General features: G+C 38.1%; 13 protein-coding genes and 1 long non-coding RNA gene across 22 annotated transcripts; 5 read left to right on the top strand and 9 right to left on the bottom strand.

Annotated features, from left to right (window-relative positions):
- Positions 1–6931: 6931 nt before the first annotated feature.
- Positions 6932–7872, bottom strand: LOC108059384 (uncharacterized). The gene has a single exon (XM_017144616.3). It carries the CDS (start codon positions 7693–7695, stop codon positions 7120–7122), a length of 576 nt encoding a protein of 191 aa, XP_017000105.2. The 5' UTR covers positions 7696–7872; the 3' UTR covers positions 6932–7119.
- A 16143-nt stretch (positions 7873–24015) lies between these two features.
- On the bottom strand, positions 24016–26374 carry LOC138913836 (uncharacterized). Of its 5 annotated transcripts, none has more exons than XR_011419702.1 (4): positions 25977–26374; positions 25822–25918; positions 25583–25754; positions 24016–24254 (listed from the first exon to the last, which is right to left on the bottom strand). XR_011419702.1 is itself a non-coding variant. In XM_070218813.1 (4 exons), the coding sequence occupies exons 1-4, from the start codon at positions 26040–26042 to the stop codon at positions 24203–24205; spliced, it is 240 nt and encodes a 79-aa protein (XP_070074914.1). In that variant the 5' UTR covers positions 26043–26341; the 3' UTR covers positions 24016–24202. The 5 variants fall into 5 exon arrangements, 4 of the variants coding, with proteins under 4 accessions (XP_070074914.1, XP_070074913.1, XP_070074916.1 ...); XM_070218813.1 differs by lacking the exon at positions 25583–25754 and adding an exon at positions 24349–24373 and having other exon boundaries at positions 25977–26341; XM_070218812.1 differs by lacking the exon at positions 25583–25754 and adding an exon at positions 24349–24373 and having other exon boundaries at positions 24016–24237; positions 25977–26324.
- A 35-nt stretch (positions 26375–26409) lies between these two features.
- Positions 26410–40452, top strand: LOC138913837 (uncharacterized). Its single transcript, XR_011419703.1, has 3 exons — positions 26410–26440; positions 26752–26898; positions 40016–40452. It is a non-coding gene; the product is annotated as an uncharacterized lncRNA (long non-coding RNA).
- A 1649-nt stretch (positions 40453–42101) lies between these two features.
- LOC108059380 (uncharacterized) lies at positions 42102–43756 on the bottom strand. 2 transcript variants are annotated; one of them, XM_070218559.1, is made up of 3 exons: positions 43523–43756; positions 43205–43474; positions 42102–43141 (listed from the first exon to the last, which is right to left on the bottom strand). In XM_070218559.1, the coding sequence occupies exon 3, from the start codon at positions 42922–42924 to the stop codon at positions 42313–42315; it is 612 nt and encodes a 203-aa protein (XP_070074660.1). In that variant the 5' UTR covers positions 42925–43141; positions 43205–43474; positions 43523–43756; the 3' UTR covers positions 42102–42312. The 2 variants fall into 2 exon arrangements, with proteins under 2 accessions (XP_070074660.1, XP_070074659.1); XM_070218558.1 differs by having other exon boundaries at positions 43205–43463.
- A 268-nt stretch (positions 43757–44024) lies between these two features.
- LOC108059378 (uncharacterized) lies at positions 44025–47394 on the top strand. Its single transcript, XM_017144608.3, has 3 exons — positions 44025–44837; positions 45184–45887; positions 46935–47394. The coding sequence occupies exons 1-3, from the start codon at positions 44114–44116 to the stop codon at positions 47340–47342; spliced, it is 1836 nt and encodes a 611-aa protein (XP_017000097.2). The 5' UTR covers positions 44025–44113; the 3' UTR covers positions 47343–47394.
- A 336-nt stretch (positions 47395–47730) lies between these two features.
- Positions 47731–49123, bottom strand: LOC108059383 (E3 ubiquitin-protein ligase MARCHF5). Its single transcript, XM_017144615.3, has one exon. It carries the CDS (start codon positions 48996–48998, stop codon positions 47823–47825), a length of 1176 nt encoding a protein of 391 aa, XP_017000104.2. The 5' UTR covers positions 48999–49123; the 3' UTR covers positions 47731–47822.
- Positions 49124–50020: 897 nt separating this feature from the next.
- LOC108059398 (glutaredoxin domain-containing cysteine-rich protein CG12206) lies at positions 50021–63780 on the bottom strand. Its single transcript, XM_017144645.3, has 5 exons — positions 63436–63780; positions 60376–61921; positions 50927–51160; positions 50798–50863; positions 50021–50481 (listed from the first exon to the last, which is right to left on the bottom strand). Exons 2-5 carry the CDS (start codon positions 61678–61680, stop codon positions 50308–50310), a joined length of 1779 nt encoding a protein of 592 aa, XP_017000134.2. The 5' UTR covers positions 61681–61921; positions 63436–63780; the 3' UTR covers positions 50021–50307.
- A 5056-nt stretch (positions 63781–68836) lies between these two features.
- LOC108059397 (sodium-dependent neutral amino acid transporter B(0)AT3) lies at positions 68837–74012 on the bottom strand. The gene is made up of 6 exons (XM_017144644.3): positions 73187–74012; positions 72002–72312; positions 70485–71442; positions 69599–69802; positions 69091–69512; positions 68837–69035 (listed from the first exon to the last, which is right to left on the bottom strand). Exons 1-6 carry the CDS (start codon positions 73274–73276, stop codon positions 68837–68839), a joined length of 2184 nt encoding a protein of 727 aa, XP_017000133.1. The 5' UTR covers positions 73277–74012.
- A 1861-nt stretch (positions 74013–75873) lies between these two features.
- LOC108059399 (alanyl-tRNA editing protein Aarsd1-A) lies at positions 75874–77557 on the top strand. The gene is made up of 3 exons (XM_017144646.3): positions 75874–76034; positions 76093–76859; positions 76919–77557. The coding sequence occupies exons 1-3, from the start codon at positions 75996–75998 to the stop codon at positions 77427–77429; spliced, it is 1317 nt and encodes a 438-aa protein (XP_017000135.2). The 5' UTR covers positions 75874–75995; the 3' UTR covers positions 77430–77557.
- On the bottom strand, positions 77537–78367 carry LOC108059401 (mitochondrial import inner membrane translocase subunit Tim29). The gene has a single exon (XM_017144647.3). It carries the CDS (start codon positions 78189–78191, stop codon positions 77616–77618), a length of 576 nt encoding a protein of 191 aa, XP_017000136.2. The 5' UTR covers positions 78192–78367; the 3' UTR covers positions 77537–77615.
- A 121-nt stretch (positions 78368–78488) lies between these two features.
- Positions 78489–84712, top strand: LOC108059396 (uncharacterized). Of its 3 annotated transcripts, XR_011419853.1 has the most exons (7): positions 78489–78887; positions 79844–80892; positions 80951–81083; positions 81143–81333; positions 81403–81584; positions 81644–82085; positions 82154–84712. XR_011419853.1 is itself a non-coding variant. In XM_070219352.1 (6 exons), exons 1-6 carry the CDS (start codon positions 78707–78709, stop codon positions 81783–81785), a joined length of 1875 nt encoding a protein of 624 aa, XP_070075453.1. In that variant the 5' UTR covers positions 78489–78706; the 3' UTR covers positions 81786–84712. The 3 variants fall into 3 exon arrangements, 2 of the variants coding, with proteins under 2 accessions (XP_070075453.1, XP_017000130.2); XM_070219352.1 differs by having other exon boundaries at positions 79844–80889; positions 81644–84712; XM_017144641.3 differs by having other exon boundaries at positions 81644–84712.
- Positions 84713–84881: 169 nt separating this feature from the next.
- Gas8 (Growth arrest specific protein 8) lies at positions 84882–90902 on the bottom strand. Of its 2 annotated transcripts, XM_070218932.1 has the most exons (6): positions 90804–90902; positions 90548–90655; positions 89119–89161; positions 87265–87429; positions 86840–87143; positions 84882–86478 (listed from the first exon to the last, which is right to left on the bottom strand). In XM_070218932.1, exons 2-6 carry the CDS (start codon positions 90548–90550, stop codon positions 85554–85556), a joined length of 1440 nt encoding a protein of 479 aa, XP_070075033.1. In that variant the 5' UTR covers positions 90551–90655; positions 90804–90902; the 3' UTR covers positions 84882–85553. The 2 variants fall into 2 exon arrangements, with proteins under 2 accessions (XP_070075033.1, XP_017000098.3); XM_017144609.3 differs by having other exon boundaries at positions 90548–90890.
- Positions 90903–99304: 8402 nt separating this feature from the next.
- On the bottom strand, positions 99305–127258 carry DIP-alpha (Dpr-interacting protein alpha). The gene is made up of 9 exons (XM_017138105.3): positions 127079–127258; positions 117623–117732; positions 116875–117060; positions 115358–115458; positions 112801–112892; positions 112595–112723; positions 102252–102371; positions 101243–101413; positions 99305–100669 (listed from the first exon to the last, which is right to left on the bottom strand). The coding sequence occupies exons 1-9, from the start codon at positions 127182–127184 to the stop codon at positions 100011–100013; spliced, it is 1674 nt and encodes a 557-aa protein (XP_016993594.2). The 5' UTR covers positions 127185–127258; the 3' UTR covers positions 99305–100010.
- LOC108054965 (uncharacterized) lies at positions 101517–103384 on the top strand. The gene is made up of 2 exons (XM_017138104.3): positions 101517–101676; positions 102728–103384. Exon 2 carries the CDS (start codon positions 102736–102738, stop codon positions 103102–103104), a length of 369 nt encoding a protein of 122 aa, XP_016993593.2. The 5' UTR covers positions 101517–101676; positions 102728–102735; the 3' UTR covers positions 103105–103384.
- Positions 127259–127735: the final 477 nt, after the last annotated feature.

The raw sequence follows: 127735 nt of genomic DNA, 5'->3' as shown, positions 1-127735 counted from the left end.
GTAACAACATTTTGGTCATAGGTTTGTTTAATGTTTACCTACCTAAACAAACAAAGTGTTGTATCACGGAAATGCAACGAAAAATACCGGTGCTATCTGCCCCGATTTCATTCACCGATTCGACCGGGGGGCTGTAAATAAGAAAATATTTGTATTTAATTTTCGGGGTAACTCACTGATAAACGACGTCAACTATTTTAAATTTAATTTCATATATATGTATATATTTTATGACCATTACCATAAACATTGGCCGCCACCCTCCGAATTTGTCTGGGTAATATTTACACTTCTGATCGCCCGGGGCGATAAGTCCTTCGCAGGCCCCTCGAAAATAAGTGGTCAGTTGAGGTTTGTATTGCAACTACAGTGGGCATTCGAATGGGTGAGATTATTATTAAACTTTATAATAAAGAAATCAAGTTGATATCTAGTATTTTTATAACAATTTATAAAATACTAAATAACCAATTTGAATTGTTAACAATTATGGAAACGATTTATATATATTAAATATTTAAGAGAAGTGTTTAACTCAGCTTTTAAGAATTTTATTTATTTAAGTATTACTTTGAAATTCCCCTTATGCAGTCCTCACTCTACCGATCGTATAGTATGTGATAAACGTGAAAACTACAAGAAACGCTTCTCATTCCTCGTTTGGAATGCGATAGGCACTCGACTAATCTCCCGATAGACTTCATTCCGTTTAGAAATAGAAATATATAAATTTCCCAGCCAAAGACAAATTAATGGCTACCGGGGCAAATAATTGCCACGTCACTCCGTCAAGTGGTTCCGATATCATAGGCCTTTGCTGGGACTGTACTTTTTTCGTACTTCGGCTTCCATATTTCGGTTACCTACTCGCTGATGGTAACACAAGGACAAGCTTCTCCTGTAAGGAGAATATGAATAAGGAAAGGGGGTTCAACCACCTTTTTCGACGAATCTGAATCTTTTTGTTTCCCGGGCCATTCATTATGCTTTGATTATTGTTTGCCTCCTGAATGAAAGTTTGTCCTTTTGAGGAGCACTTCAACTACTGGGCTCTACAGGTAAAAAGCCAGCCTTTGTCTTGGCTTTTTTTTTGGGATTTTAGGTTTTTGGTTTTTCGGGTTTTGAATTTCAGCCACGAACTTTGATTGGGATCGCCGAAAGAAGAGCGGTTCACATGCCCGGTATTATGACGCATATTATTCTACATTATATTTCGCATATTCTATATTATTCTATATCATACCCGCGACCCACAAAACTGACAACTGAAAATGCTTTTCAAATGCTTTCCCCATCCCCGCAGCGCGCTTTTCCGCTTTTCACATTCGTTTCTCTCTAAGTGCCGGCGAGTGGAAAATGTGTCAGACGACATTTGTGTAACGCCTAGCGACAGAAAATCGGTCTGAAGCATCGTCACTTGCCATATATAGAGCCGTCCAGAGCTAACCCAAAAAAAATGAAATGATCGCAAAATATTCGGCGAAATATAGGAGAATTTCTAAAGTGATTTGGGATACACCGAAATAAAAAATTATCATATAAGGTAATCTATCAAAAATATCCTAATAAGATTAGTATTCATAAGATATTTTCAGAAATATTAAAGTCTCTGTATTATTTGACAAAATAAAATATTTATTATGACCTGAACGAAATGACATTCTCTTAGATATAAATTCTTTATTTTAGACATTTGTAAAAATTGAATATGATATAATGCAAATATTTATGAAAATTTATATAAAAAACCTTTTCAAGTATTTACCAAGAAAATTTGTCTCAAATGGAAACCATATCTTTATTTTGGAATACAACATATGTTTTTTTGTTGGATTTTTATAGCTCTACTGGATGGCAGCCAAAAATTAAGATTTAATCTGTAAATAAGCAAATGGCCATCCGACAAATTTTAAAAACATAAATGCAGCCACATATGCTAATTAAAACGTTTGAGAGGCTCGTCTGCCAAAGAGAAACCTAAACCCAATCCCAGCAAAACCAAATCCAACCAAAGTCGGGTCAGCATTCTTAATGTGACAATCGTGGCGAGATAACTAATTTAATTAATGCATAACCATAACGATTATTATTATAATTATATACACACACAGCCGATGAATATGCAGGCACGAAGATGTGGCCAAAAAAAAGAGAATACGTAAAACTGGATATGTCTTTGGAACTATAAAACCATAAAACTCGTTTGCTAACTGTGGCCAACTAATGACGAACCGACTTTCAAGTTTAAGCCAACTTGGCGACAGGTGCAGGGCCCATCCCAAATCCCCTATTATCATGACGTCATGGCCATGGCCGAATGTCCAAAAAGAAATAGCTACACCTAGAGAAATAGTGCCAGCTTTGTGGGACTAAGAAGATGTATAATATGTATTATTTAATTCAAAACATAAAATATTAATAGCTAGAAACGACCTAACAATACCGTATTATATCAAGAAGAAATTTTTAAACAAATTTAAAATTATAAAACTATATTAACATAAATAAATAATATATTTGCACATGGATGAAAAAATGGAAAAATGTTTAAGCATAATCTTGAACATTTCTTGACTTTATCTTGGCTTATCCATTTTATAGATCCCCATTTTTTTCGGGTGTACTTTTATGAAGACTCTTTTGTGCGGCCAAATCAAATAGGCATTCAGATATGAATTAATTTTAATCAATGCAAATGATTTGCACTAATTTAGCAACAAGTTTTTCGGTGTCAGTTTGCTTAACTTCCTAGTTGGCCGGGCACAGTGTTCCCTCGTTAACGGGTCCCTCATAATGAGCTGCGGAAATGTTTGCCAACCGAAGTCGCATTGGAGATCGCAATTAACAAGTTCTTATTGCCCGGACCTAACTCGTCTGCTAATTGGCAGTGCATTTCGCTCAGCGGCTTTGTTTTCTCTGGTTTTTTCTGCGATTTGGGAATCGGAATCGGAATCGCTTTTCAAGGACCTAAACGCACTCGAGTATCTGGTTTCCAAGGTCCAAAGATCCGCAGGCCTGGAGAAAAATGTGATTCACTGACGAGGCTGTGTAACAAGTCAATTGGAATTTCTTAGAATCATTTCGCGTTGTTGTTTATTCAGCTCAGCCAACAATTCGAGCGAATCTGTTTCAGTAAAATTCTCTGATTCATCGTTCTAGCGCCGTACACTATTAGCATATTAGATAGAAGCAATAGGCATCCTGTTTGTAAATTGCTGCATTTTTTAACAAAATTATAAAAACTTGAAAGAATGTTAAGTAACATTTGAGGTAAAGATTCTTAGGGAACTGAAAAGGTCACATTTGTTTTGGATCACCTTTCTTGCAAAGAAAATGTAACCCAAAGTTAAAAACTAATATTTTAATGCTAATTATTAAAGAATTACATCATTAGCAAGTCTAAAGATATATTTAACTCCGAATTGGGCCTCAATTTTAAAATTTTTGGGTCACCTTTTTCTAAAAAGATAAAAAGGGTATGGCCATCGAATTATGCATAAATTAGACCAAAATTAAAATGGCACTGCAGCTTATGAATGAGTAATTTTGATGGTAAATGGTACACTCTAGTAAATGATTCATGGCCATTATCGGAGATCGAGTCTTTTTAACCACCGATCCCCGGCCCAGAAATACCGCCTCGAATCGGTCAAGTTAGTTGACCCACAATTGTACTCATTCGCCAATCGACATTGCCATTCCATTCACAATCGCTTAAAAGTAATCCCCCGAAAAGCGTTGCACACAGTCCCATATATCCCATACAGCCACTATATAGACATATAGTGGCCCATTCACTTGCAATTGCCCGATTGCCAGTTTGCCGGCTTCGTGCTCTGACAATCAATTTAGCTGCAATTCGTAGTTCTGCGAATCGAGTGATTCACTCGCATTCGTATATGTAGTACACATCATTCATACGAATGCAGCTCTAGTTTTTGGTCTCTCCCACGCCGCAGCGAATATCTGAATGTGTGTGAGTTTGAGTCACTGCGGCTGTAACGGGTTTTTAGCACTGCGAGAAAATATTAGGTGCTCTCTTGGTAAGAGTTGAAGTTCGTATTTGGGCTTTATAGTTTTGCTATAAATATTCTCTAAAATAAATAGTTTTAACTCTTATATTTTTTCGTTTTTTACCTTGTTTTAAACTATTAAAAAATCCCCTAAGCTTAAACATTTTTTTAAAATATTTACTTGATTTTTTTCTTCCAGTGCAACTGCGATCATTTCGCAATTATTGATTTTGCCAGTGCAAATAGATGGCGAGCTGTGATTTCTGAGTCGCGTTTTTGTGTGCGCGCACAATATTTGAACGGACGACGCCTTTCGTGGTAATTTAAAACATTTTGTGTACACAGTTTGTTAAGATTCGTAAACAAATCACGTCCAACAACAATGCGCAGGCGCAGCAGCGTCAGCTTTGCAGCTTTTTTGAATTTCGCGCCGTCGCCAAACATTGCAATACAAATGCGATCGAGTATATATATATATTTATGTGCTATATGGCGAAATATACTATATATCGAAAGATGCCGGTTGCGTTGGCGTCGCCTCGCATTTTGACCGTTTCTTTTTGAACACATTGGCGGGCACTCATTAAAGATATGGCGGCGACGATAGGGGAAATCGGAGATTATCCAATATACGGATCAGTTGGTGAAAGTGAAAAGGAAATGCATCAATATACCTCAGATAATGTTATCATTAAGAATTTATTTACAAAATAATTTTTTTAAATGTTTTCATAGAATTTTAAATTAGAAAAGAGTATATATAATTTAAATAGATTTGTCTGGTATTATAAATGCATGTTTTATTTATTTGCCTTATTTTTGATATATAATCAAAAATAATCATGATTGTATTTATATTATAATTTTCCTACCTCTATAATTTTTATTTAATTTTTTATTTATTTTCTTAACTGTTTAATAATTGTTTTATCTTTAAACATAAGTTGTATATATATTTGTGGCTTTTTTCAATTTTTAGGCTATATAATCTCCTTAGGTGTATTAAAATTATTTCTATACTAGAACTTTCCCTATTCATTTAATTATTTTTTATTTTTTAAAGGGTATTCTGCGAACGTTGCTGGGCTTTCGTAAACTTTGCATTTGTGGTCTCTGTGTTCCATTTCGCATTCATTAGCAGTATTCGCACTCTTTTCGTCTCTCCGATGTCCGCGTTCATTTTGCATGCATCGTTTTTTTATTTCATTTTATTTTATTTTGTATTTTTGTTGTATTTTTTTGCTTAACGACGCCGCTGTCTGCCGATCGGTTTTATTTTTTTTTTTAATAAACACGCCAAGACAACAACAGAAAAGGAAAAAGAGCAAAAGCTGGCAGCGCCGGCAACAGCGGAAAAAATGCAAAAATAAAATAAGAAAATAAGAGGAATAAAGCAAAAAAAAAGCGGAGACTGCGCCAATGCCGGCCGGCTTTTTTAACCGACTGAGTCACTGCAGGTTTTTGAACTTGCTAAAATCGCTGCGCAGGCGCATTCGGCGTGCAATTTTCAGCGCGCGCTTTTTATTTCTTTCGGTTTTTTAGGCCGCTTCCTTTTTGCGGTTTCTGTTTTGTTTGGCTGCTTCTCGCAGTTGTTGATTTTCGTTTGATTTCTTTAACATTTTTAAAATGTTTCAGCGTTTACAAGCGTCTAAATACAGGGCTCAGTCGATAGAGTGGAATCCCATTTGGGACAGATTCAAAAATATCTATGCAGTACTGCACATAAACACATTTTTGTTATTAATGTAATTCTATTATTTAAATAATTTTAAATATGTAATAATTACCTAAAACTTTATTGAAAATTCAGAATACTTTGTGATAAATTTTTGCACATATTAAGTTTTTTTTATTTACTTTAATAACAAATAAATAAATTTATCACGTATACGCAGTATGGACCACGTCTCCTACTTTTCCATTAAGTTATTTACTTTTAATATATACTTTTTTTAAATTAATTTAATAAAAAACTCAACAACTTGAATACCTTTCTGTTTGCCTACTGTATTTCCTTGGCATTATCTGCGATATTTCCTCTTTCACTTTTTCGATGCGCGCAGCTTTGATTCATAAAATAAATGGATCGTCTTTTAACTGCACAAATGAATTTGGCTGTTGTGCCGAGCATCCGCATAGTCCGCTCGATTTCCCTCCTCGGTTTCCCCTTAATCCCCGTTGCGCCGTGAAATGCAAATGACGACATGATTAGCCGCCTCAAAGGGGGGGGCACTACGATACGATACGATCCGATCTCCGATCTCGGATCTCTCAGAGCCATCATAAAAACCCGGCGACTGGGTCCCACAACTGGCAATTAATTAAAATGCATAAATTATTACCCATCCGCCGTGTTCGCGGCTCTTTTCCGCACATTTGTTGCTCGTTTTAATGGCGCCGTTTCATTAGCAGTCCGCCACCGAGATTCACGCCTCCCGACGCCTCCCAAAAGTAGGCCATGTTTTCCGGGCGTTATCCTTGAAACGCTCCTTGAGGTATTTTTAGGCATTTTCGGTGGTTTCCTGATAAATTAATATAAAATATGTAATATTGTTTGCAATTTTTCACTTTATAGTTTTCAATTATTTTCTAGATATTTAATTTTATAATTTTAGATTATTTTTTAATAATCAATAATTTTGAATACTTTTAAATTCCATACTTCTAGATATCGCAATCTTTTAAATTGAATATTTCGGTACCTCGACCGTCTTAAATCAAGCATTTTATCCAGCTTTTTTTGTATTATTATTATTTTCAGTCGGGATCAACTCATTTGGCAACGTTTCCTCGCCGCTGACGTTGTAAATTGAAGCTAAAATGTTATCCCCAGCTGGATCTCTCTGGATCTCGGGATGATGATGGAGATTTAGATGATGCGAGACAAAGGGGAAGACAAAAGAGATGAAGACACTTAATTTCTGTTCTGTTCTTTATTTTTTCGGTTGGTCGTGCTGCGAGTGTGACAAAACAATTAATGTTTATTTTTGCATTTTAATTTGCCAACATTAATTGCAAGTTTATTGAGCTGGAAGCCAACGAACCGAACCCCGTCGCTGGCCTTGGTTTTTGGCTTTTGGTTTTTGTATGGGCTGACCATGGATCTTCATAGTTTGGCCGAGAGGGTCAGGGTCATCAGGACGACGAACAGGGAGTGGGCCAGCAGGGTGAAGTCGGCGCCGAGGCCCTCCCAATAGTAGTCGAGGATCACGGATCCGTAGCGGGCCGCAAAGGCGATGGCCGCCATGCCGCCGTACAGATTGCTCGACTGATTGACGCCCAAAAAGAGCAACGATACCACGTTTCCCAGCAGGGTGAGCTCCTTCAGCGTCTCCGTGGAGGTGTCCTCGTTGTCGCCCATCTTGGCCATCAGATCGTAGACCAGTGGGACGACGAAAGAGCCGTGGGCCAGGGCCAAACTCGGGTTGCTGGACTTCAAATACAGCTCGATATTGGCCAGCGGCAGCGGTACGATCTCCATGATTCCCGACGTTATCAATCGCACCCGGTTGCACTCGTCGTCGTCGTTGCTCGCCGCCCGCACCACCCCCAGGAGGCCGTGGACCAGGCTCAAGGCCGCCGTCGCATAGCCGTAGGGCGTCTCCAGGGGATGCAGCGTGTACATCGCATAGCCGGAACTGACCACCAACAGGCTGTTGAACAGCGCGTCCATCAGCAGCATTTCTCTCTTTCGATCCCTTCGATTTCACTGATTTTCACTGATCTTTCAACCTTTTACTAGTTTTATTTTGGCATAGTTCACCTCTGACCTTGGTTATTCGACTGCGAAAACGGCAAATTTAGTGTTAGTTTACTCGTTTCAGATCCATTTCAATGTCAGTTGTGAGTGACAGTTGGGGCCAGGCTAACTGAAGGGATTTACGTTTACCAATATTTTGAAAAATATTGATAAACATATTTCTGGCTAAAAATAATAAAATAAACCAGCAATTTCCAGAGGTACAACACTTAAAAAGCTTAAAAGTGCATCTTTGGGTCACCCTCATATATCGGAGACTTCGTGAGGCCTAGGAAAGAATTTAGTAGTCATATATCAACAACTATTTTGCAAAAGGTTAAACCAATTCATAATGAGAAAATAAAAGCAGAATTTTAATTGAATTCAATCTAATGTATGTAGTTTAAAAGTGCAAGGTCAACAAATTAAAAAAAAAACTGATAATAATATCTTATATAAGTGATTTTCGCCATAAACTTTCTTCCGAGAAAATTGCAAAGTTCTATGCTGAATTTTGGATAGTGGCTGTAATGGATTCGCTGGGATGCGATAAACCACGCCGGACAACTTCTCATCTGGCTGAGCACCAAGCACTGAGCACCGGGCCCAATGTCCCCGTTGATTTATGGCATCAAGGGTGGGCAGTTTAATCCACTCGCATCCACATCCACATCCACCTGCCGGCGGCAGATGGCCCAGAGTATGAAGTTCCAAGTCCAAAGACCAGAGACTAAAGACTAAAGACCACAGACGGAGGACGGAGGGGACCACGACCACAAGCCCGCTTTAATTATTAATTTAAATCGCACCGTTTATATGATAAAGACACTGGGACGTGCCGCTGAGCATTAGTGCATGTTGCAAGTGAAGTGGCAAGTGCAGAAAAGCGGACAGGAGCGGATCAAGGGCTAAAGTCGATTTCTATAAATATATCTTAAAATTTGGTAAAATGTATTTTTTTCAAAATTAATACCGAATTTAATTTCAACTGATAAATTTAACAATTATACTTGATTTTAATATTTTAAACCATTTATTTAAAGTAAATATGAACAAAATCATATCAAAAATATTTTCTACCTTGTTTTAATTTTTTTTTAAATGAAACCAAGCAGCTTACAATTGGAATAAAGTATACAAATATTTTTTTCAATTTTTCCATTGATTTTTTAATACATTCTAGTTCTTTAAGAATATATTTTTAATTTGTTTGCCGCTTTAAAAAATATAGTAGTCCATTTCGCTTAATTTGCTCATTTCTAAACCGCTCCTTTTTTCGACATGATGGAGTGGCGTGACAAAAGTGGTTGCTCGAATGCCTCCCCCTTTGCCGTCCCGCCCCTGACCCCGGCCCCGCCCCTTTTTGGGCAACCGACCGCCCGCACCCCTGCCCGCACAGACAGTATATATGTATATAGTTGAACGATATGAAGTCTGCAGGCGAACTCTGCAAGCGTAAAAATATGAAAAGTGCCGCAAGTGCAACAAGTGAACTAAGAAAATAAATACGAAAAAAAGAGTAAAGAAACCAACAAGTGCAAGTGCAGGCAACTCAGGCTCAGACACTCAATTCATAATTAATCAGGCTCTTCTTTCCACTTTCTGTGGCGAGCTTAACACTTCCCTTGGCCACACTGAGCGAAAAGTGCTATTCAAATTAAATAATTAACACAAATATTGCATCTTACTTCTTTGGTATTTTTAAACTATTTAAATTTAATTTATAATAATTTTACAGTACTTCAAATAACATTTAGCACTTTTCTCCTAAGTTCCAACATTAAAGGGGAATTATAAAATCTAACAAAAATAGTTAAGAATTTAGAAAAGCCATTATAAAATTTAGAAATTAAATGGAGTTTATAAAATACAATGGAGTATAAATTTAAAAAAGACTTTGCAAATTAATATTAAATTATTAAAGACTTTCCCAAATCTTTATATGTTTTTATTTTTTAATATATATATAATATATTGTATCATTTTTCACTCGTAATTTTATTGGAAATCATTTAACCAATTCTACTTTTATTTTGTGGCAGTGCAGGGACAACCCTCAACCCTCGATGGACTTTCCTGACTGTGCGCCAAGGTTGAGCGAGCATTCGTGATCTGAACTTGGCGGGGAATTGACCATACCATACCATACCATATAGCCAGACCATCCCAAAGACCCCGAACGAAAAGCCTCTGCAGCTGGCAGGCAGCTTGAGGCCGACTTTTTTTGGGATCTGGATCCGTTCTGGGCCAGTTTGCAGTTTCCAGTTTGCAGTTCCCATTTTCCACTCGTGGCTCGTGTGGCAGCTAAGGCGGCCCATTGATTTATGGCCAACTCGGCGCCCCAGCTAATCAGCGGCATTTGCATGCAGATCGCAACTAAGTTTTTTGGCCAAAATGTTTAATGAGCAACGCACCGAAGAAAAAAACCTGCGTGGCTAAATATTTTCCGGCTAACAAAACCAAACCAAATCAAAACGAAACGGGCCAAACAAAAAAATCGACAAATGGGAATCAAAACAAAAGTCGCTGGGTAATACTCTTTATTTAAAAATAATTTTAATAAATGATTTTTTAATTAAGCTTAAATTAAATAAAAAAAACTGTTGTAAATGTATAGAAAAATGCTTTAATTTTGAACATACAGCACATTTTCCAATTATACTTTAAAATTAAATTTTCAACAAACTAATTTAGGCTTAAAGTTCGAAAAATATAAGGAAAATATTTTGATATTTTCTTAACATTTCTTCCGACAGTTTCGACATTTTATTTCAATTGCTTATTTTTTTTTTGGAATTTAAAAAGAATTTTTTAAACATGTTTCAGGTTTATTAAAATTTCATTATATCCTATATATTTTGAGAGTATCTGAAGAGAAGACGCCTCGACCAAATTGAACAGGGCAGTCCAAAAAAAGTGCGTGAGCGATGCGCAAATATTTGGCCGGAGTTTTGGAAGTGAAATAAATGAAATGAAATGAGTTGCGTTCGATTTTGGGGCTCTTGGGCTGCTTGAAATGCGCGCCAGAAACCCTACGCACTTCATAAATTATTTAACAGCTGCCCTGGCCAATTTTTGGAGGGTTTTCAAAGGGGGTTTCCGTGGGGTTTGGGGCTTCGGGGGGCTATTCAAAGGGGCGTTCGAGGGGCGGTGGCCAGCGGAAGGGGACCAATTTTAATTGCCGGCTACATGACAATGACAACACACCACCGCACGCACTTTTTGGAGGCCGATCGAGTAGTCAGCAGTCCGAAATCAGAAATCAGGCAAGAAAAAATAACAAAAATACCGAAGCGACGCAGAAATGTGCGAATTTTTGACAACTGCAAAACGAAGTCGAGGCATGTACAACATGGCTTTGTACACGATTGTCGCCCCGCCTGATTTATGGCAAACGCCCCGGACAAGTTTCCAGATCTAAGCGATCCGTGATTCATATATAACATACAGATTGCCTCATTCGGTTGCTGGGAGAATGGGTTATAATAAAGTGCCTACTTACAAAAAATACAAAGTACAAAAAAAAACACTTGCCTTTACCACCGCAAAAAAGTGTGTCCAAAAACGCTGAAGATCGTGCGATCCGATGGATTGGATAATTGTGTTAACAGATGGGTGTAATAATGTGACAGGAATTTCCTAATTAATATTCACTGACTAAAATCTGGCCATCGATTTGTATTCCATTGATAAATCTTTAATCAATTTGATAGTGGATAGTGGTAAATTTAATTACCATGCATGTAATTATGTTTATAATATTTTTTTTATTAATATCCACAGTTTAAAATATATATTTTTTAATATTTTTTATTTTTGTATATATTTTTCTCTGTCAGAAATTAAAGTTCTTAAGACTATTAATTTTCTAAATCGAAATTAAATAAAGCATAAGCGTTAATAAATTAAGACAACTGACAAGATTAATTTTAACATTATGACGGTGTTCGTGTTTGATTTTTTGAGTGACTTAATTGATTTGATAGAAGAATGTTTGTCATTTAAATGTCAAATAGAGGCAGAATCATGCAATAAAAATAGAACTGGTTCAAATACAATTTTAATTATTAGGTTGTTGCGAATAATTCAAGCTATTTCTAAAAAACATAATTCTTGCATTCAAAGAAAAGAACATATCAGCTTGTCCTATTAATCATTCGACTGCTCGAGCATCTTTAATTTAACTAGTTAATAATGGGCGCTGGTTCCTCATTCCACATTTTCGATATATAGCGCCAGTTTCGAGATCAAAAAACCCGAACAATGAGTTGGGTTTCAATTTGATAGCCTAATTGCACAATATGCGGATGTGTACGATCGCACTATGAAAATCCAGCAGGGGCATTATTTTCGCATTTGATTTGATTTATGTCGCTTTGTCGGCTGCTCAAGGATTGGACAGATTATTATTTTGGTAATTTATGGCACTTCACCGAGCCCCAAGCATCCCCATTCAAATTCCCATGGCTGCCTGCCGGTCCATAAAATATAGTTCAAGTGCCCCGAAAATCCATTTCCAGGAAGTCCTATGCTGGCTCGAACCGGAAGTTGGGAGTGTGAACTTCTGCGAAATATTTCAACTTAATATTGATAAGCAGAAATTATGTTAAGTCCCCTTGATATCCGAGATAAAAGAGCACGAATAATTGTGATATTATTTCAAATTCCAGAAAAATTCACTCTGTAGCGTTCATAAGAGCTTACATAGTTTAGTTATCAACAAAATTAATTTATTTTTAAGGTTTACGATAAAAAAACGATGCCTTTCTTTAAAAATATTTATTTACTTGCAAATTTAAGGGAAAGTTCAAAATCAGCTTAGTATTTCTACATAATATTGATAAGTAGGCTTTGGGTGCCCATGATATCCAAAACAAAAGAACACAAAAAATTTTGATTTTTTCAAATTCCTAGAAAAAAACAAAGTTAAGTTATCAAAATAAACTTACATGTTTTTTATTAAAAGCCTCAAATAAAAAAAATCACAGTTTTTCTACAAATTATTTATATTTTCTTGAAATTCCGAGAAAATCTACCGTAATTTGTAAATTAATTTACGAAAATATTAAATAGTGGCTTTAATAAAAAAAACTAATTTGTATACGTTTTAAGATCTTTATATTTTTCAGCTATTTCTCTCAATTAACAAAAGATGACTTTCGGCCAAAAGTTCGACACTTGCAAAGTCCGTTAATTTGAATTCCTGGCAGACGCAGAAACCCGCCCATTTTCTCCCACTTAATTTGACAGAAGTATCTGTCAAAAGTGCAGTGCAGAAAGAACAGAAAAAGTTCCATACTCAAAATGAACGATTTGAGTTGGGTCCGCCAGCCGAAAAAAAGAAAATAATACAAATAAAAATAAAACAAAAAAAAACAAAAAAAACTCCGAAAATTTGTTTCTTGACGCTGCATAAAATTAAGGCAGTGGGGGTGTCGAGAAATGTGTATTTATATATATGATATATACATAAATAAATGGTCTGTCTGCCTGTCAAATGTCAATGATGTACACTTAAGCCTTTTATTCGCTATCTCTGCGACTGTATCCCCGGTACAGTCTGCCCTCCATTGGGAGTCTTGGCAGGCAGTAAGACAGTCGATTTCTTTATTTTCGGGCCAAAAGAAGTCATTAAAAATGCACAGAATGTCAATGTAAAACGCTGATAATACGCAATTATGCATCCGCCAGATAAATAACACGGCCGAAGGAAGCTAATGACAGTTGGCAGGAATATAAAAAATGATGATGATGCCGAGGATGGAGATGTCTGGATGTCTGGCTGTATGGGAACATGAACATATATTTATGCGGTGCGCCATATAAGCGCACAAAACTTTCAACATAATCAAAAAGTCGTTGGCATTGACGACGGGCCGAAAAAAAACCAAAGATTTAGCAAATAAGAAATAATTATGTTTAAAAAGTATTTCGGTTTTCGGGTACTTTTAGGTAAGTACAGCTAATTACAAAACGTATTTATAAAAAGAAAAGTAAGTAGGATCATTTGTACTTTTATCATAATTTTTTTTATTTCCTAAACAAATTGTAACGTGTTCCAGGATTTTACTTATATTTTTTTATAGAATTTATATATATATAGAAATAATTTTTTAAATTTGTTTTGTAAATATGCATTTTAATATAAATTCAAATTTCATATACCAAACTTAAGCACAAGCACATTCACATTACGTTAGTTTGATGCAATAATTTATATCGTTTCCGGGTAATTTTTGCATTGATTTATAATACTTAAAGTGATCATTTTAATTGATTAAAATTCAAAATGATTTCACGCCGCACGAAATTAATAATAAATTTCAATAATGCGCCGAAAAATATTTGCACACGCGTCGTTGGCGATGTCTGGGTGATGTAAACATGGCACACCCCCTATCACCCCCTGCCTCCCATTCAACCAACTACCCACCCACCCAACGACCGCACCACCCAACCACCCACGAGTGCCAAACACGAGCCACTGGCATGTGCGATTAAAAATGTTTTACGCAGTTTCCGACCGGCAACATTGTAAGCTAAAGTATTTAAAATAGTTTCACTGCCTCCGCAATCGTGGGCTTGCATGTATGGGTAGGTGTGCGATTTTTCTCCGAGTGTATGTAAGCGTTACACGTGCGAGACCTTTACCACATTACAGCAACAGAACTAAAAAAAAACTACAACAACTAAAAAAACAAGGCAGCAGCCGGCGTCGCATTTGCCGCGCATTTTGCATTTAATGGGGAAAATAAACATAAACGAGCGGCTAGCCAAGTGGGTCGAAGCCCCAGATACTCTGATAATCTTTTCTTTTCATTCATTTTCCAATCATATTGGATTCATATTTTTCTGTTAAGAAATATAATGCAAATTTGGCAGCAGCAAGAAAGAATTTTAGGTAAGAAGAGAACTGGTTATATATATTTATTTAGAATTTATTTATATCTACATTTAATTTTATATAATTTTTAAATATTAAAAAAAAAAATTTTAAAAGATATAAATTGCGATATTATTATTTGTCGTCAAACGGAGGTAATAGTTTCTTTAGAATTAATTTCTAATCTGGTTCTTTTCCAACGAAATTGTTAAGAGAATAAAGAAAATGTATGCAGCTGCAGTTCTTGTAACATTTACTAATGTTGGGTCCCTGGGGGTTTCGGGTTTCGGGTTCGGGGTTCTCGGGGCTTTCGTGGGGTTTAGAGGGGTTCTTACGCATCATTTGCATAATGCAAATTGAGCAAGCCGGCGCCTTTCGCGTATTTCTCGTTGCTGTTTCGCAATCACTCATCCATTCAGTCGGTCATTTAGTCATTCATTCGCTATTCAAAACAATAGCATAAATGAGCACCCGCAGAAATAGTATTTTTGTCACCCATTTATAATGGTTTATCTATTAATGGCTGTGTAATTGCGAGTTTGGGTGTTTCCCGGCATAAATAGTGTAAGTAATGTGCATTTTTAAACTAGATGTTTTTAAAAACTATTGTATTGTATTATATAGCCCACAACGTCACTTAATAGCCCCAACCTTCGAATAGTTTAGCAAGGCAAATTGTGATTTTTCCAGTTCGAGTTCTTTCATAACTTCCAGATGCACTTTAAATTTATCACTTTTATTTTATAAATTAAGTTTTATTTTAACAGGAAATTAGTGTGTATTTATTGTGTATTAGTGTAATAAAATAATAATGTAATAAAATTCATAAATATTAAGAGAAAATTTTATTTGAAATTAAATTCATAAAAATTAAGAGAATATAACCATTTAACAAGTTCAAGTAAGTAAGTATTTTTTAATAATATTCACAATTTTTTTGTTACTCATTAATTATGTTTTAAATATTCTTTAAGTCCAAAAAATGGGTTATATGTCTATATGTTTTCCGCTTGCCGATCGTTTAACTTTTTCTTAAGCGATTCCCAATAAGGCATCGCAAATCACTTGGGCGACAATCGAATGTCTTTTTCGGGTCCAGACTATACAATATACTACAATATTACTATACTAAACAAATGGGGTGCACACACCACTCTCTACACACCACACACCTATCCCTAGGCCGAAGCGAAGCTATTGGATTTCACAGGCAGACGGCGATATTTTCATTTATTTTTTTACGAGCCGCGATTCTGGCGACCGGCGGTAATCAGTAATCTTATTTATGGGCCTCCATATAAGTGGTGTGTATATGCACGGGCGCTAAATGCTGGGCGATTATAGAAAGCAAACTGGGTCACACGCGTTCTTCCGCTTTCACTCTTACTTTTCTTTAGTTTTTCTCAGTTTTTCTTAGTTTTCTTTTCCATCTTTACTAGTTCTTGTCTAGGATATAGATTTTGTGCGTCAGGCCATCGTGAAAGTGAAAGTGATCCCGTTGAAGAGGTGGCGAATCTATATAATCTAAATATAATATATGTACAATGGTCCGATCCGTGGCGTAAAGTGCGTATCGGTATCAAGTGCTCGGGCAAATGGAGCGTATGGGCAATCCGCACTATAGTATTCCTCTGTCGCCAAAAGTAATTTGTTGTAATTTGTTGTAACTCGGCACTGGGCATTAGCAACAAATGATGAGTGTATGCAAATGAGTCGTAGGTCTGATAAGAACAGGCGTCGATTGTGAAACGAGGCGTTAAAAAAGGCACAGATGTCATTTGGATGGCGATAAGGCTGAAGACCAGCTGGTACCCTTGGAATTGCTAAGTTTTATTCGAGCAAATATTTAATATTCATTTCTAAAATTCTATTTTTTGATTTTTTATCAAAACTATAGCCATTCCTCTATTTTTATAATGGAAAATAATTTATTTGCTGCTAACCAAGAACCCGAACCGATTTCTCGGCCTTTGGGTAATAATTTATACTGAATACCGAATCCCAAATCGATTTGTAAACAATGTTTCGGTTTTTTCATGAGAGCAAAGTAATGAGTTCATTAAGAATCCATAGAAGAGATTCATTCACACTGATACCCATTCAACGGGCTGTGGAAAGAACGAAGGGCACGACTGTGTAGCTCCATTATCAGCCCCATTATCGCCGCATTATAGACCCTCGATTCGCTTCGATCCGTTCGACATTCAAACATTCAACATTCGATTGCGGCAATTCAATTTCGCCAGCCCGAAAAAATGATGATGATTTCAATTAAGCAGCAGCGAGATTTAGATTTATATTTATGCCATGCATTAGAGCAGTGACAGATACGGGGAGCCACATGCGATCTGTGCGGGACTCGTGGGACTCAGAGGTCACGATCCATTCCATTACCGAATATGATACTGAATCGAAAACGGAATAGGAATAGGAATCGGGGATTCGAAGAATCCAAAGACCAACTGCCAGTGGATTGCCCCATGTTGTAATCAGCAATCTGGCAACCTGTCAGCGTTCGCAATTCCACTTGAAATGGCGCCAAATGGCTTATCACTTATCACTTGGCTATAACATTATTCACCGATCGTGGCTGGGAAATTCACCGCCTACCTCAAAGGCTCACTACTAAGTAATAGGGATTTTTTTTTAAGATTAAGCATGAGACATTAAAAATAGTTAGTACGAATTTACAATGACTTTTGGTTTAAGAAAAGGTCTTGAGATTCATGATAATAAAACAATACTTTAATTTTTTGATTACTTTAGTTGTAGTCTCATACAATTATGATGCAATTATGGCTTCCTTCACCAGAATAAAATTGTTATCACTCCTTCTCTTGGTACTTATTTTTTCTTATGAAATTAAAATGTATATTTTGTGCTACATAAATATAACAAGGGTCATTTTGATAAGAGAACCTGACTGGCAAGTTATTATCGTTTACTTTTGAAATGTGAAATAAATAAAAGGCTATCTTGTAACTCAGAGATTCTTTTACTTTTTACTGTATTACCCTTACCGACATTTTTAAATAAAATAAATATAAATAAAATATATACTATTGATTAAGTTCTATTTTTTTATACGGATAATTATAATCCAGATAAATTGTAACTCAGAGATTCTTCTACTTACTATGGTATTCCTTTACTTAAACAAATGTTCCTTAATACCAAAAAATGTATAAATAAATATAAATAAAATATGTACCAATATTTTTAAATATACGAAAATTATTATGGTTTTTATGTATGGTGGATAAGTTTCGGATTTTTCGAGATAAATCCAGCGGGGTAGTTTAGGGGGGTGAATCACAGGCGGCCGAAAAAAAGAAGGAATGAGGCGGTGTGGGAGGTGTGGGGCTGATAAGCGACTGATAAGGATGACGTTTTCCCATCTTGTCACCGGTTGCCAAGACTGAAATTATAATTATATTATAATCAGCTGCCGGCGTTATCAGAAATATTTACGCAAGCGGCCACTCTCTACACTTGAGATTAGTTTTATAAATTCTATTTGCGCATACCCGTGCGTAGATTTTGTGCGTAACGCAATCAGCAGGCCCCTTGGCCAAAACCAACAAAAAAGAGTAGAAAAAAAGCTAAACGAACGAACGCTATTTTTTTGGCACGGCAACGGTGCGTATGAGTAACGAGAAATTAGGAAATTTCGATTCCGTATATTGGAGGCGATAGGCGCGCATGTAATTAATGGGGAACAGCTGATAATTTGACAGACGGCCGAGCACTTGAGGCACGCGATTAACTTGGCCAACAATAAATTGCCTCTACTCCACGATTATATTACCCCCTTTTTTTGAGCCCTCCACAATTGAAGGAGGAATTTCACAATTATTTCTGGATGATGCGACATATTGTCGACCGGTTGGAAGCCGCAAGACTTTTGCCGGGGAGCGTGTGGCTCTCAGCCGATAAGACTAACCATAACTATAACTATCCGGGGGCCTCTTTATTTCTCTCGGTTCTTCAAGGGGTATACGCATACGTGTCCGAAAAGTCGCCCTGGCAACCGTATCGAGCCACCGTAAATACACTTCTGCGGATTGCCCGGTTGACCGCCGGATATGAGTCGATATGGCCGACTATGGTATAGGCTACGAAATCTCGAGCTTTAATCTCCAATTGCATTCTGTAGAAATTAATCATACACACAGTTGAAAGGCAACGATAAGTTAAATGTTTTAAATTATTATTTATTCACTTGTTGGGTCGTAATTTATATTTTGAAATAATTAAAAGTAATAATAATAATTGATATTCTTAAATTTTTTATTATATTACATATTTATATTGAATATTAATAATATGAAAAACTCGACGTGTCTAACGCCAGGATAATAATTTAAATAAATAAATTATAATAGAACTGCATAACTAAAAGCATTTAAAAAAATAGATTAAAGAAATTTACATAATAAATTTCATAGAAAACCGCATTAGAAATTCGAATATAGTGTATTAAATAAATGGAATAGTTAGATCATTTTAATGATGTTTGAAAATTTAGATAAAGCTACTGCTAGTACTTTAACATTAATTTAAAATAAACTTTAAAAACTCGACTTTTATAATTCAATAATAGGAACCTATGTATATATCCCAAATGTCTTAAAATCTGGGCACACGAAAAATTTCCATAATAATTTATTAATAGTTTACCAATCTATCAATCATTTCCACGACTCCTATGTTAATGGCTTAGTTGTTCCAGAAAATTCGTAGAAAAAAGCCAGAAGTAATCTAGCATTCAAATTACTTTTCGGGATTTAAAACTAACAAACTTTTGGGTAATTATTTTCAGAATCGCCCTTCGTGGAGGTTATCGAGCAAATAAAAGTCAAGTAACTTAAGCAAGTAAGCCTCTTCAAACCGAAATCGAAAATCCCCAACTTTGGCACGAGATTTATATGCCCGGAAAATGATCACCAATCAAGATTCATTATTTGGCGCATGTGACCGCTATCTGTGTGCGTGAGCCTATAAATAATACTATACTATAGCTATGCCGTTATCTCAATTAGCAGGCGCATTGCAAAAATATTTTATCTGCACACAGAAACTATCACAAAATCAATGTTAAGGAACTTTTTCTATTCGTTTTTCTTTTTTTTTTGCAAGCTCAAAAAATTCAACAAAATTTGTGCACACTCAGAAAAAATATTATTAAAAATTCGAATTAATTTTTAATTAATTAAATATATTTCTGTACTCTGAACTTAAATCTGGCCGCAAAATAGCATGCTAGAGCAGGGATTTTACAAATAAACGACTTGTATATTTTAAAATTTCTGATTTTATGGATTCGTTATAAAAGAAGAATAGAGTTTTGTTTTTAAAACATTAACTATGATTACAATATTTATTTCCACATGATTTGTATCATATTTTTACCGCAGTTACTAGCAATTTTATTTTAAAATATTTTTGAGATCTGTGGATTCTTATTTAAATTTCAGAAAAGACTTGAAAACTATTTCGAAAACGATCAGTTTTCGGTTTCTGTGCAGAGGTGATTGTCGCGCACACGGCAACCACTCGACGTCGCTCAAGGAGAACTGATTTGTTTCGTTTTTGTAGTTGGTGCTCTCCGATAAGAGCCGGGCTCTTATCACCCATATAGACGTAACCCCCCCGCCAAACGACCCGCCGAAAGGCGAATGGCAACAAAGTTAACGCAGCCGTGCCATAAATTGCTGACGCCTTTTCTTCTTTTTTTTCCTACCGGTAACTAATCAACAAAAAGTGCCTACATCAAGTTTGACCTAATTTTGATAAGCGAAGACTGCGAAAAATAAAAGAAATTAGAAATAAGTAATAGAATGAGGAAAAGAAAAGAAGCGAAAAGTGACTAACCCAAATAAAATTAATTGCCGCGACGTGTGCGAGGTTGACCCCAGGATTTTTAGATTTTTGGATCGGGCAATTGATATAGCCAGCCGATAGTCCACACACCCATTTCTGTGTTGCCGACTTCGAATTGAGCATCTTCTATAGTGAGATAATACCGAACCGCATCCAATTGCCCTCGCCTGACACCAGCTTTTATTTTTATATTTTTTTGAAGGCCTTATCAAAGCTGTGGCCTCAGTCTAAAGGCATTTAGAAAGCGCATCGGATCGGGAATATTACTTCTAAATATAATGTAAAAAACGGAAGCCAACGATAACGGCAGCATCTGGTTGTGTAAAACATAGTATTCCGAGGTGAGGGGTCAGACCCAAACGAGAGATTACAGTTGAGAACCTTGCCGATTGGCGATTAGGAATGGCATTCATCGAACAAACTTTTTGGTTTTAAGTACTACTCAAGTGCTTTCATTTTCCACAGAAGTCTATAATATTTTCGCTAGTAAACACACACGTTTCTTATGTCACCTCAAATGGCTTCCTTAAATCAGGTAATCGAACCTAAATTACCTGGGAAAATAAGAATAAGAAAATAAACAGTTGAAATCGCTGTTTTCGAATACATAGGTGTGCCAAAGGCGTCATGCGAATGTAAATATTTACCCATAAACCATTCAGTTCAGTTCGTTTCATTCATTTATTAGACGAATGCAATGGCAGTGACTCGGCAGCTTTTATGGGGAATTTCAATTGCGGGGCGACTTACAGCTAAATCGTATGTACATCCTCCCCTTCATAGATAAATCTATCTTTAGCCCGATCAAATACAACTTATGCATATCACAGTACTGGGTTCAAAGAGCCTTTCGAGAGGGGGAGCCAGGCGCTAATTGTGTGAGTTTTTTCCCGGAATGCAGTGAGTAAACTGGCATTCCCTTCCGCCTCGGCCCCGTTTCCTATATACACCATACACCATAATATTCACACCTCAACTTGTCGGAGAATTATCGCAAAACGCCGGCAAGACGGGCGCCAGTTTCTATTATCTGGGAAAGTAGTTTCCACGAAACCTTTTCGCGGGGAAATCACCCAAACCAAAACGCCCCGTAACTACCGAAACGATCGCTCACCGAGATATAGGTATAAATTAATTTGTAGCTATTTAAATGAAATACACTATCTTTCAAGCTTTCTTAACTTTGAAAGGGAAAAATAGGAAGACAACCAATTTTAATTTGCCTCGTAACTTGTAGGGTTGGTAAAACGATGGATAGCCCTATCGAAACTATCAATATACCATTCAAATCTTTAGTATCGCTTAGCTAAAGAATTTCATTTAACATGTAATTTTTTTAGTTATTTTTTAAGAATAAAAAAAATAAAAAAGAATTAAGCCAAACATTGAACTTTGTTTTTGGTTTAATTGCGGTACAATTTAGATAGATTTTTTGTTTCGAGTTTTTCTTTGTTTTTGTAATTTGTAGTTTATTTTCTCTAAATTTCGATTGTATCGAAAATATCGATAGAAAACTCTATCACTCTGGTACCTCTAGTATCTAACACTTATTTTTCTTATATATTCCCAGTCATAAACCATAACTTAAAATATGAGTGCTATATTTATAAGTGAATGAAAAAATTAAAAATAACCGATCGCCTTAAAGCTCCTAACTAATTGCAATGCATATCTGATTTCGGCGACTTGATTTCGCTATTGGCATTCGCGGGCCACTTGAGTGCGATCAGATACTGGGTAATTATTTTTTAATCTGCATCTGGATCGATATCGGCGATATCGAGGACCCACTGTGGGAGTGCAGGGCCAATTATTGGCCCGCCATAAAGCACTCGTAAACAAAAGGCCAAAGCAAAACAAATGGGTGGAGAATGGGGAGCCCGAAAAGAAGAAGAGAAGTCGAATAAAATACAAACAAAAAGTCGAGAGACCCAGACCCCCGATTTACCCCCCATTACTCTTTCTTTTTTGCACACTTTTTTCTTCTTTTATTTTTTTGCACTCTTTTCGCGCTATTTTACTAGGCATGTTTACTTTGTTTTCTGCTGTTCTTCTCTGCTTTGTTTTCTTCTCCTCTTTCTTTTTTGCCCCCTTTGTTGAAAAATGTTTACCAAAAACCTTGAAAATTGAAATTATGAACTTGACTTTGGTTGTATTTGTGTTGTAGCTGGCCTAGAGATAAAGAGTTACAGCAAACAGCAGCGAAAGCATCAACAATTAGTAGTCAAATGCTGTTTGCCAAATTGTTTTCCTATTCGCAAGAACGCAAAAAACGAAGAAAAGAGAGAGACTCCCAAATGGGGGAACAGAAGAACACCTGTAGAACCCAAAACGGGTTCTCGAAATATTCCCACTTAATTTCTTTGGTAATCCGAAGATTATTATAAGTTTTTTTCGACTTAAGAGTTGAGTAGTACAAAAAAAAGTTCCCCATAAATCTCAATTTAATAATTCCCACAGGCTTTCAATCCGTTGATTCTTTCAGCAAAAATACATTATAAATCATGGAAATTTTACCATTAACCAGAAACGCCAAAAACGTAGAGGGGGAACTCTCTTGGGGGAATTGTCCCCATGAACGAGTGGCAATTGACTGGCGTTTCCGATTAACCCTAACTTATCGGTCAACATTTCAAGACTTACATACGTTAAATACAAATACTCGTGCAGACACTCGGCAAAAATATAAATAAAATAAACCCAAATTTAAAACAAATAATAAAAAAATATAAAGATAATAAATATAAATTAATAACAAAATAACAAACAAATATTTCCAAATTACAAATAAATTCCGATGAAATTCGAAATTTTGCAAAAATATTTATGTACTTCAAATATTTTTTGTTAACAAATATTTATAGCATGAAAATAAGGATAGATCTTCTTTCTGTTATAATTTTGTTGAAAAAAATCATAAAATTTTGTTCTTTAACATGTTAAAATAAATAAAATCCTTAACTAAACTAACATATTTTGTATATATTTTTTTCGCAGTACACCACTACAGTTTTCCACTGCTTAAAAATGGCATTTGCATGCGATTAGGTGAGCATATTATGCACATGCATATTCATTTGCATTTGCATATGTGCAAAAAGGAAAGAGCTGAACTGCTCGTGCAAATGCAATAACAAATGCGATTATTAGGCGCTTCTTACTACCTGGCACTTTCAGCTTATCGGCGTAAACTGTACTATGGTGGCGACGCAGCGGGTTAAGCCGAAGGGTTAAGGGGGTCCAAAAAGCCCGCGCTACTCAAATGAGAGCAAATGGCGCCAAGCCAAAGCTCCATAAAAATTAAAATGAAAATGAAAATAAAAATAAAGCCACGTGCATGGCTAATTAACAGATGTCCTCTCACAGCGGCCTTATCAACTGCACAGCGAGAAATTTGGGACTTAGAAGTAAATTTCAGATACTAAACATTGAACTAACATTAGGCTAAGGATTTTTTAAAATACTTTATAGATTATTTTCTTTTTTAATTTGGATTTTATTGGATTTATTAACATTTATACATTTTACATCTCATTTTCTTAAGTCGCATTAAATATATATTTTTTCCGTGTAACTAAGTTGTCAACTGTTGCGCTTTGAGAAATTTGTTTTGGCCCAGAATTTGTTTTGGCGTCCCACTGTCGCCACGCCCAGCGAAGGCGGAAGGCAGGGGGCGGGGTCCGTCTATGGTTCCCACATTTGAAATGCTGATAAAGCGACTGAAACAAAGAGAAAACTGCAAGTAATGAGTGGCCAGAAAGGTGATACCCTAAACCTTGTTTTGTATACGTATCCCTGTGGAAAATGGCAAGCGCAAAAAATAAACAAACCCCAGGGATGCAACTGGAAAATCACCTGGAAAATACAATAAAATAAAAATATTCAAATATTCAAATATTCAAAATATTCAAAATTAAATATTGGTAAATGTTTCGGAAAAAAAAATATTTATTAATATTCATAGGCATCTTAACTATTTTTGTAACACATTTAAAAAAAGTTTAATAGTTTGAAATAAAAATATTTCTAAATTGAAGCATCATAAATATTTTGGAATATATACATTTAAAATTATTGAGCAGCATAATAGATATTTCTAAACAAATTTTTAAAATTTTACTTTATATTAGATCATAATCCCCAGGGCTATAATTACAATTAATGGGTGGCATGAAAAACAAACAGAAATTTACGATAACTGCACCTCTTGTGTTGACACTTTACACCGGTGGAAACGAGGGGGCAGCGAAGCTAATTTGCCAAATGCACACAGAAAAAAATACAGCAAAAAAAAACAGAAAAAATAGCAGGAAAAAAACAGAACAGAAAGCGACTGATAGAGGGTGACAAAGTGCAGGGAAAAGTAGAAGGCGAAATGAAATTACGTAAAAATGCTAAACAAACGCTGCAAATAGAAAATAGAAAATAGCAAGGTGGCGGGCAAAAGCAAAAACAAAAACGAAAATATAAACAAAGAGGCAGCCAAGACATAATAATAATAATACTACTACTACAAACTGCAGCAAAAACAAGTAAACAAAAGAATCTGAATCTGGAGGGTGTATCAAATGTCACAGTGCCGATCTTTTATTGTGCTTTCGATTGGCAAACACAAAAATAATAACAAACGGCGAAACTTGAGTGTAAATTCCACGAATACTGGGAATATTGATAAAAACGGCTATATACTATATATTTTGCATGAGTTATAGGAAATCGGTAATAGCAGATATGAAAATGTTTTATTTTTGGATTTACTGCTTCCGAGAGTATGAGATCATGCATTTGTATTATCAGCCTTCCAGTATATTGCACCAATTTGGAATATACAACAAATACACATAACATAACGGAACTGGAGATAAGACCAGGATTCCATGGAGCTACCAGAAATAGATTCTTCTATTTATTATTGCACTTACAATAATAAATACACTTTTTGTCCCATTTTACAGCCATTATACAACACAGGCGTGCCAATAAATGAATTATTTCAATCAATCAAGTGAAGTGCTCTCGATTATATAACCATCATAACCAACTGCTACTCCACTTTTTACGTACTTCCACCACCTATCACTCATCTTTATTGGTTCTTCTATCTGAGAACTTTATCTCTCCAGATCTGTAATCTTATCTGCGAAATGTCGTATTAGAATTCCGTCTGCTGTATTGCGACTATTATCCAGCAAGCAAAAGTGCTGGAAACTACCCCTAAAGTTTAGTCATCTTAGGTCTAAAAAATCCAAAACTCAGAATATTAAAAAAAAACTAGAAATGCTATATTCTAGTCTTGTACTCACCGTGTCCCGCTTTTCGATCCTGAAACTGATAAACTTCAGAAACAATCCCATAAGCTACCCCTAGTTTAGTCATAATCTTGCCATATAGATCTTTAGTCTAAAAAATCGAAAACTCAGGATTTTCAAACTCGAAGCGTTGTTAGCCTTGTACTCACCGTATCCCACTTTTCGATCCCGGAACTGATGAACTTCAGACACAATCCCATTAACCATAGCATCATAATCTTTCGCTTCAGCTTTGGTTTTAGATTTAGCTTTAACTCGACTCGAGGGCCAAGGGCACGATTTGCGAGTGTGAAAATTCTGTACGTCACTCGCTGTTTTTTACGACGACAGAAACCGTGCACATATCGTTTACTGGCACTTTTATTTCGAAGTTTCTAGTTTTTAGAGTTTTTAGACCGACTTTACGACCTGTTTTCCCATGTTTCACAGCATGTAAAAAGACGCCTCGAACCCATACGGCTATTTAATTTTATAGAGAGCTTTTTGTTCTTCTTTTGCATATTTAGAGGAGCCTTCGTGCGCCGAGAAATATCAAATGAAATAAATTTTAACTGCAGTTGACAAAGTTCGGGGACGGAAGTTGGACGGGCAATAAAACGAGAACGAAATAAAAGTAAAGTGTATGCGAAATGTGAAATTAAAATAAGTAAATCAGCGAAAAGCATGGGGAGAAATCTCGACTTCGAATGCACGATAATGGACTCGTGTATATATAGCATATAGCATATAGCACATAGTACTATATAGTGTATTTAGTATATGTCTGGTGTGCATTTGTCTGTGTAATTTATGTATGCTGCTGAATAATCAGCAAAATTTTGCACTTGATGGCTCTTCCCTGTCTCTAAGCCGAATGCGAAATTCGCATTCGCGTTAATCGCCACTGCCACTCGGAAATATAGTATAATTATTCGCATTTTATAGTGCCAACTGGGCGTGCAATGAGTGGCAGTGGAAGTGGAAGCACGTGTGGCTCTGGCTTCCAGAATTTCAGATGCTATCGGAATCCTGTTTATTACCTTGAAAAGCATTTCATATTTCGTAATGGCTAAATTGGAATGACTACCACAGGTAAATCAATAGGGCATTCAAAGATTTTTGGGTAATTTTCATACGTTTCTTGAATTAATAAAAATATATAACATTATAATTTAAATGCAAAAGAACTTGTATTTTGTTGGAATTTATTTTTGGCAATTTTAATAATGCTTGATTGTATATTCAATATTAAAATGTGTGAAATATTTAAATTAAATTTATTTACGTAAGTTTACAAGTAATTTTTGGAAATTATCCAAGTATCTTATTTTATTGGTATTTTTATTTTTGGTGAAATATATTTTTTTTAATTTTAATTATGCTAGTTTGTATATTAAATAATAATATGTGTATTAAATTTCAATTCTTTTCTTTAAAAAATATCAAATAAAAACACCTCTTAACGAGGTAAAAAACTAGTGACGATCGCACCTTCAACATACAAAAGTTCTGATATCAACATTTGTGACGAAAAATTATTACACTCGTCATTAAATAGACTTTCTAATATTTTCTCATTCGGCCCGCCCTAGCAGACTATTCCAGCCTTTTTCCCTTCACAGGCATTTTCTATTGCAGCGTGCCGAATGAAAAAATATTAAAAAGTCTATTTAATGACGAGTGTAATAATTTTTCGTCACAAATGTTGATATCAGAACTTTTGTATGTTGAAGGTGCGATCGTCACTAGTTTTTTACCTCGTTAAGAGGTGTTTTTATTTGATATCAGAAGTTTTTGTTTGTTTAATATATACATTAAATATATACATTTAAATTTAAATTGGTCAATCATAATTTGTAAGCCATTGTATTTAAACAAATTAAATTAAAAAGTATTTCAAAATACCTTTTAAACGAGGTATGGCACATGTCTGTATTTTTAGTAGTGTAGAACTTACAAACTAACGAAATTTAGCCATTTTTAGCTTTTTTCCCCGCTAAAGGAGCGGATTTTTCCAAAATTCGTAGAACAAAAAATTCCTATATGGAACTCTTAAGTGCAAATTTATTGATTCCATGACCCTAAAATACAGTTCGGATACCCTCACACAAAATTCAATACTCAGGAAGCTCTAGTTGTTCGAGCTGGCAAAAGTGGCTATTTTCGTATAAAAATAACTTTTAAACGTGACTTTTTACAGTAATGTGTTATATACCAAAATTTAAGGAATCTCAAGGGCTATACAGTTTAAAGTTTTCAAGAAAATCGTTAGAGCCGTTTTTGAGAAAAATAAAAAAAAGCTAAAAAAAAAGTTTTAAAAAATTGTCTTTTGTTCATATCTTTTTAATTATTACATTTACACAAATTGCATATAGAAGGCGTTTATAGCATTTAAAAATACCTTTCAAACGAGATGCAGCACAAGTCTGTAACTTTAGTAGTATAGAAGTTACGGCTTTCCGAATTTTAGCTATTTATAGCTGTTTTTCCGCTAAACTAGCGGGTTTTTCCAAAAGTGGTAGAACAAAAGTTTTTTATATCGATGTGATGAACGTCATATCAAATTTTCAGAACTTAAAAAACATATTTTGGACAAGTGGACAAGTGGACAAGCGGACAAACAGAATTAAATTTTCATTTTGGGAAGAAGAAGAAAATCTTATTTTGGCTATAACTTTTGAACGGAGAGTCGGATTTTGACAAATGACCCCTCATTCGACGGGTATTTTCAAAAGGAATACAACTAAAACATTGCGAGTGGGCATTTATCCCCACCGGCCCCAACAGCTCCAAATTTCGAAATTTTCACTTTTTCACTTTCACCGCTCTCTCTCCCAAGCCAATTGATTTTCTTAAAGTCTTGGTATGCAATCCTGTTAGTTTTCGCAATACCTTTCGATAGGTGTATCATTCATTATGATCGGACCATCACAGTAGATTTTCATTTCTTCGTGTATATATAGTAGTCGCCTTCGCACACTCTTCTGGTGCGCTTCGTCACTACATGGACTGCCGTCCATAGTGATGTGCCATGTTACAACTTTTTCTTTAAATACCAAGAGGAAATCAACAAAATGTAAAGTAATATTGTAAAATTATCTACTTTTTTTAATAAATAAATAATAATAAAATAAAATAAATAATAATAAATAATAATTACAAATTTTACAAATATTTATTTTAAAGTCCATATAAAAGAATATATATTTTGACCATTCTTTGTTATATTTATTAATACTTTAAACTATAATAAATGACCGTTTTGTGCCATCGAAGACAATAACCCACAGAATCGTGTAATTGTGGTAATTTCTGAGGAAGCCTCTTCAATCAATTTCAAGATCACGAACTCCATCCTTCCCTCCCGTCCCCGAGTTTATCTAATTGAGTCAAAAAAGCGGAGCCATAAATGTCGCAAATGAATTAAGTGACCGGGAGGAAAATATGGAGGAAAAAACCAAAAAAAAAATGGGAGATGATGTGGCCGACCAGACAAGTTAGGGGTTGTTGTCGACGCCAGTTTTAATCAAAAATTAACGTAATAAATAATCATAAAGAATGCATAAATGTCAAATTATAAATTTAGACAAGTTTTACGACGACAACCCAAGCGCACCGATCTTTATCTTCGTATTCATATTCATCTTTATCCGGCTGTAACATAAATATTCGCACAGCCCAAAGGGCGTGGCAGTCGCGGAAAAATCAATAGATCTCCGACTTCCCCCCTTTTTTCCTTTTCCGTATTTTAGGTCGCCGCCGCAATTAAATTTGTCTGGGTCTCTCGTCTTCTTTTCTCCTATTTCTATTTCCATTTCCATTTTTTGGGACCATTATGGTGGTAACGGTGATGGCAAATGGCAACCACTTTTCCTTTCACTCACGTCCCATGGAAAAGCGGTGGGCGGGAAAGGGAAAGCGGGGGATTCGCAGACATTTTGGACGACGCCCTCGCCGAAGGCAAAGTCACAGGCGTCGGCGAAGGGGCTTATAACCTTTGAGGCCCAAATGGAATTTTCCCAGTTCTATGCTTGTTCTTTCAACAATTTTAATAGTCATAAGTATTTATTAATATCCTCACTAGCCAAATGTTTTCATAGTTGTAATGTGTCCTATCCAAAGCCCCCAAAAATCCCCCATTAGTACGCCCCTGAACACACAATCGCTGAAACACACAAAGATACAAACACAATTGTGTGCGAAATATTAGCACTAAATATATGCTGCTCGTAAATTACAGAAAAAAAAACTTTTGAACTCGTCAACGGCAGCGATAAAAAAGGATATTTTATAGACATTTTAATTTTTGGTAGAATTTTAAAAAATATATACATATGTATAAAAATATATACTTATGTACTTCTTTTATGGTACTTATAGTTATATTGTATATTTACCTAGATATATTTTTATAAATAATAAATTTATAAAACAATAATACCAAAATGTAATAATAATTCCTAGAATGCTGGGCGCTACTTTTTCCCAAGAGCAGGGTTCAAATAATATGAAAACACAATCTTCTGCGAATGAGCGAGAGAAATACTACGCGCACTCGGCTCTTTTACTCAGAAAAGTGAGTGAATGATATAGTAAATGTAAACACCCCCCGGTTTTCGTACTGCCCTTGCCCAAAAGAGATTTCGATTTCGTTTTCTTCGCGCCAAATTGTGAAACTCTGAAAAGCTTTTTTGCCGGCTGAGCTTTTTGATTTTAATCTCTACCGGCCCGGCACAATTTTCTCTCATTCTCTCCTCTCTCTCGCTCTCACTCTCTTGAGTTTTTTTCGAGTGTATCGCTTTGTCTTTGTTTTTTTTTGAGTGTTTTTTTGGATACATTGTTGCTGCAACATAAATATTCTGGCAACTTTTTTTTATATTTTAAATTTTATTTTCTGAGATATAAACATTTTTTGAATAAGACAGAAATAATAATAATAATAAAATGTTCGGGAAATTGCCTAAGGTGAATTATATAGTTATATATAGGAACTATTTAGGAACTAACAATTTTCCTTTGTTTTATTTGAAATCTCAATCGCAAAGTGCTGGAATTTGTGCGATTCCCATTAACACCCTTCTCTACCCATTTAATGTGATTAGCATATCGGCATTCCAGAATGCAACCAGTGAATAATCGCAATTGAACGCGCTTGAAGAGTTATTTATGCGACCAATACGTTGCGGTTGCCAAGTGGTCCGCAATCCTGATTAAAATATGGGTTAAACGAATCAACAGAAAAATATTTTAAATTTACACTGCACAACTCTTTTTAAAAGAAATTATATTTTCAAAGAAAGTTATTTTATATTTTACCAAACTATATATGGAATCAATTCTGTAATTTTATAATACCTGTTGTTTATTTTTAAGATTTGCTGATATTATTTTAAACCTCTTTCATTTCAATTTATATCAACACTATTTTAATTGTTAAAAAATAGCTTTTTTATTAATCCTTATGCTTACAATTGTTATTAATCATTAATTTGTTGGGTACTTTATATTTAGCCATGGCAACATTTTCTTAGATGCAGTTTTTCCGCGAATTCGCCTTGGCATATTGCATATTGATATCGATGGTACCTGAAATTGGCAATTCATTGGCAATGTGTCAAAGCCAATTGACATTTGCGCACTTTGCTCAATGAACCTCTTGCCCACCAACCCACACCCACCGCCCCCTTTGCGGTGCACTTACGTCACGAGCTACGCTGCAAGCGAACTGCAACTGCAAAAGAAACAAAGCCGAAACAAGCGAAAATAAATCAACTTCGATAATCCGGTGTTTAAATACCCTGTCAATAATAAAATAAAATCAAAATTATTAGATGCCGATTTTAAATTAATTTAAATAACTTAGGTTTATGTTTTTGAAAAAAAAAACTAAACTCTCGCAAAAAAATATTTTTATTTATATGTTTTAGTTTTCTTTTACTAAAAGACTACGTTTTCTATAGCATTATATAAGTTTTAAAATTTTAAAGTAAAAAAAGTATATTTATAAATATTTTTCTGAAACGAGAAAAAGTTTTAAAAATATTTAAAATAGTAGACTACAATAATCAGAAAGTATTTAGGCCGAAAAAGCTAGTGAAGCATATCCAGAATTTATATACTTAATCGATACCTAAAGATTTTCGAGTTCTGACTAAAAATGCAATGCCCTCCGCAAGAGTATTAAAAAAAACAATAAATTCCGCGCGGAAAAAAGAGGCCAAGCCGGGTTGCATGGCCGGTTTTCTGTCTCTTTTCGATTTGCATGCAGTTGACAATTGAATACCCGCCTCCCCCCGATGAGTTTTCCGATGAAAAGCTGAAAATGCCGCGAATGCAGCACGAGGTCAGGAATGGGAACGAAAACGAAAGACTTTGGCCACAAACTCAAAGTCAGCGGTGCGTTAAATCAGCGGCGCGCGTCTCCTGCCGTCTCTTTCGCACAGCCTGGTTCCGTCTCGCTCGCACGATCCCGAGTACCGTCGTTACGTCACTTCCGCTCGCCGTTGGTGGCACTTCAATTAAGCATTTTTATACACTCCATGGGGAGGCATTAATTCTGTTATTTTCCTAGTTAAACAAATACATTTGTATATTTCCTTGATTTTTTTAAATATTGAAACTTTTTTCTTCAAATAATTTTTGTTTTTTTTATTTTCAAAAAGTCAAAAGCTAAAATTAAGATACTTAAAATAAGGTAACTTCTAACTCAACAAATAAATATTACAGTTTATAAAAGAAAGAAAATAAATTAATCGAAAAGTGCAAATTTTTTAATTTTAAAAGCAAATCTTTAAAGCAAAAATATCGTTTTTAGGGAAGAGCATTCAAAACTTTGCTGCAAAAAATCGAAAAACTTTATGAATGAAACCTCATGTGGCGCCAAAGAGAGCGAAAAAATTTGAAAAATGTCTGTTTTTTAGTCATTTTACTTGGCTTAACCCCTTTGCGGCTGCCATTCAGTTAACCCACACATGGACATCCGTTGATACGCTCTCTGATTTCCCGATCAATGAAATTGCATGCGGCTAACTAATTTCTCAAACAAATTTTCTGTGTTTACCTTTTTGGGCAATTATTGAAATCATTTTCCATTGCATTTGTTGCTGTTTTCTGTGGCTTTTTATTGTTGTTGCTGCCATTGTTGTTGGCGGTAATTTAGCAATTATCTCTTTGTGAATTGTCATGTCGGTTTAATTAAATTATCGCACTCAGGGACGGGGAATTTCGGGCAGATAAATGAATAAACGTGGCGATGTACATTGTGATGGGTTAAGAGCGATGGCACAAGGGGGTTAAGGGGATTAAGGGGACGATGGGAAATGGTGCGGGGAAAATGCCATTTGGAAAATGAAATAAATTACGAATAAATGTAGCATTAATGTCCGAAATGTGGGGCAACATTTAGCGAAAAAAAAGACTCTTAAAAAATATTCACAACAAATAGAATGTAGAAATGAATAAGAAAATAAATTTTACTAATATTTGCTATTAACTAATCAGAAATCAAAAATGTGTTAGGTTAAAGAAAATAATTTATTAAATATTTAATAAGCTTTTAACGGTTAAATAAATTATAAATATCAATCTTCTTTATTTTATTTTAGTTTTTATAGATTTCTGTTAAAAAATTCACTAAAATAAAATAAATTATATAGAATTTTAAAACGAATAATAATAATTATAAAATTAAGACATTTAAAATAATTAGATTAAGAAGGATAACAAAATCAAGTTTTATTCATAATATTTATACTTTTCAAGCAAATACAAGTGCAAATTCCTAGACAAACCCAACCATTCTAATTGGCAGCTATTGGATTTGGGAAACGATTACCGCTGCATTTGAAAATACACATTTAGAATGCGGCTGCCACTCGATCAGATCGGATCGCATCGGTTTTCGAGGCTCGCAACTTGCACAAACGGACTCAATTCCACTCCATTCCATTCAATTCAATCAAAACTGTGTCACTGGGTTACAAGTTGCCGCCGCTGCAATTGTCGATGTTGCTGGTGTAACAATGTTGCTGCTGCACTTTGAGAGGCACGGCAGCAACAAGTTTTGCCAGCGGCAACAGCAACATCGGCGACCAAAAACTCTTGCTGTTTCCCTTTGGGCCAAAGCGGCCAATTAACTTATCTGATGCATAGAAAAAGATATAGAAAGACTCTGACTACAGCTGCAACGGCGATCACAACTACAAGCCATAACAATTCATGGCGCTTTTGTCTGCGATCCTCAATCGCTGCCTACGTACAAAAATTCAGGCAAGTCTTGGTCTACACTCAAAGAAAGGTTATAAATAATATTTAATATATAATTAATTTTAAATGAATATTTATTTATTTTTATATTTAAGTATATTAAAAATGTTTTTTTATGATATCTTTTTATTTTTATATTTTAGTATATAATAATTTATTAATAAATATTTATTTTATAAAATCTTGTATCTAATTATTTAAGTCAATATTATTTTTATATTTAAGTACATTATAAATATTTTTTATTTTTATCTAAGTATTTATTTAATTGGTTGGCCCCCGGTTTCTCGTAGTGCAATCAGCCTTCAGCTAGTGAATTTTTTATTTTTTCTACTGCCATTCATTGAGTTTTCCCGCCTATAGCCGTCTCTTTCTGCTGGCCACAGCCCGTCTCTTTCGCACCCAGCATCCGCATTCGCGCAGACGCGCTGTCTGGCTGAAAACGGAACGAAACGGCATGGAACGAAACGGAATCGGCTGGAACGGATCAAATCGGAATGGATCGGATAAACGAGTTTTTCGGGAGATTGGAAAATATGTTTATTATGCGCTGTGCCACACAGAGTTTTTCCAGGTCGGTTAAGTATTTCACTTTCGGCGGCAGACAGACATTGTGGGTGGCCTCGCCCTCCCCTTTTTTTTTGCGCAGCCTGGAAAATAATACAGAGGCTTGGCCAGGAAAATGCTGGGAAAGCGGGAGGGCCCATGAAATATTTACCAGAGAAATTTAGCAAGGAATGGCTACAAAAGGAGGAATTTTGGATTTGAAGAGGAGAATGGGTGGTTTTCAAATGTCAATACAAATTTGAATTAAAATTTAAAGGTCTCAGGAAATGTTGTAAAAATGAAGCAAACAATGCGTAAGCGTATAAAACAAATTAATTATATTTTAGCTTAATTTTGCTATTCAAGTATTTTTTAGCCATTGTAATGTATTTAAATTTACATTTTTATAAATAATATGCTGATTGCCCCAATATTTTTTCAAGTTCGTTATTTTTCTTGATAAAATAAAATCTTTTGTCCCCAAAGTCCAAGAAATTCCTGAAAAATTCCCAAAAAAGCCATCCTAAATACAAATTTTATATTTGATGTTTTCTCCTTGCTTTCGGATTGCCCAACTCGAATATCAAAGCGAGAGAATGGGGGAAAATTCTTGAAAAATTGCTGGAAACCTGGAAGTCGCACTTGGCATGCCAAAATGTGGGCAGCACTCGGCTGCTGTCAATCAAAGTTGCATTTTTCTTTTCAATTTTCCGAGACCCCCCATCCCATCCCCTCCTGCCTTTCGCCACATTTCCCACTCGAATGGAAAGCGCTGGGGCCAAACCGGAAAAGCGTGTGTTAATAGGAAAAACTTCAAAAGCCGAAAGGGGTGGAAAACATACCGTATTGCATTTGCAGTCGTTGTCACAGCAAGGCATTAATTATGCCATCAGCAAACCGACGACGACAACGAAGCAGACATATCCTGTTGACAGCCCCCAGTCCCCCCAACCGCCAACCCCCCTCATGATTTTCCAACCCCCCATCCGTTTTCCCAGGGGCGAAGGGGGAAAAAGTTTTTCGCATGGCAACGGAAGTCACGTCGGAGTTTTTCCACTGAAAATGCCCAACACTCGCAATTATTTAATAACACATATAGTATACAGTGCATTTTGATCGCAAAACTAAAAACAAGGGGTTAAGGTGGGCGTTCAGGTGTGGCCTGAGTTGGGGGCGTGGCAGTATTTAAGTGCCCGCATAGCAGCAAAACGAGTGCCAAAAAGAAGGCCACACTGAACGGCACAAAAATAAGTTCTGAGAGCTAAAATAAATTCAAATTTAAATGTTTTCAATTGGTATAATCAAGTGAATTTATTATTTTAAAATAAAAATATAATTTTTAAACAAAAATTACTCAAATCAAACTTAATCAAACTGAATGATTAATAACTTTTTAAGAACTCAATTCTATTAAAAAAAACGGACAGAGAAATATGAAACAATTAAACTCAAATGGTTCTTGTTAATTTCCTAAAATATCCCCCATTAATTTATTAGTCAGCAGCCCTGTTGACCAGTGTATTCCAAGGCGCCATCGGTGTGTTTCTCACAAAAAGAAAATGAGGGGGAAAATGTAGCCCCGTTTTCGTACAAATATTTGGCTGTATAAAAATAAAATAGACCATTTTCAAATGGGGAAAACTCACCGAGAGGTGTATCTATGAGATGTCGCCGCTGACAAATAGAAAATTCCATGCAAGCGTAAAAATAAACTTGGGGCAATGTTAGCTTTTCCTCGCTGCGGAATTTTCCCCCCGGAGATAAGAAAATCGTCCCCATAAATGTCAATTAATTTATGTGCGTCCTATGGCAACTAGACATTTGCCTGGCCAACTGAAGATTGAAGTTCGGCCAAATGGAAAGTGGAATAGGAATATCGAAATCGGAAAATGTAAAATGGAGAGTGGAAAATGGAAAAGTGGAAAACGACTGCGACTGCGTTGGCGGCCTTTGGCGACGTTGTCAGCGTTCTGGGCGATTAGTTGCCTTAAAAATAGACTCAGACATGCGGAAGAAAGAACGAAGAGGTTCTCTGCACTCGAAAAAGAAATCAAAACTTATCACAAAAGGAGAAAATCCCCATCAAGCATCCCCAAGATAAATCTGCATTTTATACGCAAATTTCATTACATTTTTATTTTATTTAATTTTATATATTTACATCCAAATCTGATGAGATCAAATTCTTTGAAAATATTTTGATTAATTTAATATACATTTTCTAAAGTAAATAAATAAATTAAATTAAATTCGAAAGCTTCGCTAATATTTAATATTAAATTATATTAAGTGAATATAACGTGCTTTAGAAATTGTTTGATTATGTAAAAAATATTAAGTGTTATCTATAACTTTTATAAGGTATTTCAATAAAGCTATTATAGATAAATAATGCAGGTAATTATTTAATAAGTATTATTTTTAAATTCCAATGGGTATTTTTACTCTCAGTGCATTCGGTTGTCAGGCGACATCTTCATCTCATCTCTCCGCATCTCATCCATCCAATCCCGCCCACTCTTTTCCACCTCCTCGACGGGTCGGTTCGGTTTGGTTCTGTCTGGCTGTCCGCCTAAAAATATTCCCCACTAATCCTACACGAAAAACTATTTCGGTGTTAATAATCTGCTTCCGCAACTCATAGCTATGCGATCCCATACGATCAGATACGAAACAATATAATGCCAGGCATCCAAAATCCAAATTGCCACGGGCTGCTCCTTTTCATTTACATTCGCTTACCTCGAAAAAGTGTGGGATTAAAGTCGCCTATTTTATTCTTGTTAGCCGAAAAGTGTGGAAATATTTGTTTAGAATTTACTTGACACTTTTAGTTCTTTTTGCAGCCTGTAGCAACTATTAAGTAAGAACTATTATTACATTCTGGGATTTTTAGCATTAGAATTCGTTAACTAATCATATGTTTTTGCCTTTATATGGATTTTTTCTTAAACTTTTAAATTAAACAGAAAAGCGTAAAAATATTTATTTATTTGTATAAAAGGAAAAATTTTAATGTATGCTTTAAGATGTTAGCAATCACATTCTGTTATTATGTGAAAATATTTGTTTTAGTTAATATATAAATAAATCATTTTCGGCTGATTTAAATAATTTAAATTTTTTATCAGGGGTTTTATAAAGTAGAAAATCCGGATCTGGTTAGAAATTTCTAATAAAAATTGTTCCAAATCAGAACATGAAATAAATTAAGAAGATTACACTTGTATTTCATTTGGAGCAACTGCTCTTTTCATCGGTTACCTTTGGGATACAAAATTTCCGGATTTCACATCCGTGTCCCCTTGAAAAATTCCACCCATTTCGGGCTCCATCTGACTTTTAGCCGGCTGGCGTTAATTTGCCTGCCAGCTTTACCGCAATGGGCTGTAGTAATGGTAATATTTGCACAGTCAGCCCAAGGGTCTCGGTCTGGGCCTCTCTGCGGGTATTTCTTTTCTGCATCTCTGTGCCCCGAACATATAGGTATGGTATACCCCACATATATCTGCTTTCTTGGACGTATCGTGCAGAGGTAATTTTCATGCAGTCATTCCTCATTCATTAAAACGTCGCATGGCGTCCGCAGAAGAAAGAAAGACGGCGAAGAATGGCGAAGAAGCAGCAGAAGACTGCTCAGCAGAAGACTGGCGAGAAGAGAAGAGACCCAAGGGGTGGGGGGAAGGGGGGTTGTCTTTTGGCATGGCATTAACCCGTAGAACTCCTTTCACTTTACATTCTAATTCCAAAAGTTCCAGCATTCGCATACCAAGACCCTGTTACCTTGGCGAGGGGCTGGGCGGGGGAGGCCGGCATTCTTCGCTCCGGCTCCGGCGAATGCGAAACCTGAATGCCCGATGAATGCTAATGCTAATACCTCGTACCTGGCCAATTTTCCCCTCGGGCGGCCTATAAAATATGTATGTGTGCAGTGCGGTGTGCACACGGTGCAAAAATGGCAAAAGTATCACCAAAATCGGTCATTACCTTGATGCTTTTCCGCGTGAAAACAGTTGTTATCGTTGGCCTAACGACATGAAAATTGGTATGTGGCCAGTTAACCTGCCCAACAACTCGAACAAGTGCCAGGAAAATATATCACTTTTGTTTTCGGCTCGAAATATGATTTCAACGATTATATTTATGTCTATACTTATACATAAAATATAAAAGACAAATGTTGTTCTCAGTGCAGCTACATAAAAGAATTCCCAACTAAAGTGACCAAGCTATCGATCGGAGTTCGAAAAGGCGGCCAAATCGATGGCACAAATAAAATATTTAATTGCCCCAACCAATGTGCATTATTAAATAACTGGGAAGCGTGGATAAAATATAAACAATGCCACTATCTGCAGCTAATTGTTGACGCCCAGGTAAATAAACTTCTTAGTTTGTCAAATGGGAAATGAAATTCCTTGGCTGCAAAGTGAATTCTTCTACGGGAACATGGGTGATAACGCCTGAGACGGAAAACTATACGTTGATAGGGAAAACGAATGGCAACTATAAATGAAAAGTGGAAATAGTTAAGTTTCCCCAATGAAAAGGTAAAATCATTTAAGCATCTATAAATCTAAATATGTTTCCTAATTCTGGAATAAAATACTGAATACTTGTCTATAGTAAAACCATCCATTCTAAATTTGATAAATTCACTATATAGATTACTTTTGGGCCCAAGAGGGCGTTGACAGCTGTAACGGAAAAGCGACGAACACAAACGTATGCTTACAAATACGTACAAAGTACCAGCAGCAGGTGCGATAAGGGCCACAAGGGGTAGGGATTTCGAAATGGTCTGGACATCGATATGATCGGGGGGCAGTGCTATAAATATTACCAGAAAAAGGCCCACAACTGATACTGATGGACAGGCCCAATGGCTGCGCCACTCGAATATTTCGCCGCCAAAAAGCGATTAATCATCTCCGCCGCCTGTTTAGACCACAACAATAACAAGAGATTAATATAGCCGATGTCTGAGGCTGATTTTGATTCTGATCTTGGTTCAGACTCAAGCTCCGATGCTGTGGGAAACACCACAAAGGAGTACTCGTACACTGGCCAAAAATGTGCTAAATACTTTAAAAAGCATTAACATTTTGTTATGGTATTTTAAATATAATATTTTATTTATTTTCCCAAGATTAGGGAATTAAAAAAAACAAAACAAGTTGTAAGTTGTTATGTTCAAAATATACTAGATGTAGGATGTATTTGTTTTAATCATTAACACTATAAATTCTGTATTCTGTAGCATAAATTTCATATGAAATATTGAAAATATTTGTAATTTTATACCGAAAGTTATATTTAAATACTTCTGACAGTATTATCTCTCCAAATTAATTATAATTACAATTTTGATTATTGAAATGATATTTGGGCGTTCCAGGTTTTCTCAGTGCTTTATTCGGCATGTGGAGCCGCTGAAGGGGCCACCGGCTCATCTGGAGTGCCACTTGCCACTTGCCACAAATTCCCTTAATCATCGCCTGGTGTAATAAATCTAATTTCCCCCAGAGCAGCCACCAATCGATCGATCTACATATACGGACACAAAAACCAATCAACTTACTGGCCATATCTCCACTCCATTCCAGGGCACTTCAATTCATATTCAACAGCTTTGAATACAAAAAGGCTTTGGATACAACGAATACGAGCGACAAGACTTGGTAGATAATGCAAATACAAAATAAATATTCCAGCTACTTGAAACTAAATAAGTTATTGAACTTAGAACTATACAGATTTTAATTTAATGAAATGTAATAATTTATAATTTCCTATTGGTAAACTTGTCATAAATTGTAACAAATACCTAATGGATTGAAATGTATTTTAAAAATGGAATATTCTCTAATTTAACCCATCTGATTCTTGCAAGCGGATGTGATCGATTGTTCGCAGATAGCAAAGCCCCGATGGTCCCTGATCTCTAAAACTTGCCCAATGCCACGACTTTAGGAGCCGGGAAAAGCGAAAGAAAAACAGACAATGCCAGCCAATTACCAGCGATAACACAAATATTTCTGTAACAACCAGTTCTTGGGTCGAGTTTTCAGTTTAAAGTTTTCGGTTTTCAGTTTCGATTTCGATTTCGTCAGTTGGCCAGAAATTAGCACGTAACTTCGGGTCGAACCCCACCCCAAAACAAAAACAAAAAAAAGCCGAAAACCCATTGGCACTAAGTCATAAAAATAACAATGAACAAGACACAAGACACGGCCCAAAAATGTACAACAATTTTTATTATATCTTTTCATTTTCTTTATTTTTTGTTTTGCTTTTTTTTGGCTTGTTGTTGTTGTTTTGTGGCTGTCATGCTCATTGAGCACGCTTTTTGCCTCCCGCCCTAAGACAAGGGGAGGCTGGTAGCCCTGGTAGCCGGGCTTCACTGTTCACTGTTCGGATTGTGCGTGCCCCTACTTATTGGCGATTTGTTGACATTAGGTCTTAAAATTTATTAGTTCTTATTGTCAACGGTTGGTGTAGGCTTGTGTTTTTTTTTGGAGGGGGTGGGGGGCGGCAAGCCCTGGGCGTGGCCAATGGGATTTCGGTTGCCTAATGCCGCGGTCACAATCGAATCGATTCGAGCGGAATGCAATGCCATAACAATTAAATTAGTGACAATTAAAAGGGGTCTCTGTTTATTATGTAGATACCCACATGCAGTATACTCCAGGTTCTGTGGGCCAGTGGGTTCAAAATAAACCCTTCGACGGGCCTATACAACTTTCACATTTTCGCCAAGAAGTTTAAACTTGAGTATAAATTAAGATAGTTACCATATGTATTTCGTACGTTACATTTTTAAAGTCAAAATATAAATGATTTGAAAAGTAATACAATAAAAGACCATTTTTGGCCAAGTTGCAGCAAAAAATCCAAAAGAAAAGAAATTAATTATATTATCACAAACCAAAATCCCGAATTAAAAAAAAAACATTTCTTTGGCCGATACAACGGAAATATTTATCCAAACATGGATTGTCACACCTTTCTGAACTCGTTATTAAATTTCCAATCGATTGGCATTTAAACATTTTATGGACATTTTATTTGTTTTTAATTTTTCGCAAAAAATCATAGGGTACCCCCTTACAAAAAAATTAAAAATTGGCGAAAATTTTATTTTTCCAAAATCACACGGAAAGTGTTATGGATTAATTGATAATTTTGTTATCTGTTCAAAACAGTATTTATTTTTGGCATAGGACCAATTTCCAGTCAATTGGCATTTCAACCTTGACATTTTATTTTTTTTTATTTTTTCGCAAAAAATCATGATAACTCACTTGAACTTTATTGTTTGTCAATTCTAGTGTACTTATGCACGACACTAAATATGTATAACGTTGTTTTCTAATTTTTTTTAAACAAATTATTTTTAAATTAAATAATTCTCTTTTCAAAGAGGATTCAATTTTTTTTAATGTGATAATAAAATTGTTAGTCAAATAAAAACCGCATAAAAGTGCCACTCCAAAATGTATATATATTTCTCAAATATGGAAGCCAAAAGAGTTCAAAATTAACGAATGGCCGCAACATTAGCCCAATAATTTATTCATCACTCTGCTCGTCCAAGGTCGAATGGATTGGGTTAGAGGTGGAGGGTCTAAAAAGTTTCGAAAAAGAAAAGATGGCGACTTCAGGATCTCGGGATCTCTGCACATCCCATCCGATCTACTTCTCGCCCGTGACGGCCAAGGCGGTGAGGACGTAGAAGCCGGACCAACTCAAGTAGGTCACCGGCTCGGCGCTTCCCTCGCTGACCTGCTCCTCGAAGAACTTGGCCCCGAACTGGGCCATGAAGGCCAGGAAGGCCATGCCGGCCAGATTCCAGCTGCTCTCGTTGATCGACAGGTAGAGCAGCGAAGTGATGTTGCCCAGAACGGTGAGCGTCTTCAGGGTGTTCAGGGGACCTCCCTCTCCGCTCTCATCGCCGCCGCCGCCCTCGCCCTTGAAGAGATTCAGGATCACGCTGACGCCCAGCGGCACGATGAAGAGGCCATGGCCCAGGGCAATGTTGTTGCTCTCGGCGCCCAGATACAGATCCACATTGACCAGCGGCAGCGGGATGATCTCCATGATCGAGGTGGTCGTGTCCGCGACCTTCTTGGCGTTCTCATCGCCGCTCAGGCTGCTCACCAACCCGAAGAGTCCATGGCAGAAGCCGATCACGCAGGCGGTGAAGGCATACGGATGGTCGCTGGGACCGATCTTGTAGAACCCAAAGCCGGTGGCTCCGCAGAGCAGGACGTTGAGCACGGTGCTCACAGCCGAGTTGTCCGACATCCTGATATCTAGTTTGAGTATCTACCAGAGTTATAGCTTGAAAGAGTTTTCCTTTTAAACTCACAACTTGCTTTTTACTGAGATTCTATTCAAGAACTTAGTATTTCATATATAGCTGATAAATTTGCTTTGCTAGCACACTTTTCTCAAAAACCACTGCTTTTTCTGGTTCTATCTTGCTTTTTAAATGAAATGCCTTATTTCATTTGTTCAATAACTAAAATGAGATTATAATTAAGTTAGGAACTCTGTTGCCCATAGATATAGATGGTAAACTTGCTTTGTTAGCACACAGCTTTCCTTATGAACTTATTGCTTTCCCTTGCTTTGTGCTTTCTTGCTTTATGCTTATTTGCTTTTTAGGTAGAAGGCCTTGTTTCAGTTGTCAGATAAAGAGTCTGCTTAAATGCTGCTAATAAGGAATACTTAAATTTTTTTGTTCAACCTTGCTTTGCTTTGCGTGCAGCTAAAGAACTTGCTTTGCTGTTTTGCTTATTTGCTTTGTGAGCAAGATGAGAACCACTGGTTTTCTTCTGCGTCTGCTTGGTTGCTTAAGTTTAAAAATCATAAAGATCACGTTTTGTTTTTGCCTACTCACTTTTGTGCTTGGCTGCTTTGCAAGCAGGTTAGAAAATGCTTTCTCGCTCCGGCCCTCGGTTTATTTGTGGTATTTTAACGGTTTTTTAGTCGAAAGAGAACGCAAAACTTATTAAGAGGGGATAGGATAAAATTTACAATTTGAATTTGTTCTGGTTTTACGAGTAGAGTGCCTCAGTTTGACTTGAGAATGTGTCGACCGAAACGTTGAACGAGCTGTGTGATAATGCTCCACACAAAGCACTGACAAATCGAGAGAGCAGAAAGTTAATGTCAACGCCTGCTGCGAGATAATCCAAAAACTGGATCCTTTTCCGTGAAAAATGTGCACATTTAATAATTTATCAAGAATAAATGTCCAGCCGTCGTGTAAATGTTATATATGTAAAGGGTTTTTAAGATTTTCTAAGTAAAAGTATTTTTTATAAATTTATTTATAATAAAAATCATGCGTATCAAAAATATATGAAAGTTGGCCTTGGAATGACACTCCATTCCCATTATCATTTCCATTCCATTCGTCAACTAGATTAGTACATTTCTAATATTTTACTGTGTCCAATAATTTGTTGTAATTTTCGAAAAAAAAATCATGTATGTCATTGAGACAAAAAAAAATCGAGGTAAAAAATTAGAAAAAAAGGCAAAAAAGACCAAAGCGTTAAAAGTGGTCGAGAAGAAACCGAATCTGCTGGAGGATCCCAGCAAATTGTTGACACCGAGTTGGTTCTGGAACCAATATATAAACAAGCAGAATGTTCCGCCTCCCGTGACGCGTCCCCTGCTGAAGGTCGCCGATCCCCAGTTGAACTCGCCCGTTTCGAATAGCTCCAAACTCGAAGTTCTGGACGAAAGTGGCGCTGCGGCTGTCAAATCGGTCTGCGGCGATATAGGGCCGTGTCCTCCGCCACCGGTATTGATTAAGAATCGCCGGAGTCCCGATTTCGCAGATATTTTAACGATTTCGCGGCAAAGACGTCTTCGAACTGCGGGCCAAGCCCTGAGTATTGAGGAGTTTCTGACCAAAAAGGAGGAAAAAGCGGAGGTTGCACAGCCAGAGGCCACAACTGCTATTGAGAAATCCGAGGAAAATCCCGAAGTTCCGAGTCCTGTACCTCCTGTTTTGGAAACCGGTGTTACCGACGGGGTCACCGATGGGGTCACCAAAGAGGTCCCCAAAGAGGTCACCAAAGGGGCCACCAAAAGGTTCACCGCCCGTGATTTTGAGGTTGTTTTTAAGCCGGAAAGTCTAGACGATCGAAGTCTGAAATTATCCAGTGCCGAGATCATCTGTAACAAAGCAGATCGCAAGTTGAGTAAGTTTCATTACCTCCCATTTTAACCTATAGCTTTTAATAGATCATTTCAAAAGATAAGAAGATTTTAAAGATAAGCACATAACATTAGATTAATGATACTTTTAACAATTAAGTTCATAAAACTCTTTTTCTAATCACAATACTTAAAAACATGAAAATACGGAACAAAATGGAAGATTATTTATTTTATCTACTATATCATAGATTATAGTCGATACAAAAGAATAAATATTTCACTTTTTTTTATTAGCTATTTCACTTTTCACTTTTTTTAAAGTTATTTCACTTTTTTTTAATTTAACATTACGATTGAAAAATCCCTAAAAAAAGTGATTTCCCTTAGCCAACTGTGATGTCCTATCGGAGACGATCAGGAACTGCTGGCACGACGACCTGGAGATCCAGATTGAGTCGAGGTTCTACTACGTGGACCGCCAGCTGTTCACCTACTTTGCCCGCAATTTCCGCGGCTGCTCGAATTCCTTTCTGCAGATCCCCGCGGAGAAGGTGCCGATGCGCCTGCTGGTCCGCATCTACGAATGGATGCTGGGATGCGAGGACGAGAGCTTTCCCATTGGCAACGAGCTGATACCCTTCTTCGCGGCGGCCAAGTTCCTCGGGGTGCAGAGGCTGATGGGGCAGTACTGGGGCACATTCTCGCGGCGCGGCGACCGCACCTGCTGGGAGCTGAACGCCTTTCACACCTTCCTGATGGCCCGCGAGTACCGCTGCCCGGAGATCATGACCGTGATGCTGGGCCGCGTGCGCAAGGCCTTCCTGCCCGTGGTGGCCTCCCGCGAGTTCCTCGAGATGGATGCCAACGAGGTGGCCTGCCTGCTCTCCCAGGACATGCTGTGCGTCAATAGCGAGGACGAAGTCTTCTTTGCCGCCTTCTATTGGCTGGACTTCGCCTGGGCGGAACGCAAGAAGCACGCGGTTGGGGTGATGAGCCAAGTCCGGTTCGCCCTGGTGTCACCCTGGTTGCGACGATCCATCACCAACATCGCGGAAAGCAATCGCATCAGCGAGATTGCCAAGCTGCAAGAGGTGAGTATGCTAGAGGGGCTTTTAAAAAATCACTCATTACCAAAGAGCTGATGAATTCGCGGTTGCATTGTAGTTAACTATAAAAGGGTTTTTCTAAAAAAAATTGAAATCTGAAGAATTCGTGTTTCTGTGAACATTTGAAGCTAAATAATTCGCGAGAAAATCTTATAAGAACATGTTAATCCGAAACAAGAGAGAACGCTATAGTCGGGTGCCCCGACTATCAGATACCCGTTACTCAGCTAAAGGGAGTGCGAAGGAGATGGAGAAAAACTTTGGTCCGCCGTAACTTTTTAACGAATGGTCCGATTTAAAAAATTTCTTCTACATTTCGATAGGTATTGATAAACACAATAACACAGCATTTTTAATTTTCCAAAATATTGAAATTTTTAAAATCGTATATTAGCGATTGTGGGCGTTAGAGGGGGCGTGGCACCCTTTTGAAACAAACTTGCGCTGCGTAGGAACTCCTAGAATCTGCATGCAAAATGTCAATCTTCTAGCTTTTATAGTTTCCGAGATCTCAGCGTTCATACAGACAGACAGACAGACAGACAGACGGACAGACAGACGGACAGACGGACATGGCTAGATCGACTCGGCTAGTGACCCTGATCAAGAATATATATACTTTATGGGGTCGGAAACGCTTCCTTCTACCTGTTACATACTTTTGCACGAATCTAATATACCCTTTTACTCTACGAGTAACGGGTATAAAAATATAGAGCTTTTATTATCACTTGAACCTAAAGAATTTGCGGTTCCGCTTTAATTTAAAGAGGAACTTTTCAGAAAAGTTTTACCCAAAGAACATTGCAATATAAAAATTCGCTATTTAATAATAGGTATTTTAAGAACACTGAACGCTGAAAAATTCTCGTTTTAATGTTAATTTTAACAGAGGCTTAAAAAATAGCTTTTTAAAAGTTTATGTGAGCCCGCTGAATCCTTTGTATTCAAAGGTAAATTTATACTTAACATAAAGCCGACATAACTTATGTTCTGTTTAATTTGTAGTACTTATTAATAATATTATTACAGGTGAAAGACTTGATTTGGGAGGGCACCCAATACATTACTGCCCTCATGGCGTTCAGAAATAGAAAGACCCATGAGGGTGACGAAATTAAGGATATTTTGGAGCCGTTCAGACACAAAAGGGTTGCCGAACGATTTTACACCTTCTGCGTTGGTGTGCCGCACCATCATGACTCGAGATGTTCGCGCTATCGCGAACTGACCTTCGAGAGCTTCAAGCGATTCCTGCACCGCCTCCATTCGCATGGCCAGCAGTTTATGGACGACCTGAAGTTGGTGCCGAATAAGCACAGGATCCCGTACCGCTGTTGCATCGACATCAAGCCTCGTCCTTTTCGCATTCGCAATTGTCCCACGCCGTCCTTCTACACAAAGATGGCTCCCTGCTGGAAGCGAGAAGTTCCCGAATAATTCACTCTTTGGTCTATATTTTATTTTAATAAAGAGTCCTTTTAACTTTTAAGTAGAATTTATAGTATAAAGACCTGAAAATATAAAGATATATACCAGTCTTTAGATAAGGATTGTGGCCTCTATCAATATTATCGATGCTATAAGAATTTAGCAAAAATTGACAACAAAATACTAAAGCCAAGAACAATTAAAAATATGTCATTGAATATCGATTTACAAATATCCTAAAAGTCGCATGCAAAAATAAATTATTTACCTGATACATATATTCTTAATTTTTTAAACCATTGATATTATCATTGGTTCGCTATCGATACTAACCCTTTTTTTCAAATTCTTATTTATAAAAGCTTTCCCAGATGAAAGTATTTATACATATCTCTAGCCGCTTTTATTATTTTATTATATTACCTCTGGTTAAGGTATACAATTCTCTGGTTCACGGATTGCAATCTATTTTCAATGATACATATATGACTAATCCAGTGGTGGATCTGCCGTGTGCAGTACGCCCTGAATGTGCTCCCTGTCGGGGTCACCACCCTCGGAGTCCGTGGTGACCGCACTGGAGCTGTCCTCGTAGTGCTCATCGTTCCCGGCAAATTGCCTGGCATTAGGATTCTGGAAATTCTGGGGATTCTGGGCACCCTGGGGCGGTGCCTCCCGAATCTGGCCACCCATATAAATCCTCACATTCTCATCCGTATAGTTCACAATGCGACGGCGCCGCCGGCGGACATAGAGCTTCTGCCGCAGATAGATCTTCAGCAGACCCTTCACCCCGATGTACGTAAATCCACCCAGGAGGGTGCGCTGCAGGGGATCGTCGAGGCTGGCGAAGAACACATTACCCATCGCCGTGGCCACGGTGGGCAGGAAGACGGCGCCGCAGAAGAGCCGCGAGATGTAGAGGGGTTCGGTCATGGCCGGCGAATTTTGGAGGGGTGGCAGGCTGCTCGAACTGTCGCTGAGTCCACTCCCACCCCCCAGTTCCGGTTCCCCGGCCCAGTGGAAGAAGGGCAGCTTGCGCAGGATGTTGTACCGGCTGCGCATCGCCTTCAGGACGGCATCCTCCCAGCGAACGAGGCGCGAGAGGACCAAACCCACCGGAATGAAGGGCAGGCCCACCAGCAGAAAGACCTCGTTCTCCATGAGCTCCAGGCCGCGTTTCTGGCCCAGCACCTGGATGACGGTAATGGCGCCATACGTGATGGCCGTCCAGTAGACACAGCACATGAACATACCGGCCGCCACATAGGGACACGTCCTGCGCACCGCCAGGTCCAGGAACTCCAGTGCACCGGCCAGGAGATTCATCCGCGGAAAGACGATGATGTACTCCGTCTGGCATTGGGCGCAGCTCACCGAGCGCCGGTGGTTGCCGCGCTGCTTCTCGTCGATCCACCGGTACAGGCAGCTCTGGTGCACCCACTTGGTGGCCCCCCGGCAGCGGCAAGGCTGCACCCACTTGGCCCGCCGGTTGTCCTCCTCGCCGGCGAAGCAAATCCAGCAGGAGCGCTCCTCGGCGTGACGATTCGATCCACCACTGCCGCGCTGCGTCTCCGCATCTTCCAGCTGGAGATCTTCGGCCTGGGATTGGAAATCCTCGGCCTGATCACCCGGCTGGTAGAACACCTCCAGGTGCGATCCCATCAAATCCTGGAATTTCTTGCAGTAATCGAGGACGGAAAAGAAAACATACACAACGAATTTGGTACGAAATATAATGACTGAAACTATTACGACACTAGAAACACAACAGAAACGACTGAGCTGAAGAGCAAGAGTCAGGTGATCGAGGAAAATATAACCCTTTTTTAAAATAATATCTGGATCAATTTTATGGGCTATGAAAAGTCATTAAAAGGTAAAAAATCAACTCTGTGTATAAAAAATTGATCGAATACAATTTTAATTTAGACTAAAAAAAATTCCTCGTAGAGTGAAAACAAAACAATTGTTCTTTTAGCTAAACTATTATTATTTTTTAATAATATTTATACATTCCTAACAAAATCTACAAGTTATTAGATATTTAATAGTGTTGATACTTTTACTTGTGGCAGTCACATTGAGTTTGCTTCTCTTCTGCGAGGGACTTCCCCTTTTTGTCTTGTAATGTGTTGCATACTTTAAGGGTTAGGAAATACATTTGCAATTTATAATATACTGTCTCTGAAAAATTTAGATTTTTGTTATAACTATTACCAAACAGAGTATATTATGTATTATATGTTATGCAAACTAAAAATAGTTATTTTGAATGTTTTTATTTTCAAATACTCTGAGCTAGGTTGTTAATCTGAAATAAGTTTAATCACATATAAATAGCTTAAAAAACCTTTAACATAATAGTTTTCAATTAGCAGATACTGCATTATTTATTTATCTCTAAAGAGCTCTGGAATTTTCCAATATATGTATTTAAATGGAATTATCATTAAATAATTTCATCTAAAATGCTAGATAATTCTGATAATGTACAGAAATATTTGCTGGAGTAATCAGTTTAAGTGGTGTTTGAAAACTTCAGCTCTTTTGTCTGACAAAATAATTAAAAGCCCGAAAATATGCATCACATTTTTAGAAAACCAACAGGTGAAAAAATATTTGTTGCTAATAGTATTAGCGAACAGTGTTCGCCCAAAAGCATGCTTTAAAAACCCACAAAAGTTGAACTCTTAAAATGTAGTTTATTTTTTATTCGTTATCTCATCAATTCACATATGATTAGGTTTTTCCTTTTGTGTTTGTGTGTGTGTGTGTGTTTCATTTCCGTTTCGTTCCCTTTCGTTTCGTTTCGCTTCGGCCACTCGTTTCCGGCTCAAACTGCTCTCAAATATCACAACTGTTAATAATAAGCGACTACAAGAATTGCGCAAAAAAAAATCTCTTCGATATAGATACAAAAAAAAGCACTACAGATAGAAAAATCGGGGGTGGTGTGGTGGGCCCGTTTTCCTCAGCAGTTGGGGCACTTGACCAGCCCGACTTCGTCGCAATTCATGCACTTCAGGGCCACGAACTCCGCCGTGAAGTGATTGCGGTGCACCGACTTCTTGGATCCGCTGCACGAAGGACACGGCAGCAGGCGATATCCGCCGCATGTCTGGCACGTATACGCAGTAGCGATCGACTGTAAAACAGTAACAAACAATCGATTAATTAAGTTTTCTTTGGAGCGAAAATAAAATGAAATATTTTGCTTAATAAATTTAAATGAATGCCGAAATGGGGTACATACTTATGTAAATTAAAATATTTACCAACAAATATATCAACTTTTTTTTGTATTGGAATAGAGACAATAGGCACACAAAAATATTTATAACATTTTTATAATGTCTTATATTTATAAGTTTAACGATTGAAATTTACTTTAATAGAGTTTAAAGCAAACAAACATATTTTTAAAATTCGCAAAGTACTGTGTATCGAATTAAAATATTTACTTTGTACGGTTTCAGCAGCTGTCGCAGTTCGCCACTCTCATTCAGTCGCTCCACAGTGTCGGCATCCTGTGTATTAATTAATTTTTCATTATCTTCTGTATCAAATTATTACTCCTTTCAATATTTTACCCCGATATGCTGGCCCTCGACGAAGAGCTGTGGCACCCGGATGGTCTCATTGTGCATCCGTTCCCGCATCTCCTGCTGATACTCCACGCTCATGAAGACATCGCGCTCCTCGAACTTAATGAGCAGGGTGCGCAGAATCTGCTTGACATTGGCGCACTTGGCATACGTTTCCCTGATGATTCCCATGCTGGTGGTGTACAGGACCACCTTGCCCAAGTCCTTTTCCATGTAGTTCTGCAATTAAATGGGGGAGCAACTTATTTTTAGAAAGATCTTAAGGTTTTTTATAAAAGTAAGAATATTTAGGGTATTATATATAGTTGGAAGATTTTATTTTGTATTTATAATACTTATAAATATTATAATTTATTATTTAACATATAACTAATCGAGAAGAAACGCTTAAAATGGAAATAATAATAAAAATAGATTCTTTTCTACAATTGTCCTAATATTTGTTTAATTTTTAAAAATTAAATCTGTATAAAATACCGTAAATAATCCGAATGAAAATATTTGTAAATTTGTAATCCCAATAAAGTATTTTTTAATCTAGCTAGTAGGAGCTAGACTTATGTTTGCAAATATGCAAATGCGACTATTGTCTTGACCCCAGCTGTGTGTGTGATATCTGGCACTCGATCGCTGATTCACACCCCGAAATGAGATGTTTGTTACACTAAGCCAACTTGTAGCTTGGCCAACTCAACAATCCACTATGGGGAAAAATTCCGTATTTTTGGCATAAACTCTAGTTTTAAAGATAGGGCCTTGAAAATTATAATATATACTTCTTATGCACAAATAGAATTTCGGTTTTTTCCATTTTTTGAAAAAACCTTACGGTTGTAAAAACACCACCCACAGCCACCCACCCACCACCTCCCCATTATGGTCAACCCCCTAAAAATTTGTAAGAATATTTTTTTTATTAATAAAAAACATTTTTATATAGATAACTTATGTAAGATATAATATTAATAAAATAAAATTTAATTATTCTCCATCGAAACTCTCTGAAACAAGCAAGAAAGTTAAAAAATTGGGTTTGCCATACCTAGACACCAACTTCAATCATTCTTCTTCAGGTTCTGCTTCCAAATAAACACTATCCAAATCAAAGAAATTGATTTCACCATCTTCGTCTTCCTCCGTACTTTCAATATCGTTTGTAACATCGGAATTCATATGCAGCTAAACAGTGATTTATTGAAAAAGGGGCAAAAACGGGCAAAAAGCAATGATAACACCTGTTTCTTTATCATTTTGTTAATACATTTATATTACAACCTTGCGTCGATCGGCGTAGATTCTTAACTAAAGCTTAACAGAACACAATAACTTTTGTTAGTTTTAGGCTAAAAGAGACATACACAAGACATTAAACAACAGGACAATGCAAACAGTTACAACACAATTTGTTTTGAGAAGTATTTAAGCATACCTTGACGTAAATTTTCCATATTTTTGTTTATTTTTTCGCCCTCTGAACACTTTGCACGACGATGGGAAACTTTGGAGTAAAATTAGCGCGCTTTTTTCTTAGAGATGAGCACGTTAATCGATAGACTTTGATAGGCTACAACAAATTATCGGTGGCACGTAAAATTTTTTTTTAAATTGTTCTAATAAGTTTAACCGTTTTACTATTAAAATAAAATATTTGTTTTTTAAATTAGTAACTTTTATTTTTTGCGTTTATGCCAAAAAAACGGACTTTTTCCCCATAGTGCAATCGAGGGCATCTTCGCCTTGCTCCATCTGCTCCAAAGCTCCATCTGCCTTTGTTTTTAACCTTCCCCCCACGGAGTGAGAAAATGGTAACAGCCTTGGCCGAAACACTTAGGCCACACGGAGGAGGAGGAGTTGTGGTTACAAATTGCCCGCTAATTGCCAAGCGAAAAATACTTGTTAAACGAAACCGAGCCAGTTTGCCAGTCTCATTAGCGGATCGCATCCCACTTAAGGCCGGGAACAGAGCATTCTCTCAGACGGGTTCGGGTTCTCTCAGTGCCATCCATTATTATCCATCCATAGCACACACTCATGATATACGGCAATCACAACGGATCCAATTGAAAATTACGCATAGCCAATTTGTGTAAATGGCAAATGAATGTCCGAAGTGAAAACTTTGCACAATGCGAAATGTGAAATATTTTTCCTCGATTCGGCGGACTTGTTTTTGGGGGCTAGGGGATTACGGGGGCTCTTCCGTTAGTCAGCCTGATTAACTAGATTTCCATCGGCGAAGACAGTCGATACCTTAAACTCGATCGAATTTCCCGAGGCGACTCGTTGCCTCAGTGAGTTGTCAAATTTTGCCATGATTTATTGTTATAAGAAACATAAATTAATAGAGCAGGACATCTGGCAACCAACTATCCGGAGAGTTATGATGGTGAAATGTGATCTGGGCTTGAGAAATGGTATCAAATTAATTGTGTCTCTCGCCTTTCAAGCTTTTCGCACACACAAGGGAATTAGTTTGCATTAACCAACAAGAGTGTGTAATTAAAATCAAATGAAAGCTATTTATTTCATTAACGACATCGATAAGTTTTGAAATTTTTAGAGGGAAAGGATGGTGAAAAAAGTGGGGATGTAAAATAAAGATAAATAAATATGGAAATACCAAGTAATTTGTAAATAAATAAATAGGTTTTACAGCCTAATTAAAAGTTTTGATAATATTAAAAAGGTTATTCGTTTTTTACCTTTATTCGTTGATTATTTCAAATTATATACATACAAACTAGGCAAAAAAAAAGGTATTTAAAATATTATTTGTATTTTGTAAAAATCAGATACATTTCGCTAAAACTAAAAACACAAGTTATATTGCAGTAAAATTAAAAACTTAATTTTTAGTTTTAAAACTTAAGTTCTTAATTTTACTGGAACTGTATTTTTTAAATTCAGGAAAAATAGAAAAGAAAAAACCACCCAAAACCTACCAAGGGGTATCATTTGCGTCGACTACTCGCATATGTTTCGACTTGCATCGGCGCATTGCACTTGCATAAGCTGCAAGCCCGAGTCGAATCCCCAGTCGCCCAGTCCCCATCCACTTTATCAGGTGGCCACCAATGGATCCCAGTCGCAAAATCGCCTCAGGTGGCGGTTATTTAATATATGGCATATAATAACCAAACATAACGCCGCGCGGCTCGTCAGAGACGTAAACAAATGTAAAGCTGGTAAACTGGTACATTAATAGTTGCCATTTGCCATTAAGCCTCATTTGTCGCTCCTCCGACGAGAGTTCAAAGCCATCGAATGTAATGAACATGTTCATGAGAATAAAAACAAAGATAAGCAACGAGATGGGCATGAATATGAATGAGGCTGCGAACCGCAGGCCAAATAACTTAAAAGTCTGAAATTAAATACACTGAATACTGGAAAAAAAGAACACGACTATAGATGTGAATGCAAACAAGGCTGTGAACTGTGAACCGCAGGCCAAATGACAACTCAAATATCTGGCCATCTTCTGCAGAACCCAAAACACTCAAAAAGCACTGAAAAATCAGCATCTTCAGCCGTTTTCAGTTTTTTAAGAGCTGCAAAAGAGAAAGCAGGTCAGTTGTTCGGCCAAGGAGGGGTTTTTGGTTTTGGCAATCGCTAGCTTTTGATCTTGGTCTGGGGCCTCAAGTCCAAGGAGCCCCGAAAGTTATGCCCATGTGCCCATATGCCCACCAAAAAAAAAACTCAATTAATACGTCACACTGCGTTACATAACCCTTTGTTTCAGACTTTCGGACGGCCAGAAAGTGCGTTTCTCGACGCCAATCGATGGATATTTATTTTTATTTTTATTCCATTTCTCCGGTCAGCGCCACATAATCATGGGAATGAATTTTGACTGCCCATTGGGTTTCTTATATGTACGAAACGTATGGGAAAATAATGAAGATCGTTCGATATTTTTATTTTATTTTATAAGATATCATTTTTCGGTAAAAAACTTTAGAAAAAAATATTATTGGCCCATTTTAATTAATTTTTAAAAATGAATTTTTATGGGTAAAGCAAATGCCAAGATGAAACAAATGTAAAGTGCCAATATATCATTTTATATACACAAGTTTCCTAACACAATATTTTTATATTTTTATATGAACTTTTTGCTAAATTTAATTGCCATTTTTAATAAATTATTTCAAAGCCCTTATAATTATTAAAGGATGAAAAGTCCAAGATAAATACTTTTAATGGCTTCTTTTAATAAATATTTTTTTAAATATTTAAAGCCCAAATAATGGAAAAATAAAGAAAACTATTTAAGAGCCTGAAAACATATTTCTTTTAAAATGAATGTTGCAAGTTTTTTAAAGGAAATATTTTAAAATTTAAGTTCGACTAGAATATAGTTTAACGATTTCTTAAATAAATTATTGTATTTATATTCACTGAAATTGAATCCCTATTAAATGGTTGTATTTTCTGTGTGTATGCACTTGCTTTTTGGTATTGAAGTGGGGCTGTCGACTTTTTGCGGTTAAGGTAGCGCCGCGATCTGTCTGCAAGTCGGTTCTCACACCCAGCTGTAGCCCGATATATATGTTTTCCCCACCCCGCCAGTGCCCCTTTCTTTTTGCATAAATTCACACACGTACGTGAGCGGAGTGGAAACATTTCACTTTCGTTTCGTTTCGTTTGGTTTTTGGATTTTTTGTTTTCAGTTTTCAGTCTTTGGTATTTTTTTGTATTTTTATGCCATGCCCTGAACGAGCTTCAATTTGGCAATAATTGGATATTTTAATAAGCCCATTTCGTCGGCTCTCGCGGCTTTCTTTTGGCCCTGAATGCAAATTGAAATTAAAATGCAGCTAACGCCCCTGGAGCCTTTGTTGCCTAATTGTTTGCCCAGAAATGTATCTTTACTTATTGTACTCTCGTACAATGCAAAAGATCGCCCAAAAATGCCACAAATCTGCAGCTCAGTCACGTACAACTTCGTTTTCATTTTCACTTTCGTTTGAAGACGTATGGTAGACAGTCATTTTTTTCAGTTAAAAAAAAAGATTTAAAAATATAAATATTTGGGAAAATGGAGTAAAATAATATTTCAATATTCCTAAGCTCAAATTTCAGATTGCTATCATAAAAATAATCCTAAATCATTATGTCTGTCGCTTAGATTTTATTTATGTATTTTTTCTGAGCTCTTTTAACAGTAATTTTTCCCAAGAAAAAACAATTTTCTTAAAAAAAAAGGAAGATTTAAAAATATAAATTGAGTAAAATAATATTTCAAAATTCCAAATTCCTAGCTCAAATTTCAGATTGTTGTCATAAAAATAATCTTTACCAGCAGCTCATCAAATCATCATTTCTGTTTTTGTATTATTTCTCAGCTTTTTTATGTTTACCATTTGTGACCCGAAATTACCTCTTTGTTTCTTTAGTTGCACAAAATTCGTTTGTTTTATAGGGGGCAGTAAAAAATGTTTTATAAGCAATTAAAAAAGATGAGCGAGAGGAGGAGAACTGCTAGTGAATGATAAGTGTTAAGGACAGGTCGGCAATTTTGAGGTAATATTTATTTGAGCCAACACAGCAACCTGTTGAAGGGTTTTGTTTCTGTTTCGTTGTAAATTGCAAGGGCAATTTCAGGGAAAATCATTCAATTTGAATCGTTTGGAAGGGGACTTTTGTGTGTAAGTGGGCTTGTCATCAGGTCATTACACACAGAGATAAACTTTCGTTTTCTGGCAATACCTATTAGTGCTCAAACTAAGACACGAATGTACGTACGTATATGCCCGTGCTTAAACTCAAATTAGCTAAATGATATTTTAATGACACCACTCCAAACGCGAAAAATAAAAACTCGTCTCTGAAACAAAAGCCAAAGGAATCGACTGCTGCGGCCCATAAAATATAATTCGATCTGTCTGCTCAGTATATCCGATTTTTGTTGTTGTTGTTGCATAATTAACGCATTAGTCGCTCTTTATTATGATAATTTGTGTGTTTCTTGAAAAATTATGCAAGCTGTTTTAAGCCAAATAATTTGGTTTCTTTCGTTTTTTCCGTTTTTTGGCAATAATTATATATTGATTTTGGTTTCAAGGTTGGCTTTGCTAATTTGACTGAATGACTGAAAAAAAAAAACACAAGACAAGACAAAAAAATCTGTGAGTCGTCCAAGAAGTTGACATTTAATTTGATGAGGCAGTAAAACTTTTGATTGAATCGCGGATGAAAAATTAATGAATTTCAGGGGTCATCGAAGATGACAGCCCTATGATATACTTATCGAATTTTAAATGAATTCGCGAAGGTTGTTGAAAGCTGTTTTGGATTTTTAGTAGCTCTGATTGAGTAAATATAGGTTTCAGTTGTAACGTAACATAAATGTAGCTCGAAGTTAAGGAATACAAAAATAATTAAATAATTTAAATACATTTTTTTAATCATGAAATCAGGCAACATACTTAATTAATATATACATTTATTGGTATTTAAAAAAAAATGTACTTGTACTATGGTTGTATGTTCTTTATAAAAATAATAATAACAATTTTATAGAGCTGCTGCTTCAAATCAAAACTAATGCCATGGCACTTGGACAATCAGATCGGACACGAATATTAGATTGTTGTAAATATATTGCCCAATTTCCAGGGTTAATTCGATACCCCCAGTCTGGTAAATTGATTTCGCAAAATCACAAAAAAAGGGCGTCTAAAATGGGAGAAAAAAATCCGATATTCAATAGCCTAGATCAACCTGATGACAGGGCAAAAATCGAGGGTATTTCGGAGGTGCGAGCGTGGCCAATTCGGGCTCAATAAAAACTTAAAGCTGCGATTCGACGCGCTCCCCCCACCAAAAAATAGGTCAATTAATTTCGTTTTTTTCGTATCTTTTTGGTTTTTTGGTTTTTGAAAGAAGAGAACTTTCCCAAAAGAGAAAACAGAAATCAAAAGTAGGAGAGAGACAATAAGACAAAAAGACACTTGCAATTAGTCAAGTGGCGGACCATTTAAGCCGGCATTTATCTAACTTATCTAGCCGACTATCTGGCTATCTGACTATCTGCTTCGTACTTCCGCCAGCTCTTCAGCTTTCTTTCTTTCGGATTTGGACTTGTATCCATATGGGCACTTCCAAAATGTCGCTCGGGACATTTGCACACCTTTAAAGTTGAAAAAAAATTGTAAAACAATGGATTTTAATTTTAATTATGGGCTTTTCTTTTCACTCTTCCCAAGCTCTATTTTTGGTAAAAATCTTGATTTTGTACCACTTTTAGTTTTTAAGATATCGGTAAAAAACTGCCGTATTCGCTCGGGACAAAAATAGAAGTGGATTTCGGGGAAGTTCATACAACACCAGAAATTAGCGAATTCTGATGGAATATTTCAATGCGATTTTTTTTAGAATGTTGTTCAAACATGTCGCTGTGAAATGCTTTTGGTTTTACTCAAAAATTCTTGCCGTTTTTTTTTTTTTTGCCGTTTCAACCACATTCGCTCGGGACATGTCGCTCGGGACATTTTTTCCGACTGTTTTGTAAAGCGGATTTCTTTACCTCTATCTCTCAATTGCTGGATGTTTTGCTTTTAACTTAATAGTTTAGTATGTGAATGAAGCATTCAGTACAGAAAAATGTCACATATTAGCATTCCTATAGGATAAATTAACAAAAGAAGACAGGTCCAAAAAATAACAAAAAAATAGCCAAAAACTGATTTTTGCGTATATTGGTGGGGTTTGTCATAAAAATAATCAAACTATACTCCAAATGTGTAGTAAAGCTCAGTATCCAACTAATTAGAAACTAATATCGGGGCAAAATCATGTGAAAATATGTTTTATTCAAGTATCAAGGTTTTTGGCTTGGTGGACTTTTTTTTGGAAGTGCCCATATAGAGATGAAGGGCGTATGTGACATATTAAGCCACTTAACGGCGAATCGAGACAACAACAAGTTCCGCAAATAGACAGCGGCAGTCAGGTGTTAATTGTCTTTCGAGAAAGAAATTTCTCAAAAAAAGCGAGTAATCATAATGAAATAAAAAAATATGAAGGCCCACAAGAAAAAAACGCAGAGATGAATCACAGAAAAGTCTGGATTCACTTTCACACAGGCCAACAAACGAGCCCTCACATGCAATATAAATATATCTGTATAAATATATATATATATATATGTATAGATTGGCATTGCATAATGCCGTCTGACTGCATCTGTATCTTCAGTTTCGGCTGCATCTGTATCTTTTTATTCCCAAGTGTGGGTGTGCAAAAGTCAGCGACCCAAAGACAAAAGTTAAATACAAAAAAAAAAAAAACAAATACTAAAAAGTTACACACACAAAATATAAAATAGAAACCCATAACGAAACCGAAAACTTTCTCAATGAATAACACCCACATGCGATTGAATGAGTGTCTGTGTGAATCATCTGGGCAAACGGAATATTCAAAGTAGCCACATAATAGTTTGAATATTTTGTGGTATTCAATTACGCTTTGTGGAATTTCCCATGTGCCAATTAAAGGCGAACTAATAAAAAGTATATTTAAAGAAATTGTTTACAATCAAAAGTTCACAAAGAGCTTGAACTATTTTTTAATCTTGCTTAAAACTTTCTTAGTAATTTTGGGATTTAGATTCAACTATTTAATTATTAACATTGAGAATTAAAGAGCTCTTTAAAGTTATACCTAAAATATTTGGGATACTTAAGGAGTTCCCTAAATATTTATGTATAAATGCCTATACAAATATGTTTATTCTGTTTAATATTTTTCTTAAAAAAAGTTTGTTATATAGCCTAACATTTTTTATATTTTTCATAATCATTAACTTTTTGAAAGTGCACCTGCTATAAACATAATCACTAGATTAAGCATACTCAATTTGAAATACTTGGCTGAAACTCTAATTGCAGTTGTCAAGGCTTCTGAGAACTCACATTCTAAAGTGTTTATATGTCCAATTAAAAGAAAAAACAGCGAAATTCGTGGAAGTTTATTTCAGAACTTTACGAAAATCAAAGGTATAAACTCTCTAAAAGTTGTATTTATTTGATACTAAATAATATAAATTCTATTCTCAGTAGTATAAATGTTATACCAATTATTAAATTTAATAATTTTGAAATTATTACTTTAGTACTCATCTTATTGATGCCAATTTGTCACTCAATAGTGCAGAATTCATGTAGTAATAGTTTCGTTTGTATAAGGAATTTGTTTCGTGTGTATCTACGATTGCTAGTGAATTGAATCGCTTTCATTGCTGAAATATCTTTCATTTAACAAAGAAATGTATAAAATTATTCAGCAGCAATTAATGAATTCACTCGATGCACCCATTCGCTGAATACAAAGTGCACTTTTCCATGGCCTTTTGATTGTTAAAGAGGCTTTTCTTGTTAATCAAGTGAATATCTTATTTATATTGAGTACTTTCCGTACGAACTCACCTTGACATTGGGCTGTTGCAGCTGCAAGAAGGTGGCTACTCCATTGCGCACACGATTCTTGACGCCCCTCACCGTTCCCTTGGCGGATCTGATGGTTGAGTTGGCCGAGAGCTTGCCCTCGGTCCGCACATCCCGGTAGCCGGCGAAGTCCTCGTCCTGCGGCTCCTCGGAAAAACCCGGCGATGTCTCGTACTCCGCCGAGGATGCTGAACTGGAGGCTCCGAAGCTCCTGAAATTCTCGTGCTCGTGCACGTGGAAGGTGTAGTACCCGTCCGCCTCGTATTGCAGCGGTCTGCCATCGATCTTGGTGACCAGGGGGCCCGCCTCCCTGTCCCGCTCCCTCTCCCGCTCCCTTAGCCGGATGTCCCGGAGGAGGGTGGTGGGCAGAAGGCCGCCGGAGTGCAGGGAGTCGCAGCTCAGCGAGGAGTTGCTGCTCTCATCGCACTCCTCGCTGTCGTCGGTGAGGCTGTAGGCCCGCTGGGGAATGGGAATCGTAAGCGGTTTGGGAGTCGGTTTGGGGTTCGGGCTCGGGTTCGGGGTCACCAGGGGGTCGTCCTCCCCCTCCTTGACCTTCAGCCGCGTGGTCTGCAGATGGAGCTCCAAGTGCTGCGGTGACCTCACTTGGTGACCTTCCAAATCGCTGCCCGTGCCACTGTCCAGCGTCTCGCACGGCGAGTACTGACCACTGGTGGCCACCGGTGTCCACTGCATCTCCTCCAGGCCCTCGTTCAGCTTCACCACACTGATCTGCTTGCCCAGAATCCGCTGGGTAATCGGTTGACCCTGGCTCTCGATCTGAATCTTCACTGTATTCACGCTGCTGCTGCTGCTGTGTTGCAATGTTGCTGCTGTGTCCGCTGCCGTTGCTGCTGGCTGACTGGCAGCAATTTCACCATTGCAACTGATTATGGTCGGAGATGTTGCTGCTGCTGTTGGTGTGACTGTTGTTGCTGTTGCTGTTGCTGCTGCACCGGCAATTTCTCCGCCAATGCGCAGCAGCAATTGTGGATAGATTTTGGTGGTCGCTGGTGTTGCTGTTGCTGTTGCCGATGTTGCTGCTGTGTCGTAACTAGTTTCCAAATTATCTTTGGTTGCTGCTGCTGCTGTGTCGCCAAATGCCAGCAACATGCCAGCCTGGGACTTGAGCGACATTTCAGTGTTGCTGTTGCTCTTGGCAGTTGCTGCTACTTGTGTTGCTGTTGCTGCTGCTGCTGCTGTTGCTGTTGCCACTTCTGGCGATTCAATGATTATGGAAATACCGCGCATTGGCTCCATTCGCGACACATTGCTGGTGATTGCCGCCATGGTTCTACAGCATTTGGCTGTCTATATCCGATTTCAGATAACAAATGCCTATATCTTATATCTTATGGCTCCAAGTTGATGCAATCGAGTGCCGGCTAATGATGTTGCTGCTGTGCGTTCCACTTGTTGCTGATTTTCCTGCCGACTGCTGACTGCTGACCGTTGCCAAGTGCTTTACAGTTAGACGACCGCATGTAGATTGCTGCAATTGCTGTTGCTGTTGCAGTTGCTGCTGTTGCTGCTGCAAGGAAGAAGAAGCAAACAAGAATTGCGTTAGAAAGGCAGTGACAAAAATTTAAGACTACAATTCCAAAATTTGATATTCCAAAAACATTTTTTCGATTTTATTTTATTTCTAGAAAAACTGACTTAGAAATCAGTGCACATTTCAGAAACTGCAAAGCCTACTAATACCTCTGAAAATATTTTTAAATAGCTTTAATTAATTCTAGGGTCATATTTTTCGAGTGTGTAAGCCGCCACACGAGCTTGACATTTAAGCCGAAGATGATGCCGAATAAATGTTAAAAGCTTTGCCAGCGTACAAAAAAATAAAACAACAACAAAAAAGCAGCTGGGAAACCAGAAAAAACAATAATCATAATAATGATAAACACGAAACCGCAAAAAGCAGACAGAACAGGCAGAAGAATGCCATAAACAAAAGGGAGACCCTGAATACCCTGAGTTCTGTTGAAGGTGTCGTCACCTGGCGGCATTTGATTTCCTGCGACAGGAACTTTCTATTTATTGTTATTATCCAACTGGAAACTACTATTGGATTGGTTGAATAGTGAATGAAGTTTAAGATTTTAAGTTATTAAGATTAAATAGCTTAGATAAACACAAGAAAATAACCGTTAAGCAAAAATAAAATATTAATTAAATGAATAAAAATATGAATTCTTCACAGTTACAGCAAGAAAACATTAAGGAAAAATGCCTATTTTTACCAAAAACCCAGAAACTGAACTTTCCACGCAAAAAATTGTTTTTTGGCCGAAACAATGGAAATATAGATCCAAATATGGATTGTTATACCTTTCTGAACTCGTTATTAAATTTTCAATCGATTGGCATTTAAACCAGGACATTTTATTTTTTGGCCATTTTTTATATGAATTCTATTTATTAGTCCAATTAAACGTTCTGATTTGTAATTACATAAATTCTCATTAAATAAAAATAATAAATAATTTAAATTGTAAAAATTACTTGTATATTTAATTGTCAATAATTTGCTAAAAGCTTTACATTTTTATTTTCACAAATGTGAAAGATTAAATTTCAATCTTATGTAGAAATGTTTAATGCTTAGATAGGTTTTTATTAAGTAACATGAAATCGGTTAAGTAAATTCCGAAAAATCTCTATAAACCAAATGTTTATAACGTATTAAATTTCACAAATAACAGGTGCGAAACCGAGCATATTTTTTACTTCATTCTTGTTCTTGGTAAATATCCAATGAATTCTGTTTTTGTGACACCCATTGTACCGACAGTGGGTCAAGCCAGATCAATTAGTGTAGCAACTTCTTATTTTTGTCAGGGAATGTTCTTCGGGGTAAAGAACAAGTCGGGATTTACATTTGAATGGCTGGGGAACTTGAAATATTGGGCGCGCTCTGCCCGCGGCATTTTTTTCGGTTTCTTCAGATTTTTTTTCTTGCTGGAATCTGGAAACTGGTTACACTTGAACCTGGTATTTCTCTGTTTTTTTTTTGTTGTTTGGAAATATTTGAGCGGCACTTACCCGTTGTTGTTGAGGCTGTTGTTGTTGTTGCTGCTGCTGGCCTGCATTCGCCGCTTATTGCACACAAATTTCATTTGGCAGCGTAGCACACACACACATTGAAAAAAATAAAACAAAAATCAGAAAATTCGGAAAAACAGTTTTGCACTTTAAGATATTTTTTTATTGGGGTATATTTTCCATATATTGCACACGCACGCTGACTGTTTTTTCTTCGGCCTTTCTGGCTCTTCTGTTTTAACAATCTTTTTATATTTCTTCGAATTTTCGAGATATGATATCTCTATTGGTTTGGAAATATTTTCGAGTACTCGCCGCGCGTACAACCCATTCAAAATCGCGCTGGCAACTGAAAACCGCAGCAACAAAGTCGCTTTGGGTTGGCGTGTTTCGCCAGGGATTGTTTTTTACTTCTTCTTCTCCACGTAGCGCCCTCTCTTTCTGCCGCCCATTCGCCGTCTCTGTCTCAAGCCAGTTGTTGTGGTTTTTTAATTTTTGCTTTCAAGAAACCCACAAAAAAGCAGCAGCCGCAGAAATTACCTGAAACAAAAACAAGAGAGCTGCACTTTCGCAAGGCGAAGACTTAGTTACACTAACAAATGTCAATTGACATCGATTTAAGTGCTGATTTATTTAAAATGTGTTTATTTACTCATGTTGGAGATGTTTTTCTTTCCTAATTGTTATGGATACAATTATAATACTAGAGGTATTCTAATTTATTTAGATTTCTATTATATAATAAATATATTTTAATAATAAATACAACATATTTACCAATAAAAAAACTTTTCTTTTCAAACCTCTTTTTTCTTTCATCTCTTTATTTTCAATACTATAATATTTTATAGTTTTAAATAAATACTAACATATCAAACATTAATTGTTTTTTTCGAGTTTACAATTGGAAAATATTTTTAATAGTTTATGTTACAGGATTCTTAAAAAAATATTAATAGCCATTAGAAGAGTACAACAAAAATGCGGCGTTGAGAATTTGTTTACGTGCGCATGCGCAGCCGCCGTCAACGTCGCTGCCTCTGTCGCAGTCGCTGCCTCGGTCGGCGTCGACGTCGGCACTTGTCCGCCGCTTTTATTATTGTTATTGTTGCTGGTGTTGTTAGTGTTGTTGGTGTTGCTGGTGGCGCAGTACTCGTTTGTTGCCAAAGTTAATTGTTTGCTGCCGCAGCTGCCGCACAGTGGAACATCGAACAGAGCGCGGGGCACAGTGGGCAGTGCAGTTCGCTGGATGGAATGTGGCAAGGCCTCAAACTGGTTTTCCAGTTTTTAGGGGCTCAGGTGCGACGATGCCGCCGATTGAGACTTCAACTCTAGAGCAGGAATTCCGATTCCGCTGGCAATCAAAACAACTCACGGGTAAAATTGTTCGGGTTCGAACCGAGAAATATGGATAAAGCAAATATCAGTTAGGAAACGCTTTAAAAGCCCGACAGTCTATGTTAAACAAATGTTTTTATAGCACTTTTCTAGTAAAAATAAAAGTTGAATTTTATCCTTTTCGATTTCACTACGTTTTTATGCCAATAATTGGTGTATCCTTAAGAACTTCTTGGAATTTTAAATTAAAATAAAAATAAAATTAACTAGATTTTTTTCTATACAACTTTTAGAAAATTCTTAAAGCCCTATAAATGTTATAGGGAAACTACTGGTATGCTTAGTTTTCAGCAATGGTAAATATATTTTATTAAGATTATAACAAAACCATTTAACTAAAAACTAAAAGCAAGCAGTTTTAGAAAGAATCTTAAATAAAGTATTTACCCTCGAAAGCTTTGAAGCTTAATATTTCGCGTTGACTACAAAAATCAGAGTGGGCCCAGTTTTTCATTGCCAATTACTTAGTGTTTTTAATTATAGCATTTTGACCTAGTCGCTTTCCACTTCCCACGCCTTTCGGCCCACTGTGCATGCCACTGGCGGTCGCATAAACGTCTTTGGTTTTTTTCTGGCTGCGGCTGCATTACTTTTTTTTGGTTTTGCTATTTCATTTTTTAACTATGCATATCTATCTATCTTTATCTGTGCTGCTATCCCCATCTCTGTTTCTTTGGCTCTCTTTCTTGGCTTTTCATCTAACAAAGTCGAGTGCATTGTTACCTGTGATTTGCTATCCCTTGCAGGGGGTACTGAATTATTTCAGCTTAAGATTTATGGAATGAAATTTTATTTTGTATCAACAATATATTTTTGTTGCTTTTAAAAAAAAGTTTAAAAATTTGTAAATTTCCCTTAAAAAATACTCTTATATAATATGTGGAATAAATATGTTTATTTTCATAGTTTACACTGTGTTAAAAATTATATATACAATTAAAAAATAAGTATACACAAATTAGCATATCTTAATGGTGTCTTCAGCACCTTTTCATCGCGACTTCTGGTGTCACCTCATAATACGAAACCGAAATTTCCGCTTATAAATATAAAGACACACAATAACTTTCCTCCAAGCGGCTCCGTTGGCTGAACAATTGCCGATGGATTTCTGCTTTTAATTATAATTAATACCAAAGTGTTTATGCAAAGGAAAAGAAGAAGCCGAAAGAAAGACGCCTCGAATTTGTGTGTGCAATCAGCGGAATGTAAAGCTGCACTTGCAGTATGCAGAAAGTACGAGTGCAGCAGCAACATGCAACTTGTTGCATTGCAGCTTGTAATTTACCGCTAATTCGATGCAGTGAGACGTCCGACGATGACGACTATATGTATATACCGCCCCCCGTGGACCGCTCGTACCGCCCAGCTCGGTGGCCGGTCACTTGGCCAGTTTGTTTCCGCCTGTTGCGCTCCGCTGGAATCACAAGGGCTGCTGCAGGCGTTGCCCAATGCAGATTACCGTTGCACATGCGCACACACACAGGTGCACTTAGAGAAAAATATTGAATAATTTTCCTTTTGTCAAATTTAAATATTTTGCGTATTTTTTTATGTTAACAAATGTTTTCATTTTTTGTCCTTCGGTTTTTAAATATTTTTTTCTCTTTTCAATATTTTTTTAAAGTTGATTATACAAATTTTACCAAATTAAAAAAATAAAAAAAAAATGTTGATAATAAAAATTTCTAACATATTTATTTTTATATAAATATATTATAAATTTGTATTTATATATAATATTCGTAATAAGAGTTTTACTCAAATTTTTGACTTTACTCCGTTTTAGAACTTAACATCACGTTTTTTTTGTGTATACTATCCACAGTTACTTACTTCTAAGAAACTATCCAAGCTTCACTGAATTTGGAGAAGTTTTAAGGAAGCTTATAAGTGGTTGGCAGTTCTGGACTTATAAGGGAGCCTTAAGATAATTAAAACGTTAAATGAAATTAAAAGAATATCAGTAAAAACAGCAAACGTAATCGCAATAAAAAGCTCAGACATCAAGAAATAGAAAACCATATAATACAGCCCACATTTAATGCTTCCAATTGAAATACCATTTGAGCTTAAGTTTTATATTGTTTATTGTCATTTAGTTGGAATTTTTGTTATTATTATTTATCAGTTGCGAATTTAACATTAGTAAATTATGATACGTGGTATTATCTTTATCATCATTTCATGTGTTCAGTACGAATGAGTGAATTTTACATCAATTACGAGACCCTTGAGGCGAGCAAAATAATGACAAGAATACGGTAATAATAATCGAATCTCTTCGGGTATTTATATAATTATTGCTTTGCCGTAAATATCTTTTTATCATACTCCATTTGGATTTTTGGATTTCTGCAACTGTGGGTTGTGTACGTGTTCGTTTCGGGTAGTAGAAGGTTGTCTATATATCTCATCTGTTTCGTTTTGGTTTAAAACTCGTTTCGTAGGGGTTTCTTTATTGTCAACATCAATAACACTTAATACATGTATAATATATCGTTTTTCCGTTCTTTCTAAATAGATGTATATAATATATCGATGTATATGTATAAATATACCATAAAGAAATGCCGAATTTATAATACAGTGAAATTAATGGCTATTTGGGTGAGTGAACTGGTCTTAAAGAGTTCTTTCTGCCTTCTGCTCGTTTTAAAAATGGTCACTACTTGATGACCATGTTTTTTGAAAAAGTAAACCCAATGTCGTTTCGTTTTAAAACGAATTCACACACCCATTAGCTGCATTTCAACACACATAAATATATGTATATATATTCGTTAATTTTTGTATAATTATAGTTCTTCAATGCGATGATATCGTGGGTCGATAAACCTTAAGCTGCCTTCTCCAGTTATGTATATGTATATCTATATAGAGTTTCTTTTCCACCTATTTGAACGGTTGCGTTTGCGTTTTGTTAATGTTTTAATTTTAATTTTAATGTAAATATATAACTACAGATATACCCCCTATATAGATCATAAGTACAATGGAGTGGAGTGGAGTGGCGGTGCGGAGTGCCATGATCATCGGTTATCAACAAGTAATTTGAATCGTATAACTTTCGATTAGAGCAAAACATAACGCATTTCCAATATATCTTCTTCCCTCCTCCATATTTCTCTATAACACTGAGACGTTAAAGTTGTGTCTATTAAGCATAGTTTCGGATGTGATATGATATCGTGATCGTGATTACGATTTCGATTTCGCCTGCACGAGCAACATTATCCTCGATAAACAACGGTAAACACAGAAAGCCGAGCTGATCACAACAGAGAATGAACTGTGGTAGGTATAGTTACTATATAGTTATATATCTCTTATAGGTGGTGCCCCATGCTCGCATGATATGGTCAAATTAAACAGTTAAGTCTAGAATACAGCGTAGTTATCGTATATAGTTATCGTATATATCGTATATAGTCAGCAAGTTGTGGTTTCTCTTTGTATGATAGCGAAATCGGATATGTAGACCCTATAAGGGTGGCCATATAACAACTCTACACTCTCTCTGCCCTTTTTCGAGAAAGAAAAGAAACCCAAGAGAGAAAAGGCAATGGAAAATGATAATCGCGTAAGTGTATATATAGGTGTACATATATATATATGGCCACATGCTAATGAAATTATGCGGAAATATTTCCATTGATTTCGGCCTCTGTTTTTGTTTTTTTTTTTTTAATGCTTCTCTATAGCTTTCTGCTTGAATGAAACCGCGCATCCAGCGTCGAGTTTTTACCTAGTATTGCTATTTTCCTATTTTCCTTGTTGTGGTTGCTTTGCATTATTATTTTGGTTTTCCTTTCGGTTTGCTATCTTTGAACAGTCTTTGGGACCATATAGGAGTGTTTTCATATCGACGCCGCCTAACATCGGTGAGTTATGCTTAGTTATTGTCCATATTTACATCGAGATTCATTTTGGCCGTTTCTATTTCCTTTGATTTATTGTCGTTTTTTGCTGTTTTCCATTTTTTCGGGGTTATTTTGGGGCTCTACTCCTCCTCTTCGAGGGACTTTTCGGGAAGTCCGTACTTGGGGCAGCACATGCCCTCCGTTCCGTCCATGTTGAAGCAGAAAATGCTGCGCTCCAATTCGGTTGGTTCGTGGGGCACGATGCCGTGGACCTCCCTGAGTTCCGCCTCGGGGAACCAGGCGGGATCCGAGTCCTCCACCACCTTGATGCCACAGAGACTGCAGAAAAGGAATTGTAGTCTTAAGAAATACATATAAGTTGTAAATATCCCACCGCAACACCGCCACAATCGGGATCCACAGGATGGAGGAGAGGATGAGGAAGAAGGCCACCACGATGCACCAGTGGGGCCACTCCATCGACTCGGAGGCCCCCTTGGCCCCGATCCAGGCCGGGTAGCTGCTGCCCTCGGTCAGCAGCTGGTAGAAGGAGGCCAGCAGGATGGTGACCATCGCACAGGGCGACAGGTACTTCCAGCAGAACATCCAGTAGAAGCTCGGCCGCGATCCGGTCATCATCTCTATGTCGTCCGAGAAGCGGCGCACCCCGTAGATATAGCTGATCGACAGGCACTCGAAGAGCGCGATGATCAGCAGCGGGAAATTGCCGGCGAAGCTGTCCATCAACTGGAATATATAACTGCCGGCTCCGTTGGCAAAGCACATGGAGATCAGGCAGCAGGAGAAGCAGAGGCCCTGTGCGGAAAAGGCAAAATATTTAAATATTCATAAAATAAATTCTTGAAAATATTTCCCCTAAGACCATCTTAGTAATATCTCACCCCCACAATATACTCCTTGGGCAGATTGGGAAACAGCTTCATGTCCACCAGCGAGGTGACCACGCCCTCCAGAGTCCCGAACTGCGAGTCGATTCCCAGGGTGAAGAGCATCAGGAAGAAGAGGACGGCCCAGAGTTGAGCCCCCGGAAACTGGTTGATCGCCTCCGTGAAGATAATGAAGGCCAGTCCTGTGCCCGAAGCACTCTGAAAAGGGTAAGGTAAGAAAAGAAATATTAAAAAATCTCTTAAAACTATATTCTTATATAAACAATATTTCATTATGCCTCTCTGACATTAAGTTAATTTTTAAGTTAGTTCTTTTTCATGGAATTATAACAAAGCTTATCGAAAGGTGCTGAAGAATTCACGGTACCAAAAAGGTTTCATGCTCTACAAAAGCTCAATTAAAGAAATCAAAATAAGTAGTTCAAAATCGAAAGCTGTCTTGGTTTTATTCTTAAGATAAAATATTTTTAAATACAATGTATACAAAGGCTAAATTTAAGAAAACAAAATATTTAAAAATCACAAAATTCTTTGCTCAATTATTTTAATAATATTAATGCATACAATAATAGAAAAATAATTCCCTTATTGAAATGTAATAGAGCACTATTTTACAATCTTAACAAAAGGTGCTTAATAATTCGCCTTCGCACGTATTTGCTGAGATATAGGAAATATTTTACTCTTACAAAAGATAAAAGTAAGAAAACAAAGTATCTAAACATTCTTCTAATTTAATTAATTTTAAGAATATCTAAAAATGTATGCAAATATACATAATTTATCTATGACATTAATAAAATGTTTTCTATCAAAAAGTGCTAAAGAATTCGCGGTCACATGTTATTTCTGAGATTTTGCGGTATCAAGTTAAACTCACATTGGCCAGTTCCGTTTGCAGATCGCAGACGGGCAGGTTGTGCGTCTTGTTCTGGGCCATCAGCCCGTTCCGCTCCTCGGTGCAGCGGTCGAAGGTCGCCGTGGCCTTGAACCCGATGACCGAGAATACCACCACGCCGGCGAACATAGAGGTGCCGCAATTGGTGAGCGACACGAGTATCGCGTCCCTGTAGCAATTATTGTTGGCCGGATTGTAGGAGCTGAAGGCTATCAGGCCCCCGAAGGCCAGGCCCAGCGAGAAGAAGATCTGGGTGCCGGCCTCCAGCCAGACGACGGGGTCCAGGAGCGTCTCCCAGCGCGGCGTGAACAGGTGGGCCACCCCGTCGGCCGCCCCCTTGAGGGTGATGCCCCGGAAGAAGAATATGATGAGCACCACGTAGGGGAAGATGGCCGTCATGTAGACGATCTTGCCCGACGACGTGATGCCCTGGACCATGCAGATGTAGACCAGGAACCAGGAGACAATCAGCGCGATGGCCATGTGGTAGTTGAAGTTCTCCGGCAGGTCCACGCTCTCCGAGCACTGCAGCGTGGTGCGGTACCAGTAGAATTGCGTCGGCGAGGAGGCCACACACTCCGGCTCGTGATCGTAGGTAAAGTTCTTGTACAGCCGCGTCGGACAGTCCGCCCACGGGAGCGGCGACTCGAAGCTGTGCAGCAGATAGATCAGACACCACGCGATTATCGTATTGTAGTACAGGGCCACTATGTAGCTAACCACCGCCGAGGAGATCCCGATGCCGCCCAGGTACGGCGACACCTGGCTCCACACCCCGATGGCCCCCTTCCGCAGCCGCTGGCCGATGGCCAGTTCCAGGTAGAAGATCGGTATGCCCTGGATGCACAGCATTATGAAGTACGGCACCAGGAAGGCCCCGCCGCCGTTCTTCTGGGCCAAGTAGGGGAAGCGCCACACGTTTCCCAGGCCAACGGCATAGCTGTGGGTCGGAAAATGTAGTGATATAGGGACTGCAATTATATGGAGGCCCCGTATTTAACTAGGGGAAAAACAATGCCACAAAGAAGGTAAGTCTAAATAATTATTTAAAAACTAATAAATAAGAAATAGAAGGTGTATAAGAAATGCGAATTAAATTCTGGAAAAAATGTTCCAAAAATAGAAATCCCTTAAAACAACTTGATTTTTTGTTTAAATATTTTTTAAAAATAATATTTTTTTTCAAAAGCAACAGAACTTTGTATTAGAAAATATTTTAAATAAGACTTTAATTCAGAAAATATAAATCCCTTTAAAAACTTTTAAAATGGTTTGTATACAAATTTAAATCAGCAAAAAATTCTACAAAATATATAAGTCCTATAAAATATCATATAAATAATAAAATACGAAATACTGTAAGAAAAAATATTTAAAAAATAATGAACTCTTTGAAGACCATAAAAAATCATAGTTTTAAGTTAATATGTTCTCGTAGGCACTAGTTTTTTTGCTAGCATAAATACGGATCCAGGCCAAATCACCACTCCAAAACTCACCCGATGGTGGCCAGCAGGAACATGATCTTGCTGTCCCAGCTCTCCCGCTCCTCGCCCTCCTTCTCGCCCTCGACGATGTCCTGCTGATCCGCGGCGGCGGAGGCGCTGGCCACCAGCTCGGCCTTGGCCCTCGAGGTGCTCGCCTCCGAGCCGAAGGGCGGCGGGTCCTGTTCCAGCTCCGAGGACTCGTCGAAGGCGTCGGACATGAAGCCCTGGTTGGTGGCCCCATAGAGCGGCTGGTGGTGGTGCAGCGATGTGTGGTGGTGGTGGCTGACGCCATGCTCCTTCGTCACCAGGCGACCTCGTAGTTCCTGGCGAATTTAATTGGGTTTAGTAATGTTTTAGCATAATAAAACAAAATATTTAAAAATTTAATTTTAAGATTCTATATGTCCACAAGTATCTATTCCTGTATATAAAACTATTTCGGTCAAAAAACTGTTAATGTTTTTTATTGGAAATTTAGGATTTCGGTTTTTGACAAAAATATGAAAATTTTCTTTTGGTTTTTTTTCTGTAACTTGACCAATAATGGTCCTACACCAAAAATGCATACTGTTTTGAATAGAAAACAATATGATAATTAAATCCATAACACTTCCCTTGTGATTTTGGAAAAATAAAATTTTCGCCAATTTTCATTTTTTTTATAAGGGGGTACCTCATAATTTTTTGCGAAAAATGGCGAAAAAATAAAATGTCCAGGTTTAAATGCCAATCGATTCGAAATTTAATAAAGAGTTTAGAAAGGTAGGACAATCCATATTTGGATCAATATTTCCATTTTTACGGCCAAAAAACGAATTATTTTTTTTGTGAAAAATTGGGATCTGGGTTCTTGGGTTCTTGTTTTTTTGCTGTAACTTGGCCAAAAATGGCCTTACACCAAAAATACATACTATTTGTATCAAATATTCTTACTAATTTTGCCCCAAATAACCCTATAATTAATTTATAAAAATCTGCAACACTTCGTTAAGATGAGTTTCACTTTCTAAATTTAAACTAGTTTAAGTCAGTACCTTAATATTTCAAGCAAATTATTTATTCTAAAATTATAAGAATAAATAAATGTACACAAAAACTATGCCATTTCTTCTTGTTTGAAATTCTCTTTTGCACTATTATCCTGGCTAAAGACCTTCATAATTGCTCCGATTGCTGTACGTAATCCCCTCGACTTACCCTCAATTCCAGCTGATCGATGCTCTTCTGGCTTTTGAGGACTATATCCCGGGAACTTTGGCGACGCAATAACTGAGCTGTGTTGGCCATGATTGCGTTTTATTATTATTTCGATTTATTACAGAGTATTAGATGTGTGAGTGTGGGTGCTGTGTGGGTTGGTGTGTGTGTGTGCTTCTGTGTGTGGGCCTAAGTGCGCTCTCTATCACTTCCGTTTCCGTTTCTCCAAATATTCCTCGGTTTTCACTTTCTTCGGCGCCACCTGGTGTTGCGTTCAGGTAACTAGCAACTCACTGGACATTTTTCGTAGCATACTTTTCTGGTTGGCTAAATAAATCGCATTTTAACCCCTTTCTGACGTGTTTTCTTTGCTTTAGTTTTTTGCTGATTTCTTTTGGTTTTATTGTGGTTTTTACTGTGGTTTGGTGCTGGTTTTGTTAGTGCTTAATTGCAGGTGATAACGGTGCATTAGTAGTAGACGCCATCGCAGTGCCGCTATCTGCTTTTGTCGAGTGAAATACGTATTACTAATAATTGTATACAACTTGCATGCACAGAGAGAAAAAAGTATGCCATAAATCTATAACAATTTCCCGTACAAAATTATAGTAAAAGTTAAATACTGGGAAAAACGCTTGACAAATGTATTGGTATTAATACTGATGTTTAACATTCTAAAAAAAATCAATGTTTTTCTAATATAATAATATAAATGACATCAAGAAATAAAGTAAGAAGGTCTTATTACAATTTTATGAATTTTATAAAATTATATTAAATATTAAAAAATGTCAACATTTCTTTTTACATATCTTGATATGTACTTGAGTTTGACTGCTTCATTTTTCCTCATGATAAGAAAAGATAAAGATTCGGATAGCATAATAGCTATTTTAAAACAAATGAAGTGTTAAGATAAGTAAGTTAAAAATAAATTACAAATATATTATATTAAATGCTTAATTATTGTTATATTTATTCAATGTGAATAGTGGGTATTTTTTCCACGTGTGCTTTCCATCAATCAAATCATGCAAAAAGAAAGGACCCACACACACTGAGACATCTATAGGGCTTGCGTGACTCTGGGTCCTCACAATAAATCAATCAACGGTGAGTCCTCTTTAACCCCCATCGCCCCCCGAACATTTTACGCCCACTCACTAATGCAGTGTAATGGAATTTACTTTCTTTTTCGACCTGCAATTAGTTTAGGCTTAGTTTCCCAGGACGATGGAGGTTATTTTCTACATAAGGTGGAGTGAAATTTGCTGCCATGGAGACCTACATTTTTACTCTATATTAGCATGCTATTAAGGATAATTTTTTAGGGGGGCGCTTGAAGCTTTACTTTTCTTTTAGCCTGTTTTAATGGCGGGGAATATCACTTTTGAGTGGTAACTTTTTTTTTTTGTGGCCCGACAAATTCTCACTTATATAACCGAAGAAAACACTCGCGAAAAAATGAAGTCGCACTAAAACAAACAACGAAATGACGGTCAGGTGCGACCGATAACGGCGAAGGACGTGATTGGGGGTTATTATCCGATTATCCCTGGATTAACGGTTGCAGGTGGTTGCCTTTAAAGCCTATTTAAAGACCGATTCCGTCGCTCCTTTCGCTATCCCGTGATTCTGATTGGAATAACGTAACGGTGTGTCGTAACGGGACGTTGGCAGGAAACTGTTGAGCAGCAAGGACGTAACACATGAATGGCAGGATGAAAAGGATAACGGTTAACGGGCGGGGAGGGGGGCGATAAAACGGGAGCGGGAGAGCGAAAAAGCGAAAAGAGCAGCGCAGACGCAGCATCACATCGCGTGGGTGTGAGCGAGAGGGCGAAACGCGAATCCGAGCGAGAGGGAAGATGGTAAACAGAAGAGGGAGGAAAATAGGGCAGCAAAAAGCCAATTAACTGGGAAATTAGCTGTTAATATTAACTTTTTTTAAGCCATATATAGAGTTCTTCCATTTAAAGCTAAAGCTAATTATTTATTTAATTAATTTATTTCAAATTCAATCATTTTTTCTATTTTCAAATACTTTATTCAGTTACAACGGTTGGTGGCGAAAGGCGTTAGCGCATTTTGAACAGTTAGTTTTCCGCGCTAGTGCTTTTTTATCTAGTGTTGCATTGTGTCGGAATAACCCATAAAATGAGCTTATTGTTAACAGTGAGTTCAAAACCTATAACGGAAGTATCATGATCTAGTCAAAACTAAAAGTTTTTTAAATGTATTACTTTAATTAGTAAAAACTGTGAAGTCTATTTGTAAAAATTACTTCTTAAAAAACAGTTAACTGATCTAGTATAAACACATTTTAACTAATACCCATTTTTGTAAGTGTATAAATATTAAGTTAAACAACAAAATAATAATAACGATATTACAAAAGATATAAATAAAACGTTTGAAATTAGTTAATATATTTTGTAATTAGTTCAAAAACGTAAATAGCGTTTGAAACTAGTTAATATATATTTTTTAGGCAGTTCATCACAAAATCTATTAACTAATTCCAAACGTTGTATACGTTTTTGCAATAACCTAATTAAAAAGTAAATAATTAAATAATAAGTACAAAAAGTGCAGTTGTGTAGTTTTAAATTCTAAATAACTACCTATAATTTTTTAAATAGCCTGAAACAGTTAAGAACTTCGAGTCATCGAGTCAGTGAATATCCGAGCATCTCTAGAATGAACTGGCGGTGAACTAGCCGCCAAATGAACACTTGTTGACGGAACGCTCATAAATTGTTTATTATTGCGATAGGCCAACTGGGGATTGCGTGGATTGAATGAGAAGATGGTGTTCAAGTGCCAGGAGGACAGTTTCCTGAAGCAGGTGAGTCTTAGAATTCCCCTAGTACCCTTTAATTACATAATTGGTAACCTAATTTCAGTTCAAGACGAAAATCGTGAGCAGCGAGTTCGCCACCTTGGATTGGCCGGATGGCAGTGGAAAGGTGGAGAAACTGAAGGGATTCCATGTGGTCTGCGAGGATACGATACTGTTTCCCGAGGGCGGTGGCCAGCCCTGCGACTACGGAACTCTGGCCGGGTTTCCCGTGAGGAATGTCCAGAGGAAGGGCACCACGGCCGTGCACTTTGTGGAGTCCCCGACGAGCTTCGAGCAGGATGCCGAGGTCCTGCTGACCCTGGACTACCAGCGGCGGCTGGACCACATGCAGCAGCACTCGGGCCAGCACCTGATCACCGCCCTGTTCGACCGGGAGTTCAAGTACGACACCACCTCGTGGTCCCTGGGCTCCAGCGCCTCGTACATCCAGCTGAGCACGCCCCATTTGATCAGTCGCGAGTCGCTGGACCTCATCGAGCGGCAGGCCAACGATCTGATCCGGGAGGGGCGCGCGGTCACGGTGCTCCTGGTAGATCCCGAGGTGGCGCAGGAGTTCCAGGACGCCCGGGCACCACGCGGCCTGCCCAAGGACCACGAGGGCCTGGCGAGGGTGGTGCGCATCGAGGGCATCGAGAGCAACATGTGCTGCGGCACCCACGTCACGAATCTCTCGCAGTTGCAGTGCATCAAGCTGCTGTACGCCGAGAAGGTCAAGACGAATGTCCTGGTCCACTTTGTGGTGGGCGAAAGGGTGCTCGCTAAGCTGGGCGAGGTCTTCCAGCGCGAACAGCAGCTCACCCAGGCCCTCAAGTGAGTCTAGCCCGTACATATTCCCTTCTTCATCGTCTTACATCGCCTCTATTCCACAGAGGCGGGCCCGGCCAGCACCTGGAGCTCGTCCAGAAGCTGCAGCAGAATGTGAAGGGCAGCCGCAAGTACTTCCAGCAGCTGCTCAAGGACTTTGCCACCGCCGAGGCCGAGCGGCTGGAGGATCTGCCCAAGAAGGAGCGCCCCAAGTACTTTGCCCTCCATCGACGCGACGGCATCGAGGTGGACTTCATCAACACATTCTTGCGCGTGGCCCCCGAGGGCATCTTCTACTTCCTCACCGTCGCCGAGGGCGTGGCCGCCGGCAGCAGTGCCAAGGGCCACCTGGTGCTGCGCGGCGAGCCGGAAATGGTCGAGCAACTGGGCCCCCAGTTCGTGGAGCTGCTGGAGGGCAAGGGCAACGGCAAGGAGGGCAGCTTCCAGGGCAAGATCAACAGCCTGGCGCGACTGCAGGACTGCCAGGCGCTGCTGGAGGCGCAATTCAGGCCCAAGAAGATCGTCGTCGAGGCTCCGAAACCATCAAATGGAGCCGAGTTGGAAAAGGAGGAGTAAATTCCGCAGATATACAATATTTGTATGGTATTACAATGATATTCGAGGATAAATGTTGCCTATTTTTAAAGCAATTTACGGAACAATTTCCAAAGAAAAAGAAAGGCTTTTTCTGTACTAAAAACATACATATATTGGTATTTCCTCGAGGGATTTCAACAAGTTAATAGGGAGAAAGGGCGGCGATCACAGGTAGTTGACATCGTAGTTGCGCATCTTCCACTTGAGACGCCAGTACTGATTCCAGAAGCCCACGTCGATGATCCGCTCGTGGAAGTTGAGCAGACCCACCGTCGTGTACTCGCAGATGGCCGGATAGGTGCAGTCGTCCTCGTCGTAGATGTCCACCCAGAGCACCGTGCAGATGCCCAGCGAGAGGAGGCGCAGCTTCTTCTGGTTGATGGCCCTCTCCAGGGTGAGCAGGTAGTCGGCGGACACGGGATTCTGCAGTTCCGGCGGCACCGTGATCATCCGATTGGTGGCTCCGCGCAGCAGGGTCATGAAGGCCTCCTCGTCGGGATTATTGAGGCCGGCGTGGTAGAGGAAGAGCATGCCGGTGCCGTAGAGCAGCGCCTTCTTGGGCTTCGTGTACGACTCCCGCACCACGCCCACCGCCACCTCCGAGTAGTCGCGCACCAGGCCGTTCCAGTACTTCACCCACTTCTCCACCAGCGTGCCCTTGAAGCGCTCCGGCAGCTGGATGCGGTCGGTCAATCGCTGGCGCAGGGCCGCCATGCGGCCACCCACGCGGAGGAACTGCATCTCCAGGCGGGATTTCAGTGATCAATTTGGAGAAAACCAGGTGGAATTGGAATCCAAGTCCCAGTGTTATCAAATCAAACGGAACAGCTGATTTACCAATGTGACCGTGCGCCGATGACGATATATCGGTATCGAGGGAATAACGGAGGGAATTTGATTCCTCCTAGTTCAAAACCATTTATTTATACTTGTATATATTTTATATTTAAAATTAAAATTAACATCTATTTTTTATCAAGAACTCGCATAATTTGACATAAAACCCATTTCCCCAAATGGTCACACTGACAGGTTCATTCCATCACAACGCCTCCTACTATCGATAACAAAACATACAAATTGTTTTCATTGCAAAATTATGTATAAAACTTGCTAAGTCGCAAATAAGGACAAAGAGAGCTGCTTCAGGAGACACGGTGGGCGAGTCGGATCAAACAGGGCGTGGCAAATCGAGCTATCAGGCCTGTCAATCCCCAGAAAGTGCGGTGTGAGCGTAAAATGCAATAATCGCTGCCATGCCAAAGGCCAAGGGATCAAGCTCCCTTGGATCGAAGGGATTATCCCGGGGATTATCTGCGGCAGTCGCGGTGCCCAGGGGATCGGCGGGACCGTCGGGAGGATCGGCGGTGCGGCAGCAGGAGGCCAAGGAGAAGCAGCCGGGCAAGAAGAAGAAGGACTCGCTGGCTGCCAAGGAATGTGAGTACGACGCACTTCCCCTTCCAGAGCTTCCAAAACGGTACATGTGCTCATTCCCGTGCAAGCACAGTGGCGGGCGCAAAAATATCACCACCTTTAGGATCTTTAACGTTTAATAATAATTAAGAAATTAATGATTTACGAATCAAAAAAAGTGTATAAAATTAATTTTTCCTTTCGAAAAGTTAGGATACACGTGCTCATTCCCATACAAACACAGTGGCGGGAAGAAAAATATCACCATTTTAATGCAGGGTCACCATAATACAAATTATTTTTAATTTAATATTTTCGCTTTAATCAAAGTGTTAAAAACTCATTTACAATTGGGAAAGCTAGGATACATGTGGTTATTACCATGGCAACACAGTGGCGGGCAGAAAAAATTTCACCACCTTATTGCAGTAATGTATACATTTCTAATTTAATAATTGCACAAAATATTAGTTAACAAATTGATAATTTACGATTCCAAGTGTTCAAAACTCATTTACTTTGGGACCTTCAGGATGCACGTGCTTATTTCTATGCAAACACAGTGGCGGGCATAAAAATACTACCCCTTAGTCCAGGATACCAGTTAACCAATTTAACCCTTACGGTTAATAAAAGTGTTTAGTCCAAGAAAATATAGCCACCTTAATTAAAAAGTATAAAATTAATAACTTAATCAAAGTAACTTAAGTTTACTTCCGAGTTTCATGAAACTATTTTAAATAAAATATATATTTTCTTTTAACGAAATATTTAACATTTTATGAAGAATTATTGAATTATTTTAATTAAATATCCATTGTAAGTAAATATCCAGATCCATCCATATCCAAGTAAATATCCATTTTAGCGAGCGATAAAATATCACTATCTTTTGTATTATTAAATGATTAAAGGAATTAAATTCATAATTTTATAATCTAGCTAATCTTAATCTTACCTTTATATCTTCTCGTTTCCAGCTGAAGTTAAGAAAAAGGAGCCCTTGAAGAAAGAGCCAGTAAAGAACGAGCCCTTGAAGACAGAGCCCGTTAAAGATGCAACAGTGCCCAATGAGTCCACTCCCATTTCCTCCATCCCGGCGATTGACAAGCTGCGCCGCTTCTGTTTCATCGGCGCCACGGAAGAGCCTGTCTATGCTACTCCCACGCTGGACCTCGCCGTAGAGACCAGCTTTGCGTCTCTGCAGGACCTCTGCTCCCAAGTGACCGAGGGCGAGCTGGCCGAGTGCCTGGCGAGTGTCCTGGGCAGCGGACCGAATGCGGAGCACCTGCCGCGCCCCGACGAGCCGCTCCTCATCCTGGCCGTCTATCTCACCACGCGCGACGACGAAAAGCAACGCAAACTGGTGCGCAGCCGGTTCGCCGACCTGGTGACCAGCGAATCGGACCTCATGCTCTTTGTTCAGCTGGTGAAGCGAGTCCAGAAGCTGCTCGACCGCAAGACGCCCTTCAATCGCACGGTGCGCAAGGCCATCCTCGACTGGTACGGCAAGCAATCGCTGGACCGCCTGCTCCACTTGTGGTCGGTGGGCGACGGTACCCGCTGGTCGGCGCATCGCGACCTGCTGCACCGCTGCCACTTCCGGGACGGCGACTTTCGGCCGGAGATCATGGCTGCCCTGCGGCTGCTCTCGTCGTCGCCCAAGGAGCTGTCGCAATGGCCCAGCTTCCTGACGCCGCTGAGCAGTAACCGCGGCATTATCGAGGGCGTGGTGAAGCTGCGACTCCTGCAGGATCCCGAGCAGGCTCTGCCCATTGTCAAGAAGCTAGCGCTGAGCTGGGAGCACGTGCCGCTGCAGCTGCTCAACGATCCCGGGCTGGCCAAGTATCTCGTACCACGCATGAGCTACGAGCAGCTCCTCCGCAGCTGGCCGCGTCTCTCGCGACTGCATCACCAGGTGCGACCCTTTGCCGCGCAGCTGCTGGACGAGAAGAAGCTCAAGGCGGGCAATGTGCCGCCCGTGCGCCTGCTGCTGGAGGACATGCGTCTGCGGAAGCCCAGGAAGGTGGTGAGTGCGGTTTACTTGTAGAGCAATTCATACTCACTAATAAATACCACTTTTCTAGTGCGACTGCAGAGTGATTCTTATGCAAAGGGCGAGTTTTCTGCATAGCGTTTACGAGGCATCCTTTGGCCAGAACAAGGCGCTCGGCCGGCGGCTGCACATCACCCTCAATCTGGAGCAGCACTACCTGGGCAGTAAGTGTTTCTTGCATCCCATTTAATTCCCAGACTAATTTAATTAAACCCGCCAACAGAATACCTTTCCGGTCGCTGCCGTTCGCTTAAATACTTAGATGCCCTGGTGGCCATGGCCTTTGGCTACTTCCGCAGCGATCCCAAGGTGACGGTGCAGTTCTGGCACGACCGCAGTGGCCAGCTGAAGACGCTGCCCTGGACAAAGGAGATGAGCGTGGCAGAGGCCACGGCCTGCTGCGAGAATCAGAAGGTAATTTGGCTGAATTTAGAAATTTAAAATTATGTAAACTCGAAAAAAAAACCCTGTAATTCGCTGCAGGTGCTGAAGATCAAGCAGTCGCTGACGGACATTTTGGACAGAGCGCTGGAGGATGAGAAGAACACGTACGATGTGTTTCTGGTGCTGGTGCCGGGTGCTGGGCGAGGAAATCAGGCGAATAGTTCCAAGGGCTTGGCTGCTTTGATGGACGAGTACCGCGAGAAGCGGAGCTCCAATGCCAAGTGAGTTCTCCTCACCTTCAGTTATAAGGATCACTTGATTATACACTCTCCCGCCACAGATTCATTATACTAAGCCTGCGGCAGCACCACCGCTCCATGTTGTACTCCGGCGCACGAAACGAAAACCTGCTGGAGCTGTGCAGCCTGGACGAGCACACGCCGCGCCTGATCAACGCCTTCGCTCGCAGGAAGTTCTACTAGAAGAGCCGGAGGAGCAGCCTCTCGAATCCCAATTAATCGCACCGCAAAGCAGTTCCATTTGTTGAAGGACGGTGGCCCTCGGTTCGTTGCCATCGGCCATCTCTCTCGCTTTCATAGACGCCCGGGCGCTCGTCCACCCACTCCCCACGTTCCGAATAGCTTTCATGTAACATATACGCGTAGGTCCTTGGCGTGTAATCATCGTAGAGCCAGGCCAACTTAATGCTACATACTTATGTACTAATAATGGTAATAGTTACACCCCGGAATCCAGAATTCAGAAACCAGAATTGCAATCGGGTTAGTTAGATATTTTTAACGCTCGTTTTGTGTAATCACCTTTGTATTCGTATTTGTATTTGTACTAGATTTGGTGGATTTATTTTTTGAAATCAAACTGAATCAACTGAACTGAACTCAATCTAAATTCAATTTGGATTAAAAACAATCTCAAAGCAAAAGCAAACGCAAGCGCAAACAACAAACAAAGAAAAGAAAAGGAAAGAAAAGAAAAGAAAAACCGACAAAAAAAGAACAACAAACAAATTGCCTTACAAACAAAAATGTTAGTAAAACTTTCATTTTAGTTTAGACTTTTTCAAAAATCGAATACTGGAACTGAAACTGAAACACAAATTATGGCATTTAGATAAAGTTAAAGTTAAATGTAAACTAATCATATGGCCTATGTATTGAATATTGAATATTATTCTAACGTAACTTTAAAATAGTCCAAGTCAAAGCAATAATCACCAATCACTAAGCGAATCCAGTTATAGCCTCAGATCGATCATAGATTTATGTTGTGCTCGAATAGAATCGAATTAAATTAGCTAAATAGTCGAAACGCGTACAAGGCAAAAGATGTTAAGGAAATGGAAAATGAAAAGGAAAACTCCCAATGTGCCATACACACACCATTAACAGAAACAGAAACACACACACACACACCCCATACACTCGATCAGTATATTTATTAGGATTGTGAGGAAAAACGCCGAACCGAAACCACATAGAGAACAATAACGAAACGACGAGCAAACGCTACCAATTTGACTAAAATTAGTTAAGTGAAATTATACTCAAATTACGATTAAATTACATTTACTTGTATAGAAAGCCTAGCAACCAATTTGGAAGGTAAACAAAAAATCCAACCGAACATAGGGAAATCGAAACGAAAACAAAAACGAAAATTAATTAACCAGAAATCGAAACGATACGAATGAAAATAGGAAATATTTCCACGGACATTTCTAACCAAATGTTTCCACACGCGTCTGTGAAGTAAACCGTTGTGATCGCTTTAAATTTTGATTTAAACAAAACATAAATACAAAACTGCAAACTACTGAATACAAAAAACAAGATACAAAATACAAAATACAGAAGAGCCGGAACACAAACGGCAACAGGCGGCTATAAGTTATTCTATATAGTTTGTGAACTCAAAATCAGTAGGATCGTAACCGAAAAGTACCTATACAACAAAAGCTAAACTAAAACTGAAACTGATACTGCAGAGCCAACCAATTGAACTCCAAAAATCCAGCAGAACTACACACAAGAAGTATTCAACTAACCCGCGCTGCCTGAGAAGAATCGAGGATAAGGTAGATCGAAGGATCGGGATTCGAAGGAAGGAGGAATCTTCGGACTACCGCAGAATGTATACACTTTACAGATTGTCGAGGAAAGATCTGACCTCTGCATTGATTTGAATTTATTGTTACTAATGCTAAGGCTCATTTGTGCCCTCTTCGAAAGAGGAATTAACATAAGAAAAATTGGAAGAGACCCAAACAAAATACTTTTTTCCCCCTAATCTGTGGTCTCTTCTTATAATTTTATTTTACAACTACTTAAGTTTAAGTTTCAAAAGTTTATTTATCGGTTTAAGCACACAAAATTTTGTGGTCCGAAGTATATATATGTGTAAGAGAAATCTCGACGTATTAATTTACGCATTCCAATTTGAAAACGTATCATTATTTTTGTATTATTAGACCTAAAACGATAAACCAAATATGGTCATTATTTATAATCATTTTTTTTTAATAGCCCACTAACAATTTTTTTTAAATGGGCTGATTTATTTTTGCTAATTATTATATTGGGGCCATACCTAAAACCATTATTGTTACTATATAAGTAAATACTTCAGTTTGTAAAGTGTATCGCACAGAGAAACGCAAACCAAACAGTTAAAACCGTAAAGTTACCGAAAAGTTGAACCGTGAAAATGAAGTTAAACAATAAAAACAAATGCCAAGGAAACACATTTCAGTTAGAGGAAATTTAAATAAGAAAAATTATTGTTGTTGATCAAATCAAATCAATTTAAAGGAAACTAAAAATAAAACGAAAACTAAAACTGAAACTGAAATCGACTCGAAACGAATTGAATTAAATCCGTAGTAAAACAGCAACAAGAAGCAAAACATCATGTGATATCTATTTCAAAAATAAATCAATTGACAAACTAAAGAGAAACCCTAACCATAACAAAAACCGAATATAGTAAAATTAGCCTAAAGCCACGAAGCGTTCAGAAAGCAGAGTTTCGAAGACGAAAACGAAAACGAAGATTAAGATGAAGATGAAGATGAAGATTTTTATAATTTTCCGTTGAAGAGTTACGTAAGATCCCGAACCACAGATCCATATTGATTACTAAAACACACACATCAGCAAAACATGGCTCGACTTTGACTCTCTCTCTATCTCTTTCTCGCCCCGCACTCTCTCTATCTCTTTCTGTCTGTAGTGTTAGTCGAAATTTGGATTGTACGCGCATTCCCAAAATGTTCAACTCCTTGCTAACGTATTCCAGAAGGTTTTTTATAAGCATATACATAAACGTATACATACTTCTTATACACTAATCTAGGCTAACGTTGAATAAATTCTGAATGATTCGAACAGCACTCGCCATTTGAATTTACTGGGTGGGTCTTTTCTGCTTTATTTAAAGGAACATGGAATCCTGGTGAGATCATGCCCTGTTGTGCAACCTGGAAAATGGATTCTTAAAGATGGGAAGGATTAAGCAAGGACTTTGAAAAAATTCTATTGTTGATAGATTTTTTATTAATCTTTTTTATAATACACAGACTTCTTAAACACTGATCTATGCAAGGATAAATAGATCCGAGCAGCACTGACAATTTACTTTTACTGAGGCTATGAAGGCGGGAATTTTTTCTCTTTGCCTGAGTATAATTTGATCCAATTAATTTTAGCGTAATATATATTTCCTCCCTTTTCTTTGAATTATTTTCTTCTTTTTGTTATGTGGTAAAAAATATAGTTAGATCATCCTTTTTCTACATTTCCAGTTTCTATTTTAAATGTTAATACTTATTAATTCCCTTTATCTCTTCGTTTCGTTCGTTATCATATTTAGTATGATTATATGATATATTAGTGATTTTCTGCATGGTTCAAATAAAATAAACCATCCCTTCATTATTTTTTATAATCAAAATATAATATGGTAATTTTTTCCATTGTGAGCTTTTCAATTTCAAAAGATTTTCAGAGGAAAACCTACCGGTGTTATATCTTTTGGTAATACAATTTCTTGAAAAGAAATTGAGTTTCATTTTTGAACATCATTTTTTCTATCTCTCTATCCAAAATCAAGTATTATAGAAGTATTTCAGAAGTTTATACTTTTGGCTGTGATTTTTGATCCCCTTTCCTTCCTTGTCTCGAAATCGTTTTGTGATACAACCTTCGAAGACTGATCTCCTGAGACCGAAGACTCTACTTGTTCTCCGTGATTATTCCAGCTGGACCGCAGACGTACAGCTGCTGTTGGTCCCGGTCCCTGAGGGGCTTGAAGCCCAGCTCGTCGGTGGGCACGCCGTACTGCTTCAGCTTGCACTCGTAGGTCTCGAGGAGGTCGTCGTGGGCCTTGCGGGCCTTGGCCACCTCGTAGCGCAGGTCGAGGATGATCTTGTTCTTCTCGTCGACGATGTTGCCCACGCGCTCGTCCAGGCTGGTTAGCTTTTCGGCGAAGTTCGGGGCGCAGGTGGCGATCGTCTCGTGCAGGACAATGCTGCGCTTCTCGTCCTCGCGCATCAGGGCGGCGATCTTGCGCTCCAGAAGGACGTTCTTCAGCCCCGTCTTCTGCTGCAGCTCCACGATGACGTCGTTGAAGCGCTCCTTCAGACCCTCCCGCTCCGCCACCAGCGAATCGTTGCGCAGGATCAGAGTCTCCGCCTCCCACGTGAGCCCCTTGACCTTCTTCTCCAGCCGAGTGTTGCGCGCCTTGAGGCGGCTCAGCTGCTGTTTGTCCCGCTCGTAGAACTCCAGCTTCCTGCGGAACTCGTTCAGCTGGATGTTCGCGTGCTCCAGCGGCTCCTTCAGCCGCCGATTCTCCGCCGCCGTGTCCGCTGCGATCCTGTCTGAGCGCTCCGCCTGCTTGCGCAGGTGCTCCAGCTGCTCCTTCATGCTGCCGATCAGCGCCAAGTTGTTCAGCGTGATGTCGTTGTAGTAGTTCTTCATGTCGTTGAAGGCCAGGTCGTGGTGGTCCTGCAGGTCCTTGATCTGCTGGTTCTTGCGCTCCTCCACCTCGAACATCTGGGTGCCGTAGAAGAGGTCCAGCTTGGCCTTCTGCTCGATCATCTTCTCCTCGTGCAGCATCTCGTTGTCCTTGCGCTCGCGCTCGAAGGTGATGCGCTGCTCCCTGTCAACGAAAAACAATTAATTTAATTAAATAAATAGTTAAACTTAATTTGAAAAATGTTGACAGTATCAGAAATGCAAAATAGTAGAAATATTCAGAGTTTCTGGTGGGTTTCGACGTACACGCAACTTTTAGAATTTCCTTTTAAACATCTATATTTTATTTTAATTTCAATTTTTTGAATTTAAAAGGTTTCTAAATAAATTTGGAAAAGTAGTTATACATTTATTTATATTTATCTTGGTTTCATAAATTGTTTTTCCTAAATTTGCTAGATTTTAATAAAAAAACTAATAATTTAGCTGAGAACTTGTGACATAGTACACCTATCTGGGATCAATGCTTATAAGAGGGTACCCACAGCAGCTTCTCGTTGAAATGGGCCTCCATTTGGCGCAGCTGCATCTCGCTCATCTCCATCCTTTCGCGGAGCATCCTGCGCAGCTGGCGCTTGTCCCTTTGCAGCTCGTTCTCCTGGAGGACATGGTGCTCCTGGGCCAACTTCAGCTGGGTCATCGCCTCGGCCCGAACCTCGCCCAGCTTGTTGTGGTTCTCGAACTGCAGGTGCTTCATCTGCTGCATCACGTGCTTGGTGTCGATGTCGGCGAGGTCCTGCGTGGCCTCGATCTCCTTGTCCTTTTGCTGCAGCTCATAGCGGGTTTCATCTGAGTATAGGAAAAATTAACAAAATTAATATAAACCCGAGAATAAAATCCTAAGATACGCATTTCCAAACTACCCATCTCAGAAATCGAAAAAAATAGGGTTACGATCTGCAGGACTCACCCAGCTGTTGGCGCGTGATCTCCCAAAAGGTGCGGATCTTGTCCCGCTCCAACTGGAAGTAGTTCCGCTCCTCCCGCTCCCGATCCATTTCCGCCTTCAGCCGGAGGGCAAAGGCCTCCAGCTGATCGCGGGTCATCGCCGATGTGTCCACGCCATCGATAAGCACTGAGGATGGGGTGAAAAATGGTTATAATCAGATTTCGGAATACTTATTTCATAATAATATTTTAATATAGTTTATTACGAGTCGGGATCCAATATTAAATGGTAATGTTACCCCCTGTACTGGGGATCGCTAGCTTATGTTATTAGTGGGCAAAAAATATCAGAAAAATGCCTGTCTTTGGCACAAATTCTTAATGGATTCTCCACTTTCTTATTTTCCTATGTTTTGACCAAATGAAAAGTGGGTGAGTGAAAAGTTTTTGGCCGCATATTTGGGGTTCCCGGCTTTATGGCAATTTAATGAGAGCGGCACGCCTGGTTGCCCCTCCTGCTCCCCCCCTTACCCCCTTTTCGACCATTTTTACCCCTGCCACGCCCCCTTTCCTTGGCCACTGCCCGCATATGTGGCCCAGCAGCAGACCGTGTTGTAATTGTTTTCTGTAATTGGCATCGTTGGCCGGCTGGTGCCAGGACTCGAACTAGAAAGGTCTACTAGGACCAGGACTACTAGGACTCGGACTAGGAGCCACACGGAAGAAAACACGACAAATAATATAGATTTCTTATGTCGAACAACAATTTAAATAAAAATATTATTCTTACGAAATCGTTGAAAATAAACAAAATATTAACTGGGAAATTTAGTTACCATAAAACAAAGGCATTATTTGATTTATTTAAAAGGTAGTACCAAAACAAAATAGATTGGCAGAGTTAGGATCATAATAAACGTTTGCTTACTAGTGATTAAAAAAAGGCAAACAGTATTTATAAAATCTTTTTTTACACCATTATTTACTATATATTTTTCTTAGTGCATGCATAGAAACAATTATGTGCGTTAGATGTCCCAGGGAGCGCGGGGAGGTCAGGGGTCAGTGGTCGGGGGCTTGGGGGAAAATGCAGTGTGCTCACTCGTGGAAATTAAGTGGACAGTTTGGCCCCCCATTTTTTCCCTTTTAATTTTTGGGCTGCAAGGCTCCGCCAGAGCAATTGCATCGGGAATTTCTTGTCCACAGTTCTCTTCCTGGTCTTCTCCTCCTGGCCACTTCAGCCCCCCTTTGGCCCCTCCTCACACAGATTATCGTTATTTACTAATTGTTTTGCTTGGCCTTTTTAAATTGCCCTGAATGACCAATGTCCGCCATTCCAGCTGCCCAACTGCCCAGCTATCCAACTACCCAACTCAACTACCCAGTGGCACCCTGCTGCCATTAATGTTCCGAAAATGAATTGCCAGGCAGTCCTCGTCCTTGTTCCGTTTGTCTCCGCGTGCAGAGAGGCTTTAACGGCCGGAGTCCTTTAAAGAGGACCCAGCATAAATACTGGAATAACTAAGCAATTTCGAAATTAAAGTTTCTAACGAAAATTTTAATTTGGCCTTAGAATTAAATATATTTATAAATCAAATTTAAATGTCAAAATATGTGCCTAAAAGTATGCAATGAAAAAGAAATAATCATCTTAATAAATGTATTCAGTTGACTTTCGGACTAAAAATATATTGTTGGATACTTTTAGACACTTATTTTTACATTTAAAAGTAATTTCAAAAACTAGCTATTTCTGTGGCATCCCAAATGGTTTATAATTGTTTTTGGGATCCTTTTTTTCTAATTTGATGGTTTTTTTTTTAATAAATTAATAAAGAAATTTATTGCTTCAATATATTTCTATAGTTGTACTTACCTGGCAATTTTTTGCCCTTTTTGCCCTTTTTACCCTTCGGCGGCTGTAAGAAAATAATATTATATTTAAATACATTAAAGATACAAAATGCAGTAATGCACAGCATATTAATAAATAAAGACTCACAAGACAACCTGTAAGTCCAAAAAGCAAACTAAAATAAATCCCGAAAAATTAAATAATAAAGCTAAGACCCCAGCTGAGCTGGAATCTGGAATCTGGAGTCTAGGAGTTGAAGTCGCCGCTGAACTTGCCCCAAAGAATTTCCACATTTGTCTATGCAAATTGAATGAGCTCTCCCCACAGGAAAATGAAAATGAAGATGAAAATGGGAAAGGGGAAGGGGAAGGGGATTGCGCAATTGTCGTCTGCAGCTCGCAACTATTTTTCGCACTTTAAATCCTTTAACAACGTTTAATTCGATTCCCTTCACGTGGGCGAAAGGCGGAGAAATGCTGGGAAAGGAGAAAGGCGAAAGTGGGCAAGGGAGCTGCCATCGTCGCTTTAAATAATGTGATGGCGCGGCTTTCAAAACAATTTCGCAACAGCTGTTGGCTGTTGGCTGCTGGCTTATTGCATATTTTATGACTGCAAATTATTCAAAAATTTTCGAAGCCGCCTGCGCCCGTCGTCGACCGCGCTTTCGCCATGTCCAAAGGCGCAAAATATATACACATATAAATAAATATATGTAGCGGATGGAAAAAAGGCGGATATATGTTGGGGGCAGGTCTATACATAAACAAATGATCGAAAATAGACAACCGACGGCAGGAGGAGAGTGGAGGGGCCGCAAAGGACTCCTGCTTGGCTGCAATAAATGCACAGTGGAGCTAAGCTAGCATGGAAATGTCAGAGCCAAAGGCAAATTAAATATATATAATTGTTACAATTTCATTTTCAAGAAACAATTTGCAATTTAATTTATTTTTAAATATTAAAAAAAAAATCTTGCACAGACTCTTTTTAGGTGTTTCGAATCAAATTTTACCTGATTTAACTTAAATCATTTAAGGAATATTTCTTAGATATACTTTTCGAACATATTGAATTCTTACTGTTTTTTAAATGAACAAGAAAAGATTAATTATGGTTGTGTAAGGACAATAATCGATATTTTTCAAGTCTGAAGGCCCATTCAATTGTGCTGACCAGCGGGACATTATTGTCGAGGCTCCACTGTCTGCCCACTCGCAAAGTGCAGTTTGTATATGCAGCAACAGCAACAGCCTGGCTTGGCATGAAAAATTGAATGCGCCGCTTGCAGTGCAACTGAAGCTGGGAAACTGGGAAGAAGACCAAAGGGAGCAGCGGAACGGCACCGGAAATCGGAAATCGGAAGGAGGCGGAAGCTGCTGCTGCTGGCCAAGCAGTGCGGCCATAAGGATGCACTGCTTTTGTTGATGTGATTTAACAACTTATTACTCACCATACTGCTGCCGGTTCGACTTCTTCTTCGCTACGATTCACTTGCCGACAAAAAGGACCGCCCTCCTTTGGTTTTTCCTGCCAACTAAGCCGCCGATGATGTCCTGTCCTGCCGTCCAACAACAAAACAAACTTATCGATAAAGCAGTTGACAATGTGTGGGTGCTTGTGTATGTGTTGGTGTGAGTGTATGTGTGTAACCGGGCAACCGAAAGCAAAGGTTAAAGGTTAAAACGTTGTTGTTTTTTCGGGCTCACTCTTGTCTCGATTATTTTCCGGGGAGCAAAAGGGAAAGGGCTGGAAAAAATGAAAAATTTGTGGGGAATTTTTACAGTTATCACCTGGGTTTCTGGGGGGAGGTTTTTGAATGCCAAATAACTATTTAATCGTAAAAGAAATGTTATACCGTGGATAGTGGATAGTTTATCTTGAAGACCTGGAAACGGAACCGTTTATGCGTTTTCTTTATTTTTATTAAAAATGGTATTTAATTAACAATTTAGTAATATTTTATTTTCTAAAATACAAAATTGTAAAGGAATTGTTATTCTGAACTGTGGATAATTTATTTTACATCTATTAGCATTTTTCTTTATTTTAAGCAATAGTTATATTTAATAAATAAATATAAAAAAATCTTGTAATTAATATCACCATTATTATATATATTTTTAAATACAAAATGCAAGTCTAAATTGACCAGAATAAATTACAACCACTTTTGTTGGCATTCTCGTACTTTATATAGTGCCCAGCATTAGTTTGCTGCCCAAGCCAGTGAAAACCGAAAAGCCACGCCAGACCAGACTCTTTCTCTTATCGCCGTCTGCTGTCTGCTTCCCATAAATGGTCCCTTGAATTTCCACCCTGCACCTCCCTTGCATCTGTTTGTTTATTCGCCCGTCCGTTTGGCGGACTTTAAATGCTGGTGGCACTGCAGTCTCTGCTCTTGACTGGCTAATTTGATGATTTCGTGAAATACGATATTATCAGGAAGCTGGCAGATCCAGATCCTCGGCTCCTTTGGGCATTGCTTGATGGTCCTGAAAATCTCGCTCGAATCAACTTTATTAGTCCGTTGAACAACACGGCACGTATGGCTTGGAAATTCCCCAGGAGCCCCTGGATCCCCAGAAACGCCTGAAAACCCGGCATTTTCTCGCCTTAATTAATGTTGGCCAGGGGGCGGGGCTGGTTGGGTAAACAAAGGGCGGCGGACTCGGCTCTCCGGTTAAATGCTTTAATTGAAATTAATAACCGCAGCCAGTTCTGGCCAGTTGGCCAGTTGAGCAGTCGAGCAGTCGGCTGTTGAGACAAGGAGAGATCCCCGTGGCTTTCGCATGGAACAACATTTTGGGACCCGGCACACAGACACCGAGAATTTTCAATTGTTTTCATTAAAAGTCAATTTCTGATAGCGAAGATGCTGCGGCTGGTACACAGAGAGAAAATAGTGGGGTTTTTATTTTTTGTAATTTTAAAACTTTAACTTCTAGTTACAGATTTTTACACACATTACATTAAAAAATTAAGGAAAATATTTACAATTTAACTTATTTTTGTAATTGGTTTTTGTAGTTGGTTTTTAAATATGAAGGATTGAACAGAAATAAAAGACTTTAAATAACTAAATAATAATAATAAGAAAAAGGATTCCTGATTAAAAATAACATGGAAGATTGTAACTTAAAATAATATTATCTTATATATTAATTTATTTAATAAAAATTGTAAAACACTCATTAAAATATGTTATTTTTATAAATAAATTGTCGCTATATAATTGATTTTCTTTGTGTACCTTCAACCCTTTTTCGACACTTTTCCTTCTGCCCTGCATAATTTTTGTTTCATTTTATTCTGGCCAACGGCTGCGGTCGGTCATGGCCCATTGAGCTCCGTAACGGCTGCCAAGGGTTAAAGAGGGCGGCGCACAGGGGGGCGGGCCTGGGGAAAGCACTGATTGAAAGTGAAAGTATTTAAAATATGATTAGAAAATTTGCTTATCGAGGTCGAGGTGTGGAGCGCTTTAAGAAGATTTCATTAAAGGCAGCCAAATTCAATTGAACTATAGACCTGCAAGAACTTAATAGAGGTAATAGGTAGTATATACAAACTGTTGACATTTGCCTAATTTAAAGTCCTTTATTTAAAACAACCTCAGTTGGTTATGACTTAAAGACCTAGAATTTTAGACAATTTTTGGTATAATAAAATAATAAATAATAAAAATAATACAAACATTTTCACAAAATTACTAGTTATTTGTAAGGATAAGAAACTTGTAACTTATACTTATAACTTATTACAATGGAATCTCAGTTAAAGACTTAAATGTGTGATATTTTCGATCTATGAACTTTTTCAGGCATTATTGCATAATTACCATAAATGTCAACTCAGTTGATGCAACTGAACAAATGAAACTATGGGCAAGTACATATGCATGGGTGTGTGCAGATTCGTTGGATTTTCCGGGAGGGGTCAAAAAGGGGAGGCAAAGGGGGAGGGGGCGGGGCCTGCAGTGCTCATTGCGGTGGCAAAAGTTATTTGCTGTGTTATTTTCACAACAACTTCCGCTCGGCGCAGAAACGGATATCCTGCCTCTGAGTGAGAGATCCAGATACGTACGAGTATATATATCTATATACATATATACAGATGGGTAAAAGTTGTTGGTGCAGCTGGTCGGACGCCTTGTCTTGTCTGTTGTTAGCTGTTAGCTGGCAAACCCCTCGACCGCCCCTCGCCATATGCAAAACTCGGCTCTTAGAACTCCTCGGCTCGGCTCAAACTTTGACTTGCGACCCAAACCCCGCAGAACTGGCAATTTAAACTTTCTGATTAATTTTAATAAATATATTTTTGTCCTTTATTTGTAGAATTTGTTCGTTTACCATATAATATATATAATTTGTCTTGTATATATATGCTTGTTTATTTATTATATATATAAGATATACTTTATGCGTTTACTGCTGGTTTATATAGAGCGGCTCTCCATTTTTCAGGGGGATTATCGAGAGAACTTTGATTAAGCTTCAGTTTTATGTTTTCATTTCTTTTCTTTTTTTTTGGGTGAACTTCTTTGATGGATCCTTAAATCCATCCTAAATACACATTACAGTTTATCCTCGTTGGCTATATACATTTTAATTTTACTTTTATTTTCATTATTATTTTTATTTTTAGCTTTAACTTTTCTTTATGTGCTGTCTTATATACATTTCTTAGGCTTAAAGTAATCGTAATTTAAAAGCAACGTAATGAGAACCTAGTTTATTACACAGTTAAATGGATTTTAGCCACAACAAAACTATATACAGAATGTGAAAAGTCGAAGGATTCCAGGATTCTATAACATTTCCTCTATTTTATCTTATTTATTTTCGTTCAGCATTTAGGTCTGCTAATAATGGCACATAATATTATTGTGTATTTCGATTTCTTTTGATATAAGTACAGTACCATATAGAGAGATATATCCCGCTTAGCATATGAACAACCTTTAATGGCTCTGATTCTTCTAGAGTCCATTTGTATAACTATGATTTCCACTTTACTATATGTCCTTTGTTTTCTGTTTTTTTTCGTATATTTTTTTTTACAAATTTCCATTACAAATTTAGCATTTGCTTATTTTGCTTTATACACGAACCAAAAACAATCTGGTTATATGCAGTTGTGTTCAAAATTATAGGATTTGCAGAATGTTTTATAAGGATTTGACAAGATTTTACTGAAGGGACAAAAGAGATTCGAGAAAATTTTTTAGCTTGGTAAGTAAAACAAATTATTTTAGTTCACTTTTAAGAACTAAATATAAAGTCATCTTCATTATAAAATTAATATGATTAAAAACTAAAAAGCTTTGCTATTATCTTGAACACAACCGTACGGCCACATATACATATATAAATATGCGTAGGGGGTTGCTTAGATGTTGTGGCTAGATTTGGTTTTATTGTTGCAGCGGCAGCACAAAGCGGCTCTTAATTAAAATGCAACAAATGCACAAAGGGTCCTGCAGCAGGACAACTGTTGCACAACGGGGCCAGGCAGGAGTCGAATAAAATTTCAATTAAATCAATTCGAGCATGTGGCCAGAGGGGCCCAGTGTCAAGTGTCCTGAGGTCCGAGTACCGGGTACTGAATCCTTCGTTCTTCGTCCTTCGAGTGCTGCCTACACACACGAGCAACATGCAACTTGCTACTTGCTACTTGCTACTTGCAACCGGCAACCTGAAGCAGCTGTAATTGAATTTCTGCTGCTGGAGTGGCTTGTTATCTCGTATTTGTTTAATTTTATTTCTCGCTCGGCCGCCCGGCAGTCATCATCATCATCAACTGATGAAAAGATACGGCTGCAAGCCAAAAATTCGGTTCAAGCTGGGCTATTTGCTATTTGCTCTGGCCAAAAGGAACACAGAAAGAAAAAATTAAAACAAACAAACAAATGGGCAAGAAAAAAGAAAATAATAAATTTTATTTAGAGTTTCTGTGAAATTTATATAAACAAACAGGAAACGATTGAGAGCACAAAGTTTATCTTGGGAAGCTTAAATATTTTGGCTATTTTGGTAATCCAATTGGTATCAAAAATTCTTATACATTTTCTAGGTATAAAAAAAAATATTTAAGAAAGTTTTGTTTTTTATAGTTTTATCAAGATGTAAATCAATTAAAAGTAATAATAATTATATTATTTTTTGGAAATTAAAATTTTTTAGTGGAAATTTCTTTTGCGATTTTATTTTGGATCAATGAAGTTTTATGGCGAATTTTCTAGGAGTGTAGATTGTAGTGTTTCTAGCAGAGCTTCACTTATTTAGCCAGCTGTTGCTCGACAGCCGCTTGTCAGCCATTGAGACATTACAAAGCGAAGCCATTTACCAGGATGCCAGGATACAAGGATGCACACACACACTCACGTACTTTACGTACCAACACACTCACACTCCCGGCGCTCGCCATACAATACAATACTTATAGGAATATTCAAGCCGACACTCATTTCATTATTAAATCAAAAAAGTTGAGTAAATTTCAGCCAGCGGCTGACAGCTTCCGCACTTATTTTGCTCATATTTTCCCTATATATATTTTCCCCTACGTATTATCCCGAGCCCCGCCCACCGCCCCTCTCCCTTTTATGTGTGTGTAACAATTCAACTTGATTGCCATTTGTTTTAGCGAGCTGCTGTCCCATCCTCCCCCCGGAAAATGCGGAAAATGTTTTGCGGCCAACACACGCACACAAGTACATTTTCCCCCAGCCACGCCCCCTGTTCGCCGCCCACCGTCAAGTAAGCGGTGTATTCAATTAAACTTCCGTCAAACATGAAGCGAACTCCCAAAACTCCCCCTGCATTTTCCTCTTGCCTTGGGGTTATAAAATAAACATGTTGCCACACACAAAATTTAAATAGATACAAGTTCGCCACACTGCATAACACAATAAACCGCAGTAAAACAAAGGCGGTTGGAAAAAAGACCGCCAAAAGAATGGCCCCGAAAATATGACGGGGATGAAGGAGATCCTGGATATATCTCAGAATAACGAGGATGGTCAAGAAGTGTCCTTGTCTCAGGTTATCAAATAAAACTCTTTAAAAAATTAAAGAAATCGTTCAAATTATTTTAAAGGCTTCTTAAATATAAAATTAGTGAAAATACGAATTAAAAATTAAAGATATTAAACTTTAGTATAGACAAAAATAATATAACTGTAATTAAAATAAAATAAAGGTTTTTAAAAGAAAAGAAGTGTAAAACCAACTAAGAGTTAAATGTATATTATTTGAATCTAGACAAAAATAATATAATTTTAAAGTAGGAAACGAATAATATAATCGTAAGTAAAAAAACATTGAAAATATAAAAAAAACTATTTTTCCAACCAAAAGCATTTAAAGACTATCGTGTTCCATTTTCCTCACTTCTTAAAACCAATTTCCCTCGGTTTTTCCATTCTCCTTCGCCAAAACAAAGGCAATTTAAAGACAGCAGTCACAGCAGGGAATGATAAAAAGGGAAATGCGAAATTAAAATACAATTTGACGGCATCAAATAGAGCAATTAAGCGCTTCTCCCCGCCCACTCAACGCGTCGTCGCTTTTCACCCCCTCCACGCCTACGAAAGTAGGCAACACTTTTGGATAGACAGAGAGGGCAGGACTCACACGCACACACGAACACACGCACACCATTGTGCGCGGGAAAACTTGATTACAAGTGTCGCGGAAAGCCCCAAAAAACAACTCAAACTGCGGCTCCATAACAATCATAAGCAGCAAAATGCACATGTACACTGGCAAAAAATTGGGCTAGGACGGGCAAAAGTTGGTCTACAGATTATGAAGATTTCTATTTTAAATTAAATATATTGAATAGTAGCATTTACATTAGTAAAATAGTCAAAGTCGGTCTAAAGAATATGAAGATGTATAATTGAAATACAATTACATTCAATAATAATTATTATCTTAATAAAATAGTCAAAAGTATGTCAAAAGATTATAAAGATGTATTAAATTAAATAACAATATTTATAATATAAAATATATAAATACACAGTTGGCAGTTGAAAACTAAAAATAAAAACTAAAATATAAATAATTGAAATATAATATAGATAATATACATTTTGAAATAATTTTTTAACGAATTTAAAGATGAATTTTACTCAATTTCAACTATCGAACTTTTCTCCCTCTGTGATTGTCCTTTTGTGCATGTTTGTCTGGCATTATTGCTGCTGTGTATTTATATTTGTTGTGCTATTTACGCAATACAACAAAGGACAACAAAGGATGCGCGAATTTAAAGGCAGCCAGGATAACAACAAAAGAAGCTGCAACAGTGGTAGTGATATGAGCAGCAGCAACTTGTGTGGCAGCAGCAAAAACCCCGCGGCAACATCGGCCTTAGAATTAGCTGGAGTGCAATGAAGATATGAATAGCCCCGCCGAATTTGTGAAGGAATTTAGAAATCATTTCTCTGTCTACTTCAGAGATATATTTGCGGATTTTAATTAAAGTTAAGGCGAGCAACTACCGAAAGCAATGCAAATAAAATGAAAACTCAAGACATTTGCGAAGTAAGTCAATCTCCGGAAGAATATTCAGCAAAATGATATTATTTAATAACGATTTTAACATTATTGCATGGTAAAAACAATATATACCAGAAATTGATGATGCGCATATCGATTTGATCCCCGCTTATTTTTTTTTGTGTGTAGCAACAATCTTTTAAATATGAAAAGCTGAGCTCTTCCTGTTGCAACACGAGGTGACTGGCAAACAAGCGACATCAACATTAACACGAGCAGCAACAACACCATCAATGGACAGTGGCAGCAGCAGCAGCAGCAACTGCAGCAACATCAAGTTGCAACATCAGGAAAAGTGTTGCTGCCGGTTGACTAGTTCTCGATGTTGTACGTTGCTGCTTGGCTTCCTTTTCTTGGGGGTCTGTGTAATTTGAAACACTTGTGTCAACGTGGCTAAAACACCCCCACAGTTCGTTGGACCCCCTCCTTTAACCCACTAAAGCCCCTGCTGGTGACATGTTTCTTTGGGTTGCTGCTGCTGATGTTGCTGCTGTGTTCATGTTGCTGTTGCTGCGGTTGTCAGCGTCTTATTATCATCATCAGTGGCAGCTTTTGGCGGTTTTGTATATTTGTAGCTGCTTCTCTCTTCGTTTTTTTTTTATTTCATTTTAGTTTTAAGTTCTGGCAGAGGATTGTTTGGGTTTTCCATGGGGCGGAGGGCTTGAAGGTTTGGGGGCTGCTTACAATGAAATTCACTTTGCCAAAAAGTTTTCATTTCATTAAAAACGTGGCTGTGTGGGTGTGTGATATGTGTGTGTGTGTGGTTAACTGACATGCAAGTAATTCATCAAAAGCAAATGCAACGCAGATGGGAGCCGAGAGTTTTCTGTGTCCACAACTTGTGCCCCACAGCTGCCATACACACACTTGAAAAAAAACACCCACACACACGCGCAAACATACACACACACACTCAGCTGCGAAGACAAGACGTAGCCACAGAAAAAAAAGGAAAAATAAAATACACTTCGCTGCAAGGACTTAAAAAATAAGACAACAAGAAACCAAAAGTTTTGGCAAACACCAAGAAATAGTTGTTGGCAAGACAGGGGTTAAGAGGGCGTAAGGGTTAAGGGGTAAATCATTTGCATGAAAATAAGAAATTTAATTACATTTAAAGGCACAGGCAGCAGCAACACGATTAATATTTCTCCTCGCGGCAAAATAAATTAAGAAAAGGTCCCAAAGTCTATTTATAATAAACTCCCCGCCCCTTTGGCTTCCAGAACCTCACAAGTGTCAATCAAAGTTGAACAAATGAACAAGAGTCAGTCGAAAGTAGCCCAAATTAACAAATAACAAACGAAAAGTAAAAGAAATCATTTTTTCCAACAAATCAAAAAAGTTTCCCTTTGTTTTTGTGTTACTTTTCCATATTAATTGACCTCTCGAAAGTTTTGTAAATCGGTTTGGGAAATTGGTAAAAAAAAGGTGCGTCAGCCGCCAAAAATTGAAATGAGAAAATCAAAAAAAAAAGTTGACTGCCGAAGGGGTTGATTAGAAACGCAAAGAGTGAAAGTTATAGACCCGTAAGCAATAAATATCAAGAGTTTCAACGGAATCTGCGTTATCTTATCGTTTCTCATTGAATTCTTATCATATGAATGGTATGAAAAAAATTGCCTAACCTCTGGCAACCCCCTTAAAAATGTTTCGGTAACTCTAGAAATTCTTGCGTTAAATACATTTACTAAATACGGATGCCTCCGAACACCATCCCTGTTTTTTGTGTTTTTCTTTCTTATTTAATTTATGTTATAAACAATTTAACATTTGCTACTACAACATGTGTGTCTTATGCTTGGCGTCTCCTTATGGTTGAGAGTAAGTGTTCAAAGAGACCATTGATGAAAGTGTTGTGGAATGCTTGTGTGAATGCTTTCAGTCCCTTGGACTTTTTCCAACACTGAAACATTTGTTGGTGAAAGTGTTGTTGAGTCCCTTGGACTTTTGCTTTGTCTGATTGAGAGTTTGTGTTTTACATATACTGTTGGTGAAAGTGTTGTTGAAGTGTTGTTGTCTATTCTAGACTTTTTTAACACTGAATCATTTGTTGGTGAAAGTGTTACTAAGTCCCTTGGACTTTTGCCTTGTCTGATTGAGAGTTAGTGTTTTACATGTACTGTTGGTGAAAGTGTTGTTGTCTAGTCCCAAGGACCAAGAATTACAAACCTCAGCATTTCTGTGTGTTCCTGGTTAAAAATGAGTGTTGGTGAAAGTATTGTTGATATCCCTAGCGTATTGCCCACCATAGTGTGCCTGATGAATGTCCTTTCTTTTTCCTTCGCTGCCTCCCGTGTGTTGTTGAGTCTGCTGCTGGATGTGCTGGTGAGTCCATTAGACTGCGTATTATAAAAGGCTGAGCAGCAGGCCGGACAGGGTCGACAGGCCCATTAAGAACGGCTGTCGACAGTGCCAACTCCTGGGCAGGACGAGCAGGACGAGAAGGATGGCGAGGAGGGTGAAGTGGTGACCCCGACGCAGCAGTCGCGAATCGCCGGAGCCGGAGCTCATTTCGTTGTTGTCGATGGGGCCGCGCACTTCCGTATTGCCGCCGTAATATGGCGGCGGCTTGCGGGTTATGCCCCCCATTTCGCCACCACCAGTGGGCGAACCACCCGGACCACCGCCACCTGCCCCACCTGCCCCACCGCCGCCGCCGTGCTGCTGGTGGTGGTGGTGATGGTGGTGCTGCTGATGTTGATGCTGATGCTGATTGCCGCCCGAGCTGCCCGGCTTATGTGTGGCCGGTTTATTGCCGCTGGTGTAGTAAACGTGCGGCGATAACGGTGTCAGCCCACCGCCCTCGCCGCCCTCCCCCTCGAAATCCTCCGAGGATCCGTACTGCAGCTCCTCGTCCTCCGGCTGGTAGGTGACTTTGACTTGTTGTTTCTGCTTCAAAATGTCATTGGCATCCGCATCCAGGCTTCCGCCCGCACCTCCTCCGCCGCCACCGCCTTTTCCGCCGCCGTTCAGCGGATTTTTATTACGATTCGGTCCGGGGATTTCTGAAAGGCAGCGCGAAAAAAAGGAAGTGAAAGAACAAAAGAGCGAATGAGAAAATGTAATTGAAACAAAGGTGCAAATACGTCCCATTTCGCGGATTCGAGGCACTACAATGGGGGACGGAAAAATAGCAGAGTCACCGGAAAATTTAAAATTAAGTGGGGAAGTTAAAAGGGATTTTAAATAGTTACACCTTAATTTATTTATATTTTATTTTTAAAGAAAAAATAGGAATATTCATTTACTTAATTTTAAAATCAATTAAAATCGTAAAAAATTGCTTAGTTTTTTTGTACTGCTATTTAGCATCATAATAAATATAAATATAAACTAAGTATACTAATTTTTTGTATATAATCAAAATGATTGAATTATTTTTAAGATACCTAATTGGGACTACCTATCGTATTTACCCAAGCTGTATTTAAAATCGATTTAATTCAAGATTAAAAATAATAATAATTATACTTTTTTGTAAATATATAATAAAATGTATTTTAAAGTACCTATTGCGTTTACCCCTGCTGTAGGCTCGCATTTATTACCCATTGATGGAGGGGGCGTGAAAAACTCACCATATAAACGGATACTGCTGTCGACTTCGCCCAGTGAGTTTTTGGCTATGCAGCGATAGGATCCGACATCATCTTTCTGAAACTTCCTGACTATCATCGACATTTTGGTCTCGTACATGGACTGCGAACTCTCCTGGACATGGTACTTGCCCGAAGTCACAATCATCTCTCCTAATGGGTGGTAAAAATATATGTGATTAGGTTTTATTCGGATTTTTTTTTAACTGGTTCACAGCCTACTGGGCTTGTTATTTAAAAATGGAAAATTGCAAACGTAAAGCAGGCTGCGAGCCCAGAATTGACAAACGTCAGACTTTCCCACCAGCTCTATTTCATTATATTTTCTGCTGTAGTTCACATCACAACCAGTTTCGGCTGAAAAATAATATTAAAAATAGCAAAAATATTTCCCCAAGGAAATTCTACGGTATTGGGTAAGTGAGAAGTAATTGTTATAACACTAACACTAAAGTATCTAAGGCTCTTTTTCTAAATGAATACGCGGAATACAATAGATCCAAGTCGAATCTTCTCGAAGTCAATATAAGTGTGTAAATATTTCTGAAAAGCGAAATAATATATTTTCTAAATTGACTTTTAGAACTGATCAACTATGTTCTTTAAGAAATCGTCTCGTGAAGAAGTCCAACTAACTCAGATAACTGTACTAGAACATCTAGACTCTTAGGGCTTTGAAAATTTAGGGTATTTTAGCAAATGGGCTCTGGTTCTCAGAATCGCAGACTTCCACCACCGAACTGCAGCACCTGCAACGAGCGAACGTGCCGCAATCTGACAACTGACTAATGACAATGCCAAGCGATTCGATTCGAATCGATGTTGGAGTAATGATGCGTTCGGCCCCAGAGCCCGGCATCTGCATAGATGTATGTACCCATCTGCCATATAGGCAGATATATATCTATATGTGTCCGTATGTCCGTTTGTCCGCTTGTATATATATATCGGCAGACGGGTCTCGACACTCCGCACACTCGCACACACTTACCCGTGTCCTTAATCCAGTAGTTAATTGATTTGGGCGAGGCCTCGACGTGACACTCGATTTGGACATCAGTGCCAAGTGGTGCGCCGACTAATTGATTCGGCACTTGGATGACCGGATGAACTGCAACAAGAAGGGAGTGGCGTGAGTTGGGCATGAGTTTGTTGGGGGCTTTGGGGGGCTGAGAGGTGTCCAAATAAAACAAATGTTGCCAGCCGATCGGCCATCAAATTGGCTCAGGTTGGCATCAAAACTCAGAGATTCTTGGCCAGAAATCAGGGGGTCATTTGTACTAGAGTCTTAACAGATTTTGTCTAGATGGAATAATTGATGGAAAAGTCAAAACATATTTCTTTAAAATTCTAAAAAAATACTATTGAATAATATTTACGATTCCCACAATATTTATTAAGCAATAATAAGTTAATTTTGTTTAGTAGTTAAAATAAATTTCAAAATATTAATATCTGTCTCCCCAGTATTCAGGATGTCGGACTATTCAAAGTTTCTGTCCAACTTGACGGATCAGCTGGGCCTGCTGCCGGGACTTTCTTCAAAAGGATTCGAAGGACTGGGAAACCTGGGCAACTTGGGCAACCTGGGCAACTTGGGCAACAATCTGGGCAACCTGCGCCCCGCCCACAAGGCTCTGATGTGCGTGGGCGCGGCCACCGTGGCCTGCGTTGTCCTCGGTCTCACTGTCAAGTCCTTGAGGGGGCGTGGCCGCAAGGATGACAAACGGAGGATCATCAAGGTGCTAAGCGGAGCACCGATCAAGCGTGACCTTGAGGGGTCTGTCAAGGACGACGGGGCCGCTGGGGAGGGGAACGTCTTAGTGGTAGACAGTGCTCATTAAGAATTGGAGGATCAAGCCCGAAGGAGCCCCCATATGAGCCACACGTCCCACGGAAATTAATCCCCCTTCACCACCACATCACCACATAAATGCTATAAACCTGTTTTGTGCGTTGCTACGTTCTCTGTATATTTTGTAATTTTATACCGTTTTCAAAAGCGGTTATACAAATAACATGTTCAAAATTTTATAAATGCCCATTCACATACCATCATTTTCGAAACATAACAGCCCACAAATTTCATCTTTGTAATAAACTATTCAGTTTAACCACCTTAAATCGTCAGCAAATTTAATTTAATTTATTGTACATTTAAATTTAAAGCAATATCACAAATACAATGTAACTACAGTCACTTGCAAGGCAGATTTCAAATTTAAATTGTTAAGGAAAAGCTATATATGGGACGTTCCATGTCCACCCGGCCACCCCACTTTTTTATTTTTTTTGTATGTGGACAGTACCACATTGATTGCAAAGCCACTTGCTTCCAATAGTTTACCTCATACCTATTTTGTCAATGTTACCACTCTTTCGCCGTATAATCGCGTTGAAAAGAAAACACAAAATCATTTTTATCCTGCGAACGGAAGAAACAATTGGCATGGTTCAAAAACAGAAAAATCTGTCTTTCCATAGCCGATTACAAGAAAAAAAATAGATTTTATTAGACCGTAGATGACCAAGCGATAGCGTTTTTAAAGTCTAAAAGTAGGATTTCGTCCAAAGGGCCAGTCTGAAAAAATACCATTATATTTTTCTCAGAAAGCCCCCTATTTACCGGATTTTATGCCACTGGTTTCAAAGTGGGATCTCTCTTGACGAATTAGCTATGAATTCTTTTGCACGTTTTTGTAGTAGTTAACTGTCAGAAAAAACTAATAAGTAATATAAAATAATCGTATATGCTTTGGAAAAAATTAACAAATCAATGAAAAGAATTCATAGCTAATTCCTCAAGAGAGATCCCACTTTGAAACCAGTGGCATAAAATCCGTTAAATAGGGGGCTTTGTGAGAAAAATATAATGGTATTTTTGCAGACTGGCCCTTCGGACGAAATCCTACTTTTAGACTTTAAAAACGCTATCGCTTGGTCATCTACGGTCTAATAAAATCTATTTTTTTTCTTGTAATCGGCTATGGAAAGACAGATTTTTCTGTTTTTGAACCATGCCAATTGTTTCTTCCGTTCGCAGGATAAAAATAATTTTGTGTTTTCTTTTCAACGCGAATTTACGGCGAAAGAGTGGTAACATTGACAAAATAGGTATGAGGTAAACTATTGGAAGCAAGTGGCTTTGCAATCAATGTGGTACTGTCCACATACAAAAAAAAAAAAAAGTGGGGTGGCCGGGTTGACATGGCACGTCCCATATTCGAGAAGAAAATATAATAAAAACAAGATACCCGTTACTCAGCTAAAGGGAGTGCGAAAGAGATGGAGAAAAACTTTGATCCGCCGTAACTTTTTAACGAATGGTCCGATTTAAAAAATTTCTTCTACATTTCGATAGGTATTGATAAACACAATAAAACTGCATTTTTACTTTTCCAAAATATTGAAATTTTTAAAATCGTATATAACCGATTGTGGGCGTTAGAGGGGGCGTGGCACCCTTTTGAAACAAACTTGCGCTGCGTAGGAACTCCTAGAATCTGCATGCAAAATGTCAATCTCCTAGCTTTTATAGTTTCCGAGATCTCAGCGTTCATACAGACAGACAGACAGACAGACAGACAGACAGACAGACAGACAGACAGACAGACAGACAGACAGACGGACAGACGGACATGGCTAGATCGACTCGGCTAGTGATCCCGATCAAGAATATATATAGTTTATAGGGTCGGAAACGCTTCCTTCTACCTGTTACATACTTTTGCACGAATCTAATATACCCTTTTACTCTACGAGTAACGGGTATAATTAACAAAGATATAATTTTTTTCGAAAACGTTAAGAACTGTTTTTATCTCAGTGTAGTGCACTGCTATCATTGTGCTCCGCGATAAGAAACCGTTTTTTTGCGCATTGTTTTTATTATTTCGATGACGTCAATTTAACACTGTAATCCTTTTATCATTACTTTTTCTTAATTTATTACTTTATTTATTGATTTATGTAGGTCTGTATCACCAGTCTTTTGACTTCAGCAAGAAGTCAAAAGACTTCTCAGTACTACACTAAAGTTCACATCGTGTGGTTTAACTTATTCACAATGCTTAAGTTGGTACTTTCCGTTTGGTGCGCCTTAATTATCGTCAGTGTGCAGGAATTATTGACGCATGCAGGCTCTGTTTCCCTACTGGACGATCCTCCAAATTATTGTGGCCAATTCTGCCTCACCAAACTGCAACCGATAATCGAAAACATTCCTAAATCCGAGATAAAGCTGGACAGAATTCAAGGCGAACAGCAGGCCATACAGACCAAACTCCTGGAGGTTCAATCAAAACTGGAAACTCAGCAAACTGAGCTTAGGGATCTACTTCTGGCTGTGGAAAAAAGGTTGGACGATCAGAAAACATCTTTCCACGACTCTTTCGAGGTGAGAATCAAGGATCTTCAGGACAAAATTGAAGGCCAACAACAAGCAATTCAGGCAACTCTTCAGGAAACTCGAAATAATGTAAAACCCATATCGCCTAAATTTCAACGGATCGCCTCGAGGTACTTCTATATTGAAAACAATATTACGCTAGATCATTTTGCTGCTGGTGTCGCCTGTCGTGAGATGGGCGGAAACTTGGCGTCGATTAAAAACGAAGAGGAATTAAATGGTATCGCCGTGAGGATCGTGAAATCCGGATGGTATCACCTTAGCACTACCGACCTGGACAAAGAGGGCGTTTTCGTATCTGAGACCACAGGCCTGCAGCCATATATTAAGTGGCGGAAAGGATATCCCAACAAATCTAGAGGCTGCGTTCAGCTATATGATGGAGAAATGGCTACACAAAACTGTGTGGATAAGGACTATTTCATTTGTCAGTCAGACAATGAAATATAAAAACCCCACTATTTGATTAATGATTAATAACACTGTGCAGCATTTTTAGTGCTTTTTAAATTTACCTCGATGGATGCTATATTTTTGGATTCGTTACGAATTCCCAAGTTAAACTGCGTTTTCCAAAAAGTTCCCCGACGCAAGGATTCTTAGCAAAAGGACCTCAAAGTTCGAAAAATGCTGAAATTGGCCAACTTTGCGGAGCTCTCAGAGGCAAATGGATGCATGGTTTGATTCGATGTTAAAGTTTTTTAAAAGATACACCCTTTATCTTTAAAACCCCATACTTAAAAAATTTTTAAGATTTTTTTTAAGGCAGAAACAAATTCTAGAAAACATAGTCAAAAAACATAAAAGTATACAGCTCCGGTCAAAATGGTAGTAGTGTTGCCGCCCTGTGTATTTAAAAGTTTGTTGTTGTAATTGATCTTTTCCTGGTAATATTGTATTGATTATAATTTTACTATTAGACTAATTGGATAAGAAAAAATTACATCATGCAACTTTTAAAAACACAAGGCGGCAACACTGCTACTATTTTGACCGCAGCTGTATGTTTTTCCGTTGTTTTTTGGAATTTATTTCTGCCTTAAAAAAAATCCCAAAATTATTTTATGTATGGGGTTTGAAAGATAAAGGGTGTATCTTTTAAAAAACTTTAACTTCGAACCAAGCCATGCATCCATTTGCCTCTGAGAGCTCCGCAAAGTTGGTCAATTTCAGCATTTTTCGAACTTTGAGGTCCTTTTGCTAAGAATCCTTGCGTCGGGGAACTCTTTGGAAAACGCAGTTTAACTTGGGTATTCGTAACGAATCCAAAAATATAGCATTCATCGAGGTTTATTTTTGATGCTGCATAGTGTAATTCAACCGAAACTCGTAGACTTTTAAAAGTATAAAATATTAATTAAATAAAACCAGTTAAAAAACTCTACATTATAACAATTTAAATTTTTTTCAAAAATGTCTGCTATAATTTAAATTAATAAAATTAAATTGCGAAAAATGGCCAAATGGCCAATGGTTTAAATGCCGATCGATTGGAAATTTAATAACGAGTTCAGTGAGGTATGACAATCCATATTTGGATCAATATTTCATTTGTTTTAGCGAAAAAACTGTTTTGTTTTAGCAAAAAAAACCCTTTTTTTTTGAAAATTCGGGATTTTAGTTTTTGACAAAAATTTCAATTTTCCTTTTGGTTTTTTTGCTGTAACTTGGCCAAAAATGGTCCTATACCAAAAATACATACTGCTTTGAACAGATAAAAAAAAATTATCAATAAATCCATGACACTTTCCGGGTGATCTTGGAAAAATACAATTTTCGCCAATTTTCAATTTTTTTATAAAGGCTAACATCATGTTTTTTTGGATCAATATTTCCGTTGTGTCGGCCAAAAAACGGTATTTTATATGGAAAATCGGGATTTCGGTGCTATTATTTTTCTGTATAGGCACTAAGTACGTATTTGTGAACCTTTTAATGCAGCAACCATTGGGTATTCAAAAAGGACTGCCTTTGTGAGCAGCACAAAAGTTGGCTGGCGCACTTGAGGGCCAATTGAGTGTGGCATAATTTGATGGTGTGCGCTCCTGGCTTTCCCGCTTTTTCACCACCCATTTTGCCCTCTCATTTTCCAGGACTCATCAGAATGCAGTTCATGCAGAGAACGTCGGACGCTGCATTGACAACTCTTTTGCCGATGGCCCAACTTTCGTATTTATTGTCACTTAGTCGGGCTCCTGAAGGGGTTGGCATGCGAGAGTGGGGTTCGAAAAGGGGAGGGAGTGAGGTAGGGAGGTCCTGACCAAAATTGGTGGTTTTGTAAAACCTGCCAGAGGACCGAAAAGCGAATACGAATACCCTGCCCCCGCAGAGCTTACGGCTTACAGATTGCACATTGTCTCCGAGCCTCCATCTAGTTTCCCATTTTCCCACTTTCCCCCGCCCTTGAGACATTTGCGGCCATGTGCATTGATAGTTGATTGCAGGTCCTGCAGCGGAGTCCTGGCGCAGGACTATCCCAGCCGGAGGATTTTAATTGATTTCCATGGCCGACTGCGCTCTGTCTTAGCCATCAACTATCTCTAATACCGCTTGTGGTCGGCCCTTTTAAATTTCATTTATGCATATGAAATAACGATGCTGTCTCTGCTTTTTTGCCCATCCGCATGCACACTCTAAAAATGAATAATAAATAATAAATTATAATCCGCCTGCTCAAAATCTCAAACAAAAAGCTGTTCAAATTGGCGTTCGATAACCCATAAAGTTGAAAACTTTTTTAATTGTGTCTATATTATATTAGCAAATATTTTAAAAAAGTTAGAAAGAATTAAATTACTTTTGCGGCCAAACATTTTGTTATTATAAACTGTAAAGAAATTGTTGTAGAAAAGTACACTGAAAATATTAAAAGTCATATATATATTTAAAAATTTAAAAATACAATAAGGCACAATTATTACAAAAATGCTGAAAAGTAAAAAATATAATAATAAATAAGGTCAAAAATTGTAATGCTTTTAAAATTATATTGATTATGTGTGATTTTTTAGAATTTAAATTTAAACTAAAGTGCAATAGTTTTGTTTCGATCTTCATGTAATTTCGTATAAAAAAATTATAATTTTGTAGCATTTAAATTTAAACTAAAGCTTAATAGTTTTTTTGGATATTCATATAATTTGTTATATAGTAATTAATTATATAGTTTTTAATTTTTTTTTGGTTTTTCTACATATTTTTGCCGAGTGTAGGCGGCAAAGACGCCGCTGTCTGTTGGGGTTTGAGGTGCTTTTCGGACCGGCTGACGTGCTGCTCGACTGCCCCTGCTTTAATCCACATGTGGATCGAGGATCGGGGGACTGGGACCAGGCAACTGCCACATTTCGGGTCTATCCTCAGTGCATTTATGCCGGATAAAGGACCTGCAGTCCCTCGGCGCTTTCGCTGGGCGATTTGCAATTTTGCAATGATTATTCTGAGCATGTTCCTGCCTGGCCAACGGCCACCTTTCAACCTTTCACCTTTCACCTTTGGGCCATTCAGCCATTTGGCCAGGTGCTTCTGCTCCTGCAACTCGCTCCGTTTTGCGGCAAACAAAGCCACAAATATGCACTAATGACGTCGTCAGCTGCTGCCACTCCTGCCACTCGTGCCACGCCCCCTTGCCCCATTGCCTTGCCAACGGACAAGTCGCCCTCTGCATTTCCCCAGCTTTCCCCCCAAAAATTTCCCAGCAATCTGCAGCAGCAGACTCGCAATTCGCTTTTCGGGCAATTGTTTTTGGAGAGCTTGAGTTGGTCGAAGGTGACAAAAAGTCCGAACTCATGCGTGCTGTAAGCTGCTAGTCGGCGTACAGTGCGTTTCATGGGCATAGGTTTCTAAGAGCCGAACTGTCTGAGTGACAGACCTCGAAAGAGGAATAGGCTCCTGCAATCTATGGAAGCTTTAAGGCTTCTAAATGTAGGTACAAGGTGAAGAATACTTCTATGAAGTACGCTGTGGCTTAGTATTTCAGTGTATTACATTTTTTAGATCTTATGGAGCTTATATAAAGATTTTAAGATATATTTCACGCTCTTAAATATAGCAAATTATAATCTAGAGATTTTATTTGTAATATTCTTTTATATATTAACTAAAATAAAGTTCTTGAAAATTCTTTAAAAAATTCTGACGGTTTTATTTAAAACGTACCTTTGAGATCTTAATTTTTGAAGCCAAAAAAGGTCTAACAGTATTATTGTAAAATATCTAAATTAATTTTCCTTAAGCAATTTTGTATCTTTGGATGTGAATTTCTATTCTAATATATTAATCTAATTGATTTGGGCTCGCAGGTTGTTATTTTTGGCAACCTAAGATTCAAAGGGATAGACGTGTGTTTTTTTTTTCGCCCCACAATGACGGATCTGTAAGAGAAGTGGTCAAAATCCTTCGGTTTCATTTCTTTTTCTGACTCTTTTGGTGGCTTTCACACGTACGTGATTTTTCCCATTTTGCTGCATTTATTTTCTGTGTGCTCGATTTACCACCCATGACGAGGGCGTTGCAGGAAAAAAAGGGGGCGTGGCAGTGAAATAAACGTGCCCCGTGACCAAGAGTGAAAATACAGATGAAGACTGTTTTTCCGGCCGGGTTAAAGATGCAGTATTGCCCATCGCAAACGACATGTTGCTCGCGGTATGTTGCATGTTGCACATTGCTGGCGGGATGCGGCACGCTGCCAGTTCCTGTTGCACATCCCAAAGGTGCGGCTAATTAGGGGAAGCCCCTAATAGGCCGGCGAACGGAAAGCAGAGTGCAGCGGAAGCGGAAAATGCGGAATGTCAGAGGCAAATGCACTGGTAGAAAAAAGTCCACATCATAAAAGCAAATGGGTCAACATTTTCTCTAAAATTTATAAAGAAGTTTCTTTATCAAACTTATTTATTAAAACTGAAATTCCATTTTAAATAAAGTAGAGTGTACCTTTTTTCTTTAATGCTCCTACAAATCCGCCATCACTTGGTTAATTTCCTTAAAAAGTCCTAATAAAAATTAAAAAAAAATTGGGATATACGTTTTTCTACCAAACAAGTGCTTCCTAGGTCTCTTTTAAGACCCCTTAATTTTTTGCTGTGTACTTTTATCAGCCACTTGCAGCAGCGGCGAACCATCTGCAACTGAAGCATCGTCGTGCAACTGACTCCGCCAAAAGTTTCCGGGAAAAGAGCAGCCAGCAACTCTTTGGCAAACAAATTGCAAGGAAGTTGTTGCAAAATGGCAACAGGAAAAGTAAACACGCACCGGAAACGGGGAAAAGTGGGAAAAGTCAGGGGACGCGCCACTCGAGTTGATCAAAAAGTTTTCCCAGGTTTCTACCTCGGCTGCTCCTCGAAGATAACTGCTAACCAGCGACTGTTTACTGCTGACAAGCGGTCCGAAAAGTTGGACTCGAATGGTGGCAAACACGGCGATACCCTTTAAATTTTGGGGAAAATAGTTTGCCACCCAGAAAGGGAAATTCATTTGCATTACTTTATTACTTTTTTAAAAATTTTAAATGGAATTGTTTTTGGTTAATTTTTCTAGTAATTATTAGATAATTAAGAAACTCCCGGGCTTTAAAAGCTTTCTTTAACACCTGTATTCAATGGGTCAAGTTAAGGTTGACCTTTTAAAAAATATTTTTTTTAATTTTTATAAAATGGGTAACTAACAAAAACTAAAATAAAAAAACCGACTTCTTTATATTCTAATCTGTGCTTAAGATTTCGGTTCCACTTTTATGTTTTTATTGATTTTGGTATTTTTTCCAAGGGTTAAAGATTTTACGTCACACATGGACGTAGGGCCACTTAAAGACCGCATTAACACAATGTCAAAATGTTAAAAGGCGTGATTTTGCCACCTAACTCGTAGGGTGGACCCGAAAAAAGGGGTGGTGCAGTGGCAAAAGAGCCAGAGAGCAAATGAAGGAGGGTGGCGGACAAACAAACGCAGTGCCCACCCCCTTTCCCCCTTTTGACTGCCTTGATGATTGAGTGAACTGCCACATGGCAGCAGAGTCAAAAGTGCAGAGGCGGAGGTCTGTTGGAAAAAGGGGGCTGCGAAAAATAGTAGGAATATGGGGGAGTCGACAGCACGTGCTGCAGACAGCTTGACAAAAAAGCTGTGGTCCACAAGAACCCCCCAAAGAAAAAAGAAAAAAATGTCGTAAAAAACAACAAGCAAAGACGAAGCAGGTAATGCCCGGTATCAGTGACAGGATTTAAACGGATTACAACAAGGACAATCGAGTTAGCACGGCACATAGAGCATAGGACCCGAGTTTACCTTCTGTCTTCTGCCGTTTGCCTTTCAACCCACTGCCCCCGCATTTTCCCCCCACTGATTCCTTGCGCTGCGGGGCATTTCCTCCGGTGGAGAGCACTTCCGGTACACCGAGAAGAAAACAAAGGAATCTATGGGTATACTAAAAAAATATAAATACTGCTTAAAATTTAGATTATAGTGAAGGCTTTCTGTTAAACAGCATTTAGGTTATTTATAATTTAACCTTTTTGAATTTAAGATATAATACTCATGGAAATTGTTGTATCTAAATTTGCACCTTATTTAGAAAATTATTTAAACAACTTAGTAAAAGTTAAACATAGAAGATATTAATACTAATTATAAAATAATATTAAATGTTCCTAAATAAATTATTTTATAGTGTTACAGTACATGTTTCCCCCGTTTTCTCGCCGTGTCTGAACTTAATGTAAGATAAACGCCACAGCTGCCGTGGCCAAAGCCCAGCTGGTTGACTGATGTTCATGATGGCGATGGCAAAGATGAGGTGATGGGATGTGGATGCGGATGCGGAAGGGGATGCAGATGCATATGCAGCACCGACACCGACACCGAAAAGAGTTGACCAACCGCAGGCGCCTCTAATTAATGGCGCAGTGCCAGGACAGAAGAGGGGGGCAAATACTCACAGTGTATGCTGAGGGAGATGCGCTTGGAAACCGATGGGGGCACTCCATTGGAGGCGATGCACAGATAGGAGCCCATCTCGTTCCTCGAGATCTTTGACAGCTTCAGCACCTCGCCGCGAAAAGAGGGTGCTGGAAAGGGGGGGAAACAACGGAAGAGCGGGTAAAGTAAAACAAATAGGTTTTCCCGCGGGAAAAGCACTACTTACCCAGGGTCTTGGTGCCCACATTGTCCTTCAGGACAATCTCGTTGCCGTCTTCGCGCCGCCAGGTGACAATCGGTTCCGGATAGCCACGGGCCCTGCAAATACAGCGCGGTTAAAGTACAGTAATGGCTCGATAAAATCATTTGTTCCGGGAAAAAGTATTTTTTATATTTTATATCAATGAAAAATGATTTTGTTTTAATTTTTATTTGTTTTGATAAGCTTACAATCTAATGTATGAATTTTTCCATTTTCATGATTTTTTGCAATAAATTACCATAAAAGAAAAAATGTAAGGTTTAAGTGGAAATTTGTTTTGAATTTTATAAGGAATTTAACGAGGTGTGATGAGAATCGTTATTTCGATTGTTTCGACAAACACTCACAGTTTTTGGATGGAAAATAAGTAACTGAGTTATTGGTTAAATTGGGAATTTTTCTTAATATTTCTTTTGGTGCTGTAAGTAGGACACAAAATCCAAGATACGTACTGTTCAAGTAAATTTAGAAAAAAATAAATTTTTTGCAAAAAACCCGAGGTATGACAATCAATTTATTGATTATTTCCAATGTTTTGACAGATTTTTTTGGCTAAAAATCCGGTTTCTGTGTATTTGCTGTAACTTGGCCAAAAACGTTCCCGAATCGCTTTCAACTGCATCTCAAACCCCCGAGGATCAGAAAGCATTTAGGAACCCATAAACTACAAACCAACTGGTCACGCCCCCTCAATGTTGATGGTAAATGGAAAATGGCAAATGCCAAATGGAAAATATTCAAGTTCAGTGGCTTATTAAATTTAATATGACGATGCTTCAGCCGAGGACTCCATTGTGCCCGAGTTGAAGCGAAAACTTTTATGCAATGCAAAGAGGGGGGGCGGAAAAGTGGGAAAGCGGAAAAGCGGGCAGGCAAAACGCTTGAAGCCAGCAGGCGCTCGAGTGTGCGGTGCAGTGGGAAAAATGTCGGAAAAATCACTTGATCGACGTGGGGACGTTCGCGTACATTAAATATGTCATTACAAAATTGTGGAAAATATTTTGAAATTATTAAATTTGCTTACCAGAGCCAACATTATAAATATATTTTATTGTTTTTTTTTTAATCGATCAATTAATACAGAATCGTAACTGTTTGTAAATATTATTCTCCAATTGGTGCATAATAATTTTAAAATTATTTTAAGCCAACGGATCGCATAGCCAATATACCCCTCGAACTTGGCGATTGCGGGGTATTTCGAGGAGAAATGCGTGTTAAGACAGCAGTTGTTCAACAGCAAACCAGACACGGGTGTGGTAAATTTTTATGATGCCGCAAACAGATGCAAAATGGCTAAAAAGAAAATCAGCCTGCACACACACAGATACACATACACGTGGCCAACACAATGGGCCAACAGTTAGCAGTCAGCGCCAGTTTCTTGGCCATGTTTAGTCGTTTTGGCCCGGCTAAGTGCAATTTACATGGCCCAAAGACGGCTAGACAAAGCGAAATTCAGTTCGGTTCAACAACTTGTTCAACGGAACTCACGGAGAGGCCCTCGCTGTATTGTCTTTAATCTTTCATTGGTACAAAGTTCAGAGGTTTAAAATTTAAAACATTAAATATGGAATTTGGAAGCAAGTGTTTAATTGTATTTAAGTTTAATGGTCGATGCTTTTAATGCTCGCCGCGCCAAAGTTGAGTTCGTTTCAAGGGATTTGCACTAAGTGGCATTAAAAATGAGCTGAAAACAAAAGAGGAAATTCGCAGACAAGTCCTCTAATAGCTTTCCACACTCGCACACATTAACACATGGAAGGGCGGGAAAAGCGCGCTTATCGCCGTCGTTTCATCATTTTGCGGTTAAATCGTTGAAAAACCAAAAGAAAAAAAGGAGAGCAACACTTTGTGGTTGCGGTCAAGTTCATAAATCAGCCACCAAAACCAACCCCCGCCAAACCCCAAACACACAAATTAGAGACCCTAATGCCGTAATACCCCTTGAAATGGGCTAGAGAAAATCGGTCTCTGTCTCGGCGGAGAGTGTAAAAAATGTCATCCTGGATTCTGGAATCGGAATTCTTTGGAATTCGGAAAACCAACATACCCATCGGGCTTAAATCCCAGGATGGCCAAGGAGTTTCGGTGCTAAATCAAGAGAAATGAAGTGTCACTTAATTTGTTGACATTATTACACAGAAAGCGAATGAAAGTTGCGGAGAGACGAGATGGAAATGGGAATGGAAGATGGCGAGCGGAAACGGAAACTGACATTTAACAGTTTAAGTCGAAACTAAAAATGTAAGTTAAAGTTTTGGAAAATAAGGCTCACTTGCAGAGGTTAAAATAATAAATAATATTACGAATTTAACACTTTTTTGAGATTGACATGAATTTATTTTGGTATTTATAAGATTAAAGGTAAGAACGAGGCGTATACGTAATAAAGATATGATTGAAAAGTGTTGTTTTTTATTGTGTAAACATTAATATATTTATATTTCCGTTTGTTAAAGACGTATATTTCTTAGGAATGTCAAAACCAAAGCTAAAACCATACACGGTACATACTCACCGACATGTCAATCGCACGGAACTGCCCTCCGGCACAATCACATCCGAGGAGGTGTCCTCGCTGATGAAGTCCGGCGGAATCACGACGTCCAGGAAGCCGATCTGCAAGTGCCAAAAATGGGTAGAAAAAAATAACAGAAACATTAGCACGCAGCGGATTTCATTCCACTTACTTAAATTATCACAAATTGCTAAAGGGACAAGTGCACACTCGAGTGCACAGTGCGAAAAACCTAGGACTTCTAAAAACAAATTAACTCGTGATTTAAAATTTATTTAAATTTTTTTATAAATATTATAAATAGATTAGTAATACTTAAAAAAAAATTGTATAATTGTTTAGTCAAAAAAATTGTTTAACTCACTGTTTTCAAAGACAAAGAAAAAGCGTATATTAACCAAATTTCGAAATAAACCTTAAGCATATTTTGCCAGTGTACACTTGGCGAAAATTCGCTGATTATGCAAGTGGCTCGTAAAGCAGGAGTAACGGCAAAGTGTTTTATATGGCGACTGGTGAGTAAAGCGAAGTGATGTCGAATAAACTAAGAATAAACTAAGCCAAGGTAAATAGTTTAAGACAGAGGGGGGAATGGAGGGGGGTGTGGCAAAAAAAGACGGGCAGTACGGTGCACTTTGACCCCACTGCTGTTGTTGTTGTGAAAAGCGTAAAAGTGCAAATAAAAATTAAGGAAGCATGAAATACATTTTATTGGCACCATAAACTTCACTTCGCTGGACACACGAGTGTACGTGTGAGCGGACACACCCACACATGCCGAAAAACATCCACACAGCCATACAAAATTTATGTATGTGTGCGTACATGATGCTGCCAATTTATATGCCCCAACATTTTCCTTTTTTCCCACCACCCCCCGTTTTCTCATAGTTTTCGCTTTCGATTTGCTGCGCTTTCTTTTCCCCAAACAAGCAGAAGAATAAGTGGGTGGAAAATGTGGGAAATCGAGGAGGGGGTAGATGTGGGAAATGGTGGAAATGGCGGAAAACAAACAATAACAACGGCAAGTACAACAGCTCAATGCATTCGCATTTTCCTTCACCGTTTAATGCCGCATGAAAAGAATGGATCGGAAAATGGGAATAACATTTTCACAACAACGTGCAAAAAGCGATGAGGTTGCGAAAATATCATGAATATAAAATATGAATCGAAAAGCTGGGTATTAAACTAATCAGAATTAGGCATTAGACATATTTTAAAATACTCTTTAAAATATTTACTGTATATACTAATTTTTTATCTTTTTACACTTTTAGGGCTTTCAGTTCTTACGACAAATCAGAAATAAAATTAAACATAATTTGAAATACTCTTTAAATCAATAATTTTTGCACTTAAGAACTATTTTATATATTTTGACATTTTAAGGGCTTCTACTTCTTACGAAAAATTCAATTCTGTTTTACTCTTCTAGGGAACGCTAGTGCGTATGCGTAATTTATTTGTATCTCATTAAGTATACGTAGCTGTGGCTGAAGAAGTAATCAACTCACCTGGCTCTTCATGGGATCCGTGTTTAGTTGGCACATATAGCCGCCTCGATCTTCCTCGGAAACCGCTTTTATGTGCAGATTCCACGTGTTCTGGTCCAAATGACTCACCGTGACACGAGGATTGTGCGTGATCACGTTTTCGTGAATGGCCTGGATGGCCTTGGTGTCGGCCTTGAGCCAGCCCACCTATATGAAAAAAGGAATTTTAAAGTTTTTAAAAATATATTCTTTACAGCAAAAAGTTGAAATAGACTTTTATAAATGTAATTAATAATTTCAGTCACTTGAAGCCTAAAAAAAATATTCTATCAAATTTCTTCAGTAACCTATTAAATATTTAATATTTAAATATTGGCATATCCAGGATGTCGGACGTGACAATTTTCTAATTTTACTTTTTTTGTTTTATAGCTCAAGAACTTGTTTTTTGCCGCGTCTCTAATTTACTTATTTCTAAGAACTGGCTGGGCAGATACTCTTCATTCACCATAAACACAACAGCGTCAGGGGTATAAATCAAAAAACAGAAAAAGTACAAATCCTCCGTCACTCTTATTTTTAAAGTTGAATTCTAAAAGCTGTCACGTCCGACAGTCTTTCCAAATTTCGCATTTACGTTAAAAAAATGTGTTTTTCATCTTAACGGGTTGTGTTTTTCGTTTCAATTTAAAACGATTCTTATTTTAGAGAATTAAACACAAAATATATATTTTTCTTTTCAGTGCACTGGCGTTTACTGTTGACTTACCCGATAGCCCCCCAAACGTCGCACGTGACACGTGAAGGTTGCATCGCGTCCGACGGCCACGGACACGTTGGAAATGCTCTCCACGAACTCCGGCTGAAAGGCGCCAATAGCTGCAAGGACGAAAGGAAAAAAGGGGCAGAGATTAGAGTACAGCGGTGTGTGTGTGTGTGTCTATGTGTGTGTGGCAGTTAATGATATCGCGCCAGTTCACTGGCAATGCATTCAAGGCAACCCAACCCTGTTCACTGCGAAAAACCCCGCACCTTGAATGTTGCGCCTGCCAAAAAGTCCGTGATTTATCGTTTTTAAATGTGCCCCGAAACCACCCATCGACCCATCCACCCATCCACCACCCACTGCATTCCGGCCTTGCCAACAACTTAACTGTGCCAGACGACCGGCGGCAGACAATTTAAAGAGCTGCGGCGGCTAATTGAAGATCGACATCCGGCTGTTCGACTGCGGCACTTCGACTCCCCGGGAGGCGAGAGTCCGTAGTCCGGACAGAAGTGCGGATACGAATACGGATACGGTTACGGATGGGGATTGAGATTGGGAAAGGGAAAGGGTACGGGGCACACGCAAATATAAATAATTTATTGAATCATCGAAATCAAACATTTCACTTGCAAGTGCTGCAAAAAAGTTTTCCAGGCCGTAAACCAAAAAAGGAAAAAATGGGGAAGTGCAAGTGAAATAGTCAGCGGGGTAAATACTCTAAATTATAATAAATCAAAAATATAACCTATATAATAGTGAGTTATTTGAACTTTTATTAAACAACTTTCAAAAGGCTGCTAACCAGCCCATTATCTTTAACGGAATTACAACCGAAAGAAGACATGTCCTTATTTTTATATTAATTTCATAAAAAAGGTATATGGGTTCTTTCATTAATAAAAACAATGATCCCTTTGCCTAATATACTCCCCAAAAGCTGGAAATAATTTAAATAATAATTCAAAATAATAATTTTTAAATTAACAAGAGTAGTAGTATTTTGTTTATCTTAAAAATCTCAATTAATAAAGATATAAAAGAAAAACCGATAAAGGTGAGATCGTTTGTTCGTATAAGCCGAAAGACCCCTTCGGTGGGGTATGGAAAAAATAATGGAACCGAAGGAGGTTAGCCGGGAATAATGGGTGGAGTGGATCGAGGGGTTTCGCCAGACAGCAGCAGCCACGCACGACTGTCCTGGCTGTCCTTACTGTCCTGGCCGCAAAATCCCCCGAAACCCCGAATATCCCCCAACCACCGTCGTCTACATCATCGTAATGCATGCAAAAAACTTTTGGCAAACTTGAAATTTAAATATTTATAGACAGTACCGTTGGCTCACGAACGGATTGGATTGCCGGGGATCGAGGGGGGAATATTGTGTGTAGAAATATATACTTATGTACGGAATAGGGCGAGATGTGCTGAGGAATGTGCTGAATTGACTCAATTGGCCAGAGGCATGATTTATCGCACTTTCGGTAGCTCTGCCTGCCTGCCAAATGCAAAACGGAGTCCCAGGAAGTTCTACAGTTGATAACACTATGCAGCATCAAAAATTTACCTCGATGGATGCTATATTTTTGGATTCGTTACGAATTCCCAAGTTAAACTGCGTTTTCCAAAAAGTTCCCCGACGCAAGGATTCTTAGCAAAAGGACCTCAAAGTTCGAAAAAAGCTGAAATTGGCCAACTTTTCGGAGCTCTCAGAGGCAAATGGATACATGGTTTGATTCGATGTTAAAGTTTTTTAAAAGATACACCTTTTATCTTTCAAACCCCATACTTAAAATAATTTTAGGATTTTTTTTATGGCAGAAATAAATTCCAGAAAACATAGTCAAAAAACTTAAAAACAAACAACTGCGGTCAAAATAGTAGTAGTGTTGCCGCCTTGTGTTTTTAAAAGTTTGATGTTGTAACTTTTTTTTATCCAATTAGTCTAATAGTAAAATTATAATTAATACAATATTACCAGGAAAAGATCAATTACAACAACAAACTTTTAAATACACAGGGCGGCAACACTACTACCATTTTGACCGCAGCTGTATACTTTTATGTTTTTTGACTATGTTTTCTAGAATTTGTTTCTGCCTTAAAAAAAATCTTAAAAATTTTTTAAGTATGGGGTTTTAAAGATAAAGGGTGTATCTTTTAAAAAACTTTAACATCGAATCAAACCATGCATCCATTTGCCTCTGAGAGCTCCGCAAAGTTGGCCAATTTCAGCATTTTTCGAACTTTGAGGTCCTTTTGCTAAGAATCCTTGCGTCGGGGAACTTTTTGGAAAACGTAGTTTAACTTGGGAATTCGTAACGAATCCAAAAATATAGCATCCATCGAGGTAAATTTAAAAAACAGTAAAAATGCTGCACAGTGTAATCTGGATAATCTGCTTGCCGGCCACAAGCCAAAAATATTCCAGCAAGTTTATTTGGGCAAGTGAATAAATTCATTGCTGGATTAATTGCTGCAATGCATTTAATTCAAGATCGAACTGATTGAATTCATTATTGATTTATTGCCAAATTCAATGTTGATTTACCCGCAAAGTCGAGTGAGCAAAGAACAATGGCTGAATTAACAAAAAAACAATTTATGGCTGTATTTAAAGTTTATTGGCTGTCATTGAAGATTTTATTGCTGAATTTAAAGACTTTTTGGAAATCATAATAAGCTATGCATTCAAAATATACCAACGATTGCAAAAATATTTTTTAAATTGTATTTTGTAGAAAAATTTTATTGTTTAAAGGATAAATATTCATAAAAATATGTAAAAGAGTAATAAATTACCACAATATTTTATAGTGTAATATAAAACATTTAATTGAATTTACTTTTGTACTGTTTAATAGGATAAATATTTATTAATATTTGTAACAGAGCAAAAACAAGTAGGTTCCCAAATATTTTAGAAATAATTCAAATATTTATTGTATATTATGAATAATAAATTTTTATCTATATGAATAGAGTAATTATTTTTAAACAAAATCTTTGGATCAAGTTTCGAGTGCAAGAAGGTCGGAGAGTCTGTTTCAGGAACTCGGTAGCCACTCGACGGAAGCGAAGGGCCACCCTAAAGCCAAAGTGTTGTGGGTGCGGACAGTACAGTGGATCCTGGGCTGCGGCAATACCTCTCCACTCCCCTATCCTCTTTGGCAAATGGCAAATGCTGTTGCTGCTTGGCTGACTGCGGCTTGTTTGTCAATCTGTCGTAGAGTCTCTGCATGCATGCGAAGATGTTTTCCAGCATTGTGCCAATCCCAATCCCAATGAACTTGTCACCGCTCCCCCACCCGACCCCAGAAAACTCTAACCCCCCGCCCGCCACCCAGTTGTTTGTGAACTTTGGCTTGACTTCTGGTCTTCGGCCAGCCTCCTTGGAGCCTTTCTGCCGGGCATTTTCGGAAGCCAAGAGCCAGAGTCAATTAACCCCCGACTTTGGTCCACTCAAAATCCAAAATCCGAGAGCCGAGATCCGAAATCCAGGTCCCCCGCCTCATAAATCTCCGCCTTCATTTCAATTTTCGGCCCCACCATTGCGAGGAGTCTTGTCAATTTTTGGCTCGCATCCCGAGGCTCCTTTTCGCATTTTCGCATTTACTCGGGGAAAAAGTTTAAATCACACAACGACAATGAGGATTTGCCGAAGCAAATTTATGGCTAAGGACATTGGCAAAAGTTAAGCAAGGAAAGGTATTAGTTTTGGGCGGCTGGGTGTTTTATATGTGTGTTCGTATGTGGGTGGCAAGGTAAACACACACGATGCGATACAAAGATGCCAATCTGCATGGGAATGACAGTGGGGACTCTGATTTTGGCACTGGGGAAAAAATGTTTATATTTGAACAGAAGATATAAATATGCAAGCATCTTGGTTCTGTTTTAAAAATATTTTAAAAATTACGGTTAAATTTATTACTTTTGTTTTGTAATTTAAATTTTAAAATTTTAAAATTGGTATTGGAATTTTTTGATTTAAAAACTCTTAATAAAAGTATGCAAAAAATAAAGCAAAATCGTCTTTCTGTACGAATTCATATCATTTATGGGTTAAAAATGTATTGTTGCATACTTTTAGACACCTATTTTAATATATTAAAGTGATTTAAAAAAATCCAGATATTTTGTTTCAACAAAAATATTTCATCAACAAAAGCTTAATCAATTCTGAAGCTCTCTTTTACAAATGGCAATTATTTTTTTCAATGTATGATGTCACCTTTTCCCTGGCCGTTCGCTTTTTATGGCCTCACACTTGAACAGGCCCACAAATCCAGTGGCAAAGCACCAATGATAGGTGATAATGGCAAATTTGAAAGGCAAACAGAGTGGGATTCTTCGACCCAAAAGACAGCAAACTTAAATACAACAAACTGGGGTTTGGAAACGGGCACCAGAACTCTGTCTTAAATTCAAGTCTTGGCCAAGACAAACAAATGACTTGGGGGGCGAGTAACACAAAAAAGGAAGGAAAAACAAGAAGATGCCTGCAAATGACTGTCGGTTGGCATTGAAATTAGCATTTTTACAAATCGTCGTCGGCTGAACTACTGCCAATTTTCCTCCCACTTTTCCCCGGCGAAAATTCAATTTAAATTTCTCGCCTTTTTCCCTTTTCGGCCCCCTAACAAATGTCACGCAATTAATTGTGTCTTGATTTCTGTTTCACACTTTTGTGTTCTATTTTTTGTGTGTTTGAAAAGGGTTTCACTTTAATTGACAAAGTTTTCTGCCAGCGAAGACGGGGACAATTCTTGCATCGGTTCAATATTATTTAAGATAAAATTACATTTGGCTAAGAAAAATACATATAAATGTGGCCTTTAATTCAAGCCAGTAAAATAAATATTTAAAAATTACGCTGAAAGCTCAAAACAGTCTGAAAATCCCTAATAAATGGTATTTATTTGTATATTTATTATTAAATGTGTCCATCGTTTTTATCTGTTTTTTTTTAAACACATACTCCACCATTTCGACCTTAAATCCTCTTCTGATTCTTTTTTTCAGCCCATTTTCGGATTTTATTCCTTGGGCGTCACATATAATTAATTACGAATTACGCGCATTTTTTGGCTTGCAGCAACTTTCCTCTCAGGAAAAGCTGGGCAAAAACTAGTAACTCCGTCTGCGGCTTTTCCCGCTGACCGCAGGCGCTAAAAGCCGAAGGACCGCCGACGAAAAAATCGTGAATAAATGCAGGATAAAGGGAGTTGAAAGTTTAAACTTATAAAAAAAATACTAAAAGAGTGTAAATGCACAGAGAAAAACAAAAAGTTGATATAATGATAACTTGTAATCTTACATTTTAGGCATTTTAGCAACAAAATATTTTCAGTCCAGTTTCATTCCCGAAGCTTCGTTTTATTTGCTGCATACTTTTAGACACCTTTGTAAATACGTTCAAATTTTTTTGATAATAACGTTATGTTTATCTCTTGGATATAATTCAGTAGTAAACAGGAGAATTAAACCATTTAAATATACATTTAACAATAGAATATTTTTTATTGTGCTTTCGTGTATAAAAATCATGGCTACTGCCGGTGTTGTTGGTATCAATTAAGTCACTCGGGGGACAGCAACAAAATGGCCATTAATGGCGCTATCTCGCTCACGCCATTTGGCCATATTGCGGTTTAGCTTACATTTCACATCCGGTGGGTGGATTTCACTGGGCGTTGGATGTTGCATGTTGGGTGGTCTTACGGGCGGTGTGTCCTATTTGGCAATTAATTTGCATATCATTGATATGCACACACAGTAACAAACGCAAACGCACACACATCCACATGCACATTATATTTGCTTAGGATTATTATCGGTTATTAATGTTGCTGTAATTGAAAATTATTTTCACTTTTGTGTTTATCATTATCAGCTGCCATTTTACATGCTACACACTCGGCCATCCCACTTGCCACTTCCCACATCCCGCATACCCATCACCATCTGCGGCATTATCGTCGCATGGGAATTATTGTTTGCCGTGATTTAAGTGCTTTAAATATGCACATCTGCATGTATTTAATATTTATGCGGACCCAGGACGAGGCGTGGGCCGCGTCCATGCATAATTATCAACTTTATGGGAATAGTTTTGGCGCTAGTCGCGCTTTTTTCTGTAGTTTTGTCAGGGGGTTTCGGCACCATTGCATTGACACATGTAAAATTACAGATTTGGATCCAAAGAGCTGGCGGCTTATGGTTTGGTTTTCGCCATCAGTTCTGAAGTCACGTTGAAATGTTAAAAAAATGTATAGCTAGGTTTTTAAAATCATATTTAAAGGTCTAACTATGAGTCTAAAAATATGCAGTGAATAAAGGATAGTTGCTTTTCTGTGAGAATTCATATCACTTTTAGATTTAAAATAAATTGTGGCATACTTTCAGACACCAATTTTAGCACCCCCATATTTTAAATATTTTCAGCACATAGTTGTGCTTTAAATAAATGTAGGTAGTTTTATTTTATATTTAGAACTACCTAACCGCAGGTTTAAATGCGATTAAAAATATTTTAATACTTTCAAAATTAACCTTGTTAAAAAGTTTTTATTTAAGTCTAAACTAAGATGTAAATATTAATTTAATTGATATCAAATTATATTTAGTTGTGAATTAGGTATACTGCATTTAAACAAGCAGTTAAGTAGTTTTAGCTAGTGGTCAGTCAATTACAGTTTTATGGGACCATATAACAGCTGATTCGTAAATTAGTTCGGTTTACTAGCCATTAAACGGATGATTCCCAAACCGATTTTGGGCAACTGCAAACTCCACCTCGCCGCATTAAAAGCCCCGCTGAGCAAATCAAAATTAATGATACGATTTAACCGCTGGGGAATCGGCTGGGGAATAAAAACAAAAGGCCAACTGTTTTTAGAGAGGGCCGTAAATATTTAATGCGAGGAAGGAAAGCATTTGCGATTGTCGCGCCGACGTGAACAATTTGGCACTTCATTTTTTACAATTATCAGACGACGGGCAGACAATTGGGCCGACAATCACCGCCGGCCAGGTGAGGAAAATCGGAAAAGAGTGAGAGCGGGAAAAATGAGCAAGGTGAAAACATAATTTTTACACAATTAAAATGAGGCGAGAAATATGTGTGCGCAATTGAACGGGCAGACAGTGGTTCGCAAAATGTTGCGGCTAGTTTGAAATAGTTTTGTTTAAAGTTTAAACATTTAATCAACACTTTTTATTTTTTTCTCTTTATGTAAAAATTAAATAATTAAATTGTTTGTCTGTATTTAACTGAAAATTTTTAATTTTAAGCCGGTGAGTATTTTTGCAACATACTGTGCAAACCCTTTGAACAGATTTTGCACGAATCGCGATATCAAAAGGATCAGCTCGGCAAAATGTGAATGCGAATGCGGATGTGAATGTAAAGTGGATGAGTGAGTGAGTCAGTGAGTGAGTCAATTAAATCGCCATTGAATGGCCAGTGTTCAGTTTTCGATGTTGCCCGTTGTCTTTTGTTTATTTATTTATTTGTTTGTTATTTATACGTTTTAATGCCAAATGGCAATTGGCAATGGCAACAATGCAATGTGCAGAATGCTATATGCTGAATGCAGAATGGTAGCCATGACACTGCATTAAGCAGTCTCCAGCAGTTATTAATCGCCCGATTTTCCCGCTCTCCAGCCGAGGGAGGGGTTGAGGTTGTTCAATAGACTCGCATTACGGCGAAACAATTATCAAGTCGGTTTGCGTTCAATTGCCCGCCGGAATGCGGAATGCGTCCGTCCGATATCCGTTTCCTGTCCGCTGTCCGCCGTCCAATCCACTGCACAACACTGATTACAGGGTTGCATTCAGGCGAAGAGAGGCCCTGATAAGCCCCAGATTAACCCCCGATATCTCCCGTGAGCCCTGTTCAAACGGATCCGGCCAGAAGTCAGCAGCCCACTGACAAGATCTGTTTTTTCACGTTAATTCTCTGTTTGCCTTTCGCCGCAGGGAAAATCCCAGAGTCCGACATGAAACATTTTAAAACTGCACGCAAGAATACTCCTAATTATTGTATTGACATGTCATTTTTTCTTTTTAATTTGCCTGCAGCTAATGATGTATTCATTTTATAACCAATATTAAAGTCGGATCTTGATTTGTCATTTTATTAGTTTTAATCACTTTGAAACAGGAAAATCGTCATTTCGGCTTGTCATTTTTCGTATTTCTTTTTTAATAACATAGTATTTAGTGAAAGGAAATTTACTTATCTGTCTTTATTTTCATTTGTTAAAAAAATTATAAGCATTAAGTAAAAATACAAATTTACGCGTGAACTTGATATTTTCGAAAACACCTAAATCATGGCTGTAAATTTGCTTACCGTTGCGAAGGTAAAAGTTGAATGGTTTTCAATAACTACAAGAAATCTCAATTCACCTCCGTCACGAATAATAATTATTATAATTATAATAAATGCCTTCTTTAACAACTTGCAACTATATTTTTTAATGAAAATTATAATAAATGTTTTTTTTTAATTGTAAAAAAATAACTTGCTTGTTTAACTTTGTTGTTCCGATCGGACGTTTATATCATATAGTGGTCGGATAAATCTCAAAAGCAGTTTAAAATATAACCGAGAGCAAGATAACATTTTTGCCGATCAGACGACTATATCCTATAGGTAACATAGGAACAATTGTGTTAATGAAAAGAGTTGGTCAAAATGTTGCCTATATTTAGCCGCAATTAAATATTTAATATATTTTTCTATTTATACTATTTAAGCCCGTTCTCGTTCCTTAATAAAAACATATTTTTATTTAGCTTCCATTTTTGAATTGACATTTTTCTAATCTATTAAACTTTCTAATCTGCATTAAAAATTATAAAAATTTACCATTTTTTAAATGGGTACACATTGTTAAATTCAACAATTAAACTAGTAAACAGCAAAATAAATAAAACCTAGTAAATTATTATTTTAAATAACATTCACGTTTATTAAAACAAGTGGCTGTTATCAAATGCCTCTAATAAGGTTCTATAAATAATTTTTAAAATTAGTTCAGCCTTATCAGCATTTCAAAATTTGTAAAAAAGGTGGTCTCAACGATTCAATGATTAAATGAAAATGTAAACTTTTTTTAAACGAATTTTTTTAAATCCAATCGCCAATCCATTTTAAATGTGTTTAGTTTCTCTTTACATGCCCGTTTTAGTTTTAAAATATCAAAACCTAACAAAAAAATGTACCAAATGTAATCATTTAATACAATTTCTTTTTTTAATTTGATTTTATTTGAAATAAATTTAAAATTGTGCCGATGTTAAACTTTCAATTTATAATTTCGATTTTTTTTTACATTCCCTTGACTTTGAATTGCAGAACAAGTAATTGTTAACACATAAAAATAGGTGAATATCTTTCACCAGCGTATTAATTTGCGTTTTTTTGTACTCTTCCGATCCTTTTACCTTCCAGGAGCGAAACGACGACCAGCAGGTGAATTATCATTTTGCCATTCCGATCGAACCGGGCGAGTGGAGAATTCCGAAATAACCGTTTCGCCGTGATTCGCATTTGGTATCAACAATTCCGCAACGACATTTGCGATCGGCACGCGAACAAAACAGTTTCACTGCACAGAAAAAATTCCAAAAAAAAACGTATATTCACCAGAAACCAGAAAAAAGTGTGTTTATTATATTTAAGTTTATTTCTTATTTGTTGCAAATTTATTTGATTTATTAGTAAATATTTTCCAGGCACGCGAATATTCCGTTCTAGCAGCGACTTGCGGCAGGATTCGAGCTCCGTTTGAACGTTTTTCAACCAGCCGACAGCGCCGACGTTGATCAACTGAAGATGCAGCCGCCGGAAAAAGCATCCTGCGGCCTCCTGCGCGACGACCGAAAACGAAGCGCCCCGAAAGCCCCGAACATCCACGATTTGGGGACGAGGCCGCACGAAGCGGCATCGTAAGCGTTAGCCGTTGGATACTGTAAAACCGAACGGGCGCCCCGAAGGACCCGCTGACGAACGCTCGTTGCCAATTGTCGAAGTGGATGTTCGAATCGAACGCCGTCCACCATGTGCCGAATGCCATCCACACGGCGGGCACGTGGTGGATC

The sequence above is a fragment of the Drosophila takahashii genome, chromosome X, assembly GCF_030179915.1.
Source record: "Drosophila takahashii strain IR98-3 E-12201 chromosome X, DtakHiC1v2, whole genome shotgun sequence".
In the NCBI taxonomy this organism is placed as follows: domain Eukaryota; kingdom Metazoa; phylum Arthropoda; class Insecta; order Diptera; family Drosophilidae; genus Drosophila; species Drosophila takahashii.
This window is presented reverse-complemented; position numbering and strand designations above follow the sequence as displayed.

Excerpts from the sequence above, each read along its gene's own strand:
- LOC108059384 (XM_017144616.3), bottom strand. The coding sequence starts at position 7,695 with ATGCTGCTGATGGACGCGCTGTTCAACAGCCTGTTGGTGGTCAGTTCC.
- LOC138913836 (XM_070218812.1), bottom strand. The coding sequence starts at position 26,042 with ATGATGCTATGGTTAATGGGATTGTGTCTGAAGTTCATCAGTTCCGGG. Across the intron at positions 25,919-25,976 it reads GGATCGAAAAGTGGGATACG|ACTAAAGATCTATATGGCAA; the intron begins GTGAGTACAAGG and ends TCGATTTTTTAG. Across the intron at positions 24,238-24,348 it reads TTTCCAGTTGCATCCCTGGG|TCGCTTTATCAGCATTTCAA; the intron begins GTTTGTTTATTT and ends TCTTTGTTTCAG.
- LOC108059380 (XM_070218559.1), bottom strand. The coding sequence starts at position 42,924 with ATGTCGGACAACTCGGCTGTGAGCACCGTGCTCAACGTCCTGCTCTGC.
- LOC108059378 (XM_017144608.3), top strand. The coding sequence starts at position 44,114 with ATGTATGTCATTGAGACAAAAAAAAATCGAGGTAAAAAATTAGAAAAA. Across the intron at positions 44,838-45,183 it reads CAAAGCAGATCGCAAGTTGA|CCAACTGTGATGTCCTATCG; the intron begins GTAAGTTTCATT and ends GATTTCCCTTAG. Across the intron at positions 45,888-46,934 it reads AGATTGCCAAGCTGCAAGAG|GTGAAAGACTTGATTTGGGA; the intron begins GTGAGTATGCTA and ends ATATTATTACAG.
- LOC108059383 (XM_017144615.3), bottom strand. The coding sequence starts at position 48,998 with ATGGGATCGCACCTGGAGGTGTTCTACCAGCCGGGTGATCAGGCCGAG.
- LOC108059398 (XM_017144645.3), bottom strand. The coding sequence starts at position 61,680 with ATGGCGGCAATCACCAGCAATGTGTCGCGAATGGAGCCAATGCGCGGT. Across the intron at positions 51,161-60,375 it reads TGCAACAGCCCAATGTCAAG|AACTACATGGAAAAGGACTT; the intron begins GTGAGTTCGTAC and ends ATTTAATTGCAG. Across the intron at positions 50,482-50,797 it reads AGCTGCTGAAACCGTACAAA|TCGATCGCTACTGCGTATAC; the intron begins GTAAATATTTTA and ends ACTGTTTTACAG.
- LOC108059397 (XM_017144644.3), bottom strand. The coding sequence starts at position 73,276 with ATGGCCAACACAGCTCAGTTATTGCGTCGCCAAAGTTCCCGGGATATA. Across the intron at positions 71,443-72,001 it reads TTCCTGCTGGCCACCATCGG|CTATGCCGTTGGCCTGGGAA; the intron begins GTGAGTTTTGGA and ends TCCGACCCACAG. Across the intron at positions 69,513-69,598 it reads CCAAGGAGTATATTGTGGGG|GGCCTCTGCTTCTCCTGCTG; the intron begins GTGAGATATTAC and ends TTTTCCGCACAG.
- LOC108059399 (XM_017144646.3), top strand. The coding sequence starts at position 75,996 with ATGGTGTTCAAGTGCCAGGAGGACAGTTTCCTGAAGCAG. Across the intron at positions 76,035-76,092 it reads AGGACAGTTTCCTGAAGCAG|TTCAAGACGAAAATCGTGAG; the intron begins GTGAGTCTTAGA and ends ACCTAATTTCAG. Across the intron at positions 76,860-76,918 it reads CAGCTCACCCAGGCCCTCAA|AGGCGGGCCCGGCCAGCACC; the intron begins GTGAGTCTAGCC and ends TCTATTCCACAG.
- LOC108059401 (XM_017144647.3), bottom strand. The coding sequence starts at position 78,191 with ATGCAGTTCCTCCGCGTGGGTGGCCGCATGGCGGCCCTGCGCCAGCGA.
- LOC108059396 (XM_017144641.3), top strand. The coding sequence starts at position 78,707 with ATGCCAAAGGCCAAGGGATCAAGCTCCCTTGGATCGAAGGGATTATCC. Across the intron at positions 78,888-79,843 it reads CTCGCTGGCTGCCAAGGAAT|CTGAAGTTAAGAAAAAGGAG; the intron begins GTGAGTACGACG and ends TCTCGTTTCCAG. Across the intron at positions 81,585-81,643 it reads AAGCGGAGCTCCAATGCCAA|ATTCATTATACTAAGCCTGC; the intron begins GTGAGTTCTCCT and ends CTCCCGCCACAG.
- Gas8 (XM_070218932.1), bottom strand. Across the intron at positions 87,430-89,118 it reads AAAGGGCAAAAAATTGCCAG|TGCTTATCGATGGCGTGGAC; the intron begins GTAAGTACAACT and ends CCCCATCCTCAG. Across the intron at positions 87,144-87,264 it reads GATCACGCGCCAACAGCTGG|ATGAAACCCGCTATGAGCTG; the intron begins GTGAGTCCTGCA and ends TCCTATACTCAG.
- LOC108054965 (XM_017138104.3), top strand. The coding sequence starts at position 102,736 with ATGTCGGACTATTCAAAGTTTCTGTCCAACTTGACGGATCAGCTGGGC.
- DIP-alpha (XM_017138105.3), bottom strand. The coding sequence starts at position 127,184 with ATGCGAATCACGGCGAAACGGTTATTTCGGAATTCTCCACTCGCCCGG. Across the intron at positions 117,061-117,622 it reads GACGTTTGGGGGGCTATCGG|GTGGGCTGGCTCAAGGCCGA; the intron begins GTAAGTCAACAG and ends TTTTTCATATAG. Across the intron at positions 112,893-115,357 it reads TCCGTGCGATTGACATGTCG|GGCCCGTGGCTATCCGGAAC; the intron begins GTGAGTATGTAC and ends CTGTATTTGCAG.